The 137,884-nt window shown below is 35.5% G+C and overlaps 1 protein-coding gene and 1 long non-coding RNA gene across 16 annotated transcripts; both read left to right on the plus strand.

Annotated features, from left to right (window-relative positions):
- The first annotated feature begins 19,338 nt into the window (after positions 1 to 19,338).
- LOC141385590 (uncharacterized) lies at positions 19,339 to 27,202 on the plus strand. 5 transcript variants are annotated; one of them, XR_012406296.1, is made up of 14 exons: positions 19,339 to 19,416; positions 19,697 to 19,822; positions 21,027 to 21,060; positions 21,223 to 21,252; positions 21,344 to 21,413; positions 21,738 to 21,767; positions 21,864 to 21,933; positions 22,019 to 22,046; positions 22,257 to 22,286; positions 22,394 to 22,463; positions 22,819 to 22,863; positions 23,837 to 23,970; positions 24,049 to 24,180; positions 26,663 to 27,202. It is a non-coding gene; the product is annotated as an uncharacterized lncRNA (long non-coding RNA). The 5 variants fall into 5 exon arrangements; XR_012406298.1 differs by having other exon boundaries at positions 19,697 to 19,789; XR_012406300.1 differs by having other exon boundaries at positions 23,840 to 23,970; positions 26,663 to 26,938.
- Positions 27,203 to 37,652: 10,450 nt separating this feature from the next.
- rhobtb4 (Rho related BTB domain containing 4) lies at positions 37,653 to 118,844 on the plus strand. Of its 11 annotated transcripts, none has more exons than XR_012405891.1 (12): positions 37,682 to 38,462; positions 80,299 to 80,500; positions 81,371 to 81,474; positions 87,488 to 87,673; positions 88,597 to 89,398; positions 89,512 to 89,731; positions 92,180 to 92,298; positions 106,812 to 106,962; positions 108,800 to 108,888; positions 109,111 to 109,216; positions 112,115 to 113,596; positions 115,296 to 118,680. XR_012405891.1 is itself a non-coding variant. In NM_001099974.2 (11 exons), the coding sequence occupies exons 2-11, from the start codon at positions 80,309 to 80,311 to the stop codon at positions 112,294 to 112,296; spliced, it is 2,151 nt and encodes a 716-aa protein (NP_001093444.1). In that variant the 5' UTR covers positions 37,653 to 38,462; positions 80,299 to 80,308; the 3' UTR covers positions 112,297 to 118,844. The 11 variants fall into 11 exon arrangements, 4 of the variants coding, with proteins under 4 accessions (NP_001093444.1, XP_073806489.1, NP_001352487.1 ...); XR_012405890.1 differs by lacking the exon at positions 37,682 to 38,462 and adding an exon at positions 67,705 to 68,099; XR_012405894.1 differs by lacking the exon at positions 37,682 to 38,462 and adding an exon at positions 67,705 to 68,099 and having other exon boundaries at positions 92,127 to 92,298; positions 115,296 to 116,395.
- Positions 118,845 to 137,884: the final 19,040 nt, after the last annotated feature.

Below are 137,884 nucleotides of genomic sequence, written 5' to 3' on the forward strand. Positions count from 1 at the left end.
TTTTAAATAAATTTGTTGCAGTTTTTAATAGTTAAAGTTCATTTGATTGACTATATAAACCAGCTGATATTATTAACGCATTTGTTGGGTAAAATTGCTACTTTTTTTTGTCATTCAGTGTGTTTTGGTCATTATCAATGCACTGTGACTTTATTTAAGCGTGAGCCGAGCGGCAAAAATAGACCCAACACACGAAACTATCGCTGCACTGCTGCTTCAGCGACGCTCACGCCTTGCCCTGACGTGCTGCTGCTGCGTGCACTATAAAAGCTTTAATCTGTTAACATGGACGCCGAAAAAACACACGCTTCTAACGCTCTGCTCACTAGCCGCTTACTCTTGCGGTGTGAAAAACGCGTTACATTTTTGCTGAAGGAAACACCTGTGTTGATGAGGGAAGCGCAGAGGAAACAGTAGATGGGAAAACCCGATTGCTCCTCCATGACCCATTGGGGTACATGTGATGTAAGTGTTTCCATAGCAAAGAACTGCAAATATGCAGATATTATAACAATCTATCGATAAACACACACCTTTTTCTCTCGCTTTGCACTGCTGTGGTTTAATTAAATTAAAAATTTGTTGATAACGGAGCAGCGGGAGTCTAACAAAATTAGGCAAGCCAAAAAAAAAAAAAACTTGATACACTCTATATGCACACATGATACTTTCCATACCAGGGGTCACCAACCTTGGTCCTTGAGAGCTACCTTCCTGTAGATTTTAGTTGCAACTCTGACCAAACACACCTGTTTGTATTTATTAAGTACTGCTTTAGGTACTATTAATTGGTTCAGGTGTGTTTGATCAGGGTTGGGACTGAATTCTGCAGGAACGTAGCTCTCCAGGAACAGGGTTGGTGATCCCTGCTCCATACAGATGCACGCATGATGCACCCTATAAATGCACACATGACACATTCTATACATATACACACACATGAGACACTCCATACATATACACACGATACACATCTGTCAGGGTCTGGAATAGATCTCTGGCGTGAGAGGTTCAAGAGTTAGCTGACACTTACCTGATTATCCATCAAAATCTTGTTTGGCATGCTGTCCCGGGAGAGAGCCCTTAGCTGAAAGGATCCTCTGGGCCAGGGCTCCCTCCCATTTGTAGAGCGAGAGGAAAGCTTGAGCTCAGGTGGAACTCAAAAACTCCCTGGTTGCAGTAGCTAAGGGAACACTTGAGAAGAAGGGAGCTAGACAAGTGCCTGATTTGCTAAGTCTGTTATGCATTAGTATATCTTTGGATGGTGGGAGGAAACTAGAAAAGCTGGGGGAAACCCACGCGGACACAGGGAAAATATACAAACTCCTGACAGAAACACACACTGGCCTGGCGGGGACCAGGGCCGGCAGTGTTATTGCTATGGGGCTAACAGTGCTAATTACTGGGCCGCCGTGCCGCCCGATCAATGGTAAAGGAGAATGGGGAGGAAGGGGGGTTTCTTCCAGATGAAGAGAAATGTGGACTGAAGACTGTGGTTATTTATGCTAACTTAGGAATCATATGATTGGTATAATATGAGACCGTCTGTGATAAGCTGTGATCCTCTCGAAATTAGTTTATAAAAAAAACTTCACTTAGTCACTTAACCACTGAGCCACTGGAAGTTGATGAATCTGAAGGCACATATGATTCATTCTATACATCAACACCCACACTCTATACATATGCACACATGATACACTCCATACATATGCACACAAGATACACCCCATACATATACATTCTATACATATACACATTATACATTCACATACGATCCATACATTTGCAAACATGATAAACTCCATATATATATGCACACATGATGCACTTTATACCAATACTCACATGATACATTCTATACATATGCACACATAATATATTCTATACATATATCCACACACATGTCACACTCCTGTCAGGGTCTGCAATCGAACATGGGTCTCTGGAGTGAGAGGAGAGTCACTTAACCACTAAGCTACAAGAAGTTGATAAATTACACATGATGCACATACACATTCCATACATAGGCACACATGATACACCTTATACATATACACACATGATACACTATACAAATATACTGATATTACACTCTATACATATACACACACAAGATACACTCTATAAATATACACACATGATACACACTATACATACACACACACAAGATACACTCTATAAATATACACACATGTTACACGGTATACAAATACACACGTAATACACTTTAAACATATACACATGATACATTCATTTTCTTTTCGGCTTAGTCCCTTTATAAACTCATAAAACACTCTATACATATTCACACAATACAATCCATACAGGATACACTCTGTACATACACACACACGATACACTCTATACATATACACACATGATACACCTTATACATGTACACAAGATACACTCAATATACACACACACACACATGATACACTCTATACATATACATTCATGATGCACCCTATACATATACATAAATGATACACTCTACATATACACACACGATACATTCTATACATATATACAGATGATACACCCTATGCACATACATGATACTCTATACATATGCACACATGATACAGTCTATACACATACACATACTTATTATACACTCTATACATATTATACATATATACTCATAATACACTCTATACACACAGCAAATTCATTGGTGTTAAATTTCAAGTGTTGTGGTAATTCAGAGTAAAGTGTTAAAATTCTAGAGTTAGATAAAGGTAAAATAACCCTCTCTGCGTTAGAAGCTGATTTGCCTCCTTGTCATACAGAGTAACATGTATCTACCTTTGTAGAAAACCTTTGTATTTGAGAAACTAATTAGAGTGTTTGAAATCTCACCACACCCTCATTCACCTGGTCCTTAAATTGGTCAATTAGTTTAGTCCACTAGACAGAGGGAATGACCACAAATAAGTGAATTCAGACACCTGCTGTTGAACACCTGCTGTTAACAAGCACAATCACTGAAGGAATAAGAAATTGAAGGAAGAAATAAAACTACAGACACAGCCTCACACCAAACCAACTGAATTAAAACAGAGAATTAAACAACTCCATTAAATAATAGTATAAGCAGCTTCACTGATACAGTTTGACTTCATTTCTGTAAGAATATTTTTTTTATAAGAAATATTTCATTTGACCTCACCATCATAGAGATCAGAGGCTGCTTATTTGAGTTCTTGAAGCTTTGCTCTTATATCATAATGTTTCTCTGACAGTTATAGCCGTGTTTCTAAAACTCATTAGCTATAGCAAGAGAGATCAAGAGAAACTATACTGTTTAAGCTTAATAGTTATAGACTTAATTTCAGGTGTTTATTAAGTTGATTTTTAAAGATATGCAAATATAGTTGAATTAAAGCTGCGTGGGACAATACTACTGGTAGTCTGCTGCTTTTCATAGAAAATTCAACAAACAATTAGCATGCAATTACTAATCATAGTGTTATGCACTAAACATTCAAGCTCCAGCATGCTCATTATGACACACAGGCATCAAGAATCAGGACATGAACCTCAACCGTGGTTGCTAAAAAAAAAAAAAAGCTGCATAGTTCATGCTGCAATGCATGCTGGGTGCCAGCATAGTACAAAGCTCCCAGCATGAATAAATTATGCAGCTTTATGTTCTTACAATCTCTTTCTTTTCCTTTATTTTGTGTTGTTTTTGGGAGGTGATAGTTCAGTAGTGTTTTTTTTAATTGATTTTTATTAGTCACCATCATTGAGATTCAAAGACTAATTATTGATGTCTGTGTGTTTTTGAGTTCTGCCATAGATCAAACATTCTCATTGTAAATATTGTTTTTATTTTATTGGAGCTTCAGTGGTTTCATTTATGTTTATTATTTATTTCTCACACATAACTAATATGACATTGAATTAGAAAACAAGCAGGAAAGGATGGTTATGTTATCATTAATAATCTCTTCAGACTGACTTTTTAATTTTCTTTCAGCTTTCCATGCTATATGTACAAGTAATGTAATTAACACTATTTATAGCAGCCAAAATAAAAGACGTTAACAGCAAGAAGTTGAAGAACCTGACTAAAGCAGACTCTGTCCTCCATCATGGTGACTTCAAATGAACAACAGAAATTTCATTAAGAGCTTTTGTTCACATGACAGAAATAAAGTCAAAGGTCAGAAATAGGTGAAGCTCCATGATGAGTTGTTTAATTTGATGAGTTTTTTTTAAAGATGTTGAAAAATAAAATTTTTTATTGTGTAATTTGTTTTATTTTTATTGATTATTATTTTATTTAGAGTTTTTTTTTCTCAGTTGATTTCATCTTTGGTTTTGGCTTGTGTTGGCTTCAGTGATTCTGCTTGTTAACAGTTGTTCATCAATAATTCTCAATCCTCCTTTAATTAGACACTTAATTGTCTCATTAACTTCATCACTGTCTGAGTGTTCAGCCCTCTGTAGTGAGGACACTAGTGAGGATTTTGCTCTGGAATTTAAGGCTTACGTGTGTTCGAATGAAAAATACAGACAATGGGATTTGTTTTTAACAGAAATATTCTGGAAACTGAATTTACGAATCTAAAATGTTGAAAACAGCAGATTACTGGCAACCACTGCTGCCAGTATTTTGACATACATTTAACAAATATTTTACACAATAAGAGTTTGCTAATTAACACTCTGGGTGTTAAAAATTTTAACACTTTCAAAAATGTTATTTTAACACTTATAGTGGTTCCCATATAAACACTGAGGGAGTGTTAATTTTAACTCTAAGGTAGTTAAATCTACCAAATCTAAAATTTGCAGTGTGAGATCGATAAAAAATACAGACTGTTGAATGTGCTTTTAACAGAAATATTCTGTAAACTGAATTTATGAATGTTAAAAACAGCAGATTACTGGCAACCACAGCTGCTGGTATTTTTCCGTAAAATCTAAAAATGAAAAAAAAGAAAGAAAAACAGCAAAACGGTTTTTGTGTCACCATTGTGGAGGATTATAGCGTCTCTGTTCAAGTCCAAGATGAACTGAGAAAATTTGATGTTATGCTGCATTTTCTTTTGTTTAAAGGTAACTGTGTAGTTACTAATGCAGTCAAAATCTGTTTGCTACTAGCAATCACACATGAAAACATTATTGCATCTAAAGACTTTACATTTTTGTGCGCTAAGCTATGATTTTGTAAAATAAACAATGAGTTATTTCATGAAATATGGTTATTTTTTGTAAATTTATACAGTTATATAAAACTTCCATGCTTTTCATAGAAAGATTCTGGCAACCACAGCTGCTGGTATTTTTTCGGAAATTTAACAGATATTTTACACAATAAGAGTTTGGTAATTAACACTCTCTTGGTGTTGACAATGTTAACACTTTCAAAAGTGTTATTTTTAACACTTATAGGGGTTCCCATATAAACTCTGAGGGAGTGTTAATTTTAACTCCAAGGTAGTTAAATCTACTATCTAAAATTTGCAGTGCATAAACTCACATGATACACTCTATACATATACACACGATACACTCTATACATGTACACACATGATACACTCTCTATACATACACACATACTCATAATACACTCTATACATATACTCATACATGACACGCTCTATACATATATGCTCATGATACACTCTATACATATACTCACAGGATAAACTCTAAACTTATACATGTTACTCGCACACACTCCATACATATACACACATGATACACTCTATACACATACACACACGATATGCTCTATACATATATGGTCATGATACACTCTATAAAAGTACTCACATGACATACTCTACACATATACACATGATACCTTCACACACACACCATACATATACACACATGATACCTTCAATACATATAGACACTTAATATACATATGCACACAATACACTCCATAAATATACACACAAGATAGACTCTTTACAAATGCACACACAATACTCCCTATACATATACACACATGATACACTCTACATATATACACACATGATACACTTTACATATATACACACATGGTACACTTTACATATGCACACATGACACACCCTATACATATACACACATGATACACTCTATATACACACACTCTATATACACTTTACGTATGCACACATGACAAACTCTATACACATGCATACATGATACACTCTATACACATATACATAAACTCACATAATACCCTCTATACATTAACACCCACACTCTATACATATGCACACACCATACAGTCCATTGCATTCCATACATATGCAACCATGATACATTCAATACACTACAAATACTCACATGATACACACTATACATACGCACACATGATACCCTCTATACATTAACACCCACACTCTATACATATGCACACGATACACTCCGTACATATGCTGACCCCTACATATGCAGACATGATACCCTTCAAACATATACCAATGATACATTCACACATACTCCTGACATATACACACATGATACCTTCAATACATAAAGACACATGAAACATTTTATACATATGCACACGTGCAATACACTCCATACATATACACACATACTGAGATACTCATGATACACTCAATACATATGCACACAACACATTTTATACAAATAGACACAAACTGAGATACACTCTATACATATACTCACATGATACATTCTATACATATGCACACAAATTATACACTGGGATAGAACATGGGTCTCTGGTGTGAGAGGTGAAGCACTTAACCACTGAGCTACTGGAAGTTGATAAAACCTAAGGCACATGATACACTCTATACCAATTCACACACATGATACACTCCATAAATATACACACGGTACACTCTATACAAATTCACACACATGGTACACTCCATACATATACACACATGATACACTCAGTAGATGTACACACATGATACATGATACATATATATATATATACGCACATGATTCACTGTAGATATGCACACATGATACAATTTATACATATACACACATGATACACTACATATGCACATGATACACTCTATACATATACACATGTGATACACTCCATACATGATACATTGTATACATATGCACACATTCCATACTTGATACACTCTATACATTTTATAATTTTTCCTGAATGTTTTATTGAGACATCATTCAGTTGACTTGTTGTCTTCAAAAAACTGTCACGGAACTTTCTCACAGCTGCTGTGGTCATCGGGGGGCAGGGAATGGCGCAAATTAAACAAAAATGCACAGATTGCAACAAGTCTATAAGTCTCTGGCGAGTTTATACCATTTGGAATAAAGTTAAAAAGGACATGAATACACATGCATTAAGAAAGTTTAGTCAGCAAAACAAGTGAGTATACAGAGGGCGTACACAATTATTTATCCTCAGAAGTTATAACACCCAAACAGCTCATGGGAAAAAGTAGGCATACAGAATATATGTGTATATAGCCATGACTACACCACTGATGGCAACTAATTCTTATTAGATTATAAAACTGTTAGGTTGGGGTTAGGTTTGGGATTAGAGGTTAGGCTTAGTGGAAGTTGACATGTTCTTGCAGAGTTTTTTATAGTCAGTTAAATGTCTGTTGAAGGAGCAGTATCAACAGATACTAAGCAGACAGTCTACTAATACTCAAATGGACCATCAAAATAAAGTGTTACCAACATTAAATTTAGACATTTTTACATTTTTAAACTGGTTATATTCACACACTGTTGCCATACAACTGTTTTGTACATTGTAAATAAATAAATAAATTGAACATTATAGTCTACATTGTAAATAAATGATGTCAGCACTGATATACAGTCAGTTTTTAACTTGGATGCAGTGATTTCTATTACAGACACCACAGTCACAAGATCCTGAGGCCGTGACATCGGCATGCCCTGCAAATAGAGCACCTACACAGGGAATTCTCCTCCTGACCGGGTTTATATAGGAGACTGGCTTGATGGACTGTGTGGCCTCCAGATGGACACTCAGGCCTGGACATCATGAACAGAGACAGAGGCGAACAAATGTGGAAATCTAAATGGAGCAGAAAGACAAATACAGCAGTGTTCATTAGTCTTTCTAGACAGCTAATGAAGATGAACATTTAATGAAACTGGTCAAATAAAGTGCAAGGACCACAATTTAGACTGTGACAATAAGAAGAGTGGGAGGTGGGTATTAATGGTAGATTAATATTGTCATGTATTTCATATATTCTCATGGGGTGTTGTTGGCAGTACTAGCATAGATTCTTCCAGTGGATAACATATATATATACATCAGAAAGATGTTCTTTTTTTTTAAACACAAAGGCTCTTTGTGCTATTTATGTTTGTACTGTCTATATATACATACAGTTCATAACAAATTTATTTAAGCACTTTCGTATAAAGACCTAGTTAGCTCAAATTAACATTGCAAAGGCTAAAGTTTTTGATGGAAAACATTTTGTCTCTGTCAAGTTGAATAACCAGAATATCATTTGTAAGTATTAGGGCTGCCATTAATGATACTTATTTTGATTAATTAATTTATTAATAAAATCATAATTTTATTTCATATCATTCAATTTAACTTAATTAAATAAAATTACATAAAACAAAGATTAAGAACGTCTTAGTCTGAATGGCAATACTGTATATCTATACTCATATAGGACTTTGCCAGGTCAAACGGGACATCTGTTATAGGAAATTTACTAATGATTTTTATCATTGTACAGATTTTATTTTCTTTTTACAGTGATTATAATTACTAAATTATTTATTTGTTTGTTCCTTTTATACTAATAGTTCTAATAACTACTTTACTTTTATTTTAAAATAATTAATCTAATCAATGTTTGTTTTAATTATAAATTATACATTTTTTAATTTCCTAAATAATTTTTTTAAATACTTTTATTTTTATACCTTCACTCAAACATTTATGTGTTCTCCAGTGTGAAAAGCTGACTTAGTTTACACTACGCGACACTAGGGAGTCTCACAATATATGATCTGACAACCACTCTTCCACCCATTAGTTCTGTCAAGTCCTAAAACTACAAACAATGAAACAGGTCTCAGGTCTCAGAACGACACTATTGCCTGCTTGTGTACTGATGACCATCAATCAACTGATGTGTCAGCGGATCAACCGCTCATATATCTGCAAGGTTCAACTGATAAATGTGTCTTTAACGTGCTGTTGTGTTCGTGAAAACACAGGGTGATGACCAGTGCTTGATTTGTGAATTGCGAGGTCCCGGAACAGATCGGGGTAACGGATCTGGCATGTTATCCAAGGATGGAGATGTTGCGCACAAAAGTAGAGTGGTGGAGGGGTGTCGCAGACAAAGGACGAAAGTGAAGAGCAGGGGCTTGTTGTGAACGAAGGTGAAGAAGGTTGGAGAGTCACGGTAGAAAATGAAAGTGAACAGCGGACGGGGGAGGAGGGCGGTTGAGGAGGTGGATCGGTAAAATGAGGTGCCGGATCCGATGTGTTCAAGCACAAATTAAGCCCTGGTTATGACCATTCTGGCCAATAACACACATTTCTGTTGAGCTCCTGAACACAACGGCCATTCAGCCCATGACTGTCAGCAGCTCGTCACTATATCTGACATGGGGTTGAGTCGACAGATTGGTTTGCAATATTTAGCATGCTAGATATTATATTTTTGTCTGTGAAGTGTTGGTGATAAGTCAGTGAGCCTCTTTGATGCATCATTCGATAGTTCACACATAAACACTGCTTAGCACCAAGCATCCTCAGATTTTTTCCTTGATCTGTTGGCAATCTCATTTATTTGCAAAAAAAAAAAAAAAAAACTCTAGTTTGAACTAGGCATTACAGTTTTTATATTTAAAAGTGCAGTAAGTAAGATTGACACCCAGTGGTTGAACTAGGTATTGCAACACTTTTTCACCCACCCCTTCTCTGACGACTTGAAATGCAGGATGCCAGATTAAGGACACCAACAGGAGTGAGCGAGCCTCTCTATCGAACCTACATTATGTCTTAACTAAACCTGATAAAGCGTAGGTCTCAAACTGGATTCTTGGAGGGCCGCAGCTCTGCACAGTTTTGCTTCATCCCTAATCAAACCCAGCTGATCCAATTAATCAAGGTATTCAAGACTGTTTTGAACACCTCGATTAGTTGGATCAGCTGTGTTTGATTAGGGTTGAAGCAAAACTGTGCAGAGCTGCGTCCCTCCAGGAATTGAGTTTGAGACCTATGTGATAAAGGAATATCTTCTATATTAAAATGAGTTTTTGTCCTAGTTATCACATGAAATTTCAAATTTTGAAACGGTTTCTATTTCTTGTGGCTGAACAACAAAATAAACTTCTATCACCTCAGGTATCAATTTTTTACTTTATTCAGTGTTTAATGCACTTCTGAAAGACCTATTTCAGACTCTCTGTTGTGCTGCATCTGATGAGGACAGACAATCTGCTTTTTTTTTCTTTCTGCTAAATAAAAAACACCTCTCATGGATTTTATTAACTCTGAATTTGTGTCTCAGTTTGGAGGCTGCTGCAGTCTTCCGGAGGTACACCATACATTGAGGCAGCCTTCACAACTGAAATGAAATATGCTGTTTTCTACCAAGGCAGATACAATTAATTGATTAAGTATTAAAAGCCATCTTAATTAAGTGGATTTTAGTCTTGATTTGAATAATGTGAGGGAGTCAATGTTTCTGATGGTAGGCGGTAGTGAGTTCTACCAGAAAGACTTTAGGAGGCAGATAAACGTTTGAACATTTATTGTGAATTGTTTTCATAAATGTGAGTTTGTTACGGTCCTTTCATAAAGTTCTTTGGCGTAAGCCCCGTCTATAGTGCAGAACTCTGGATGAGCTGGCATATCCTGCCTGAAGATGAAACCAGGGCGAAGCAAACCCCCTGAGTGGAGACGAGGCCGACCTGGTGGGGGTGGTGATGGGGAGGATGGAGAGAAACTTCCGTAACGTCACCTGAATACAGCAAAACAGATTGTTTAGATGAGCTTACATACATGGCTTGCTTGGTAGTTATGGGCTGACTGTGCTGTGGAGTGGGCGGAAACTGTACCGGAACTGTTTATACAGGTTGTTCTGAGATAAGCGGGTTTGGAGTTGTGTTGCTACAGTTTTTTCGAGGATTTTCTAAATATATGGAAAATCAAAAATAGGTTGAAAATTATTAAAATGAGATGGGTCTGAACCTGGTTTTTTGAGTATTGGAGTAATTGCTGCAGTTTTGAAGGAAGCACGGACAGTTACAGTGGAAAGAGAAGAGTGAACATTGGCTGAAATGAGAGGAATGAGAGTAGGGAGACAGTCTTTAACCAAAAAAGAATCTAAATGAGAGGCGGATTTATACTTCTGCATCAAGCGCACACATATGCTACGGTGCGGCCTAGGCATGGACGCATAGCCCTCGCCGTGACCATCGGCGTCGCTGATGCGCACCACTCATAAATTTAGCTACACGTCGCAATGACGCGCTGCGCAAGCTCTGTAATTGGTTGGCTTGGTAGTGCTGATGAGTTTGGGCGGGACCGAGAGCTGCGTGAGCCCAAAGGAGTTTACAAGCGTGGAGTCCGGTGAAAGAAGCGTTCAGAAAAAACAAAACACCAGACAATAAATTCAATACAGAGGTAACATAAACACCTCACTGCCAATTAGCATTTTGGAAGTGTTTAATGCAGAGCAACAGAAACAGCGCACAGAAGTATGAAAGCTACCTGCATTGCATGCGTTGTGGGTCACGTCGATCACTTGAGGCAGAAGTATAAACCAGGTTTAAAATTTGGAAAATGAGATTTGAAATTTCTCAAGTTGTATGGAGTTGAAAAGAGGAGCATAAAATTTTGAATTGTGGAAGTTTAGATGTAAAGCTCAGAAAAGATTGTAAACCAAGATGCTGGTAAATATTAAAAATCTGCTTGCTTCTTAAATAGTTTTAGAACATAAAATAGTATTTTGGGCTGAAACAGTGGCTCAGTGGTTAGCACTGTCGCCTCACAGCAAGAAGGTTGCTGGTTCGAGTTCTGGCTGGGTCAGTTGGCATTTTTGCAAGTTTGCATGTCTTCCCATGTTTGCATGGGTTCATTGAAGATGCTCTGGTTTCCCCCACAGTCCAAGGATGTGGTAGAGGAGAACTATATGGGTATAGATGTTTCCTAGTACTGCAGACCTGTAGCTGTAAATGGTTCAAAAGACCCACCTCCCACTGACAAAGTCCAGAATTTGATCTCTGTATGAGCCCATTTATTCCCACTTTTGACTGCTGTGCCATCATAAATTGTGAACATCATAGAAAAAGGCTTTAAGACAAATAAAAATTTTAATGACTCAATTAGCCAAATTCTGACTGAGGAAAGTTGACTGAGCAGTTTTTATTTTTAAACAGCTTTTACCAGAATGCTTTTTTTTTAATGACAAATGATTATACATTTGTACTTAAAAATAAGTATAATTTTTTTTGCTTCTGCAGAAAGTGTATGTAAAGTTTCAGCCCAAAACACCCATCAGATTTTTCATTATACGTTTTACCAGAATCTGTTTTATACACGACAAAACATTTCCACCAGGGGGTTGTTTTGTCGTACTGCGCCTTTAAGTCGAGTCTTCCCCATCTACCTTTTTTATGTGTCTTTCTGCATGCCTTAATCTCCTCCCTCGGCTGCGTCAGACAACAGACAGATTTAAAGAAAGAAGGTCTCACATAACGTTTTTGAAAAATACTACAGTAAGAACTTTGTCAATGAGTATTTGTTGTGTAGTTGCATTGATTAGTCACACACAATATCGTTAGCGACTTTAGCTTCCCACTCTTTTCCCACAATTTTTACACGCATATGTAACAGGATGCAGCTAAATCTCCGCTGCTGTATGGATATCTGTTATGTTAATGTATAAAATAAATCTGAATTAACGTTTAGTTGTCATTACACACGTGCACTGTTTTAAAACATTTTAAACATGTGAAACTTACTCTTGATCACATTTGATGACGATTGATGATCCTAGCGAACTGAACAGAGCTTTTATTCCCAGTTGCTTTGAACACGTCTGGTCTTGTTGACATGATTGTACGTGTGACTACCGGGACATGTTAATGCAACAGCTGTCAATCAATTCGGTGGGCGGGGGGATCGCATTCCTACGTCAAGTTGCGGTCAGTCTAAAAACGACTCCAATTGGTCCACCGTTTTTGTCATTAAATTGAAAATAAAAAGGACTGGGTGTGTTTATTTCACCCCAATATGACGGTCTATACACTATATATACACAAATGTCTGTCCAAACAGCTTTGTAGTAGATTTTTCACCATAGGTGCCCTATAAAATGTCACTGAAATGCACAATTGAATAGAAAATAAGTTGAATAACTGCAAAAAAGATCGACTTTTTCAGAAAAAAGAACCACCTCTTTTAATAGGCTGGCTACAGCCTGTACTGTGCTGCAGCTAGAAAATGGAAAATGAATGACTATATGAAAATGATGGTATTTTTATGCTTTAGAAGGGTCAAAAACTTACACACAGTAACTTTAAAAGTCTCTCATCTAGGAAGATAAATTATGAAAGTGCAATAAAGAACAGCATGCATTTGTAAATTGTGAAAATTTGAAAAACACTTTCTCAGGGGACAGAATTTTATGAGCCATTGAGCTGGCACAAACTCTGATCCTCACACTGGAAATTAAGCCTTTCGCCAATCACAGAGGTCATGAAATACACGTGCAGTGTTGATAATCTTGAGTGGGCATGATATGAAGATGTACCCGTCCCTGTTTCCATAGCGACCCCAAAGTGGCGCTCGGAGGTGTGACGTTGCCAGCAGTGTGACATGTGCCAAAGTCGACCGCTTATCTGTCGTTCGCTAAGTTTCTATTCATAGCTCTCAACGGTGAGCCACGCTGAGGATGGGCATGTGGCGGGTACAGTTGGGTAACGTGGCCCAGCCCAGATCGCGTCTCATACTGGGTTTACAGAGGCTGGCAGAGCGCAGGTGTGTGGATGATCTGCCTGCAAAACCTCAATCCTCAGTTTTGCTCAGACTGAGTAACACCTGATATCCAACTGAGATGTGCGATGGGCTTTAGTGACACAGTTATCCCCAGATAACTGCAAACTCTTAGCTTCAGGAATAGGAATATGCTTTTTATCTTTTTTTGTTTCTTAATTTTTACTGTAATTTGTGTTTGTTGAAGAAAACTTTTCATTAAATAATACTTATTGATTTAGAAATAAATGTAAATGTTTTTATATATCTTAAACACATTATTTGAATTATTTGTTTATCTGCTCTACTGAAATGAACTAACTCACATGAATACACGTGTAATTATATAGCTTTCAGATTTTTAGCTTTCATATAATTGCTTATTTTTTTATATTTGTGTAGTATTTTTATTTATTATAAAATATGTCATTTGTTTCAGAGCGACACGGTGACGCAGTGGCTAGCACTGCTGCCTCGCAGCAAGAAGGTTGCTGGTTTGAGTACTTGAGTCACTATTATGAGTACTTCTTTAACATGCTAATTATTTATTAGCTCACAAATTCATTACTGCAAAAACATCCATGCATTCGCAGCTCGCAGTGTTGTGGACTGTGAGTCTACGATAGGACCAAGAAGTGATGCCCTGCAGCTAGGAGAGCTGATTAACCCACAACTGGACAGTTATTTTTTTTTTTTCAGAGGAGGGGTTGGGCCTAGGGACAGAATCTATGTAAATAACAGCTTTTGTGGGTGATTGTTCGAGCTCAATTGGCACCTCTGTAATGGGCTTTTGTAAAGTGGATCAGTGAGGAGAATGGCACGGCTCTATGCCACAGAAAACAAGCTATTGTGGGCTCTGTCTGTTCAGTGCCAGGGACACAGAGAGTTGCTGAGAGAAATTGATCTGGCCGGGCTTAACCCCTAGTCTTTCATGTGTCTGTGGCATTGGCCAGGATTGGCTTTGTTAGAATCAGCCTACGCAAGGTCTTTCCGACCCAATGATCAGCACTTTCCCCCCGGGAGATGGGAGAGAGGCAGTGGACTGCACTGGAGCCACCTTTATTCTCCATTGTGCCCATGGGCACATCAATAGTGTCGGGTAGAAGAAGAAAAAAACTGCTGGGAAAGACACTTTGGAATAAAAACCCTGGGGAATCAGCAACCACTTGTTGTTGTGGCTGACCATTAAAAGTTCAAATCATGCTTGTGTTTGGATTAATTGTTTAGTTTCACTATTGCCATCACCTACAAAAAAAAAAAAAAAAAAAACTTTGCATGCCTTTTATTAATGGGATAGTATATGCTAATATGACAATTAGCTGGTTCTCAAATTATATTAAGTGGCCTTAATCACATTTAAATTATTAATCTGCTACATTACACTTATTGTACTTTGATTAGATTGTAACTATATTTATATTTACACTGTTGACCATACCTTACACGCTTACATACCCTCATTAAAAAAAAAACTTTGAATCAACTTTTTAAAAAATGACAGAAAATTGTTACAGCTATTCTTTTTCTCAAAGTAAATTTTAACCTTGGTTCAAACTATAAGATACTTTAATCAAAACAAAAATACATGTTTTGCTCAAAAAAAAAAAAAAAATAAAACATTTACACAAAATAAAACAATTGTTTAATACAGAGACATTAAATATATATATATATATATATATATATATATATATATATATATATATATATATATATATATATATATATATATATATTTTTTTTTTTTTTTTTTTTAGAAAAACTACTTTACTTTACTTTAGAAAACTCTCTGTTTTAACCTTAGATCAAAGTATAATCTTTGGACCAACCTAAAAAATACTGTATTTAGATGTTTGTTACAGCTAAACATATAAACTGACATTACAGTTTTGACTTAGTTAAAATGAATTTTAATCTTAAACAAAATATTTATTCTTATAAATATTTATTTATTTTTAAAAACATTACTTAAGTTTACCTGGGGGGTTAGGTTTAAAAATAAATAAATAAATAAAGCAGGTTATAATCAGAAGCCAATGGTTACCAGCACTTTAATAATAATAATAATAATAATAATAATAATAATAATAATAATAATAATAATGATAATGATGATGGCGATGTTGTGGCGCAGTAGGTAGTGCTGCTGCCTCACAGCAAAAAGTCTCTGGTTTGAGCCTTGGCTGGGTCAATTGGCGTTTCTGTGTGGAGTTTGCATGTTCTCTCCTCTGTCGTGTGGGTTTCCTCCGGGTGCTCTGGTTTCCCCCACAGTCTAAAGCAGAGGTCGGTAACCCAAAATGTTGAAAGAGCCATATTGGACCAAAAAAACAAAAAACAAATATGTCTGGTGCCACAAAAAATTTAAAGCCTTATATAAGCCTTATAATGAAGGAAACACATGCTGTATGTATCTATATTAGCTATATTAGCCTACTATAAAAATGACTAAATTGGCTACAAATACATAATGAGCCTTCATGATTAAATAGCCACTGAAATAAGGTGGTTGATATTTATTTTGTTGTCATTAAAACACTTCAGCACAGCCTCTTGTCTTTTAGTGTTATTAATTTTATAATTTCTTCTTGCGGCCCATCAGAGTTCACATACCTGCAAAAAAACGCGTTGAATATCGGTCACATCACAGGCAATTGAATATGCTGGCACTGAATTAATGTCCTTGGTTTGCTGATCGGTGATGTTACCTACCATTTTAATAGCCCTTTCCTTCACTGTCTTAGTGGAGAAAGGTATATCTTTATTTTTTGTATTATCTTGGTTTTGTTTTTAAAGTTTGCAAATAGGTGTTCTAATATGTCATACCATATTTGAACGGTTTTCCATGCTTTATTATCTTCCGGTTTGTTTGCAACAGCACCTGCCTGGCATCCCGCCCTGCTGATAGAAACGTGTGTCGCAGGCTATGACGCAAATCTTCGTTGACAGAAATGTTGAAATTAAATATTAATTCTACACACTTTGACAGCATTTGAAAACATTAAAAACGTTTGTCCTCCTATAGAAATCAAATTAAAACAAAAAAATATATTAACCCTCCCCCCAGTGGCGCCCCCAGAAAATTTTCTTAGGGGTGGCCAGAAGAGGCCGCACCAAATCTTGGGGTGGCACACAAAAAAAATAATGAATTCAGTGTAATGATATATTTTTGTTTCTGGTAAATTAAATAATGTAGTTTTTATTAATTTAATTAATTCGACTTGAAATATTGCAATTTATTCTTTGAAATAATTCAGCAAGTACATGTGCAAACCAAATAAAAATCTATGTTTATTTTAAAAACACTTTTCATATACTGTATAAATAACTTCTTTTTTTACGTGCCTTTATTGTACATCATACGAGATATGCCATGTCTAAAATTAATGAAGATTGAGTTTATTATTCCCAGAGATGGGTTGCAGCTGGAAGGGCATCCACTGTGTCAAAATGTGCTAGATAAGTTGGCGGTTCATTCTGCTGTGGTGACCCTGGATTAATAAAGGGACTAAGCCGAAAAGAAAATGAATGAAAGAATAATGAGTTTATTAATAACCCAAACAAATGAACAAACTGAACAAAAGGGATTACTACACACTCACTATACCTAATAATATTATTTATCCAAATTGCTTTTTGAACCATTTTATTATGCAGCTTCTTCTATTGATATACTGTAGCTTAAGGTAAATATTAAATAGCCATTGCTGTCTATTGAAGGTGTGTGCGTGCTGTCAAGGACGATCGGGGAGGGTAGTAGTGGTGGTTCTAGTTTAAATGACACCCTGGGCGATGCTTAGTGAAAGTGAAAGTAACATCATCATCATCATCATCATCATATTATATAAACTTTAAACGACTTTCAAAACTCGCTGCGTGCCGACACCTCTGCACAAAAGGCTGTTACTCCGGTTTCACGGCGCATGAGCGGTGCCTATTATGTCGGCGTGCATGCAAACAACCAACCGGGATTCACACAGGAGTGCGTGAGGCGCGCGGGAATGGTTTTCCGCGCGCATGCGTCAGTTTGCTTTCACCAGCATTGAACCAGAGGGGGAGAGCTACGTCAGTAACACCAACAATAATTTAGTGACTGCATTTTATTTATTTATTTATTTATTTATTTATTTATTTATTTATTTATTTATTTATTTATTTATTTATTTATTTATTTATCTATCTATCTATCTATCTATCTATCTATCTAAATATTGGGAATTTATGAGTTCATTTAAATCAATAATGTCAACCGCAAAATTATATTGGGGTGGCCACAGGGGTGGCCAGAGTTTACCGTGGGGTGGCCGTGGCCACCCCTGGCCACCCCTTGGAGGCGCCCCTGCCTCCCCCATCTTTTTGCATTTTCAAACATTTTTGAAAAAGCTCCAGGGAGCCACAAGGGCAGCGCTAAAGAGCCGCATGCGGCTCTAGAGCCGCGGGTTGCTGACCCCTGGTCTAAAGACATGTGGTACAGGTGAATTGGGTAGGCTAAATTGTCCGTAGTGGAGGGGCATCTGCTGCGTAAAACATACGCTGGATAAGTTGGCGGTTATTCCGTTGTGCCGACCCCAGAATAATAAAAGGACTAAGCCGAAAAGAAAATGAATGAATAATGAATAATAAATGAATGAATAATAATAATACCTATGGATTATGATGAAACATAGAGAATACACAGCAAATTCATTGGTGTTAAATTTCAAGTGTTGTGGTAATTCAGAGTAAAGTGTTAAAATTCTAGAGTTAGATAAAGGTAAAATAACCCTCTCGGCGTTAGAAGCTGATTTGCCTCCTTGTCATACAGAGTAACATGTATCTACCTTTGTAGAAAACCTTTGTATTTGAGAAACTAATTAGAGTGTTTGAAATCTCACCACACCCTCATTCACCTGGCCCTTAAATTGGTCAATTAGTTTAGTCCACTAGACAGAGTGAATGACCACAAATAAGTGAATTCAGACACCTGCTGTTGAACACCTGCTGTTAACAAGCACAATCACTGAAGGAATAAGAAATTGAAGGAAGAAATAAAACTACAGACACAGCCTCACACCAAACCAGCTGAATTAAAACAGAGGATTAAACAACTCCATTAAATAATAGTATAAGCAGCTTCACTGATACAGTTTGACTTCATTTCTGTAAGAATATTTTTTTTATAAGAAATATTTCATTTGACCTCACCATCATAGAGATCAGAGGCTGCTTATTTGAGCTCTTGAAGCTTTGCGCTTATATCATAATGTTTCTGTTATACACTGTAAAAAAAATCTGTAAAATAACAGTTAAATGACTGTATATTTTAACAGATTTTTTCCGTATACACGTATTACGGGTGTTTTTCCGTTTATATACATTTTCGAATTGCATTGTGGGAAGGGGATCGCAGCTCAGACAGCGTTTGATGGACACCGGGACATATTTCTTCCTCTGTTTTTTCCCTGGTAAGTACGATTAATAAAACATATAACAATATTTTAGTTAAAAGACTGCTTTATTACCTTTTTATCGTTATTTAAAATGATTTTTGTCTTTTATGAAGCGCCCATGGAAAGTACAGCAGTGAATTACGTTTAATATTGTTAATAAGATCAGACTTTATTTCATTAAGATCAAACTGAGCTATGAGTGGTTAAATGTAATTTAAACAAGCATTTACCTAATGATTTTTTACCTTTTTATACGTTTTTCTCATCAGTAAATATGATATCTGTTCATTTACAGTTGTTTGTCCGTATTTTTCTAAACTGCCGTGCGCGGGAAGTGGCGTGACGTCCAATCACCCACTCACTCCCTCTGCACCTGACTGGATTAACGGTAAACGTCAGTTTGTCTGTAAGAGTGTAAAAGGTATGTTAATTATTTTATAGAAATATAAATGTTTTCTTTGTACAGTGCATTGAACAAGGGATAGCATTCAAAGTTTGTGTCACTGTGTAGTTTGGTTGATATACGTTACCTTTAATGAACACTAACGTTAACGTGTTTCAAACGCTCGTAACACCTGACCGTCTGTGTTTGTTTGCATATTAATGACTAATTTCATATTTTTACTGACGTTATCAAATGTTAGCTTTAGTTTGACCGACGTATTAAGGCTGTGTGACCGAGTTTCAGTGGAACAGCTTTGCTGGTTTTTAAGTAAGTTATAAGTTAGACTCGCGTGAATTGGAGGCATTTGTAACTCGGTATGAGGGGAAATACACACTCGTAAAGTTTTTATTAGTGGTGGGCCGTTATCAGCATTAACGTGCTGCGTTAACGCGAGACTTATCGCGCGGTAAAAAAAAATATATCGCCGTTAATCTATTCTCAACGTTGGGTTGGGAGCTGGGTGACTTTCATACTTTGATATTTTAGCGCGGATGTATACCTGACCGGTGAGCCGTCTGACAAACAAGTGCCCTTATGAATCAAATCAGCAGGATGCCTGACTTTAACTGCAGTTCGGCAGTTTCACTTTAACTCATGAACATTTCATTCATCCCGCGTGACAAACTGGGGTAATAGACGCAAATAAGAAGCAAGAACTGATGAGAGTGTTATGGAATTTAACAACGCTCGCCAAATGGAACGAAAAAAAAACTTCCGCATTTCGCGACGCGTGTTTGTGTGTACAGAGATAACAGAGTGATACAGTACGTGTGTGACATTTAAAAGTATTTATAGTGTTTACACTGTCATGCGTTTTCGGCCTCAAATACAACGTGTACCTTAAAGCACACAATTAAATGTTTGTTGTAGTCGAGTTGAACTGTCATTGATATTTATTTATTCACTTTTAAGAACCTCAAGGGCAGCTAATATGAAGATATAAAGATGAGTTGTTCTTCCACAGTCTTAAAATTCTTCAAACTAATTGTCAGTTCGATTCATTATAGCAAACAATACTTTCTTTACTATTAGGAGATCAGGAGTTTTATTTTAATGAAACCTTGATAATAGAGTGAACTACACATGGTGTTATCGCAAATGAAATCTTTTTATGTAGATTTTAAGTGAGTTTTATTTGCACAAATAAGGTTCACTGATATTTTGCTTTGTTGACTTTCAGGTTCTTTCATTTTGGTTATAAGTACATGTTACAGGTAAATTCTTAGATTCAATCCAAACTGAATTTGAATTAATACGGACAAATGAAATAAAATACACCTGGGATTTTAAATGTTTTCATTTTTTTATTATTCACAACGTTTGTGAAGTCTAAATGTAGACTGTCTCAAACTGAATAAGTGTTATTTTTGTTGTAGGTGTGTTGGTGTAAAAATTGATGCTGACTGGTTAGTACTGCATTTTTAACCATAACAATAATGATTTATATTTAGCATTGCATCTATTGTCATTTTACCAAGAATGTGTTTGCTCTTTCAGAACTCAGGCAGTTGTGCTGGACCCTCTGTACCTTATACAGGAGATGACTGTAAACTTTCAAGTTTAAGAGGTAAAATGTTCAGGGTTTTTCTGTTTGATTTTGAGTGTTTTGTAGATATAAGGTTCACTGATATATGATATAAGATTTGCTTTATGTTTATGTTGTCATTTTAGTTATAAGTACAAGGTACAGGTACATTTTCACAGCAATCTAAATTAAAATCTTAAATCTTACATTCAATCCAAACTGAATTTGAATTAATATGGACAAATGAAATAAAATACACCTGGGATTTTAAATGTTTTCATTTTTTTGTTATTTACAAAGTTTAAAGTTTAAAAGTAGACTACGTGCTGCATGTTTCAAACTGAATGAGTGTTATTTTTGTTGTAGGTGTGTTGGTGTAAAAAGTGATGCTGACTGGTTAGTACTGCATTTTTTAACCAAAAAAATAAACAATGATTTATATTTAGCATTGCATCTATTATAATTTTACCAAGAATGTGTTTGCTCTTTCAGAACTCAGGCAGTTGTGCTGGACCCTCTGTACCTTATACAGGAGATGACGGTAAACTTTGAAGTTTAAGAGGTAAAATGTTCAGGGTTTTTTCTGTTTGGTTTTAAGTGTTTTGTACATATAAGGTTCACTGATATTTTGCTTTGTTGATTTCCAGGTTCTGTAATTTTGGTTATAAGTACAAGGTACAGGTACATTTTCACAGCAATCTAAATAAAAATCTTAAATCTTACATTCAATCCAAACTGAATTTGAATTAATATGGACAAATGAAATAAAATACAGCTGGGGTTTTAAATGTTTTCATTTTTTTTATTATCCACAAAGTTTGTAAAGTATAAAAGTAGACTATGTGCTGCATGTTTCAAACTGAATGAGTGTTATTTTTGTTGTAGGTGTGTTGGTGTAAAAATTGATGCTGACTGGTCAGTACTGCATTTTTATAAATAATACAAAAAATTAAAATAAAAAATGATTTATATTTAGCATTGCATCTATTGTCATTTTACCAAGAATGTCTTTGCTCTTTCAGAACTCAGGCAGTTGTGCTGGACCATCTGTACCTAATACAGGGGATGACAGTAAACTTCCAAGTTTAAGAGGTAAAATGGTCAGGGTTTTTGTTTGATATTGATGCTTTTATTTTTATTATTTGGCAAACCAATTACTTGTACCTATATTTTTACTAAGTGTTTACATGAACACATTTTGCTTCAGTAAGTTTTGAATTTTGTTAACATGTATTCAAACTAAAAAGTACTGGGTTGATGTGGGTGTTTTATCTGGGTTTTTTAACCTGCTACTGTAATCTGTTAAATGAACCAAGCAGTTATTTATTATTATTATTTATTTTTGCATCATTTGAAATGTTACAAGTTCTTTATTTTGGTAATGTCTGTTTAAAGTGATAAGGAAATAACTGGTCCACTGCTAAATCTCTTTTCTTTTCTCTCTTAGCCACCTGATGATGAGAGAGACAATTTCAATGTGGGCATCTTGATGGTGAGCCAGGCCTTCATGCTGATTTTGTGACCGTTTAATCTATTTAGCGTCATTGTAATAACTTTATTTCAGGATGCAAAACTGGCTAAAAATCTACTTTAAATTTCAACATTAATTGTATGATAGTGTGGTTGATTTAACATTTTATTTAATGTTGGGTTCATTGTAAAAAAATAAGATTTAATTTTGGTTGAATAAATGCTGATTTTGGGACAGTTTTGTCTATTTATTATCATAGAATTACCATTATTTCAGGGTGGAAAACTGCCTAAAAATCAGTGGTGACTTTTTAACGTTGTTTCAATGATAGTTTGATTGATGTTTTAACATTTATTCAATGTTAATTTAACGTAGGTTTGCTCTCTGGGTAAGAACTAACTTAAAAAATGCGAAAAACTTATGTATGTGCCACTTGAATTTTGTATCACGTTATTGGCATGTTATGGAATTTAACTATGGCAAATAAGTGAGAGGAGATGGAAAGCTATGATGTCTACACGTTTTCCTGAAACATTTTCAAGGTCAATTCTTTCTTGTATAAAGATAGTGGAAAAGAAAGAAATGTAAAACAAAATGGTTTATAATTTTTTTACATTTTTTTTCTTTCCTTTATTGTTTTTTTTTGCCTTATTTTTGTTCTTGCACTATAATTATTTCTTGTAATATTTGATTAAGTAAATATATATTTTTTAATTTCTTTTAAATTATGTAGCAGACATGTATTTGAATAATTTTACATAATAATTATAATATTTATAATATTATTAATAATATTAATAATTTACCATATAGGTGTGCATATGTGTACCCATATATGTACATGTAATATAGGAAAACAGCCAATTTTATATTTGTCACATATTTCAAAAACCTAAATCAAAACCTATATTAAACCATATGTTTATATAGGTTCTTTCCATGTGGACGTGTACCAGACCCAACACACAACTCACTTTTCTTTTCTTTTTTTCAGAAGAAGAGTCCACAGTCACAATAACAAGATCATTGAGCTGTCCCCTAATTGTGGTGAGCTACATGTTTAGTCTCTTATGTGCTAAACATTATGTAGCCTAAGGAAGCAGCCCTGACTCTGGAGTTTATATGAAGGTCTGTTTTTACATTTTTAAGTTTATTTCATTTTTATAAGACAAGTAAGTTGATACATGTTTGTTGTATTTACAACAGGAGCATGCTGAGTAACTATCCAGAATGTAGGTCCATAGCAGAAAAAAGTGCACCAAGCAGAAACATACCATCTAAACTCCTTCGATTCCTGTCAGACCAGAAAGACTTTCAGAATCCTTGGAAGATTTAAAGGTAATTAAGCAAACCGGTAATACTTTATAATAACTAAACACTATTGATTAATTTATTAAGCATTAGCAAAAAGTTCTGTTAAGCTTTAACTCTACATTAACAGACCTTAGTATACAGTTTATAACTACAGCTGCAAATGCTGTAATCTTGACTTATAAGCACATCTATAATGTGCTTAATGATTTTGTTTTTATATTTTGTTAATGATTAATTTTTCATTACTAAATTTAGTATAGCATTATTTACAAACCAGTAATTTAAGAATAGTTGGTGTATTTTTTTTCTAATCATTCAGAATGTGTAAGTAAATGGTTAATAAACTATTTAAACTAACATTTATATATCTTATTATTCAGGCATATAGTAATAGTTGGGCAGCACAGTGGCTCAGTGGCTAGCACTGTTGCCTCACAGCAAGAAGACCTCCGGGTGCTCCGGTTTCCCCCACAGTCCAAAGACATAAGCTATAGGGAAATTGATTAACTTAATTGGCTGTTATGTATGAGTGTGTTTGTAAATGTGTGTATGGGTGTTTCCAAGGGCGTACTCATGCTATGCACAGTTGCCTTGAAACTGGAAGCGTGCTTGTCTCCCCCGACGACCCGCACTCACATTGCATTCGAGCCTGAGCATGCTTACATCATCAATAACGCACTGTTCAGTTTAACAAGTGCTCTCACTCAGCACAGTGGAGATTTCTTTATATTGTTATATCGTTTTAGTTGTTCAATATGCAGTGACACGCAGTCAAATATTTCACCGAACAGATCAGCCACTTTTGACGCTCATAAACAATCAAAGTCAACGTGCTGCAGGTACTAGGAGGTTTGCTAAAGGTGCAGCTGTTGTGCAGTGAGGGGTTTGTGTCTTTAATCTATGACAGTTTGCAAGGGACTTTGATTTGGATAAATTAACCACTATTACTGTTCAATGAACGCAAACCCCTTACTGCACCACAGCTGCGCCTTTAGCAAACCTCCTATTCCTGCAGCACAAGGAGTTTATGATTGTTTATTAACATCAAAAGTGGCTGATCTGTTCGGCGAAATTCTTGACAGCGTGTTACTGCATCCCAAACGACTAAAACAATATAACTAAAGAATTCTCCTCCGTGCTGAGAGCACCTCCTAAACTAAACAGCGCATCATCGATGATGTAAGAGTGCTCAGGCTCGAATGCAATGTGAGTGCGGGACGTCAGGGGAGACGGGAGGGAGGACAAGAGTGCTTCGGCCTGGTTCAAGGCAACTATACATAGTGTGAGCACACACTAAGCTGAAGGAAAATACATGAATGAATAGTAATTGTTATACTTGTATATAAAGTATAAAAAATAAGTATATAAAGTATATACAATACTTATTTTAATAAGTGCTTTTGTTAACTTCATCCAGTTTTGTAGCCTAAAGTGAGGATTGTTTATGCTTTGTAAATCGCCTTATAAATCACAATTAAAGATTCAGTTATATTCTAAAAATGAAATTCATTTTATTGTATTAAATGAAAAATAAATCTTATTTAAAATAAAATTACTGTACAGTTTAAACATAGCTAAATAACACTGAAATGTTGCATCGTAATATATCATTAAATTATTTTATTGTTGTTTTATCCAGTTTTATGTTATATTTTGGCACTCCTGCTATTCAGCAAGGTTTAACTGTCGTTTATAAGGATTTATAAATCATAAATAATCCTCACTTTAGATTAGGCCACAACTGGAAGAAATTTTGTAAATAATGCAATATTAAATATAATATTATATATATATATATATATATATATATATATATATATATATATATATATATATATATATATATATATATATATATATATATATATATATATATATATATATTATTATTATTATTATTATTATTTTTTTTTTTTTATCTATAAATAGTAATGTAAAATCAATCATTTAAGTTTGATAACACAATTATTAAACTGTAGCTGTAGCAAATTTTGCAGCTGTATTTATAACCAACTGCTAACATCTATTAATGTAGAGTTAATGCTTAACAGATAATGAATTCACTATTTGCTAATGCTTCATAAATGAATCATAGCCCGTAGTTATTATAGTGTTACCAGCATAGTTTGTTTATATTACTGTTTCTCTCTTGCATTATTGTTCCGAATATTGTCAAAAGTACCTACACTTTATTTTGAAAAATCTTAAAGTGATTTCTCACCCAAAACTGAATAATTGATCATTCATAATTTACCTACTCTCTTGACATTTTAAACCTGTATGACTTTGTTTCCTCTGCAAAACACAAAATATCATATTTTAAAGAATGTTGCTCCTATTTCTCCTATTTTGTTCTGTTGAAGTATGTCAGTCAGACAGGCTTGAAATGACAAGAGTGAGACATGAAGATGATGATAAAACTTTCATTTGTGTAAACTATTGACATGCAAGGAATTACCCCAGTTGTAAGTGAAATGTCATTAGTAATGTTTTTTTTTTTTTACAGCCATTGAAGTATCAGTATTGGAGCGGAAGAAGACCCAGTTGTATCGTCTGTTTCCTGCCATCTTGCAGTTAACCTGGTTTCTTAATGTAAAGTACTTGTAATTTGCCCACTTGTCCTCAATTATCTTAAAGCTAACATTTAAAACTAATTTGCTTTGAGATTATTTGCCAAGACTTCTCACTGTGTGATTCACATGTCAATATGTATTATTGTGTGTATAACTTGCTATTTGGAATTCAAATGATTTGTATTCATTAAAGAATCTGTTTTAATTGCAAAGTTGTTTTTGTACTAATCATTGTAAGTTCACAGTTAACAAACTATTTACTGCTTCTCTACACATACAGTATGGAATACATGTTTTGTTTTACTATGGTAAAGCATTAGTAGTGTATTTCCCATATGTATAGGTTTATCCTTACCAACTGCTATTTCTATGCTGCTTGAAGAGCATTAAATTAGTAAAATAATATTTTTTTTACAGTAGGTATCCCATTAAAACAAAGAATCTGTTCATTTTTTCACTGTATATATACTATTAAAAAACAAAAAAGTCCTCTTTTTACAGTAAGTATACAATTAAAACACAGAATCTGTCTGTTTTTTTACAGTAGGTATACTATTAAAACACAGAATCTGTCTGTTTTTTTACAGTAGGTATACTATTAAAACACAAAATAGTTCCGCTTTTTTACTGTTGGTATACCCTTAAAAACACAGAAAATAACCGTTTTTTTATATAGAAAACCCTTAAATTACTATAAAATGGTTCGTTATTTTACAGTAGTTTAACCGTCAAAAAACGGATATTTTTTAGTTTTTTTAATGTGGACACACTGTCAATTAACAGAAGTTTTCCGTTTTTAATTTACGGTAAAATATTTGTGTAATGAGCTGCCAGTACATTTTACCGTTTTTTTACGGAATTTTTTTTTAGAGTGTAGCTGTGTTTCTAAAACTCATTAGCTATAGCAAGAGAGATCAAGAGAAACTATACTGTTTATGCTTAATAGTTATAGACTTAATTTCAGGTGTTTATTAAGTTGATTCTTAAAGATATGCAAATATAGTTGAATTAAAGCTGCGTGGGACAATACTACTGGTAGTCTGCTGCTTGTCATAGAAAATTCAACAAACAATTAGGATGCAATTAATAATCATAGTGTTATGCACTAAACATTCAAGCTCCAACATGCTCATTATGACACACAGGCATCAAGAATCAGGACATGAACCTCAACCGTGGTTGCTAAAAAAAAAAAAAAAAAGCTGCATAGTTCATGCTGCAATGCATGCTGGGTGCCAGCATAGTACAAAGCTCCCAGCATGCATTGCAGCATGAATAAATTATGCAGCTTTATGTTCTTACAATCTCTTTCTTTTCCTTTATTTTGTGTTGTTTTTGGGAGGTGATAGTTGAGTAGATAGTTTTTTTTATTGATTTTTATTTTTTTGTTTGTCACCATCATTGAGATTCAAAGACTAATTATTGATGTCTGGGTGTTTTTGAGTTCTGCCATAGATCAAACATTCTCATTGTAAATATTGTTTTTATTTTATTGGAGCTTCAGTGGTTTCATTTATGTTTATTATTTATTTCTCACACATAACTAATATGACATTGAATTAGAAAACAAGCAGGAAAGGATGGTTATGTTATCATTAATAATCTCTTCAAACAGACACTTTAATATTTTTTCAGCTTTCCATGCTATATGTACAAGTAGTGTAATTAACACTATTTATAGCAGCCAAAATAAAAGACATTTACAGCAAGAAGTTGAAGAACCTGACTAAAGCAGACTCTGTCCTCCATCATGGTGACTTCAAATGAACAACAGAAATTTCATTAAGGGCTTTTGTTCACATGACAGAAATAAAGTCAACGGTCAGTAATAGGTGAAGCTCCATGATAAGTTGTTTAATTTGATGAGTTTTTTTTTAAAGATGTTGAAAAATAACATTTTTTATTGTGTAATTTGTTTTATTTTTATTGATTATTATTTTATTTAGAGTTTTTTTTTTTCTCAGTTGATTTCATCTTTGGTTTTGGCTTGTGTTGGCTTCAGTGATTCTGCTTGTTAACAGTTGTTCATCAATAATTCTCAATCCTCCTTTAATTAGACACTTAATTGTCTCATTAACTTCATCACTGTCTGAGTGTTCAGCCCTCTGTAGTGAGGACACTAGTGAGGATTTTGCTCTGGAATTTAAGGCTTACGTGTGTTCGAATGAAAAATACAGACAATGGGATTTGTTTTTAACAGAAATATTCTGGAAACTGAATTTACGAATCTAAAATGTTGAAAACAGCAGATTACTGGCAACCACTGCTGCCAGTATTTTGACATACATTTAACAGATATTTTACACAATAAGAGTTTGCTAATTAACACTCTGGGTGTTAAAAATTTTAACACTTTCAAAAATGTTATTTTAACACTTATAGTGGTTCCCATATAAACACTGAGGGAGTGTTAATTTTAACTCTAAGGTAGTTAAATCTACCAAATCTAAAATTTGCAGTGTGAGATCGATAAAACAAACAGACTGTTGAATGTGCTTTTAACAGAAATATTCTGTAAACTGAATTTATGAATGTGAAAAACAGCAGATTACTGGCAACCACAGCTGCTGGTATTTTTCCGTAAAATCTAAAAATGAAAAAAAAGAAAGAAAAACAGCAAAACGGTTTTTGTGTCACCATTGTGGAGGATAATAGCGTCTCTGTTCAAGTCCAAGATGAACTGAGAAAATTTGATGTTATGCTGCATCTTTTTTTGTTTAAAGGTAACTGTGTAGTTACTAATGCAGTCAAAATCTGTTTGCTACTAGCAATCACACATGAAAACATTATTGCATCTAAAGACTTTACATTTTTGTGCGCTAAGCTATGATTTTGTAAAATAAACAATGTGTTAGTTCATGAAATATGGTTATTTTTTGTAAATTTATACAGTTATATAAAACTTCCATGTTTTTCACAGAAAGATTCTGGCAACCACAGCTGCTGGTATTTTTTCGGAAATTTAACAGATATTTTACACAATTAGAGTTTGGTAATTAACACTCTCTTGGTGTTGACAATGTTAACACTTTCAAAAGTGTTATTTTTAACACTTATAGTGGTTCCCATATAAACTCTGAGGGAGTGTTAATTTTAACTCCAAGGTAGTTAAATCTACTATCTAAAATTTGCAGTGTACAAGTATTACTGTAAATTTATTTAAGTGAATTTAAAAAAATAGTTTACCCCAAAATTTTGTTCATTCACTCAATTTTTTTAAACTTTTATTTATTTATTTATTTATTTATTTATTTGTTTGTTTGTTTGATTGTTTAATATTTTTCTTGCTAATTTTTGTTGAACAGAAAATAAGATATTTTGAAGAAAGCTTAAAACCGGTAACCAGTGACTTTCATAGTATTTGTTTTAATATATTGAAAGAATGTAATAGTTACAGGTTTTCGGCTTTCTACAAAATATCTTCTTTTGTTTTAAATGGAAGAAAGAAATTAATAAGAGTCTGGAGCCACTTCAGGGTCGGTTGTGTGTAAATTTCTATTTTGGTGTCAACTATCCCTTTAACATAATCTTTATAGTTAACTATGCTACTTTTGTCTTTAATCAAACCTTTTCTGCCCCACTGCCAACTTGCTAGTTTATAATAAAGTGCCTTTTCATAGCAGTATGTAAAACTTGGAAGCTACTTAAAAAAAGCAAAAACAACTAGAATAGTAGTGTATTAAGAATACTTCATTATACTCTTTAGTACAGTATATCTCAGTCAAAAGTTTAAGTACATGTACAGTGCAGAGCAAGTAAAAACTTTTCTCTTTTTAGAAAAGTGAAGTATATTCATTAATTATATTTAATTAATTATATAGAGGAACATAAGAATTGCATTTAGAACAGTCTTATTTTCAGTTTGTAAGAAGTACTGTATACAAACAAAACACGTGAATAAACTTCTTTAGGGTATGACATGTAGATTTATGAAACACTGAAAGCGTCATCTGACTGTGAAGAACCCATGAGTTGGGGACAAAACGTAATTATTTCTAGATAATATGATTTTTCAAATGCTCCAGGGACTCTTCATGAGAGGGACGAGTCTGGACACATCCTACTGGCCTACTTCACATAGCACTTTGTGGAGCAGAGTGGTAAGCATGAGGGAGCTTTTTTCTTGGAACAGATCCCAGGATGTCTGAAAACCCTGGTGAAATTGCCAATTGCCACAAGGTTAAATAAACTGGGTCACTGAGTTTGGACAGCGGCTGGTATTTTAAATAGCCCCACCTGAAAATACTTCCTGGTCTATATACAGTAGGTTTGTCCTTACTCCAATCACTCCAAGCTCATACCAGTGGGTGGTAATAACATCAACTTTTGGAAAATATACTTTGGTCATTTTATTTACGACACTGATAAAAAAAAAAAAATATGAAGAGTTCAGATGCAAAACCTCTGTGATTTTGCTCTTAAATTAGCGTTTATGCCTCACAGTAAGAAAGTCACTAGTTTAAGTCTCGGTTGAGCAAATTGGCCTTTCTGTGTAGAGTTTGCATGTTCTTCCTGTATTGGTGAGGGTTTTCTCCAGGTGCTCCAGTTTCCCACACAGTCCAAAGACATGCGGTACAGGTGAATTGGGTAAACAAAATTGGCCATAATATATGAGTGTGTGTGTGTAAATGCAGGAGTGTATGGGTGTTTCCCAGTACTACATTATTGCTGGAAGGGCATTCACTGCATAAAAACATAGTGGGTGGTTTTTTTCTGCGGTGATGACCCCTGAAATAAAGACTAAGCCAAAAATAAAAAATAAAATGAATGAATGGATTAGAATTTATTTGCTCTGTGTGTAGGTTCTGTAATTTCAGCTTTTTAAAGTGAAATGACTGAACAGAAATATAGGATGCTCATTTTAGAGCAAAAATATTGCTGACCAAAACTATTAACATTCTGTCATTTCTGTCATTCACTCATCTTTCAATTGTTTCAAATTTGTTTATTGAATATGAATATACTGAATATTTTGAAGAATGATTTACATGGTTGCCATTTCCCAAGTGTTTTATTTCTACAGTGGATGGTTACTGGTTTCCAGCATTCTTCAAAATATCCTACAGTATGTTGTGTCCAGTAGGCAAAAAGAAACCACTTGAATGTGAATTTACATTTTTGTGGGGTGAACTATCTCTTTAAAACAGGTTCAAGACAAAACTTTCCTAAAAATTAACTCGTTAAAAGGGTAGAATTCTAGACGTGTTTTTATTTGTCCAGTGGATCATAAAAGAAAAAAAATCCTGTCAAAAAGCAAACAAATAGAAATAGAAGTCAATGATCATTTTATTTTGTATTTACCTATTAAACATATTAGTTTTTTGTTATTTCTCAGAAGATTGTTTTCAATAATTTAAAGAATTGACATTTATGGCTGACCTGTCTCTATAAGGGAAGTTCAGCTAGAATCCACTGCTACATTTGTGAATGGCAAATAACTGCCCTAACTAATAATACATGGGCCTTAGACTGGAATAGCCTGATATATTCCTGCCACACTGTTAACCCGTCATTCCAGCTCGGCAAAGCCTGTGTGCAAAATAATTATTTAAAAAAAACTCAAAGGATTCTTAAAGGTTACTTAAGAAGATGAAGGGATATTGGGTGACTTCTCAGAAAGGTCTAAGATCACTGAACAGTAAACAGCATCCATCCTCTAATGAAGCTCATTCATTATGGAACAGTCTACTGTTTTGTAAACAGAAGGGAAAATCCTGCTTTGTCAGTGGCTTGACATAGAATCTGTTAATGATTTTTATCATAATTTTTTTAAGTTTTGAAACATCTTGTAACTTTCTGAGGGCCTTTTTTTGCTTAATTATTTATTCTTAAGGGGGTCATTCATCCAAAGAATGATCATTTACCATTTAACATTTACTAACTTTCAGGCCATCCTAAAATTTGCAGTGGGGTTCTTTCATCAAGGATGATTTGAGCAGAAAATGTGGCTCTTGTTTATTTATAAAAAGTCAACAGCACTTTGAGAGTCAACAAAAGCAGTCAGTTTCTTGATCAGACTGATTGTTTAACTTCATCAAAAGCAACAGGCATTACATTTGTTTTGCTTGTATGTGTGTTTTTATTCTCAAGTGGTAATGGTTGACAGTTTCAGCTAAAACTATTGCATGAACAGGGTAAGTGAACACCAGGTTTAAATTTTTTGGTACATTATCCCTATAAAAAATTAAATAAAGTATCGTTTTGGTCTTTATCAAATCCAAATGTAAAGAAAGTAAATTAATGAAAAGAATGTAAAGAAAGTAATTAAATTAAAATTTTAGTTTCATATATATTCATACACAAACCACAGTTTCAGTTTTGCTTAAGAATGGATCAGTCTCAGTATCATGTGGGAGCCTGTTCTCTGAAATTTGCCGAATGTTCTGGAATAACAAACCCTGCTGAATGTGCCCCAGGTGTGTTTGAAATGAGATGAAGCTGCATGCGTATCTCTGATGTAGGCCATATGTGAAACACTCTGACAGGTCCAGTAGAGCTGTCCACACAGAAGTGAACCAACGGCACAGATGAACACGCTTAATAAAATTGAATAAATGTTGCCTGTAAGTGATTACAAGCTTCTGTTCCCTCTTTACTAGAATCTAGGCTCAGTTTTCATGTGAAAAGGTTTGCGTATTGCTATTTCTTCCAGTCTCATTAAATATTTTTTTAATGAGATTTAAAGGTGGAGACTGAACAGGCCACTCATAAACATTCCAGAATGATCCCTGAACCGAAGCATTACAGTCTTCACCATGATGGCCTGATACTTCAAAGAACCCATGATGTTAAAAGAATAGTTCACCCATTTGTTCACTATTTACTTCCACTCCCAAACCCATATGTCGAACACAAAAGAAGATATTTTAAAGAAAGATAAAAACATGTAGCTATTGACGTTCATAGTAGGAAAAACAAATAATATGGAAGTCAATTAACCGGAATTTTTGTTTACATTTTCTTTTGTTGTCAACAGAAGAAAGAAAGGGTGAGTAAAAGACTTAGTTGATCTATGCATATTATTTCCATTTTCTTGCAGCAGCAAAGCAAACTTACAGTTAAAGTCAAAATTATTAACCCCCCTGAATTATTAGCCCCCTGTTTATTTTTCCCCCAATTTCTGTTAAACAAATATTAAAGGGGGGCTAATAATTCTGACTTCAACTGCAAACAAGTTTTGAAGATGTATTCTGTTCCTTTCCTTTTCATTTATTTATTTTGTTACACCTCAAGGCATACCGCTGATCTACAGATCCAAATAGCTCCAGTCTGGTCTCATACAGTAAATCCATAAAATATTCTTCCAGAACATCCAAGGTATCTCAAAAAGAATGTTTCTTTGTGGTTGTAGGTGTCCCAACACGAAGGCCTTGCTGGTCTAGTGTTGTTCTGCACCTTTTCTCTTTTCATCAGTTTATCAAGTCTTTAATCTGAATGCAAACATTCATTCATTCATTCATTCATTCATTTTCTTTTCGACTTCGTCCCTTTATTAATCAGGGGTCACCACAGTGCAATGACCCACCAACTTATCCAGTATGTGTTTCATGAAGCGGATGCCCTTCCAGTTGCAACCCATTACTGGAAAACACCCATACACTCTCACATTTACACCCGTAAGAAATCCACACAAACACAAAGAGAACATGTAAGCTCCACACAGAAATGCCAACTGACCTAGCCAGGGCTCAAACCAGCTACCTTATTGCTGTGAGACGACATCGCTATCCACTCTGCCACCGCACCACTGCGCCACCTGAAGGCAAACTTGTGTCAATTACACATACAGCCATCAGCTGTGTCTGTAAGAATTCTTATTTTTTTCAAAAGGCTTCTTAAAGTATTACCGTAAGTGTTTTAACAAATGTTGTCCAATTTGAATCAGAATTTTGAACAATTGACTTCTATATTATGGAAAACAAACAAATACTTTGGAACAAAACTATGAAAGTCAATAGTTACAGTGCATTTTTACAAATTTCTTCAGAATTTCTTGTCTTAAACACAAAAGAAGAAATTCTAGAGAAATCTGGAAACCTGTACTGTAACTACTGACTAATTGAAAGTCAAAGTTGATGACAATTTTCAGTTTTGAAAAAGCTGTCCCTTTCAGCAAAAAGAACCATGTTGGGTAGGGGTTTACTGATTAACTTTATAGCTTTAATATATAGCTTTATTTTTTTATTTATTTTTCATTTCATATTTGTTAATGTTACAGATGCAATTAAATTTACTGGAGCTTTAGAAAAGACATTTGTAAATAATGTGATTCTCTGTTGTAGTCTCACCAATGAATTGCTCATTTATTTTGCAACGTTTTGTTCAGTCTATTTTTTTTATTTTGCAAATAACAATTATATTTATAATTTCAATATTTACATTCCCTCTGTTTATTTTGCTTTTGCACTCTTTCTATTTATATCCAGGCATTATTTTACAGGCAGTGATTATATAGAAATAAACTCAGTAATATTTACATGTATTATTAACAGTGTTTGGAGTAGGTTAACTCATTTTAAAAATAATGTATTATTGTAAAGAATTGCTTTTTCCCCCTGCCACTAGTCATAACAAACAAAGGCATAGTTTAATGACACTGACTTTGAATAAGTACAGAGTCATAGGAGTTGTATTCCACATCCGACAGGACTTATCATGTTCAGGACAGAAATCATGCCCATCTTATATAAGCTAATGCTTCTTATCTGGTAGGTCATTCTAATGTGTTAAAGGGGTTGCAGAGTGCTCTTTTGATGCATGACTGTTGTTCAGACTTTGTTTTTTTAACACGACTGTTGACACTTCAGATGCAGATCATGTGCATGAGAAAAACATTTTCCTAAAACCCCGTTTAGGATGCGGCAGCTGCATCTATAGACATGTCTATGGTCACAACTAGTATATTTTTAATGGGAAAAATGTGGAAACCATAAAAATGTGAGGGCTAAGTGAATGACACGGTTGCCTCACAATTGTAGTTTCAAGTTCAGGAGGCCTTCCTGTGTGGAGTTTGCATGTTTTCCCCATGTGCTCCAGTTCCCCCATTGTCCAAAGGCATGATGTATAGGTGAATTTGATCAACATTGGCTGGAGTGTGTGAATGGGAGGGTGTGTGGGTGTTTTCCTGCACTGGGGGTTGTGCTCTAACAGTGGGTTGAGGCAAGAAGGGTATTTGCTGGTAAAAGATATGCCAGATAATTGATGGTTCAATCTGCTGTGGTGACCCCTTACAGAAACAGGAAATAGGCCGAAGTGAGAGAAAAACACAAGTGGTATCAGTGGTTGGCAGAGGCAGTGGCAGCGGCAATATGAAGCCACAGCTCATGCTCGAGAACCTGCTCTCTTAAATAAGTGGGGTAAGAAACTAAAGATAAAAAGACAAAAACAAATTGAATGTGTGAAGTCAATGGGATCTGGATGCAGTCTTTATGATGCAAACTGAGATTGCATATCTCAAAGATACAATGTCAGACACTAGACAATAGAGTTAGTGACATCGCTGTGAGGGGTAGGGTTAAGCGCGGTGTTAGCTGGCCCATTAAAAAGCATTGCATACAGCTCAGATTGCAACAGCACCAGGTCTGAATCCAGACCCCTCTCTGTGAAATACTGTGTCTGACATGAGTATTGTTCTAGACACGTTTATATGAAATATTAAATATAAGTTACATTTTATTATGGGTACAAAATCTTTCAAAATCTCGAAAGTAAAATGAATGTTCCAGAGCAGTCAGCAACTCAGTCAGTCAGTGTGCTCAGAATGACAGCATTAAACGAGGCAGCACACACGATATACATGACCCTGCTCACAAAAGTCTTATGTTGCATATTTAGGAAAATATCATGAAATGCAATGTATTGAGTCAAAATTATGGATTTCTCTTTTATACAAAAAATCAGTAGAATGTTAATATCTTGCATGAAGTCACTTGGAAAATGTATTTCCATAAATATGAAAAACTGTTTTTTTTGTAATATGCATTGCTAAATAGGAACTTTACTTGCACATGATTTTCCCAGTATTTAGAATTTTAAATACATTAAAAAAAGTTTATTTATTTAGCTTTCAGATAACATATAAATCTCATTTTTTAAAAATTGTTGCTTATGATAGATAGATAGATAGATAGATAGATAGATAGATAGATAGATAGATAGATAGATAGATAGATAGATAGATAGATAGATAGATAGATAGATAGATAGATAGATAGATAGATAGATAGACTTCAATTTACATTTGTTTTTAATTTTTTGCTTCTCTTTATTTTTCTTCTTTTTAAAATTTGTATTAAATATTTTTCTATGACATATAAATTTGGGTGTACTAGTTTTTGAACCATTGTCATATGATAGTTCTAGATAAGCTAAGGATTTGGCTTCAGTACTGACTAAACTAATGTATATGCACAAATATAATACTGTATAGCTTCTTATTAACATATGATTTTAAAAGATTGATTTGTAAGGGGTGTACTCATATACGCTGAGCACTGTAATATAAAATATATAATCCCGTTCTAGAGTTTTTTCTTTGTATATATTTATTTTAAAATCATAAAAAAAGTAAAAAAGAAAAAGTTCTGCTTCTATTTTTATATTTGTCAAAGTAACTCAAAACACAGGATCATATACCGCATTGAAATAGCGTAAGGTAAGAGATTAGCAACTTCTAAATAACTGTAACCACCAAGTAATCTGTATAATGTATTCAAGTTATGTAACTTGCACAACACTAATATCATTTCAGTCTTGTGAACTAACCGTTCCTATCTATGTTTAGAACACACTAAGGGCAGTGTTGTTAGCAAACATAACCGTCTGCCCACACCACGTCCCATTACTTGGACAATTTCAACCTTCGAGCAGTGAGCAAACACGCGCGCCGTGAACTGTAGGCAGAATATGCCGCGCGCGCGCTCCACTTTATGAATGGATGGGAGTGGCGCCGTAGTGTCAGTGTCGTCACGTTGGTAATAGGCGCTGGCGTGCGGCAGTGGACTTGACAGGACAGCAAGTGGACAGCATATGGCAGCAGCCAGAGAGAGACACAGTCGGGCTTTAGCTGCAGAGGGAGGCAACGCGGTGAGCACGCGACCGTGACAGACAGGGCCAGTTTACATGTTACGAGATGGGAGGATGGGATTTTGGGAAGACAAAGGAATCGCAGGCATGTACTTTTTTCACCACCCGTAGACAACTTTGACTCGTTTTGAAGACTAAATAATATTAAAACTTGCATTCCTTGATGTCCTCACGGCGACTTTTTGATTCAAGCGATTTATTTCACCCCAAAACATAGCAGCTGGTCATATTTTTTTGTGTTTGTGCTGAACGTTGCTCTGTCTGGACACCCCGAAGTGCATTCCTACAGAGTTGCGGCAAAGTAGAGAGATAATTGTGCCAATTTGATTTCAAAGGCGTGACAGAATCAAAAGGGCGAGACAGAAACTCGCATCAGCACCACGCGAGCTCACACTTCGTCTGGTCAGTTTAGGAAGAGACTCACACACGAAGCACGTCCTTACAGGATCCCAGAACTGGCGATCTGCATCTGCTGTCCTTCCCAAGAGTTTTGGCCAGTCCCAGCTCAATGACTAACTCCTTTTTCTTTTATCTATATGGAAGAAGGACTCAAAACTGTATTGTTTTTGTAAGTAGAAGACAGCGAGCACTTTGCTGAAGCGCGCGCGGCGGAACTCGAAAGATTCACGGGGCGAAATAACACTAAAGGTAAGCAGGATTTGTATTTACAGAGGCAAAACTTTGTTTGAAGTTTAAAATACGATTTAGTATGTTGGTCGCGTTATTTTTCATTTGTAATTTGTGTGTGGTTTTGTGTTTTTAAATGGCATTGAAGAACAGAGATTCACATAATACAGTGCAGCATTCTTAAATGTTTTACTAAAGTTTCAGATTTCAGTGAAATCAACGTGTTTCAGAGTAAAAACAAAAAAAGAAATTAGGATAAATTATTATTAAAGTTAATGACATGCAAGGAAACATTACAATACCAATTGTGATTTTACAGTAACTTCTTGTCAAAAATAATTGCTGGCATGCATATCCCTGAATACTCTCTATATATGAGCAGCTCAGCAAGTTTTGAGATAAAGCCAGTGTTTGTTTTGTCAACCAGCACACAAGTCTGTGTGTCACTTGTGTAATCTATATGGGCTGAGGATTACACTACACCAACTAGGGGTGCCTTAAGGTACTTAACGGGGTCAGTGGGTCATGAGTTAATGTTTTTTTTATTTTAAGATATTTATTAATACTTCATTAATAATTATTAATAATTCATTATTAATACTTTATGTCCGGGGTATTTTAAGAGTCTAGCTTTAAGTGCCTGTAAATGTAAAGCTGAAAGTCCTGCGCTAGAAGAACACATACATATTTACAGTTGTAAAGAAATCTCAGTCCTTCCTCTCCGGATTGATGTGCGTGGCACTCCGTAATGAATTTATATTGCTTCCACATTTCTTCACATAAATTTTGAGGCATTCACCCAGCTGAGTAAACACTGACTGTCCGGTTACAATCCACACCGCACCCTAAAGGCTGTTTTAATAATGAATCAGAGTATTCAAAGAAAGGGATAGACACATAAAAAATACTAAAAACAATATATATTGTGGGGAAACACCCATTAACTGCATGCATTCCACAATTAATAAGACTAGTAATAGATTTGTCATTTCACTTTGATATGCAGATTAATAAATAACTTTTTATGCTGTGATGGATATCTGACTGAGTTAATGACAAACTCTGATTAATATCTCTTGAGGCTGTAACATTATTGTTTGGACAATACAATCCTGACAGACAATGGGAGCAGTAAATGCATGATTACCGGCAGTTAAAGACAGTTAAAAAACACAATTGTATGTTTTTCCAGCCATTTGTTATCTATCATGGAACTTAAACCACTGTTTTTTTTGGGTGAGGCAGGCTGTGGAACGTTACCGCCCTGTCTGTCTTTCTTTCTCTCACTCTCTCATTCTTTCTCTCTCTGGACTCCATCTCCAAGAGATTGTTGTTGGTGACTTGAGCTTTCCAGACTGCTTGCACTCCAAACATTCCAGGCCTCTTGAGCACCAAGGAGAAGGCCAGCTCCACGCAGCTGGGAGCTATATAAGACCCGTGTGTTGAGCAACATCTTTAACTTGGTCTTGCACTCCCTATGGCCTGACACAAACAGGGGGAGGGGGGGCGTTCTGCATTCCACTTTCTCTACCGGGGCAAAGCGCCATCCAGATCCCAGCAGGAATGAAGAGAGAGGTAGAAATTCCAGTGCATGGACAGAGGAACGCCACAGGTCATAACAGGATGAGTGAAGCATTCATGAGGTGTATTCTCTGAATGCACACGTGACGTTGGACACAAACAAGTGCTGTTCATTCTTGGCGACTGTCAGCATCTGACCTCTGCACACACACATATACAAACATGGAGGAAAAACAAACACGCATCTTCTTACCAAAGCACATGATGTGTGTCTGTGCTGGAGCAATGCAGTTTGGAGAGACGGTCATTGTACAGTGCTCTCTCTCCCTCTGTGTTTTTGGCTGCTTTCGCAGTTGTTTTTGAAAGTGGAGAGTTCGTGTGCAAAGAAAGTTGAGGCCAGGACAGCGGGCCGATATTGTGAGAGAAAAGAGTGGGAGACAGGGAACGGAAGGAAAAAGTGGAGAGTAGTTCCTCTGGAAGAGGAACGCGCAAAGGGCTATGGGGAGAAGGATCTTGGATGAATAAGATGCAGCTGCCTGCAAAAAGATAAAAAGAGGGTTTGAAATGGGAGACAGTTCCATCAAAACAGCACTTTCTATGTCGTATAACAGCAATTATGAGACTGTTTTGTAGACAGGGGGAGGAGTATTAGAAAAACAATGTGTAATGCAGTGCAGTGTAAGCATAGAAAAACTTGCTGGTAAAAGTCTGGTAATTATTGCAGTTTATTCTGGCCAACAAGTCCCCACTTAGACCAGAAGATACCATCTGACCAATATGTTCAGTGACCAGTCACAGGTTATTTTGCTTTTAATTATTTATGCATCCAACAGCCACTTTTATCCAAAGCAAATTACAACTTATACACCACATTATTTCATGCATTCCCTGGGAATCATGTGCTTTCACAAGTTCTACTATAAAAAAAGCAAACGATATGTGAAGACTTAGAGATCAAATGTGTTCAGTTTATTTCCACGTACAAAACTTAAAATTGATTATTTTATAAACAAATGTAACATTTTGTTTAGCTTGTATATAGAGCTAAAACCCTTAATCAGGATGGACAACAAAAATATCAACAGATTTAAATCCAGTTTCAAGAGTTCACACTTAGCTGATGATTGATTATAAATCTTGTTTGGCATGCTGTCCCGGGAGAGAGCCCTGAGCTCATAAGATCCTCGAGCCTAGGGCTCCCTCCCGTTTGCAGGGCGAGAAGGGAGTTTGAGCTCAGGTAGACCTCGAGAACTCCCCTGCTATTGTAGCTAATAAACAGAGAGGGATTGTTCTTAAGAGATAACTACTTAGGACCATGTCTATGGTGCTGATTTAAGTTGCAGTTTTTTGGATGGTGTGAGAAAACCAGGGAACCTGAGGGAAACCCAGGTGAGCACAGGAAGAATGTGTAATCGCCGCACAGAAATGACAGATGGCTTGGTAAGGATCAGAACCAGTGACGTTCTTGCTGTGAGGCAACAGTGCTAACCACTGGGTCACCGTGCCACCCATCTAGGAAAGAAGGAGGAGTAGGGGTGGAAGAGGGTGTTCTTCAAAACAAAGATGGCTGTTATATGAAACTTAGGGTATTTATAGTGGCTTAGGAATTGTCTGATTGGTGAATCATAAACTAAATAATGCAGGACCGGCTGCAAGCAACTATAAGCATGTGGTCCTCTCGAAATTAGTTTATAAATAAATTTCACTTAGTGTCAAAAAGTTTGATAAAAACATCAAAAAAAGTCGGTACCATGTACAATGGGACCTAGATTACATTTCGTTTTGGTGAAATCTTGAAGCATGTCAGTAGTGTTTGAAAGTAACACTATGGGACATTTGAAGATATTACAGCTTGTGAGCAAAACAATTTATATTTTATCCAAAAATATCACTTACTCGTATTCGAAATCCATATGACTCACAAAAGGAGATGTTAGAAAGAATGATAAATCAATCAATAAGTTAATTTTATTCATGGTAAAGTTATGATAAAATTATTTAAATGATAAATGATAAAATCTCTGCCTCGGTTTGTGCAACAGCAAATTTATAAAAAGTTGATTTGTTTAACTAATTAAACAAGTGATACCTTTTATTTGTTGTTACTTTCTTTATTGTCCACAAGTGGAAATTTAGCGTTCACATTACACACATCACAGAAAAATAGACATAATAGGCATAACATTTATTACATTAAAACTCTATTTAAAACCCTACCTATTGTACTTAGAACCCAGTATTTAAAATTCTAATGGCAGTCGGCACAAAGGACATTGGATACACATTTTTCTTTACTTGAGGTTGCCTAAAACATCTTTTTGATGGCGAGAGCTGAAATTTTATATTTAAGGGATGGGAACAATCTTCAATAATGACTTGTGCTTTCTGTTTGATTCTCATTGAATAAATTTCATATGGTTGTGCTTTACCTACAATTGCACTGGCGATTTTTACAACTATTTTTTTGCTTTTCTTTAATTAGCAACAGCACATACCATGCAATCATGTTAAAACTCACAACACTTTAAAATTAAAATTCTTGTATACCATCTCCAGAACATCTTGACTCACACCAAATTGATGTAACCTCTTAATGAGATATAATCTCTGCATTGCATTTTTAAAAATGCACTCTGCGTTTGCAGTAAATGTCAATCCACTATCAATAAATATTTCTAAATATTTAAAACATCCAACCGTTTCTATTTCATGTCCCTAAAGGACCAGAGGTTTTAACCCTTGACTAAGAACAAGTTTATTTCTGGGAAATATCATCTCCTTGGTTTTATTCAAATTTATCTCCAGTGAGCACCTTTTACATAAATTTTGAAGCAAATTTATATAACTATAGTACAAGGTATATTTTGCTTTTGTTCCTGTTTAAGTCAACCAGCCAACAAGTGCCATATCATCTGCATATTTCAATTTAAAAACCTAAATCCTAGATCTTAAGTTCATTTGCGCAAAGAGAAAAAAGTAACGGTGATAAAATGCTTCCTTGTGGAACTCCTGTATTTACAATCATTGTTTTAGACACCATATGGTTAACTCTTTGAGGACGATTTAAAATGAAATCTTTAATCCACCAAATAAGATCACCATTTACTTTTAGTAAGCTAGAATTTGTATAACACAATGTTTTAACTTACAGCAAAACCGGAAAAATATCTCAATTTAATCATCAGTTTAATCATCAAAATAATGGTTTTAATTATGGTAAGATTAAACAATTTTATAATAATCATTTGCTGTAGCCCAGTTCATTAACGTTTTACTAAGTGTCTAAGGTAAAGCATAAATGAAACAATATCACACCCTCCCTCATGATGATAGAGCCAACTAGGGTTACAGGTTATGTTAGGAAAAGCATGACATTTTTCGGAGAACAAACATCCCATTTCAGTCACGCTTTATTTTCATGGTCCGTATGTTGAATTTTACTTAAATTGCATCTAGATGCCAACTAATTCTTAATAGATTATAAGTAGACTGTTAGGTTGGGGTTAGGATTAGGGTTAGTGTAAATTGACATGTACTTGCAGTTTCCTATAGTCAGTTAAATGTCGGTTTAGCAGCAGTATCAAATGATATTAAGCAGAAAATATACCAATACTCAATTGGACCATCAAAATAAAGTGTTACGCTTATTTCTTTTTGTTTCACTCTTCATTACTATTGTCATCTTCTCCCTGTATGATGAAATGGATTGAAACAGAAGCCTTTCAGCACTAAGCAGTTCATTGTTTTATTATTATTTAGAAAAAAATAACCTATGAATTAAATAAGTCTAAATATAAATAGTTATATATTTATTTACCTCTAGTTTGGGACCATTTTAAAGATGTTTGGTTGACAAAAATCTCGGAGCTAGCTTGCTTTATGCTCACAGACACATGCGGTTGATAAGTGGCAGTGCTGGGAGACGTGACGACAGGCAGGTGTTATGCTGGAATTGTTCAGTGATAAGGTCCACTGCCCTTTCACCCTTGTCTCCTCCCCGTCCCAGTCCAGATTCCCGCTCTCTCTACTGCTCTCTGTCAGTTTGTTCATGCTTGTATCTTCTCTCATTAATGGAGAATGCAGATACTATTACACATTGAACAACTTTTGACACACTTTTGGGGAGCATGACATGGTCAACTAAGACTTCTAGTCGCTACAGGAGTCATTGCCTCTTGAAGTTAGATTCATCTGACACTGCTATTTGACATACTACAGAGTTTGTATTTTTCTGTCACAGGTATTGTAAGTTGTTGAATGAAGTTATTTTAGAATGAGGTTATTCTGTTTTTCAGTTTTTTTTTTAAACTGAATTCCAATGTCTATTGTTTGTGAGATATGCATTTTGTGTGTGTGTTTGTTTTCAAATGTCAAGAGGTGTATTCAAATCTTAAATATTTTCTCACATGCTGTGGTTACTTCAGGTTTTGCTGCTTTTGACAGCTGTTGATTAAATATGTCAGTTTTTTTTTCTCTCTGAAGCTCCAGGCATTACTGATAAATGGGTCAGGTTTTGATTTTATTTTTCACTGAAGCTTCAGACGTCACTATAAATATTTGAAGCAATACTAGTTTTATCATTTTAAAAATCTAATATCTAAGACATAAGCAACAACATACTTAGTATCCATGAAATTATATTGTGTTTAAAATATATATTGCCTTGAAGAAACGCATCTAGCATTGTTTTGTTCCTGAATCAATTGGTGTTTTAGAAAAATGCATTGAGTGAAACATGAATGACTCAAAAACAAAAAAGGCATATGTTTAGCTCTTAAATGAGGGCACAACCCAGCCATGAAGTTGTAGGCCACATAAAGTCTCTGCATTGCATGCAGTGTTGTAAAGTAGGCCTCCAGTGAACTGTAGAGTGGAGACATGTCTTCTGTAGTGATGAATCACATTTGTTAACAATTTATTTAAGGCCCCTTCTTGTTCCAAGATGACAGCACATCAGTACATAAAACGTCTATAAAGACATAAAATTATGAGTTTAGTGTGGAGAAAATGGACTGGTCTGCACAGAGTCCTGACCTCAACCATATGTCTTATCAGCTGTACACCTTTGAGATGAATTAGAGTGGAGACTACATGCTAGATCTTGTCATCAAACATCATTGCGCTTCAAGGTGAATGGTCGGAAATTCTCATCAACATGCCTAAACCTTCTGGAAAATCTTTCCAGAACATTTGAAGCTGTTATAGCTGCAAGGGGTGGGCCTTCATGGATGTCAATAAAGTTCATATGGATAGATGTCCCAAAACGTTTAGTAATGTATTTAAGAAATAAGAACTAGACCCAAAGTCAACATTAGAGTCAGTGCAGCATATTTATCAAGTCATACAGCAGTTGCTTTTGGATCGAGACACTGTGGCTTCAATAAATGTCCTTGTTTCCTTGACTGTTTGAGTTTACATAACTCACATAACTTCCCAAGCCCCAAAGTTACAGCAAGCAAAATGTTCTGACTCACTTTAAAAACATTTCATAAAGCTCTTTTGGATGGGTGTGGGATTCATTAAATGAGAATTAAAGGGCCGTTTAGCATGCCTGTGCTCTGTGTTGCATACTGTATGTACTGTATCGATGTGTGAGAGTTAATCTGAACACTGAAAACCAAGTTTCCAAAACAGCTCCATCTTGTTTTAAAGGGGAACAATAACCTTGTTTGTCATGAGGTCACTTTATAGTTTCAGATTTACTGAGGAAAAGAACGCACAGCCAGTTACAGGAAAACTTCAATCTTCATTTGTGTTTTGCTCTTTGTGCAGTAGATACAAAAAAGCAACCTGACATGTTGACCCGGCAGTGCCTGAAAACCACTTTCAAAAATAGCTCACCCTACATGATCTGTGATCCCTTAAAAAGCATACAGTAGTAGTCAGCCAACACACAAATGAGTCATGAGGAAAACCCTGTATAGCAGGGAGTGGTTGGTGTGGCATTTTGTGCTGAACACCCACAACTCAAAATGAACTGGCTGCCACTGTAGTTCCTCCCATAAAGAAACACAAAGACAAGAAGACTCTCTTGTATTATGGCAGACAATGCAGCTCTCTGTATATGACTGTCATCCAATACAAAGGATAAAAGATTGCTTTATTTATTTCGATGTATCAATGCCATTGGGTCATATATCAAACCTACTGTGATATACTGTATTGCATTTATCAGGGTGGACAGTATTTTGAGTGATTGTACTTTTATACTGCTATTGCAATTTGGGCGTGTTTAGAAATTCAGTTGACAGGGAAACAATCATTATTTTTGCAATTTACTTTTACTTTATATGACGTTACAAGCATCTGTAAGGATTTACTAAATATACCCCACGAAACATTAGATGTGAACATAGCATTTCTTGTGGATGACCTCATTGCATGTGCATTGGGAGGTGTTTGCCTTTTAGAGACAATATTTATGTGTGGTAATATTTGCAGTAGTCATCTTGGCAAATATTTAACACCCCTCCAAAAAGCAAGTCTTAACCCATTACTTGACTGGGTACTTAGTAGATTATATGCAACTTATAATCATCGGCTCTACTTGTTTGCTACATCATTTGAGATCATCAATGTGCTGCATTACTCATTGCTGCATCTGAACTGCAGCATGTTCTTGTTCTTTAATTTGCACATTGTCAGTAAATCACAAATTCCATCCAATTGACCTGAGATTGCACTCTTGCATGTTTAATAAATCTGGCTCTTGTTCTCAATTACATTCCCAATGGTATATAATATACATTTGACTTCTTGTGATGATATTTACACTTTATACATGTATTTGTAGTAGGGCTGCATGATATTGGAAAAAACGTACATTGTGATATTTACATTTTTTGATTAGTGATTAGTGATTTTTCACAAGATAACCTAATTAATTTTAGATGAATTGAAATGATTTTGTAAGGGACTGCATAAAATATATAATAAACAAATTACAAGCAGAGATAAATAAAGTAGAGAAAACATACACTACCTGACAAAAGTCTTGTCGTCGACCCCAGTTGTAAGAACAACAAATAATAACTTGACCTCTAGTTGATCAATCGGAAAAGGTAGATTTTTCTGATGAATCATCCGTTAAACTGCACTTCAATCATCACATATATACTATAATACTGCATAAGACCTATGGGAACCTGCATGGACCTAAGATTCTCACAGAACAAAGTCATATTTGTTAAAGGAAAATCATGATTTGTTGTTAAATTCAGTTAGGGGGGATGCAAGAGATCTGCATAGTGGATGGCAACATCCACAGCCTGAGATATCAAGACATTTGTGCTGCCCATTACATTACAAACCATAGAAGAGGACAAATTCTTCAGCTGGATAGTGCTCCTTCCATACTTCAGCCTCCATGTCAAAGTTCCTGAAAGCAAAGAATATCAAGGAGCTCAAGGATTGGCCAGCCCAATCACCAGACACTATTGAGCATGTTTGGGGTGAGGTGAAGTGGGAGGCATTGAAGATTAAATGTTTTGAAATGTTGTACCTAGTCAACTATAATCTTGACTCCACATTGCACGTCTTGCAATGTGACTATTGCGATACCAATACTAAAACCATATATTGTGCCCTAATTTTTGTAGGATATTTAGAAAGATATATGTTTTGCAGGATTTCATTTATATATATATATATATATATATATATATATATATATATATATATATATATATATATATATAATGAAATCCTATATATATATATATCTATATATAATAAATTTTTTAAAATTTTTTAAATTTTTTAAAATTTACTCAGATCAGAGAACATTTGGTCCCTCTCTAAATTGAGCAAAGCAAAAACAGAAGAGAAGCAGCAGCAGCTTCGCTCATTGGTTACCTGATTGACTTTATTTCTGTCAGATGTTCACAAAAGTCCATATGAGATTTATTGAGAATTAACCATTTTAGTTATTTACATTTTACAAAAAAAAAAAAAAAAAAAAACGTTTTTTTTTTTCGCCTGATGTCACCATCATGGAGAAAAGTGGTTGATTTACTTGGACTCGATTTCTAATGTTCATTTTCTTTACTTGCGATGACAAGTTTAAAGAGAGCATATGTGATCATATGAATTGATCCTGTGTGGATTCTTACTTTTGATAACAGTATCTGTACAAGAAATTATATTTAAATGATGATTTATCACATTAGAAACAAAGTTCAGTGTTTTACAAGAGAATTGCCCTCAGCTGTGGTGTTATATTAAAATACATTGAGCATCTGAAACACTTTAGAGAGACAAACATCAATAATCAGCGTATCTATCTCAACAGTGGTTAGAAATTTTTTTTTTTTATTGGCTGCTGTGCATGTTAAGACAATCATACGATATTCATCCATAGTTCCCAGCATGCACTGTAGGAAAATAAAACTCACCATAGTTGATTCTTCATGTCTGTGGGTTTTGAGTCAAACAGATGTTCAATGTGATCTGATAAAGGTATTGGTGAGCACCATCTTCTTTATACAGTGCTCCTTTCGTGATACAACATTATTTAAACTTAATAAGTCAAAACCAATTTTACTGATTTGACCAGTGACTAACCCATCACAAAGTCAATTACCCAGAGCACACCTGCTCTCTTTATACAGTATTTGCCACAATACACTATTTGGCAAACAAAGAAAAAACTAACTTCAGAAATCGAGTCAGAGTCCAAGTAAAGCAGCTACTGTTCTCCTCAATGGTCACAGCTTAAACACAAAAAGTTTTTTTTTTTTTTTCAATGTTGTTGTAAAAAAAAGTTAATTCTTAATATTATCACTATATGGAATTTTATAGAGTGTGGCAGAAATAAGGCCAAACAGGTTGTTAATAAGTAAAGCTGCTGTTTGTTGTTACTTAATGGTCCTTTGCTGAGATTTTGAGAGATTTGATGTGTTTTATTTCAGTTTGTTTAATCTACGGCTGTGACTGAAGGTAGATGTAGTTTTGTGTTTCTCTTCTGTTTCTGCTTATTAACAGCAGGTGTTCATCATCAGTGCTCAATCATTACTTAATTAACCCCATCATTGACTCATTAACTTTAACTCTGCTGCTGAGTAAATTTTGCTAAATTTAGAGAGGGACCAAATGTTCTCTGAACTGAGTAAATTTTACTCTGAAGATTTTACTGTGTGTATATATATATATATATATATATATATATATGTACACACACAGAAACATAAATATACTGCATATGATGATTCAGTTAAATGTAGATACCTTATTTTTATACTTAACAAAATTTATTAAGTTTAAAATGATCATTTGATGTTATTACTGCATTACTCTGATTCATTTAAATAAGTGTAAATTCAGAAACGTGGTGCACACCGAACAAGTGTACTGAAAATCATTTTCAAATGAGTGAAAAATAAACACAAGATAAACCAGAGATATTTAAATGAAACAAAAGAGTACAGGATGTCAATAGATGTAACCAAAAGACAGAATGCTAAGATACCCATCAAAGTCATGATGTTGTCTATTACATATATACGTATTACAGTACGCATATAATACAACCACACAATGAATATCGTAATTCACTATAATATTTACATAATGTTCAGCCTTAAAAATGTCAACTTAAATACTAAGCAAACAAAGACTAATTTACCAACATTAAAGCTATTTCTCTCAAAGCTTTGGCGTGCACACTTTTGATATCTCAATTATTCTTGACAAAAGATCAGGTTTTATTGTTGAGTCAGCTACAGTTCACATTACAGGGTGTGTGCTGGCATCTTGCAGTACCACTGTACCACAGTCCCTCCCAATCATTATCTGATCAGTACATTTGCACATGTCAATGACAGGTTTATTGCTTGTTCAAGAACAAACAACTGTTGTTTTGTTTCACACTAATACATCTTGCTAAAAATAGCAAAAATGTTTGGCATGAAAACTGAATGTGCTTTTGCTTAGCTGTGATGGTAATTATGTAATTGGTTACTGTTAGCCAATAAGAGCCTAAAGTGACAGGCACAGATATAGCAGCAATATAGATTTTTCCACTGCTTTTTGGAGATGCTGTTTTAAGTGTTCAGCAGGGCGCCAGACAGTCAATTTGCTGTGTGTGCTTGCGTTTCTGTCCATAATACAGTATACAAGCTTATGTTTTGATTGTGTTCTGTGTACACACTGTAGCGGTTCCTCTTTTTGCTAACAATGTTTCTATTTTTGGACCTAATTTTATTTATTTACTCTTCTTATCCATTTTTTTAAACAGTCTATGCTAACGCATTCCAGGGCGGTTAAATTTGTCAGTTATTTCAACAAAAATTCTTCCTGTCTCCAAAAACCCTTTTCCCAAAACAGAAAGAAAAACAGACAGCAGCAGAATTGGCCTTCAAGACATAGTGGTTTGAGTTCATCATGTTCAGCTCTGAGCAGAATAACAGTGTAGTTTCTCATTCCTTTGCCTATAGACAGCTGAGTTTCAGTTTGGCCTGCAATCCTTCAGAAATGTATGTTCTTGGCATGTTAACATATTTAATTAGCCTATTGATCAAATCTGCATGCACTTCTGCACCCTGCAACACATTTAATGTCCTGTTGTACTAGTTCTTTATTTGTTTGGAAAACAATTATCATGCTTTCCACTAGGTGTGCCCTACAATTAATTTTGTACATTTTTTAAATTTGATTTACTTTGACAGGCATATGTAAATGCCAAAGGCTGTTTTCTTTTCTTAACCGCACCCCATTGACAAAAAGTGCACAATTTTATGGACTGGTTATTGCTTTGGGTAACAGTTTATTTTGATGTTCCCCTTTAGACATTAAATTGACTACAAGGGCTCTATTTTAACGATCTAAGCACAAAGTCTAAAGCGCATGGCGCAAAAACATAAATGGCATGTCTGAATCTATTCTTGCTATTTTAAGGACAGAAAATACATTCTGCACCACAGCACATGGTCTATCAGGGTTGTGTTTATTCTCCTGATGAGTTATGGATGTGCTTTGAGCACCATGTACATTAAACCAATTAGAGTCTCATCTTTCATTCCCATTAGAGTCAGAAGTGTGCACCATGGCGCATTTGCTATTTACATGGCGGCCTTTGTAAGAAAAAAACTGAATGCTTCACTTGCGAGAAGACAGTTAAACAGGCCATCTGCAGCGTGATAATAAAGAACGAGCCTCCTCCATTCTGCCTCTTTACTTTCTTTATATACTCTTTACTTTTTACTTTACACTTTCACTTCTGGGTGACGCAGTAGGTAGTACTGCCGCCTCACAGCAAGAAGGTCGTTGGTTTGAGCCTCGGCTGGGTCAGTTGGTGTTTCTGTGTCCAGTTTGCATGTTCTCCCTGCATTTGAGTGGGTTTCCTCCGGGTGCTCCGGTTTCCTCCACAGTCCAAAGACATGCGGTACAGATGAATTGGGTAGGCTAAATTGTCCGTAGTGTATGAGTGTGAATGAGTGTGTATGGATGTTTCCCAGAGATGGGTTGCAGCTGGAAGGGCATCCGCTGCGTAAAACATATGCTGGATAAGTTGGCGGTTCATTCCGCTGTGGCAACCCCTGATTAATAAAGGGACTAAGCCAAAAAAAAATGAATGAATGACCTTCACTTTTGTGGATAAGAAAACGGTGTTGTTGTACGCACTCCGATGAAGATATCCATTAGCCTATATATATAATTTAGTATAAATATTGTTTTTAAGCGCAAACATTTGTTTCAAAACAATTTCTAAATTCAGTTTTAATTTCAAGCAAACCAATAAATGGACAATAATAACGAAGTGTGGTCAAAAAACTTAAGTTATAACTTGAGTTATATCCAAAAACACATCCTATTCTTATGCCCCATTTGGTGATGCATACGTCTCCAAAACCAGACAGATGGACAAATCTAAACTCGTTTTGGTTAAACAAATATATTTATGCAACTAATAAATAAAACTGCTAATATTAATAACATTATACAAATGTGAATTATCATTAATAAACTGGAAAAAGACCCTCGAGATGAAGTGGCTTTATATTTTTGTAGAAAATAATCAATTTATAAAATTTTAATCCTTAAATTTTTGGTCACACTTTACAATAAGGTTCATTAGTTAATGTTACTTAATGCATTTACTAACATGAACAAACAATGAATGATACATTTACTACTGTATTTGTTCATGTTATTTAACGTTAGTTCATGCATTAACTTATGTTAACAAGCATGAGTTTGGATGTTAATAATGCATTAGTAAATGTTCAATTATGATTAATAAATGCTGTACAAGTGTTGTTCATGATTAGTTCATGTTAGTAAATGCATTAACTAATGAACCTCATTGTAAAGTGTTACCATTTTTTTTAATTTGTGAAGATATTTGTGTATTGCTGTACATCCTCAGTGTATTAAGCAATGTGAAATTGTTTGGTCCTGCATAGGCTCACAACTAATGTGCTCTACGCTGGACTCAAAATAAAAACGGTTCAACAATGCGCCTTAACACACCTCTTTTATAGACCTGAACACTCATGAGTCCTCAAAGTGGCACAAACGTGAAAATTAGGGTTGCGCTGGTCTGAAAATAGCAACAAATCGCTCTAAAAATGTTTTGCGGCTTATTGCGCTGGGTCTTTGATAGGACCCCAAGTGTCTTTGCAGCTTCTTGCAGTCAAAACATTATTAGTAGACACTCTGCTTAAAGTCCCCAAAACTAACCATATGATTTTGTTAGCTCACATTGCCAGTTTTGTGGTGAACAATTCATCTGTTGTGTCATTAAGAAAAAAAAAGTTGTTTGGCCTTCTAATCTTAAATTGAATTCTGAAAATGCACTTCCTGATAGTTTTCAGTTAAATTATCAGGTTACGTGATTTTGAGGTAATGGACGTGGCTAACATACTCAATCACGCTGATTTAACTGTCAGTTTTGACAACAAATAGAAATGGTAAGCTGGAGTGGTAAGTCTGTTAGGTTTTTCTCTCTTCTAAAACCCTTTCCTGATATTTTGGAATGAAATACTTACTTTACTTTGTCCAGTCTGTGGTAGAAAAACAAGTAAAGCCACTGTTTGCTCATTTAAAATTCAGTCTCTCTAGAAACTGCGTCACATTATGAAAATAATAACATTTGCAGCTTCTGGTTCACGGGCACTTTAATATCTGTTAGCGCTTAATTTTGATGCTAAACAACACACATTCTACTAACTCTAAGTAACCTTGCAAGTACATGTCAATTGATTTGACTATTTCTAACCTAACTACATTGCAAAGGGCCACACACTACAATTTATATTATAAGACTATATTTAAGATAATTTAGCCGATTTAATGAGTTTAAATGCTGTTTTTGCTAAGTCTGGCTTGTACTTGTTCTGTAAAAAAATAAAACTGAATATGAAAGCAATAATAAAAAGTAGAGGAAAGAAATTTACTGAGAGGATCAGCCAGCTTTCATAAATACAGTGGGACGTTTTGCAAGATTGCGAACTGAGATTGCTGACATGATGACAGCTCTATTCATTGTTATGAGAGCATTTTTTGCTTTACAATTTAAATACTTTTGTTTTTCATGCTGCTATAGAGGACCATTTGCCATTTACACAATGCAAAGTGTTAGGAGAATCAACTGCATGAAATGATATCTGCACTACTTTTGCATGCAAATTAAAAAAATATATAACATTAATCTTTATGGGCTACAAAATTAATCCAAATAGGCTGGAAGCAGCCAATGGAATGCCTGTTGAGTTCCCCTTTATCTAATGCAAGATAGTAGATGTGTAATTGCGGTGTTATTTATAGTGAACAGAATGTCTTAATGGGACCATCAAGGTAAAATTACCCCTTAACTATCCTGATGATGATTAATCTAGTTGCCCAAGACAGGCTTGTTAATTTAGCTAGTTAATCTAGATTGAGCATGCTTCATTTTATACTGATTGGTAAGTTGTGGTTGGTCTGCTAACAAATTGTACCAAACCCATTAACATATCTGAATTTCAGCTCCAGATCTGAAATTTTCCTGATCCTATTTCATTATAAACACGTAATGATGATAACCAAGGAAATTATCTTTACCATACCAGTTTGGGCATAAATCCAATTCTAAAGCATCACAACATACTGTAGGCTCATTTTGAAAACGTAGCCCTATATACATTTCTGGAGATTACAAATTGCGTAGCAAGAAGTATGTATGGTTGCAATTCGTCTTTAAAACGAATGCTACAGGGCGGTATGATGCTGTTCCTTTTCAAGCCTACCAGCTGACCGCTTACCTTTATATGGACAACTTTCCCACTGTTACCACTGTTGCCAGCCCGTCATGTACGTCGGCAGACTTGAGATGCAGAGCACAGTTGACCGCGACAACAGGGTTTGAGTTTGGTGAAGAATGGGTCCAAAAAGCAGGTAAAACAAAAACAGAAGCCAAAAATAAAATAAACAAGTAAATAACAAGGTGAGAATGTGATCAAATCTGAAAACATAGTGAAAATCGGATGAGTGCTTTTCTTTTTCTGGATTGTTTTTTAAAACAATGCGGTTGGGTTTTGGGAAGGGAATGGGTGGTCGAGTCAATCTGTGCTTGTCAAAACTCTTTTTGTTGGTCAGTCAGTAAGTCAGTCAGTCGATAGTGGTGGATTTATGTAAGAACGGCAGGCAAAATGGCACTTGCCAGAGAAATTTGGGATCGGAAAACGTATACACAGTAGCCTCTGGTGGAATTGCGAAAACAATATTTTGCATTCAGAAATGTATATAGGGTTATGTAATCAAAATGAGCCTGGGTTGAAACATAATGTAAGAAGAACTAGTTAATCCACCCTCACCACTCTAACTTACAACTTGTTTTAAGAATAATAAGCATTCACAAATGTTTCTGTTGAGCTTATAAACACAATGACCAGGGCAGGTCAAAGCAGGCATTGTTCATGAGCAGCCAGTGAAAGTCATAGTGTGGTATTATGTAAAAAGGTTATGAATAGGTGTAGATTATATGAAAGTGAAGTTACTGATGCCCTGTTTTGGCACTTTAGAATGTTTTGGAAGTAAACAACAAATTAAAGAGCTTTAAAAAGCTCTTTATGACTGGATATTTTCGAAAGCAAAAGTACCCTACCTTTGTCTTCAAAAGAATGTTATTTTAGATATGCAGTAATTTGACTTCGGGATAATCACATAGTTCTTTGAGTTGAGTACTTGTGTGTATAATGATGTTTAATGCTCCTAATGATGTCATTGACATGTATGGTGCTTTAGAAAAAACGAAGAATCTACATCTCATGAAAACTGGACTATTTGTTTCCTTCATTATCTTTTGTACAAAAGAGCGAGTGACGTTTTTCAAAAGTATCCCTTCTGAATCATACTGTAATGGCCATTATAGTGCCAAATTTCAGGTATATGTGCACAATTAAATTACTCAATTAATCTGAGCTGCCGTTAGGTTATCCTGAAAGAGGTCTGTGGTGTTCTGCACTCAGCACTGATGTAGCCTTGTGATTAAACAGCTGAGTAAAGGCTTAATGAGATTAGCCTCTTCATTTGTGCAGGTTCTGCTTGAAGATGTTCACATTTAGCATCTGTCACTTCCTGCTAAGAGGGGCAGCAGTTCTGTCTCTTATTCTGCTAGAAGATTAGTCAGCTAATTGTAAAAATGTTAGCCATGTGATTTATGTAACTTGTGTGGGAAATGCAGATGAGGCAAATAGTTGATCAGAGCTCAATGGTGCATTTTCTGTAGTGCTTGGATCCATCAAATGAGCGCTGGCCTCCACTTGAGCCTCTGGGATGTTATTTGTTGTAAGGCTGGATATTGATACAGTTTGATCTGATGTGCAAACTGTTGTGCAATTGTTATGTTGGTGCATTGTATTTGAGAAGGTGGGTTTTGGTCAGCTTCCAAAAGTCTGCTCCAGTTTGATGGAAAATGAATGCAGCATGGATTTTTAAAACAAAGCAAAAACAAAGCATCAAAGGTTGCCACAGCGGAATGAACTACTAATTACTTAATTTGGCTTATGTTTTTTTTTTAAAGAGTACAACCTCCAGTGCTGGAAAACAACCACACACACTCTAACTTACACACTATGGTCAATTTAGTTTATTTAATTCGACTATATCACATATGGAGGACACTGGAGCACCCGGAGGAAACCCACGCAAACACGGTAGAGAACATGCACACTCCATACAGAAAGGACTCAAACCAGTGGGTTCTGTTGTGAGGCAACTGTGCTAACCACTTAACCACCGTGCTACTCAATCTATTTATAGTTTTCATGAAAAAAAAAAGTTTATGAAGAAGTTGTGAGACCCATTATGAAGATGAAGTTTTTTTGATAATGAATCAGCTTGTATTGGTTGTACTGTACTTTTTAAATTCACTAAAAAGGAACAATGTATGAGAATTGCTTGTAAATTGGTAAGGTCACACTGCTGGTCTTGTATGTTTTCAATGCACTAAAAAGAACCTAGGGGCGAAGCAGTGGGACAGTAGGTAATGCTGTTGCCTCACAGCAAGAAGGTCACTGGGTCGCTGGTTTGATCCTCGGCTCACTTGGCGTTTCTGTGTAGAGTTTGCATGTTCTCCCTGCTTTCGCATGGGTTTCCTCCGGGTGCTCCGATTTCCCCCACTGTCCAAAGACATGCGGTACAGGTGAATTGGGTAGGCTAAATTGTCTGTAGTGTATGAGTTTGTGTGAATGAGTGTTTCCCAGAGATGGGTTGCAGCTGGAAGGGCATCCGCTGCGTGAAAATGTGCTGGATAAGTTGGCGATTCATTTCGCTGTGGCTACCCCAGATTAATAAAGGGACTAAGCCGACAAGAAAATGAATGAATGAATGAATGAATGAAAAAGAACCTAATCACAAGACACATTTGTTATTAAATTTGTCAACAGTGAGCGCACAGTATGTTTTTATTGAACTAAAACAAACAGCTTTGAGCTTACAAGACTCAAACATTGAATGTTTTTGATTTGAAAAACATGGAGTGACTCATAAGTGTCATTTGTCATCCAATAAACTACATTTTTATTTGAAGACTGTAAGCTCATTGTGTTCTTATTTTGAACCCACTATAATTTTATTGCGTCACATTCAATTCAGGCATAAAAATCATATTCCCAACTGCCAGAATGCAGGAAAAAAACATTGAGATTCTAATCTTCTAATTTGCCAAAATATTATTTTTAGAATTAATATTATATTATAAAGAGCAGTTTTAATTTTTTTTCAAGGTCAAAATTATTTGCCCCTTTAAGCTTTTTTTTGTTTTCTCTATAGTCTACAGAACAAACCATTGTGATACAATATCTTGCCTAATTATTCTAACCTGCTTAGTTAACCCAATTAACCCAGTTAAGCCTTTAAATGTCACTTTAAGCTGTACAGAAGTGTCTTGAAAAATATCTAGTCAAATATTATTTACTGTCATCATGGCAAAGATGAAATAAAACAGTTATTAAAAATTAGTCATTATATTATTATTAGATTATGGGGGGGCTGATAATTCAGGGGGTTTAATAATTCTGATTTCAAATGCTTGTAGATTGTTTAATTGATTTTATGCAGATGCACTACAAAATCATCATAATCAGATATTTGAGTATGAGAGATATCAGAGATATTTAAGGTAAAATTCTATTTATATTGCAATTATATTGCAAATTAACAAAATATCGCAATGTTAGATTTTTCCAACATCATGCAGCCCTAGTTCTCTGCTCATTTTGAATGTTAACACACTCATTGTCTTGCCTTGTCCTTGGCTTCCCTCTATATTCTGCCCTCATTCCCACATCACCTAGACCTGCGCAAGTGTGAACTTCATATATCACTCCCTGCTTTCTTTGCCTGTCTGCCCGTCTGTCCCTCTCCAGCCTGTCAGTCCCTGTTAACCTGGAAAAGAGAACAGAGATTTCTTTACTTTAATTATTTAGTATTTTTTATTACAAAGATAAGTGTCAACTTAGTTTATGTGCATCTGCCACTGGCCTGTTTCATGCTTCATTCCTACAAAGTATACAGAATCGTCTCACTTAAGTTATGATGAAGCCTGATTTTGTTTAACCTTTTTGGTTGAATAAATCGTCATTGTTTTTTTTTAACCTGTTGTTTCTCCCGGTCTGTTCTCCTGATACTTGTTTGCGATAAAAACATTCTCAGTGGGAAGACTACATATGATGGAAATGTCAACGTTTTTAAGAAAATTTTGTGTATATTATGAGGACATATGTAACCGAATCACTCAAATGCCAGTATAACAGCACACAATAGTCTTCTAATAAAGCCTTATTACATTTACTTCATGTTCATATTTTAAATAGCAGATATTTCATCACCCATTGTTCATGTGAATGAAATGTTTACCACAGTTACAGAATGCACTTTTTACGTGCTTTGGAGGGAAGCTGACACCTAGTATGCTGTACATCCGAACAGTAAGTAGGTCACACTTTGCACATTGACAGCTGGCCTGAACTTACAGCGTCAAAATACTTGGGGAGTTTGAAATTGTGTGTTGATAAGGCAGTGTGGCCTGTCCCAGTGTTGTAGAGATAAAATCTGTCGCCCCTTTTTGAACCCCTCCATCAGCCCCCATGCACTGCTTGTCTTTTGTCTGGGCTACTTTAAAAGATGCAGGATTTCAAGACTCATGTTTGACATGAAATACAAGAGTGGGTAAGAAATAATAAACTGTCATTGTATATGTAGATAAATAAAATGATGTTATTTAAAGTTGTGACAAAAAAGGGGGAAAAGTAGTGTATTGTTGTTGATTTTGATGTGGCTGTGAGCTTGCACTGGGTTTTAATGGACTAATTGATAGAAGAAGTTTAGCCTATGTCACTAGAGAAGCTGTTGTCATTAAAAAGTCATTTTATGACATTTTTAACAATGAAATATTACCTTTAAAGCCACATTAGTGTTGCAAATCTCCGCATACATCAGCTTTTTCTTTCTGAATGAATCTGCGTTTTAAATCAATCCGATGAATTATGATTTAATAAGTCATTCAAATGACAACAACAAAAAAAATAAAACATTTTGAAGAATGTTGTTAATAGCCTGTAAAATGATCTAAAAAGCCATTTAGGTGCAATTTCCGAAAAAGGAAAAAACATAAGACATATAGGGCTCTGTTTTAACAATACACTTTCACTATTTTAAGGATGGAACAAAACAGTTTGCATCCCGGCACATGGTCTAACAGGGTTGTGCTCATTGTCTTAATCAGTTATGGGTGTGTTTAGACCATGACATGCATTAAACCAATCGGAGTATCATCTCTCATTTCTCAAGAGTCAGTTGGATGTGCAATGGCACATTTGTTATTTACATGGCGGACTTTGTAAGTGGAAAAACTGAATGCTTCACTAGAGATAAAACAGTTAAACAAACCATTTGCAGCGCGAGGATAAAGAATGAGCATCTTTCAATCAACCTTTTTACTTTGCCTTTTTTACTATTACTCTTTACTTTACTCGTTTACTTTCATAGATCAGGAAACCATGTTGTACGCATTCCACTGAAGACATCCATTAGCCAATTTAATTTAGTTTGTTAACCACAAATATTTGTTTCAAAACTATTTCTAAATTTGTTTCTTATTTTCAGATAACGAACAAATGAGCAATAATAACAAAGTGTGGTCACGTCTAATTTTTAGCAGACGTCTCCGAAAACCGACAAATGGAAAAATCTATCTATTAAAATAAATATAAATATGCATATAATAAATAATACTGCTAATAATAACATTATACAAATACAAATTGCCATAAATAAACTGAAAAAAAAGCACTTTGACATGAAGAGGCCATGAAGGTAATGTTTTTTTGTATCTATGCAGTAAATAACAATTTTTGTAACATTCTAATCCTAATTTTTTTTGTCATATGTAAATATATTTGTACAGTGCTGTACATCTTGTGTGCATTAAGCAATGTGTAAGCATTTGGATCCACATAGGCGCATAACTAACACACTCTGCGCTGGACTTTAGACCAACTTTTAGATGGTCAATGGCGCGGTCTATTTCAGTTCCTCAAATTAGCAACGCACCAACAATAACCAGCACAGACCATGAGTCTACAAAAGGGCGCAAATGTGTTTGTTATTTAAACAACATGACGCATAACCTGAAAATTTGGGTTGCGCTGGTCTGAAAATAGCAACACATTGCGCCATGCACGTCTTGCGCCTCATTTTGCCAAGTGTGTGATAAGGCCCTTACAATTCATGAATCAGCAATGAAAGTTTTAATCATGAAATCTCTCTGGATCTATGTCTGATTAATTTATGAAATCAAAGCTATGGTTATGTGTAGATTCTAACAAAATAACTGTAAGATAATATAATGTCATTTTGATATAAATATGATAAAATATAATATGATAAATATGATGATTTTGTGAATTCAATAAAGATTAGCATGTTTGTAATATATTTAAGCTTTCAGCATTTTATGTTTAATGGTCATTAAGATCAATAAAAGAGTACTTTTTTCATTTCATCACATGCCGCTTGTCCCTTTTTCTCCTTTTATCTGCGTTGTTTCTCCAAACCTTATCTTTGTTTGGATGTTCTGCAAACGAACTCACAAGCCTCTCACATGGGCAGCACCATGCCACTGTTTGTGGACTGATACCAGGAAACCTCCCCCCTGTTCTCAGAATGTCAATCTCATCTTTTTCTCCATTATTCACTAAAGGACTTGTTTGGAGACTTTGTGTCCATGGTGCTAAATCTTATCCCTTCTTTAGCACAAGCTATTAGTACCCATGACAGGAGCGTGCAGCACAAAGTTCTCTGTTCCCACTCATGATGACAGTTTGTCCGCTGGCATCGCTACTGTGATTTGGTGCCGTCCTATGACTTCCTGTTTATGCAATTTTTTATAGATCAACTTCATTGCATTCTTGCTCCTTTAAAAAAATGTCCTCATTGTATAACTGGTCTGACCTACTTTGCCTACTCTGAATATGTTTGCAGTAGACAGAGTTATGCATCCTGTTATGATAGATAGTTGATCATGCAGCAGGAGCAAGTAAAACATAGTTTATAATGTTTTTTTCGCCAACCACCATTGACCTTTCTGACTTTTTTTTCTGTCTTGGGATGAAGCAAGCACACCTCAAAAAAGAGTCCCCCTTTTTTTGTACTGTATCCTGTTATGGATATCTAAAAACAAATTGTCATACTTCCAGTACAGAGTTGTTCAGAACATGAGTTGTTCACAGCATGTTCAATTTAATTCCTAAAATGAAGTTTAAGTAAATATCCACCCATCAAGGGAGCTTTTTGTTTTCTCAACTACTATTTATATGAGAGAAACCATTAGATGGTTCAGTGTAGGGCTGGGCAAATTAACGATATTTTATGGAATCACGATAAAATTTATGTCAATAACAATGACAATCTCTGGACATTTTTATTTTATATTGATCTAATCTAGGTGACGCAGTGACGCAGTAGGTAGTGTTGTCGCCTCACAGCAAGACGGTCGCTGGTTAGAGCCTCGGCTGGGTCATTTTGGCTAACATGAATGTACTTTGTCCAAATTTAATTCATATTACACACTTCCATACTGTCATAGATATAGACTAAATTAATTACCCTCATATGAAATTATATTTATTTTTCAAATATTAAGTGACACGGTGGCTCAGTGGGTACCATTGTCACCTCACAAAAACAGAGTGGCTGCTCTGAGTCCCGGTTGGGCCAGTTGTCGTTTCTATGTTGAGTTTGCATGTTCTCCTCTATTGGCGTGGACTTCATCCTGAGGTGCTCCGGTTTCCACAGTCAAAAGACATGCCCTATAGGTGAATTGAATAAACTAAATGGCCGTAGTGTATGTGTTTGTGAACGAGTGTGAATGTAAAGGTGTATGGGTGTTTCCCAATACTGTGTTGCAGCTGGAAGGGCATCCACTGCGTAAAACTTATGCTGGACAAGTTGGCGGTTCATTCTGTTGTGGTGACCCCTGATGAATAAAGGGACTAAGCTGAAGGAAAATGAATGAATGAATGAATGAATGAATGAATGAATGAATGAATGAATATTTCTCAAGTGATTTTTAACAGAGGAAGGCAATTTTACAGTATTTCCTATTATATTTTTTCTTCGGGAGAAAGTCTTTTAGTTTGCCTGGAATGGTGCTTTTTTATTTTCAAAACATAAAAATTATTTGAAATATATACATTCATATTCGGCTTAGTCCCTTTATTAATCTGGGGTCGCCACAGCAGAATAACCCGCCAACTTATCCAGCATATATTTTACGCAGCAGATGCCCTTCCAGCTGCAATGCATCTCTGGAAAACATCCATACACACTCATTCACAACGGACAATTTAGTTTATTCAATTCACCTGTACCGCATGTCTTTGGACTGTGGGGGAAACCGGAGCACCCAGAGGAAACCCAGGAGAATGCAGGGAGAACATGCAAACTCCACACAGAAAGGGTAACTGGACCAGCTGAGGCTTGAACCAGTGACCTTCTTGCTGTGAGGCGATAGCACTACCTACTGTGCCACCGCGTTGCCCTTGTGAAATATAATATATATTTCAATTGGCTTTACAGAGCAAACTTCTGTTGTCTAATTAAACGAACTTGCCAGTTAACCTAATTATCCTAGTCACGCAAAGTAAAGTATTGTGTTTTGTCATCATGGCAAGGACAATAAAAATGTATATTAAAATATATAATAATTAATTAATTATTAAGAAAATTATAAAATAATAATATAAAATGTTTTAAAATGTGTTGAAATAAATATTTTATTAAACATCGCTGCAAAATCATCAACAAAATAAACTGTCACAGGAGGGCTAATAATGTTTGTCTTCAATTGTACATATACTACATTCAACTTCTCCTAACATTTCAACTTGACAGTAGTCATGGGCAGGTATAAGATTTTAATGGTTTGATAACCTTGAATAAAAACATCACTATATCATGGTATAATGATTATGGCTCTAAAATACGTCATTTTTTTAATGTCTTAGTAAAAAACAAAAACTTTTTTCTCCTTTGAACACAGTATATTTTATTTTAGGAAACATTTATAATATTTTGGAACAGTGAACATGTCAGGCTTAATAATTAAAATAAATCATTGACTTCTGGTGTCTTCATTAGTTTCAAAAACACTGATTTATTTACAACACAAAAAAAGCATTTAAAAAAAAAAAAACTTTTCGTAGAAACGGCATAGAACATTTTTGTGGTAATACCTTGACTTTTCCTCTTACAATCATAAGTCACGATTATAAACATAGCTCAGCTCTCCAGGAGACCCTTCACTGTGTTTCCCAGGCTCACCCTATATCCACCCAGTCTAATTTATGTTTCTCCGTTCCCTTTGCTGTGCGTTGTCATAATGTCAGCATGAGAAGCCTGACTGTAAATTACAGGCTTGAACACTTTCACTAACCTCAACTCATAATACATCATTCCACTTAAACCCTTTCATAGACAAATCTAACAATGGCCACATGTTCATAGTTCTGATTTGCACGTGTCTCTCAGGGTTCTCTGGTCTGCTTTCGGGTGCTCCAGAGGGGCCACAGGGGCATCACTTTCTCAGGGTCTGCTGGTGCACTGGCACTGGCATGGCTGCTAGAGTCCAGCTGGGTCTGAGATGGATGGCAGAAAGGGTTGCATTGACTGAAGTGTGGGAACAGGGGCTGTATGTGCTTCTCTAAAATCTGTGACTGACATCACAACCCGGCTTTGTGTGATGACATCATTCGCAGTCTGGACATATGAGAAAAGAGAGCTTTACTTTTTTAAGTGCTCATTGTTTTAATGAATGTAGTCCCCATTCTGAATGCTATCAAAAAGGGGAACACCATGGTGTTGTTGAGTGATCTTTTCTGTCGCTCTCTACACTTTCTAAAGCTCTTAATTGTGATTTAATCCAGCAGACACCACTAGAGGTCAGTATTCAATACTTGCTGTGTCTGTATTTGCAATCCACTGGAATAAATGTATCAATGAATTCCCATGACCACACATCATAAAAAGATATTATATATCCTAATACTTTAAAAAATGACATATATAATCTGAAGAATAATCAATCTACAATATGTGCTAATAATTTTAGACCTTTCACAAAGATTCTGTGCTCAATGCACTTGTTGATATTTTAAATCATTTTGATCCTTTTTTCTTTTTTTATTTTATAAAAGAAGAGCTAGAAATTCCCACAGTGAAATTAAAATAGTTGAAATTTGACTTTTTTTTTGTCTTCTGAACACTAATGAGCATAAAAACATTTTTACATTATTTGATCAATAAGTCATTCTTTTACTTACTTTTAAACATGTTTTTTATATAGGATTCAACTCAAAGGTTTGGTTCACCCAAAACTAAAAATTAACTCATCATTCACTCTACCATGTGGTTTTAATAAGTTGCTTGTGTCCTTATGAGTTTCTTCTATTGAAAACAAAAAAAGATATTTGGAAGAATGCTGCTTGCTGTGTAACCCATATGTGTAACTTCCATAGTAGGAACAAAATACAATGGAAGTGAATAGTTCCCAGAAACCAGCATATTTCAAAACATCCAAACATTTTTCTAAATCTTCTTTCATGTTCAACAGAATAAACTGAAATAGGTTTTTAACTAGAGAAGGGTAAATCTATCATGGTAGACTTTTCATGATGGGGTGAACTATCACTAATGTTTTAAATGAGTTTAATGACTTTAAGTTAATTTCATTTAATTTAAAGGTTTAAGGCACTAACACAATTTTATTAACTTGCATTTGTCTTTGTTGTTTTATATTTACTCATCTTGTGCTTTTGTGATATCATGGCTTGTTTTTGAGTTGTTTATTTCTCAAAAAAAATGTTTGACTTTTTGGGGTCATTCATTTCTTTTCTATTCAGTGATGAGATTTACAGACTGCTTTTTAATGATACTTTAAGCACTATTTTTAGCTGGATTAGCTTCTCTGATGGTCTTGATAACCACACTTTTTAATGTACTAAAAATATTTCCTAAACATTTAGTATAAAGAAATATTGGGAAAAACACATTTTTAAAAATACATTTACATCATATGATTATATGTGGGCGACGCTGTGACGCAGTAGGTAGTGCTGTCACCTCACAGCAAGCTGGTTCGAGCTTCGACTGGGTCAGTTGGCTTTTTGTGAGGAGTTTGCATGTTCTCCCTGTGTTCACGTGGGTTTCCTTCGGGTGCTCCGGTTTCCCAAACAAAAACCAAAAACATGTGGCACAGGTGAATTGGGGAAGCTAAATTGTTCGTACTGTATAAGTGTGAATGGGTGTGTATGGATGTTTCCCAGAGATGGGTTGCAGCTGGAAGGGCATCCACTGGGTAAAACAAATGCTGGATAAGTTGCCGGTTCATCCCGCTGTGGTGACTCCAGATTAATAAAGGGACTAAGCCAAAATGAACGAATGAACGAATGAATGAATGAATGAATGAATGAATTAATTAATTAATTAATTAATGAACGTTTTCTTGCACAGCTGGATGCTGGACTCATGAAAATTAATGGTTTGCGTTGTGCAAAACTATTGAGTCACACCAGAGAGACAGCCAACAAAGGATTCTGCTTGGTCTTAAAGCCTTTTTCAATGGGTTATTTTGACTATTTATGATGTCATAGCAGTTAAAATTAGACCAATGAGGTCATGTATAGGATAAATTTGGGCCTTTGTCAGTTAGCGATGGGTTTTTTTGAACCATGAACCCCCCTTGCTATGGGCCTGTATGTCTTTGCTCTATGTTGTGTACAGTCAAACCACATCAGTGATAGCTTAAAAGCAGAATGAATTCCATCATTTCAGAGGTCTTGGACATGTTTCAGATGATAGCATGAACTAAACTCATAGTATAATTTAAGATTTCCTCCAGTTTAAGCAATACAAGTTAGCTTAAAGGCTTTATGCTGCACTCATAGAGTCTAGCTTTTCAATTATATTTTAGGCTATGTTAATTTATCTTAAATAAAATATTTCATTGTGGGCAGCACGGTGGCGCAGTGGGTAGCACAATTGCATCAGCAAGAAGGTCACTGGTTTGAGCTCAAGTTGGGTCAGTTGGCATTTCTGTGTGGAGTTTACATGTTCTGGGTGCTCTAGTTTCCCCCACAAGTCCAAAAACATGTGGTACAGGTGAATTGGGTAAGCTAAAATTGTCCGTCGTGTATGTGTGTGAGTGAGTGTTTATAGGTGTTTCCAAGTGATGAGTTGCAGTTGTAAAGGCATCCGCTGCGTAAAACATATTCTGGATAAGTTGGCGGTTCACTCTGCTGTGGTGACCCCAGATTATTAAAGGAACTAAGCCGAAAAGAAAATTAATGAATATTTTATTGTTCCTGAACCATGTGACACAGGGACTCAGTGGTTAGAACTGTCCCCTCACAGCAAGAAGGTTGCTGCTTCGAGTCCCGGCTGGGTCAGTTGGCATTTCTGTGTGGAGTTTGCATGTTCTCAACGTATTTGTGTAGAAATGGCTAATAATTTTGAGCTTAAATTGTTTTATAAAAAATTTAATTGCTTTTATTCTGGCCGAAATAAAACAAATAAGACTTTCTCCAGACGAAAACATATTATCAGACATTCTGTTCAAATTTTGTTGCTCTGTTAAACATCATTTGTAAAATATTTAAAAAAGAAAAAAATTTAAAGGGGGGCTAATAATTCTGACTTAACTGTATTGCGGTCGTGATTTTTGAAAGTATTACAGTGCTTTGTAAACGTTTATTATTACCAATTTAAGAGTCTCCCTATACAGTTTGATAGAGCGCTTGGAACCAAAAGCCCCTTTGCGTGACATCACACTTAACAAGCGGATTGAATAAGCTAAATTGGTCATATAATGTATGAGTGTGAATGAGTGTGTATTGATGTTTTCGGGTATTTGGATGTAGCTGGAAGGACATCCGCTGTAAAACATATGCTGGATAAGTTGGCGGTTTATTCCACTGTGGCGACTCCTGATGAATGAGGAAAATGAATGAATGAATAAATGAAATTGGCTCTATAGTGTATGTAGGGTGTGAATGCAAGTGTATGGGTGTTTCCTAGTACTGGGTTGTGGCTGTGTAAAACATATGCTGGATAAGTTGGCGGTTCATTCCGCTGTGGTGACGCTTAATGAATAAAGAGACTAAGCCGAAGGAAAATGAATGAATGGTCAGGTTAGCTCAGTTTCCATTCTTGATCATTGTTGAAAGCCTGCTTGATTTCTGCGCATTATTTTTTAATGGGCTACATTTTATTGAGCAGTTCTTGCCCTTGTACATCTGAATAGATACTAGGCTACGTCTTGGTTTTATCACGCAAACATTTAATCAGTCATTCAAGAAAAAAGAACATGCATAATGAAATTAAGCCTGAAATGTTTACTGTGGACAACAGTGACGCCCGTATGAAGCCTTACCTCTGTATATAAAACCTAAACTTACGCGTGTTGTCGCAGTAAAATAACGTCAGTATCTATTGACTGTGTGCTTCCATTATAATCTGAGTCAATGTGTGTGTTACTAGTTTTTCAGTCACATCTACAATGTGTTCTGCCGTAGAAAACGTTTTGTAACCGCTCCGCCTGTCAGTGCGCGTTCAGTGTAATCAAATGACTGGTAGATTGTGGGTTAACGGGCCGAGTTCTCCAGACGGGGCGTGGCCTTCGACTGCGAGAGATTTGATTGGCTGCCAGTCACAGTTACATGGACTCGGGTTTAGTTCAGTTTACGTGACGCACGAGTAGAGGCGTGTCATTGGCGAAATCAGCTGTAGAAACAAAAACACACCAACGAACGCCCCAAAATGAGAGCTTACCTATAAATATCAGTAATTTCAGGAAAAAGAGGCACCGTTGAGAGTGTGAGGGACAGATGTAGCACACTTCACGGTTGAGCTTCTTCACTGCATCCTGCAAACTTGTTTCAGGGGATTTCTTTCAGCTCAGCAGAGAAAGCGAGTGTGAAGATGCTGCCTTTGTGTCCGCCGTGAGTGACACGCCAGCGAGTTGAACACAAAAGAGTCGAGAGTTTTATAGAGACGTCTCAGTCATTTGAAGGTTTAATCTGATCTCCTGCACCCGGTTTAACGGGAGCCGGGAGGGAACCACGCGCAGACTGGCATGTGGGTCAATTCTGGAAGCGTCGGAAGGTAAGGCGGAGAAATTTCAGTTTGTTTCACCTCTCGACAACAATGCAGCATTAATATGCAGACTCTTGTTTACTGTGGCGTTCTGACACTGAGCACAACATCAAAACTGACTAGTAAAAACACAGACAGTAACCACCGCCCATCCTCAACGCTTGATGTTGGAATCGTATGGCAAGCCGTTTTATCACGCGTGCATTCATTAATTCATTCAAGCAATTCATGCTAGTTCTCATTCATTCTTATCCTGATAGACCCGACAGAGTATGCATGTATATTTTATTTACTGACTAGTATGCATTCACGTAGTGCCGAGTACTCACCCATCCTAACTTAAACTTCTTCCAGTTTCTTTGTTAGCTAATAGTAACAAATTCCAGAGTCAAAAGTAAGAGTGCAAGTAACAAACTGTGGCTCACAAGTCAGCTATATTGAGGTAAAATTGCTTTTGTATTCGCACAATCGTTCATTTTAATGGTCCCTATATTGTTTACAGTGCTATATTAAATACTTGCTCTGAAATCACATTTATTTATGACTTCAAAACAACATTAGCACAGTTTAATTGACTGTGAACAATGATGTACTTTGATAGTCATGGGTTGTTAATATGATTTCCCTATTTAGAATTTACACTGAATACTTTTCTGATAATATAGGATAAGGGAGAATGTCTGAATGTTCAAATATAAAACCAATTTTACCTCAATGTCAGCTATTTGCGGTTACTGTTTAGTATTATTCATCCTGTATGTATATTTTAGCAGTTGTTCCTCAGTTTTTAGTAACAAAATTACTGCTTTATACTCTTATAGCAAAATATATCCGGCCCAGCTCTGACCCACTCAATCAGCTTTTGCTTGGCAAACATGCTGCAATGAATTACGGTACATGACTGGACCTAGTCTGGCTTCTAGACAATAACCAAACATGTACCATATTTGGGCCAAGTCTCAGCCAAGTTAATGATCCATAACTGAGCTTGAACTGGGCCAGATATTTTGGTGTGGCACAACTGTAATGAAATTGATAAACCCATGAATCATTGATTTATGGCCCACATATCACTTTTTAACATCTAGGCCAAATGCTACTGTATGTTTTACATTTGGCCCAAGTATTGTGTGCTGCCTTAAAAACGGTGCCACCTCTGCCAAACCAGGGGTATGTTTGGCCCACAGGCTGTATGCCAGTGCCGGATGAATGCCTGCTGTGCCAGATTTATACCAATTCTGGACCAGAATTATTTGATAAACAGGTATAGTTATATTAAACTTGAGTCTAAAATGTTACTAGCAATTAATAATTACACCATAGACCTACACAAATATTTTTTATACCTTGATGCTGCTGAAGCTGTCAAAACTGGATGTGACAAACAAACATCTTTCCAACACTTCAATAATTTGTTACATGCATCAATAGTATTTGGAACTCTAGTGCTAATGTGCAAATATTGATAATGCAGGCCCTTACATTAGATCATGTGATCAAACGACTACTCAACATGAGTATTTGTCTGCAATCTTTTAATGGTTGACTAATCATTTCAGCCCTACAAAGCATTTTGTTTGGATAATGTGTATTTTACAATAAGCAGTAATATAATTGAAAAAGAGGGGTCATTTGGCGTTTCTGTGTGCAGTTTGCATGTTCTTCCTGTGTTCGTGTGGGTTTCCTCCGGGTGCTCCAGTTTCCCCCACAGTCCAAAGGCATGTGGTATAGGTGAACTGGGTAAGCTAAATTGGCCAGTGAATGGGTGTGTATGGATGTTTCCCAGTGATAGGTTGCAGCTGGAAGGGCATCCGCTGTGTAAAATATATGCTAGATAAGTTGGCGGTTCATTCCCCTGTGACGACCCCAGTTTAATTAAATGAATACATGCATAAATGAAAAAAACTGTCACTAATCACCATGAAATAGTTAAAAAACGAGCTGTTTTAACAGGAGCTATTCTTAAGGAATAAATGATAACTGGGCTTGCCATAGGAAGCGTGTGTGTTTGTATCATGCCTCGGCTACTGAAACTCACAGCCTCTTTGATGTTTGTCAGTTCATTGCTATGCATCCTCTCAGTCTTCACAGTACAGGATTTTATTTGTGCATGTATACCTTTACCGCTGCACACTCTGATTTGTCGGCGATCACGGACTCGGCTCTTGTTTTCCTGGATCTTCCTTTGTTTCTTTGTGTTCAAACTCAAATTTCATTCACTGGCAGTCCGTTTTATTCTAAGGCGAGAAATCCTATTACTGCGGGAATTCACTACTGGTTTATGTTTCTCAATGAAGCACATTCTCAATGGGTGCTGAAATAAGGCTACTTAGAAGTATGAATGGGGGGTTTGTCAGTGGCCGCCCCTACACGTTTACACAATTTCGTTACACCTGACTAGCCACAGAAAATTTGTTGAGCATTCCAATACTCTGAAATTAAGCCATAATGCATTTTTAGCTTGTTTGTCACATTGCAGGCCAAAGCCAAGTTCTCCCACTAATGCTATTCTACAATCTCACTGACACTTTGTCCATTGTAATCTAGAAGCAAAGTGAAGCGTTTCATTCTCCTGCTGATTCAGCATGCATTGTTTTATGATGTGACTGATATATCACTTGGCGGCAATCAGCTGCTGCTACACCCTCTTTTGCAAACTATAGTGAACATCCTGCTTTGTCATGCCGTATAGAACTTAATGACAATAATTGTGGTATGCTTTTCTCAATTGCTGTGACTCACAGACTACTATACTACTTCTAACCTAATTACCTTACATTTGCACACACTCACGTTATCTAAAAATATTTGACCAAAGTGAGATGGTGATAATAATAAAACAAATATAGTAAAACAAACACTGCACGATCATTCACAATTAAAGTGCATTCAGATAAGCCGCAAAAAAATACACTTTGGTTTTTGCATTTGTGCATTTAGAACTGAAGTCTGGGGATTCTGCCTTTCCTTTTTTTTTCCATGGCTGGCTTTTATGAGTCTCTCATTGCTGAGTTGGTTCTCAAGGGTAAAGGTGCGGTTGTATTTATAGTGCACATGACAGCTTAGGTCCATAGGACTCATGACGCTGCTCTAGTCCATGTGGGTCACTGTGCTAAATAGTTAAAGTCTTGCTGAACACTTAATTTAGTGGTTACTCTTTTATGAATAAGCTTGACTTGTGTACATCTCTCTGTGCAATTGCTTCAAATTGTTGGTCATTCTTGCTGACATGAACCTTTCAAACAGTGCCAAAATATGGTAATTACGATTTCATAGCACAAAAATGACTGAGCTAATCCTAAAGGGGTGAATTAATTTTACATTTTGTGGAAAGAACAATCTGTAGTATATATTATACAGGGCTCAGCATAATTGAGTACAACTCATTTTGAAAATGAACATTTTTGTCAATTTTTCAGTGAATATAGTGAATGTATTTTGGTGCATTTAAACAAACAACAGATTTATTAAAAAGATATATTTAATAAAATAATATTTTAGTCACCAAACATATTTAGAAACTGAAAGATAATACAATAAAATTCAAGCAAAATATTGCAAAAATAAATTACAACCTACAAAATTTCAACTAAATGATTCCATTTCTTTTTTTCTTTTTTTTTTTGCTTCTCTTGATTTTTTTATTTTGTTTAAATGTGTATTTAATATTTTTTCTTAACATAAATTTGGGTGTACTAGTTTTTGGACCATTAGTGTAAGTTATTTGGTTAGATAAGCTCCAGATTTGGCTTCAGTACTGATTAATCTAATGTACATATATAATATTATATAGCTTCTTATTAAAATATGAATTTAAAAAGATTTTTGAGGCGTGTACTTGTATATGCTAAGCACTGTAACTTTAACTATATTTAATATATAGAGGTCAGTGATTAAAACCATTATGATAATGCAAGTTATTTTTTACATGCTATATTTTAGTAAGTTTAAGTGTTTGGTCAATATCAGAACAGGTAATCTTTCAGTTTTATCATTATACATGGTGTTGCAGTTTTGATCATATGTATAAATAAGTGATAGAAACAGATAATTTTTATTATTTTGAGTTCAAATGTAGACAGATCATTTTACCATGGTGACCTCTGGTAAAAAAGCAGAGACTAATCTGAAGGAAAGAGAGTGAGTTCAAATTTTGTTATTTGGATTATTTTGTTCATATTAAAATATGTTTCCCTACTTATTATAATTCTGTTATTATCTAATAACACTTGACAGAAAGTTCTTGACAGAAAACATAAAATATTAAAAATATTTTATGTTTATTTGAACAATTGCATTTTACATTTTAACAAGCTTTTCATTATCACTTGGTTGGATATATTGTAACATGCAAAAACATTGATGCAATAAATGTTACTTAAGCAGGCACTTTCTATAGCCAGCCACAGCAAATGTCCATATTATCTCACTGAAACAGCTAGTACACACTGACACAGTCAATCTCCCAGTGTTTTAGTGGTTAATTCCTTCACTGTTGCCCATTGACCGATGGCATTAAAGCAAAAGATGTTGCTCATTGTCTGATCTGAAGGACTCAGCACTCTGAACGACTTCACGGCTCGGCTATAAAATGTCATTGATCCACTAAGAAACATTGACTCCTTGCAGTTTAAAGGCATGTGGTGTAAAACGTCTCAGAGGGGCTGTGCTGCGGTAGTACATTAGTTACCTCTGTATTTACTAGACGACTACCTGACATGTTTTTCCGAAGCATCTGGATATTTGGAAACTCCATCAAATTTGGTGTGCTGCAAAATGATGCTCCACTTTAACCTGTTTACTAGCTGGCGGGAGACCACCATGTTACATAAGTAGTCTGCGCTCATAGCACAGCCTGTCTTTACACATCCTCTTCATAATCACTTAAAAATATGCCGTTTTAAACAGCCATCCAAACACGCACAAGGTGAAACGCTTGCCATGATGCATTGATAGATGCTAAAGAAATTAGGTAACTGTGAAAGGAAGGGGTTAACATCCAGTGTGCTTATTTGGTTGAATAAACTTGTTCTAGCATTTGTTTAAAGGGAAGATCTGTTTTCTTGAGAGTTTTATGAGCGAGCTTTGCAGGTTCTCTCTAAGAGCGCAGGTTAGTTGTGGATTCTGGTTATGTGACGGCAGACAGAGCAGCCTTTTGCCACTGGAGCTGTTACGTAACACTCAGACACACACATACACAGTGCAGGAGGGGTGAGCAAGTTCCTGACTATCTTTAAAGACAGATGCACAGCAAAGGAAAGCATGGTCAATTTACTGAGGAATAATCTTGATTAAGATCTAGCTCATGAAGAAATCATTAAAAAATTCAGTTTAATTCCTCATTCAGTTTTGCCACAGTAAAGTAGCTTGATAAAGCACTACCGAGTTTTTTACAGCCTATCAAAACAGTTTATTGTTCATTAACTGGCATATTTGCTTGTGGGTTGTAGTTGGTCCACATGCTGTGATATTCTTCTCTCTACCTACATATTCACACACACACACACACACACACATACACACACACACACACACACACACACACACACATACACATATACACACAGTGGTTGGCAGAACGGGATGCAAGTAGACGAAGTGTTGTGTGGGCTGAACAGTGTTTGTGAATGGAGTGGGCGTCTGCCACGCGTCTCATCTCTCTTTCTTTCCCTCTCTCTCTCTCTCGCTCATTCTCAGACCTCACCTCCCACTGTTTCTATCACTGCCTGTCACTAAAACAAGCGCTAGTGTGGCACACTGCTCGTCTCATTCGCCATGACAAAACACTGACTCACTCAACTGACTCTGCTAAAAGCTTCATGAGACGTCCATGTCTCTGGTATCATTGCTGTTATTCTACACATTTGTTTGTTGTGTTTATGTGTGTCATAAAAGGAAACGGTAGACATCCCGACCAAGTGTTGTTAAAGGGCAGTTCATCTAAAACTTTCAAGTGTTGATTTAAGTTTCTTTCTTTGGTACATCACAAAAGGACATTGTTTTTATATGATCTGTGCAACCCGTCTATATAATGGGAACGAATTAAGCGATCAAGCTCTTAAAGGACAAGAAAGTACAATAAAAGTATATTTAGTCGGTTTAGAATGTGCACAATATTCCAGATATTTCAAAGGTGCATAATGCATTGAGACAATATTACATTTTCTCTGATATCTAAATAGAGTTTGGAGTATATCTAAATAGAATTTAGGTGAGTGCAATTTTTTAAAAGTGGTTGTACGTAAATTTTTAACTAGACAAGCACCATATATTGGTGACCATATCTATATCGGCTGATACATGCTATTTTTAATGTTATTGTTATCAGTCTGATATCAAAATTAGGCGGATATCTTTAAGCGATTGATTGATTACTGCCCTGTTTACAATAATACATTTTAGTTTTAAAACACTAGTTTTGCTACGGTTACGCCTTCCGTCCACACAACCCCGGAGTTTTCAAGCCCTGAAAACGGGATAGTTTTGAAAATGCTAAAGAGGCCGTATTTTGTTTTGAAATGCTGCTGCTCTGTGTCAATGTGAATGGGGGAAAACGGAGACATCTAAAAGTGGAGGCGTGGCTGCAGACATTCGCTACCATATTTGGGCCTTTTCTCAATATTAAGTGCACAAAGTTCAGTCTTGCATCCTTTCCTCGTAAGTTCAAACTTCGCAAGTTTGGTATGGAAAACAAACCCCTGAGGACAGGTTGGGTAAAAACAGTGTACTTTTTATTGTCTTTTTACATCACCCTGGCTACGTTGCTTCACTATCTTAACAAAAAATTGTTATATATGATATAAGGAACTGCCTATTTTCATTTTGATATTAATTAACAGGCACTAAAAATGTTGAGGCATCGTGTAGCTACATATTTATGTGACCGTCATATTCACTGTGTGCGTATTTATAACAAAACAGAGCCTTTGACATTACTGCCTCCTTTTATAATTTTTTTACAAAAAATTAAACATACCCTGTCTCATTTGCTGAAAATCAGTTTTAATAATCAGTAATAGCCATTATAAAAGTATATCATGCAATAAGTTTATACAATATAGTAAATAAAGACAAGCAATCAGTCAAATGTGCAGAATTATTGTACATGGTTACATAAATTAATATATGAACTTATCTTTGCGCTCAGCCAAAACACGTTCACTGAGAACAAGTTAAAGATTTACAAGACCATTAGATTGAGACAAGATTTATTAAATATTACATTTAACAACTACAGTGAGATGAAATCCAGCGGATCGTTTTTATTCTGAAACGCCATTTTAAAACTAGAACGTATTAGTGTAAACGGGGCCTACGTAATTTTACAGAACTGCCTGCCTTGCGCTTGTGTGAGTCGAATTTGTTCGGACTTGTCCAGTGCATTATAACGGAGCTTTCCTCACATTGTTAATTCCTTCAAAGTCCATTCTATCTTTGTGTGTTATTGCTGTGCATTAATAACTCAGTAAGTCTACTGGGTTGAGATGGTTTCAGTTCTTAGTTCATTTCATTTAAAATACATTAATTTAACTTGTTTGACAATTGAATCCCATTTTGTTTTTGTTTTTTATGCAACAGTCAAGTTGCAAGTTAATTTGCTATGCGATGAAAAAAATATATTTTTGGCATACTGATTTATGTGAAATCGTGACTAGGTCTATATAATCACCTAGACATTTTTTAATTATTCCTTTTTTGCTTTGATTAAACTGTTCAGTTCATATAAGATCCGTTTAAATGACCTTTTTAAAAATATTTTTTTTTTTACTGTATAAAAGTAGAACATTTTGAAATATTAAATTTATCAGCCTATATATTGTTATGTGCCTCCAAATTGTAAAAGGTATCGGTAATCGATATCAGCCAAAAAATCCATATCGGTGCTTCACTATTTTCAACCCTAGGAATTGGCCCTAATTTTATATGATTAGTTATGACCATATTTAAAAAGGTCATGAATATTAAAGAGCTCTGCTGTGAAGCTTCAACATGTCATGACAATGCTTGACGCTCAAAAAACAGAAATGTGCGCACATCTAGAAAAATCTTGAAGGCAGGTGCACGATCAAAAAACAAACATAAGTAGCAAAAGATTCAAAGTAAATCGGCACACTGCCACTTTAGCTCTCAAAAAAAATTTATTTGTCAAAATTACAAAAGCACTACGTTTCGACCGACATGGTCTTCATCAGGTGATGATGCTTGACGCTCACACACACACACACACACACACACACACACACACACACACACACACACACACACACACACACACACACAGACACACACAGACAGCATGTTGTAGTCTGAAATACAAAATAATCATACTTTTGTTGTCTAAAAATATTTAAACAATTTGAGTTGATTCCTTGTTAAATAACAATCTGACAAAACTGAGATGGTGTAGAGGTTTATTTTTGCCAGAAGGAACAAGTGAGATGTTTTTATGCCAGAAGAATAACCTAGTTTGCTCCTGGGTTGTGATATGAATGAAATACAGAAAAAATTGAATTCTACTCTACAAGAGAGATCTATTTAGAGTTGGATTTGTTGGTTTTAAGTTATAGGAAAACAAATACAGGAGTTAATATCGACCTCCGCATGAACAGCTTTTTTTTTTCGCCATCCTTTCACTTAAAAAAATCACAGTAAGTGCTAACTGATATGACATGATTCATAAACATGCATTAAAAACCTGTAGAAGTGTACAAGAATCAGAACTGCTTACACTTCCTAAAAGTCTTCTATTTTTCTAAATAAATGTCCCACATAGTAAGTATCATACAAGCTCAGATAAACTTAAAAATAAGTGAAAATTATTATTGTTGTTAATGGAAATGTTGTGGCCAATAAAGGATTGCTTGAGACGTGCATAATAATCCCGTGTGGATCATGGTTTTACATGAGAGCAAGGAAACAATAGTGTTTGATGCTCACGGTATTACTATGTATGTATTAAAATTCGATCATTCAGCTATGCCATAGGTATATCCATTTTCATTCTGTGGCACCTTTAAAGTTGTTTAAGTGCTCTAGAAACCATAGAAAGTTAAGGTATTGTCAACTAATAATGTTCTTCTGGAGTGTTTATTTGAGAAAGAGATAATTTCCATCAAACAATGACCGTAACATTGAAGTAAATCATGATGGAATTGTTACTGTTATTAATAATTGATAAGTTTATAATTGTTACTGCTTTTAAAGTAAAAGGATACAAAACATTGTGGTTGCTTTTTCAAAGTGTACTCATAACCTCCATACCCACTTACCATTTTTTGCATGCAAAGAAAAAGAAATTGTGGTTTAAAAACTCTTACAAATAATAGTTATTTTTTGATTAAGCAATCATAGTAATCTTCATCTTTATAGCATTCACTATAAATGTTAGTGAATCCCATAAAGACTGCAGTTAGATAACACAAATATGTAGCAACATTTCCAGCTCGGCTTCATCAGCCCGTTGTGCCACCATTGTTATGTAACCTGTTAAAGAAGCTTCCTCCAGAGCAGCGATAGAACATTTCACTCACTTTCTGAAAGCTTTTTTTCTGATCCAAAATCTCAAAGCCTGCTGTAACGTTCCTCTGATAATGAATTAGTGCTGCACTGATGCTCCAGATAAATGGCTCTTGACCTATTAATTAACAATTTGGACATATTTCTAATCTTGGTCAGAACTGCCACCTCACAATGAGCTGAACGAACAAGAATCACTTTTAGACCCCAGTATGTCATTTGAGGCCCGAACTGTGACGTCTTTGTCAGTGGAACAATAAACAGTGACCGTATTAATCTTTCATGAGCTCTTTTTATGGAACGTTTGTAATGTAGATGGCTGGATCACTTTAGCTGGATCAAAAGAATGCACTACACTTAGAGTGTTGCCTGTGTTTTTTTTTTTTTCAATGAATTTTAATTTTAAAAAGCTAATTGATTTGTGCAGCTCAGGACCAAGTGGGTGCACATTTGCCCAAATCATTTGTAATTACGTTATTCGGCTGCTTTTTTTATAGTGGTGTATTAATATTTAACGAGCCAAATGTGCATGCTCAAATTTGTGCTACTTGCTGAAGCAAAGTAGTTCTGCCTATTGAACAAATGTCTGCAAAATAAAAATAGTTTAAAGGCAGAATGAAGCAATTAGTGTGAACCTAAAAGAAAACTTGCCAGTTGTCATGGATATTAAGTCACCGTCATATGTGTTGGCATGCAGGTCTCGGAATGGTTTATTTCATCTGCGTCCCTCAGAAGAAACGTCTTTTTCTTTCTTCTCTGTGTAGAGCTGTAGTCAAGTCATGTTTATGTGAGTGTTTGTGTTAACGCTGTTTGTTTCGGTATCCTGAGCAAAGTGTGGCATTAATGCTGTTTGGTGTGTGTGTTCTTTCATACAAAACAACAAATCTTCACATTCAAATTATAAGGTTCTATCTGACATTCATTTTTTTTTCTTTTCGGCTTAGTCCCTTTATTAATCAGGGGTTGTCACAGTGGAATGAACCGCCAACTTATCCAGCCAATGTTTTACTCAGCAGATGCAACCTGACTGTTTTACCAGCCGCAACCCAACACGTGATTCCCTTTTATCTGACATTTTTGTCAAAATTGAGTTATTGACATATTCTTATTAGATGACAACTTATTTACATAATGTGATGTTTTTTATAAGTTGTTTACATTTTTAAGATGTTTTATTTAAAAAAAAAGAAAAGAAAAAAAGGGTTTCATCTACAAACTCAAACTCTATGGCTCTTTAATGTTCTTTTTGTGAGCCAGACAGCATTTCGAAAGCACACATGAGGACCAATCAGAATCAGCTTTTCTTGTCATTTCGATTAAACGATGTCAAACCACTCAAAATTGAGCAGAAACCTGAAACTGGAAAGATGTGTGTAATTTGTGATTATTTAAAAGCATTTTTTGACTTAGATGAAATGTTAAATTTTACAAAAAGTAACAGTTACTAAAAATATAATATATTAAATGTGAAATATTTTTGATTGTGTGTGTATATATAGTCAGTGAAATATTTTTCAGTGTTTATTAAACTTTGTTAAACAACTGATTTGCTCATTGTCTGGTTTTAAATTTTGCTATATTTGTCTGTTAAAAAGTCGTTAAATTTGATATTAGCCTTGAAGTGCAAATACTTAATTTAATTCATGAGGCATACAATTCAATAAATAACATAAAATAATTTATATAAAGTATATAGTTCAATAAATATGACCATATTAATTACATAAAATTAACATCTGCACTGGACACACTGTTTAGCACAGCCTTGGATCCTCAATTTAAACAAGAAATAATATTCATCCTAAAACATCATTCATTCATTCATTCATTCATTTTCTTTTCAGCTTAGTCTATTTATTAATCAGGGGTCACCAAAACAAAATGTCTTGCCAGCTTATTCAGCATGTTTTATGCAGCTGATGTCCTTCCAGCTGCAACTCATCACTGGAAAATATCCATACACACTCATTCACAGATACACTACAGCCAATTTAGCGTACCCAATCAACATATTGTTACAACGCCATTTTATTTTATTTTTTTATTAAATCAATAAGCAGACTGAAAAGGTTCTGTCTGGATTCGCCCTGTTTTTGTACTCCAGTTTACAGATGTAAGAGAATGTTGATAATTTACATGTAGACTACATTTAGGGTCTCTGTCATGTTAATGTATGAAAGAGAACTGTTACACACATATCGTTTGTTATACGAAATGCAAAAACCTTGAAGCTCAATACTTTAAAATCATTCAGGAACCAGATCGAACCTCATAATTCCAAGGCAACGATTTGCCCGTAAGCTTTGACCTCAGATAATTTAATTTTTATTCGCCAAAATAGAAAGAGTTTAAAATGCACTTGTTAGTGACTTTGAAACTCACACACTTTAAAAATGCGTTATAGCCAAGTGCAGAATTGTGTTGTCTATCTTTGTAGTTCCTTCCTCAGACAGAAATAGCTCCTGACCTAGATTTTAGTTTAAACTTTGAACATTTGGCGAATGACTAGTCAGTATTGATGACACCATTCATTAATGTGGATGTTGTTTTGAGTCACCGATGTGAATGCATCAAATTATCTTTTTCCGACTGATATGTGTGTGTGTGTGTGTGTGTGTGTGTGTGTGTGTGTGTGTGTGTGTGTGTTTGTTTTTAGAAAAGTGTGTTAATTTTCTTTCTCCATCTCTTGTAGGGCCCTCTCCATGGATATAGACACAGATTATGAGCGACCTAATGTGGAGACCATAAAGTGTGTGGTGGTGGGTGATAACGCGGTGGGCAAGACCCGGCTGATTTGTGCCCGTGCCTGCAATGCCACCCTTACTCAGTACCAGCTGCTTGCCACCCACGTGCCAACTGTCTGGGCCATCGACCAATACCGAGTGTGCCAGGAGGTGGGTAGACCTTTGGCATATTGTGTACATGTTGAAGAGCAATAAGTGTTGATGTAAATTCTGTACATCTCAATTGTCAGAAGGCAAATCAGTGAAGTGACAAAGATAAAGTACATATAAACATGGCAATGGATTACAGCCTGTTTTACCAGTGTATTTATAAACTTGAGTAAAAATAGAACGGTTGTAAATAGGGCTTGGTAATTCATTCGAAATGATGTCGCAAATGTGATTAAGCAAAGCTGGTATTGTTATGCACATGTTATTTGGGAAGCACAACTCTATGATCAGTAGTAAATATCCCCTGAGAGTCAGAGGGCGCTCTCATGTGGTTTTAACTATTTATGAAAAAAATAAAACGGGAAAATCCAATAATATCCAGCTGCAGACCCACAGACTCACAAACGGCACACAAAAACCAGTACAAACAATCTAGGCAAACCATATATGATTTTATGTTAATGAAGCTAGCATTATTCTTTTTTAGTGAATGATTATAGTTAATGTTAATTTTATTATTTTACTTTCAGTTAACCATAATAACCCTAGACTGTCTTTGCAGATAAGAAATTTGCGTAAAAGTTTATTTTAGTAATACCTTCACCACTGATCTATTATTGATCGGTGACTTTACCTCACAATCTACTTGTGCATGTAGAATGTTGAATATGTCTAGTTTTACTAGACTTATTCTTCTAGCCCTAAGCTAAAAGTCTACTAATAGTCTAATGACACTTTTTAAATAAACTAAATGTCGAATGAGAAATGAAAACAACTGACTTTCAGCTTAATAAAATCTGATTACAATGTTTTTGCATTGATGTAGTGGTACAATGAAACCTCACTAAGTGGTTTAAGTGTTTTGTCTAGGTGCTGGAGAGGTCCCGAGATGTGGTGGATGAGGTCAGTGTCTCCCTCAGGCTGTGGGACACATTTGGAGATCATCACAAAGACAGACGCTTTGCATATGGCAGGTCAGTCACACAATATGAAGCTCGTCTTGATCTTAAAATGCTATGGGATGTGTGTTTACCACAGGGGCACAGAACTGAACCCTTGATACTCGCATGCCCTCAATTTAGGTCCCAATGGTGACAAATGTCCCCATGAGTCTGTGTGGATCCAATTGTAACTCCGCACTGGAATATAAAAACATATCCACATGCGCACACATACACACACACACACACACACACACACACACAATACTTGTTCCGCAATATCAATCTTCCATTTTTTTTTTCTTGATATCTCTCCACTCTTGGCTGAGGCATGTGTTGCCCTGCCAAGCATTGGTTATTGCCCTAATCCTCCCAGCTGGGAAGGTAATGTGCTGTAAGCCTAGCCAAAGAGCGCTGCATGAAGGCTCTTATTCTGAGCGCAGCACAGGGCAGCGGAGGATCAGTGGATCAGCAGTGGTGCTTTGGCTCAGGGCAGTGCAGTGCTGCAGATCACAGAAGCCACTGAGCCAAGCAGAGAACGAGGGAGATTGACACTGTTCCTAAATGCTTACAGTGCTTCCAAGAAGTGTTTAGACATCTAAGACTCACTTGGGAATATAGAATATAGAATATATAGAATATATATTTAGTGATATTAAATAGAAAATATACCCGAAACAGGCCATCTGTGCTAGGTCTTGGCTTATTATAAAAATGAATTTTAATTGTCCAAATGCGTGGAATGCTTTATGAACTTGAGCAATAATGTAAGCTTTAACTAAAAGACTTTTGGTGTAATGCCACTTAGTGTTAGTGAGGCCATATTTTCAATTCACTTTAGCAGCATCGATAGTGCTATACCTAGTTTTCAGTGTAATCAATAATCAATTCATGCAAGACACTCCAGGTCAACGGAGTGAAACAATTAGCTAATAGTTATCAATGCACTTCCCCAGCTGGTCGACGTCATTAAGAATTGCAAATAGTTTTATATTGTTTTTTAGTTACAAGTTATTGAGTTTATAGTTTCATTGAATATGCATCAATCATTGAACTTGCATATTTGCTATTTATTTATTTCCGTTTTGGAAGAAAAATTCGAACATCAATTTAAGTTTTTGTTACCATGTTAGAGCCATATAATGAGCCTGAAATAAAATTCTGTGAACAGCCCAAAAACAAACAATCTAAAAGCAAATTACAACTTTTACAATTTTTGGCTGAATAAAATGTTGTATCAGTTAAAATTGTGTGTAATTGTAAGTTCTGTTGAAGTGAAGATGTACAAGTGCAGTATGCTCAGGGACAGGGGCAGGAGAAAAAAATCCTTTTGAGAAAACGGCCTTTAAAAATATGTAATGAAATTTACAGACACAAATTGAAGTGTGATAAAAGAAAGAGTAGTGTATTGTCAATGTTTCCTTTGCGTTTGACTGCAAAATTATTTAGATTTTATGAAAAGCCAAAAGCCCCAAATCATAAATTTGTCAGATGCATCAGTGTTCCATCCTAATCTTTTATTGGGCACTTGAAATCCTCAATAAGAAAAAAATTGAGTGGTAAATAATGGTTATTGGTGGCTACTACAAGCCTTATTTTCTACTTTTAATATGAAAAACACTGAAAATAATTTATTTTGTCTCCAAAAGTGCAAGGTATTAATTTTCACTTTTTATAAGAAAAAAGTGACTGTTGGTTTTAGGTGGTTTTATGTGAATTTTAATTTCAGTTGTTCAATTTTAATGTTCATTATGAATCACAAAAAGGAGAGTGCGTGTTTTCTTCATTTTTTTTTTTTTTTTAAATCAAGTATCCCTTAATTCAAAAATCTTTCACCGGTAATTTGTGGGCACATTTACTCTACAAAACTTATCTGTGAATGATGAGGCCAATAAATAAATAAATAAATAAATAAATAAAATAATCGTTCATTAATTGTAATTGAGTTAATATGTTCAATTAATCGAGATTGAGATTTTAGGCCAAATCGCTCTAGTTAAAGTGCTAAATAGCCAGAGCAACTTAATTAAGTTGTTTAAATGGAAAATTACATGGAAAATGTCTACATCTTCGGATAGGGAGGAAAATGCAATCATAGTTTGCCTTGTTTATAAAGTGAAACTGAAACTAAGAAACTGAGAAACAAAAGCAACAAATTGTGATTATGAAACAGGATGTAGTTTAATGTTTGTGGTTGGACTGTTAATGTAATGGACATCAAAAGAATGTTAGTGCATCAAGTCATGTCAGGTGTGTGTGATCCCATTCAAAGTTTGGATAGATCAAGTAGTCTATATTCTTAATGTTGTATCTTGACAGTTCACCAGAAATCCCAGAGCTGGCTTATCAACTATCAGTAAATAACGGTGCATATATTAAACAATGCATATTTTTTAATGAATAAGCTTCTGCCGTATGTATTTTTTCATGCATTTGTTTTTTTTATTACTTGTGTCTAATCTTGAAACTTTTTATAGCAGGCATTCAGCAGTCTTCAATGTCACTTTCAATCATTCTAATTAGGTGCTCTCAGGGCCGGAGCAAGCTGAACTGCCGCTCTAGGCAAAGGACGGTTATGCCGCCCTCAACCCTAAAGTGAAAGCGAGGGGGGGTGTCGAGGGAGCTGTCACGGACGCCGCCGCCCTCTCTATTTTGCCGCTCTAGACACGGATATAACTGAGGGCGCGGGTGGTGAGGGTAGTGTCGCAGACGCCGCCCTAGACGCGGATATAACTGAGGGCGTGGGTGGTGAGGGGTGAGGGTTGTGTCGGGGATGCCGCCCTCTGTATTCTGCCGCCCTAGGCGGCCGCCTAGGTCGCCTCTATGGACGCGCCGGCTCCGGGTGCTCTAGAAACTCCTTTATTATCAATATTTTGTGAAATGTTGAGGCCTTTTGTACCTTTATTAATGCCTTGCTGGGACATTTGATTAGTGTACTTCATTTTTCATTCCTTTAGTTCTAACCTCAAACATTTGAACATAAGTGTATACATGATACTAATAGAACATGAAAAGTTAATATTTTATTTAAGTGTAAATCATCTAGCAAATTAATAATGCAATAGTGTTGTGAATGTGGCATGATTTTAGGAGAGAGAGCACAAAACAAGCAATATGTGTGAAAAACGCGTGTGTGTGTGTGTGTGTGTGTGTTGTATTGTCTGTGTGTCTGTGTGTGTTTGTGTTGTGTTTTGTGTTGTGTGTGTGTGCGCGTGCGTGCGTGCGTGCGTGCGTGCGTGCGTGTGTGCGTGTGTGTGTGTGTGTGGTACCAGGGCAGATGTAGTCAGCTGATAAAGCACTATTAATGGTGGCGCCCTGTTATGGAAACAGAATCTTTTGACCTTCACCCCCAGTGTCTTTTACTTAAGCTAAATACACACCCACACAGACACATTGAACATTTCTTGAAAATGATTATCAAAGTCTCACTTTCTGCATTAATTATTTGTAGACAGAAATCGGCAAAACACATTGTGAAAGAACTGTGAGGCACATTGTGAAAGAATATAACATATTTAGATGTTTAAAAGAAAACCTCTAGAAGAACCATGACTCAGCGGGGAAACCCTTGCTGAGTCATGTTTATACATAAATATATAGATCACATTTATAGATGTATAAACTAAAATATAGTATATATACTTCATCAGATTGGTACATTGAGGGAACTGTATGATAGAATATCATAGTATTGACAGTTGAGACCAGGATTTTTTAAATCTATGGGACTACCATATTACTGTACTTTTACAAATAATACAGTTTACATTATCACTGTTCTTACAATGTTAGATATGTGTGTCTGTGTGTTTACAGTGTAGTCAAGCAGACACGCAGTCAGGAGTTTGAACTTAGACATGCTCCACATAGCTCTACTGAACACCACACACACTGATTACATAACACAGTCCTTTATGACCCACAACACTATGCGCTCAGAGATGGTGAATGATTGTGGATGCGTGTTGCTCTGTTCATTTTGTTTTTTAATTGTCTTATCTTTGGCCCATTTCCACATAGACTTGCAAGCATTCTCAGGAGATTCAGGATGTTGACTTTGACCTTGAGGTTGTAAAATTCTTTGCACCTTTGTTCACTGGTTCTCAATCAAAGTTCTGAAGCCCACTATAGGGGAAAATGTCTAATGGAGCATCATTTAATATATTATATTATATTATATTATATTATATTATATTATATTATATTATATTATATTATATTATATTATATTATATTATATTATATTATATTATATTATATTATATTATATTATATTATATTTAAAGGGACACAGACAACAAGAATTATATTATATTATAGTATATTATATTATATTATATTACATTACATTATATATAATTCATCAATTTACTTTTAAGTCACACTGATATATTCTGATCAATATTAAATCCTAATGTAAATTACAATGTAAATGCACTCTAAAAATCAAGAGATTCTGAAATCTTTATAAAGAACATAATGATACCAGCCGTTTTTGTAGAAATGTTTATGCCATCATTCAGAAATTTTCCATTCCAGAAAGAATTTTTATAGCAATAAATAATATCTTTTATATTATTAAAATTATCTATACAGTAACAAAATTGGTTCTTTTAAAAACTGTTCACTGACAGACTCTTTGGTTCTTCTAATGTTTGGCATCAGTGCATAAACCCCATTTTTGGAACTTTTATTTTAAATGGTAAAATGTATATATGAAGGGCAAGCTTTAAATATTCAGTTAGAAAATAGTGGGCCTTTTAAAGTCCAAAAGGTTGAGAACCACTGGGTTTGTGTGGTATAAAATGCTGTTTGAGCTTTGCCAATCTAGCGTACGTTGTCCATAGGCAATCCCAGCCCAAAATGACCATTGCCAGCAAACATTTTTCTGTTTAATAGATGGCTAATAGACATGTAAATGTAGACAGCTTGGCTAAAACAATGCAAAACTTGGGCTGTCAGTGAAGATTTAATAGACATCTAAGAATATCTCAAAACTACACTGGTTGTCAAATAGACAGATTAGACAAACTTTGTGTTGGGATTCATTTCTCGTTATTTGTTTTGGCATATACTTAGATGCCTATTAGATTTTTATTGACAGCCCAAATGTAGCCTTGTTTTAGCCAAAATGACTATGTTTAGACGTCTGTTAGACATCTTTTAATAATATACAATGCTTGCTGTGATTCCGTGTGGGCCTACAAGATGTTCCCCAAAACAAAGTCATTTTTTTGAGGAAGCCATATTGTTTCAAAACTGTAATCATCTTTATTTTTACTTCATGTTGTATTTTCCAAAAGATTATATCAAAGAAAAATAAAATACCTCAGTAATGCCATGTAAGAAACACGGATTGTCATATCTATAAACATGTGCATGATCACTTTCCAGTACAACTGCGTACTTGTGATGAAATTCACTAGATTAAGTCTGTTTACATTACAACAACAATGTGGTGCTCCATTAGTCAGTCTTGTGTATGCTGGTCTCACATGATGAGCATGTTGTGAGCGCAGCTGTGAAATATGACATGGTCAGACCATCCGCTATTATTAGACCAGAGCTGGTTATTGAGTCAGACGAGATACTTAATGACTTGCACAACATCTTTCATGCTCGCATATTTACTGGAGAGGCACACATGCGTTAGTACACACAACCATTGTCATTTATAAAGGTCGTTTAGGCCTAAATAAAGTGGCTGTACTGTGATTTGTCATTTCGCAGAACAATCTTTCACAGTTAAAATGACTAAAATGCTAACGGTTAATCTTTATGATCAATAAATATTATAGTGCCATATGTAAAATCGCACATTAAATCATTTTCATTAATAATACAAGTCTTTGTATCTCACTCACAGTATAGTGTTGTTTGGTGCATTTCACAGTTTTGTTCCAAAACTGTGATTCACAGTCCATTTTAAAGCCTCTGTGTAGGACGATAAGTGTCCAGGGTTTGCCAGTTTCTCTGCCTGTTACATGCTTTCTTCGGATGTATTCTCTTAAAATAGACTGAATTCTTTCTCTCTGTATGTCTTCAGATCTGATGTGGTAGTCCTGTGCTTCTCTTTGGCCAATCCAAACTCCCTGCGCCATGTCCGCACCATGTGGTTCCCTGAGATTAAGCATTTCTGCCCCCGCACCCCGATCATCCTGGTGGGCTGCCAGCTGGACCTGCGCTACGCTGATCTGGATGCTGTTAACCGGGCAAGGCGGCCTCTGGCCAAGTACGGACCACATCCTGCACCTACTCAGAGCACACATTCTGTCATTTTTAACTTGCAGCTTGAAAAGTTTTCAAAAGCTTCTGTTTTGACAGGGGTCTGGCACATTTTTGGGGTTTTTATGCTCAGTTGGCATTTGATAGCTTGTCCTGACTTTAAACAAAATTAATTGAATAAAACTCTTAACTGATCTGACGTATTTATAAGTGAGAGATTTTGTGGGGAAATCCATAATTTAATAATATTTTTATATGAAGCAATTTTTATTTTAAAGCTAACCTTGGGCCCCCGATATTCATATTCATAAAGGCATTATTTATTACTTTCTGTATTATTTCTTTCCATTTTAAACTGCAATTATTTGTTCATTTTAAAATGACAGTATAGGGTTGTTTGAAATTAAGGCTATTTGCTATAATGACATATATGTTGCTTGTATGTTGTTTAGGTAAATATAGAGGTCCATGTTGTCTCTCATCATTGGCATACATATGTATTGTATTATAATTTATTCAAAATATTAAACTGTCAGAATGCTTACATTTACATTGAAATATAAATACCTATTTCACAAAAAGTAAACACTTTGTTTTTATTTCAGTATAGCCAAAATTGACAATACATTTGTTTGTAATGTTATAAATTGTCTCTAAAATAAATGAATTTTCTGTATATTAAGAAATCTCTGAAAAATATCTGTTTTCAACCAAGAAATGTTTCTTGCACAGCGGGATAGGATATTAGAATGATTCCTAAAGGCTACAAGAGAGTGTATAGACTGTTGAAAATTAATCTGTACCCTCAGAGAAATAAATCACATTTAAAACATAATAAAATATAAAAACTATTTTCATTGCAGCCTTGATGAATGTCAGGGATCTCAATTTCTTTTTAATTATGTTTTTACTCTAACTCTGCCCTCATAGACCCATCAAACCCACAGACATCTTGCCCCCAGAGCGAGGCCACGAGGTTGCTAAAGAACTTGGCGTTCCATACTATGAAACAAGCATTGTTGCTCAGTTTGGTGTGAAGGATGTGTTTGACAACGCTATCCGTGCTGCACTCATCTCTCGGCGCCACCTTCAATTCTGGAAGTCCCATTTAAAGAAAGTGCAACGCCCCCTCCTCCAAGCCCCCTTCCTTCCCCCCAGACCGCCACGGCCTGTGGTGGGCATCCCTGATCCACCTCCCGCAGATGGAGAAGCTCCTGATTCTCTTTTCTGCCAGCCGCTGTGTGCAGATGTCCTGTTTCTTCTCCAGGCCGGAACCACTCGCGTCTTCGCCCACAAGGTGTACCTTGCCACTTCCTGCTCAAAGTTCTACGATCTGTTCACTATGGACCTTGGAGCAGCGGGGATGGAGAATGAGCATGAGGAAAGCTCTGAGGGGAGCGAGGAAGAGGAGCAGAGCCGAAGAGGAGCCAAAGAACAGGCTGGACGAACCAAGAGTCTGGACATTGAAAAGGAGGGGGATGGGGGCACTAGAGGGGCGAATAGGTTGCTTATGTTACAGCAGGGCTCACTGAGGACTTCACAGAGTGATAACGCTCTGCCTGCCAAGGGTCAGTACTCTGCGGGAACCCTTGGAGCAGGCCGTGCCCTTTTAGGATGGGGCCGTGGTTTCTTGGGAGTGTACCTGGAGATGGTGGACGACCCTGTGACAGGTCGGCCGAGACTGATGACAGTAGTGTCTATGGATGATCTCATTCAGAAAGGGCCTTTTCAGGTAAGAACAAACTTCGATTGACCTGTGATGTCATTGCATGTTTTCTAAGAATCTCCTTAAATTGTCAACCGCAGCATCACATTACAGATTGTCTCCTCTTTTGGCTTTTTCAGGCAGTGCTGCAGTACCTTTACACTGGTCATCTGGATGAGAGACGTGGGGACCTAATGCAGGTGGCCACCATTGCTGAGCTTCTGGAGGTCTTCGACCTGCGTATGATGGTGGCTAATGTGCTGAACCGAGAGAGCTTCATGAACCAGGAGATCACCAAAGCCTTCCATGTGCGTCGTGCCAACCGCATCAAAGAGTGCCTGAGCAAGGGCACATTTGCTGGTAGGTAATCCCATATCAGTGACAACCTTGTATTAGATATCTATCTTATTGCCAACAGAGTCAGACAAACTATATTTTATTGAAAATGGTTTAACATCCAGGACAAAGTAGCCTCAGTTTTCTGACAAACTGTAACAAATTCTGATAAATGATCTGTTGTTGTACCGTTTTACACTGAGAAACTGAATCAAGTCTTTTGTTCAGTTTTTAACTTCTAACTCCAGTAACTGCTGTTGCTAATTGAATTAATAAACAATTCACATTGATTTTGTTTACTAATTAAAGGAACACTCATTTTGAACATATCTTTGAAAATGGAACAATATAATCTTTGAAAATGGAACAAAAGGACCTCTGCTGGTGTAACTTAGCTGCAGCAGGCACAATGATATTATGCAGGCAATTGGCAAACCTCTAGTAAGTAATGTATATTTATATATAGCATTTATCATGTATGGCGCCAAAGTGCTTCACAATCATGGGGGGGGGGGGGGGGGGGGGGGGGGGGTCTCTCCACACCACCGCCAGTGTGCAGCATCCACTTGGATGATGTTACAGTGGCCACAGAACAACTGCGCCAGTGCGCTTGCCACAAACCAGCTATAGGAGGAGTGGAGAGAAAGTAATAGAGCTAATTCAGTGGATGGGGATAATTGCCAGGCCATGATGGATAAGGGCCGATTGAGGGAATTTGGTCAGGAAACCAAGGTTACACCTCTATTCTCTACCAAATGCACCATGAGGTTTTTAATGACCACAGAGAGTCAGGACCTCAGTTTAATGTCTCATCCGAAAGACTGTGCCTGCTAACAGTATAGTGTCCTCTTCAATTTACTGGGGCATTAGGACTCAAACAGACCACAGGTTGAGTTGCCCTCCTGGCCTCACTAACACCACTTCCAACAGCAACCTAGTTTTCCCATGTGGCCTTCCATTCAGGCACTGACAAGGCTCAGCCCTGCTTAGCTTCAGTTAGAAACCGGTCTTCGCCTGCAGGGTGATATGGCTGTGGCCTCTGTTAATCTAACAAACGTAACCATTTGCTTGCACAGGGAGCATGTTTTGCAACTTAGGAGACATCTGTGAGGGACCATTCAGAACATATTTACTGCATATCCTGGTGTATATCCGGAACAGTATCTGTTTGAACTAAAATACACAGAAGCTAGCCAATTTTTATTTGATTCGTAATATGATTTTGTCTGCTGCAGCCATGGTACAGCAGCAAAGTTCATTGATTATTTGCCGGAATGAGAGTATAGTTCCTATGTAAATAGGCTTCGAAAAGAGCAACTTTTCGTTTTGTCGGTCTTTGTAAACAATGCATTTAGGTGTCAAACTTTACATAGAAATTTTATCGAAAATATTTGGTTATTTTTGAGCAAGATGCTAATGGTTTAGTCCAATTGATAGACTCCTGCTAGACACAAAGATCGGTTGAATGGATTAAAAAATGGTGTCCAACTAAGGGAATTTTAAAATGAGCTTATTTTCAAAAAAGTGGAGTGTTCCTTTAACTGTTTTAATGTGAATTGTGCTAATTCTTTACAAGGTTCTGGTGTTATTTTCTAGTTAGCAAGATCCATTACTTGTCAGCATATACCATTCCAAAAGTAATGAACTTGAGTTTCATAAGTTCTATTTCTCAATTCCTGAATCCAGTGGAATTGGAAAAGAACAGTTCATGCCCTGAACAGTCAATTACAGTATTTTAAACTGTCCCTTCATTGCTTTCAGTGAATATTTGCATACTGTGAATGTGTTTGCACTTTCTGTGTGGTGGGGTTCTCTCTTCATTGTTTCCACGTCTTGTGTGTTGTGTGCATGCATGTCATAATTAACTTTTTCCAACATTCCTGTTCTGTCAACTTACACCTATTTGTTTTACGGCATTTGTTGTCATCTCATTACCCAACCATGAAGACGCTTCTCATGTTTTGAAAACCAGAACAATTTTCATCTCCATTGTGGCCTGACAATTTCTTGCACATTCCCTTTGGGTATGTGGAAGTTTATAAATGGAATCATTGGAGCTTTATTTGCTTTCCTTGTCAGACTACAAATCTGAATTGATAGTAATTAGGTGCGTTTTCCCATCATGCCCTACTGATTACACTCAGCATACTCCTGAACAACCTGTCCCACATCATCTGCTGTTTAATGGTATTGGTGAGCGACAGTGATCACATTCAGTCATCCGTTTCAGTCTCGAAAGAATTCGCTTCTAAAAAAATATCGGCACCCTATATGGTGCCAGTCTGGCCCTCCCTTCGCATTTTCTGTCTTCTTCTCCTTACCCTTGTCAATCTGTCTATTTATTATTGGTCTGTGTGTCTATCTGTCTCTCCGTCTGTCTTTTTGTGTTTGTCTGTCCACCTGTCTTCCCCCTCTGTAGCCTCGACTCTGTGACACACGCCGAGATGTCTGCTCTTTTCCCCCCGGTTTTAGATGTGGTGTTTCAATTGGACGACGGATATCTGCCAGCCCACAAGCCTCTGCTCATCTCAAGTTGTGACTGGATGGCAGCCATGTTTCGTGGATCCTTCATGGAGAGTTACATTGAGGAGGTGAGCTTGCATTGATTCATATTGCATGGTGCTATTTTCGCCAGGGTCACAAACTCAATCTCAATCTTAACCGAAACTGGTGACAACAAGTTTTGCCTAAAATTATTTATGGTTTCTACTACGTAATGATCATACTCAGTCACCTTGATCCTTCCTACCCTGGAGCTCTGACAGATCCCAGTAAAAAAAGTGGCACAGGTAGTTAAAACTAGGCCACCTCTATGACAGCCTGACCCACATTGATGCAGCTGCGACAAGAGACCATCTCATCCATATGGATGAATTACCAGCCCTGCAGGTCTAAATGGACCTCTGAGGGGAGCGCTCCAGGCAGGCTGATGCTGAGATGGCAGAGGAGGTCCTGTGACAGCGGGAACCCATGCTGAGATATATCTGCTTTGTGTCTGTGCTTCAGTATCCCAGAGAGTAAAACTACTAGGGGTCTTGACAGATTTATTTGCAGTGAATAAGGTTGTAGACTAACTATAGACGTTGAGTTGGTCTACTTTTGAGGTTTCATTTTACCCAAACACACTGTAAAACCCAACAGTCAACTTTATAAAATGAAATGATGTAGTTACAGTTTTTCTTTTTTGTAAATAAGTGTGTATTAATTCTTTTACACAATGCTGTGAATAAATTAGTATTGTGAAGAGCAAATGCAGTAAAAATGTGAAACATACATATTCAGTGTCTTGTACTCAGTTACCTCACTAAATGCAATGATGTGTAACTTTACTGTAGTTTTCAAATGGCTGTGCAAATAGTATATATTGCTGTCTTGAGGATTTTTCAGGAAGTGTCACCAAAATCTGACTTTTGCATTGGAAGAAATGTACAGAGTAAATCGTCATAATGAAAGCAGGACAAAGCCATTTGACTATCTTGTTGATAAGCAATGGTGGCAGGACTTTTCATCTTGATGACACCTTTATTGATATCAATACTTGCTTTTGAGGAATGAGCTATCCATTTTGAGCAAGTGACACGTTTTTGCAGGTTATCAGCTAGGTTTTGCAGTTTGAACTAATTATTTGATTGCAATTCATTTGTTAGGCTTTTATGAAAATATATAGAGTATTTCAAAATATTGATCCAAGCTGCAAAAAAAAAGTTACTTTATCAGGTACTGTAACAAAAAATACTTAGTTTATTGCTTAATTATATATACATGTTCAGAGTAAACAAATGTTTCAACCAAATTAAAAGATTTTAAAGTACAATAAGTAATTCTTTATAATAAACTTTCCTTAGTAAACATTAGATAATAGATTAAAATTAAAGCAAGACTTATTGTAAAAAAAAAATTTAATTAAAAAAAAAATTATTTTGTTACAGTTATTAACTATAAAACAACTATGAACACCTAGGATCAATAAAAGCTTTTGTAGATTTCATTGTGACCCATTAAGTTAGCAATTAAATTTCCAAGCATTTGTCACTGTTATGAACACCATTGAAAAATACAATATTAATATTTTTAAAATGGCAAATTTTCCAAATTTAATAATAAATATTCACTGTAATTTGAATTGCCCACTATATAAATAATGTCCATGCTTATTATCATGATTTATTGATAAATTGCCATATGCCTGATAACAGTAAATATAATGAGTTTTATTTTAAATATCAACATTTAACATAAACAAAATGTAAATGAATTAATAAATAATACTGATATAAAAGGTAACACTTTATTTTGATGGCCCGTTTGAGTATTTGTAGACTGTCTGCTTAATATCTGTTGTTACTGCTCCTTCAACAGACAATTAACTGACTAAAAGAAACTTTGCAAATACACGCCAACTTACTCTAACCTCAACTTAACAGTCTACTTATAATCCACTGAGAATCAGTTGGCATGTAGATGCAATGGAACTTACAGTAATTCAACAAACGGACCATTAAAATAAGGTGTGACCACATAATATTTAAAGGATAGTGTAGTATTTGTACAAAACATGGTACAAGTAGTTGTACAAAACATGATTACATGACATGTACTAGGTTGAATGTGTAGTTTCTACCTGGATTGTATTTTGCTTTTTTATTGCCATGTGAAATGAGATGCACCGGTCGATATATGAGCCATCAGCTACTGTGTCTTTACATTATGCACACACTGTGTGTGAGTTTCAGGGCACTGGTTAGTTTGCATTGACAGGAAATAATAAATAAAAACATTATACTTCCTGGAATTCAGACCGAGTCACTTCCTCAGAAATGCCAAGCTAATGTGCAAAAAAAAGTTTTAGTCAGTGTTTTGACAGATAATTCCACAGATATTCCACAGATAATTATATTCTAAGGGGTATTTTTCAACAATATTTAAAGACATTTTATATTAAATTAGTACAGTTTTTGACAATGTTGCACTTGTTTTCTGTGACACTTAATTTCTAACATCACAGTTTCTGCTTGGCATACATTGACTGTTGCTCATACATTTTTCATTCAAAACTATTAAGTCAGGTGTCAAAGGTAGGGTTTCGCTGTATTCCTTACTGAGGCCTATCTCACCTGCACATAACTCTATCCAGGTCTATCCCGTGCACGCTCTCTGATTTCTGTGGGCTACCGGCTGACAGCTCAAGTTCTGGAAAGACAAGCTCCCTGAGGGCAGGAACTCGGGACCAATCTGAGCAACAGCAGTGGTAGAGAGACAACTGGCTGGGTTATAGGTGTTCAGGCCTGCCGGTGAACAGGATCGCCCTGTATAACATTGCATGCATTACGGGGAGCTAAGCTTACAGCACAAGTACAAACTGATGCTGGAAATAGGATGCTGGCTGCTTTTCTATTCTGACAGCATTGGTTGAGAGTATGTCAAATAGAGAGCAAAACAAGGTGGCCAGAGACAAGTAAACTTGGTGCTGCTTTGACAAGCTTGACATGCTCTGTGGTCAGGAATTGAATTTTAAGGAGTCTGATTTATTTAGGAGACACTCCATCCCAGAATAGAAATTATTTGTATTTACGAGTATGTCATCCCCGATTTTGATTTTCTGTCTTGCAATAAACAGATTTATTTTTTTAAATAATCCATCTCTGTTTATATAATGCAAATAGACTGCCGTCTTAATGATGACACTTCAAAAACAATGCCAAACAATGATGACCGTAATCCATAAAGCCCCATTAAATCAATGACATTAGAAATGAATGTTGTGAAAACAGAGGACTCACAAAGTGCTGAAGTTTACTTAAAATGAATGTACTTAGGATAGTAAGCAGTGGTTCATTGTTTAAAAAGATTTAATAATCATTAACAGTATTTTCACACAAATATGGATCATCTCGCTTCAGAAGAGTTTAGGACTTTATAGCTGGGGACAAGTGTTTTTCCATTTTGCATGGCGTTTGAAGTGTCATCTATGGAACAAAATCAATGCCAAAAGTATTGAATTAAAAAGCTTGTTAAATAGCACAAACTGAAAACAAATAGTACAGCAAATTAACAAGTTCATGCATTTTAATGACTTGAATTCCAGAGTTTGTATTTTTAGGTCCTGAAATTTAACATAGCTGCTGGTGAAAAAGCAGCTGGCGATCTTCAATCTGCAATCTTACCGGATGTAATGTTCAATATTATCAGTCAAATTTGAACCATTGAATTTATGGAAGCCAATATTTGAACTGAATTAAAATGAACTGAAAATTGCCTTTTGAATATTATACATAATATATTTAAAGGGTATTGCATATTTTGTAAGTGAGATCTGGAAATTAAATAGGAATTATTAATATTAATTTTCCTACCTAATTTACAAGTACACAGCAAATTTTAGATAGTAGATTTAACTACCTTAGAGTTAAAATTAACACTCCCTCAGAGTTTATATGGGAACCACTATAAGTGTTAAAAATGACACTTTTGAAAGTGTTAACATTGTCAACACCAAGAGAGTGTTAATTAGCAAACTCTTATTGTGTAAAATATCTGTTAAATTTCCGAAAAAATACCAGCAGCTGTGGTTGCCAGAAGCTTTCTGTGAAAAACATGGAAGTTTTATAGAACTGTATAAATTTACAAAAAATAACCATATTTCATGAACTAATACAATGTTCAGTTTACAAAATCATAGCTTAGTGCACAAAAATGTAAAGTCTTTAGATGCAATAATGTTTTCATGTGTGATTGCAATTAGCAAACATATTTTGACTGCATTAGTAACTACACAGTTACCTTTAAACAAAAGAAGATGCAGCATAACATCAAATACTCTCGGTTCATCTTGGACTTGAACAGAGACGCTATTATCCTCCACAATGGTGACACAAAAACCGTTTAGCTGTTTTTCTTTTTTTTTTTTTTTCATTTTTAGATTTTACGGAAAAACACCAGCAGTTGTGGTTGCCAGTAATCTGCTGTTTTTAACATTCATAAATTCAGTTTACAGAATATTTCTGTTAAAAACTCATTCAACAGTCTGTATTTTTTATCGATCTCACACTGCAAATTTTAGATTTAATAGATTTAACTACCTTATAGTTAAAATTAACACTCCCTCAGAGTTTATATGGGAACCACTATAAGTGTTAAAATAACACTTTTGAAAGTGTTCAAATTTTTAACACCCAGAGTGTTAATTAGCAAACTCTTATTGTGTAAAACATCTGTTAAATGTATGTCAAAATACTGGCAGCAGTGGTTGCCAGTAATCTGCTGTTTTCAACATTTTACATTCGTAAATTCAGTTTCCAGAATATTTCTGTTAAAAACAAATCCCATAGTCTGTATTTTTCATTCCAACACACTTAAGCCTTAAATTCCAGAGCAAAATCCTCACTAGTGTCCTCACTACAGAGGGCTGAACACTTAGACAGTGATGAAGTTAATGAGACAATTAAGTGTCTAATTAAAGGAGGATTGAGAATTGTTGATGAACAACTGTTAACAAGCAGAATCACTGAAGGACAGAAAAACACAAGCCAAAACCAAAGATGAAATCAACTGAGAAAAAAAAACTCTAAATAAAATAATAATCAATAAAAATAAAACAAATTACACAATAAAAAAAATTATTTTTCAACATCTTTAAAAAAAACTCATCACATTAAACAACTCATCATGGAGCTACACCTATTACTGACCAGTGACTTTATTTCTGTCATGTGAACAAAAGCTCTTAATGAAATTTCTGTTGTTCATTTGAAGTCACCATGATGGAGGACAGAGTCTGCTTTAGTCGGGCTCTTCAACTGCTTGCTATAAATGTCTTCTACTTTGGCTGCTATAGTTTGTGTTAATTGCACTATTTATACATATAGCAGGAAAAGCCGAAAGAAAATTGAAGTGTCAGTCTGAAGAGATTATTTATGATATCATAGCCATCCTTTCCTGCTTGTTTTCTAATTCAAAATCATATTAGTTATGTGTGAGAATTAAATAATATACATAAATGAAACCACTGAAGCTCCAATAAAATAAAAACAATAATTACAATGAGAATGTTTGATCTATGGCAAAACTTATAAACACCCAGACATCAACAATTAGTCTTTGAATCTCAATAATGGTGACAAACAAAAAAAATAAAAATCAAGTAAAAAAAAAAACACTACTGAAATATCACCTCCCAAAAACAACACAAAATAAAGGAAAAGAAAGAGATTGTAAGAACATAAAGCTGCATAATTTATTCATGCTGCAATGCATGCTGGGAGCTTTGTACTATGCTGGCACCCAGCATGCATTGCGGCATGAACTATGCAGCTTTTTTTTTTTTTTTTTTCAGCAACCACGGTTGAGGTTCATGTCCTGATTCTTGATGCCTGTGTGTCATAAAGAGCAAGCTGGAGCTTGAATGTTTAGTGCATGACACTCTAATTATTAATCGCATCCTAATTGTTTGTTGAATTTTCTTTGAAGAGCAGCAAACTGTCAGTAGTATTGTCCCATGCAGCTTTAATACAACTATATTGGCATTTTATTATGAATCAACTTAATAAACACCTGAAATTAAATCTATAACAATTAAACATAAACAGTGTAGTTTCTCTTGACCTTTCTTGCTATAGCTAATGAGTTTTAGAAACACGGCTATAGCAGTCAGAAAAACATTATGATATAAGCGTAAAGCTTCAAGAACTCAAATAAGCAGCCTCTGATCTCCATGATGGTGAGGTCAAATGAAATATTTTTAATAAAAAAAATATAAACCTCTGTTCATTGTCAAATATTCTTACAGAAATGAAGTCAAACTGTAATCAGTGAAGCTGCTTATGCTATTATTTAAAGGAGTTGTTTAATCCTCTGTTTTAATTCAGCTGGTTTGGTGTGAGGCTGTGTCTGTAGATTTATTTCTTCCTTCAATTTCTTATTCCTTCAGTGATTGTGCTTGTTAACAGCAGGTGTTCAACAGCAGGTGTCTGAATTCACTTATTTGTGGTCATTCACTCTGTCTAGTGGACTAAACTAATTGATCAATTTAAGGGCCAGGTGAATGAGGGTGTGGCGAGATTTCAGACACTCTGATTAGTTTCTCTAATACAAGGGTTTTCTTCTTATATGTTACTCTGTGTGACAAGGAGGCAAATCAACTTCCAACGCTGAGAGGGTTATTTTACCTTTATCTAACTCTAGAATGTTAACACTTTACTCTGAATTACCACAACACTTGAAATTTAACACCAATGAATTTGCTGTGTATGAAAACATGTTTGAAATATTTTTTTTGTTGAAATATTCACAGCTTTAATAAACATATATGTTAAATTTCAGGACCTAAAAATACAAATTCTGGAATTCAAGTCATTAAAATGCAAGAACTTGTTAATTCAGTGTATTATTGTTTTCAGTTTGTGCTATTCAACAAGCTTTTTAATTCAATATTTTTGGCATTGATTTTGTTCAGTCAACTTAGAGATCTGTCCACTTGCATTATATGAATTATCTTTTTTTTATAAATATATCCCTAAATTATATACAAATCATGAGGGTGAGAAAATAATGAGGGAATTTTCACTTTTCAGATAGCATCTCTTTGATGTCTGTTTTGGTTGCCAGTGAATCAACATCTACAGTATATATGCATTAGTTTGTATAGTAACTAACACTGAGGCTCTTATTTAGTCTTTTATTTGTGCTCCGTGCACATTAAATGCAAGATGTTTTGGTGTGTTTTCAGAAGAAGGCTCATTAGTAGCAGATTTTTACAAGGAATATGAGAGAGGTTGTTTGGTTATCGATTCAAAGCAACCAAGTTAATAAAAATAAAACTCTTTTCTGTGATGCCATGCCACTTGCAAGTGTTGCTTCAGCAGTTGCTTCATTGGGTTTGTAAATGCTCCATGCTGTTAAAAAGAAAGCCTGTACCAAACATTGAAAGAAAGACAAAGTGATCTGGTCCTTGTCTAGCTGGCACAGTAACAAAGTGTAGTGAACAGTTATTTTTAGAGTGAGGTTTTGTATAGCACAAGCCCTTGTCATTGTCTGTATAGCTAGCAATCAGTACATAAGGTGTTGTATAACCAGATATTAAGCCCTTGCAAGACCTCAGGGGGGCAAATATTTAGAAAGTGTCATTCATCTGAATAAAGCGGATCGCCCGTAAGTGGATTTTTCCTAGGCTGTGCTTAAATGTTTCTTGTGTATAGCAGTGCATTATTGTTTCACCTCAGTTCGTGACGCACAGAGTCAAGAGTTGTCCTTGATTGATCTGCCACATGTAAGCTTTACTATTCTAGTAATGTGCTGAAATATCTCTCAAGGCTTTTGAGGTTAGACTTATTACTGAAGGTAGCTTTAGAAATCCAAACAACGTCTACACTTTATTCGCACCAGAATTTTATATTAATAGGTCTTTTTGCGTCGTATGTTTACATCGGATGGAGCTGTTCAGAATGTCCCGCTGGTCATTCTCTGTTTTTTTGAACATTAAACAGGAAGTCTTTGAACATATGGAAGATGCTCGGGTGTTGGTTTCAGCAGCATCGTACTTCATTGTACTTCCGTGTGATTATCGGAAGACCGAACGGAAGCTTAAAAGTGTCTGCTGTCACATTTCCCCTGTGAGACAAATATGAAGTGAAAATGTAGACTGACAAAGCAGAGACTGTGGTTTTAGTGTACAGAGCTGTTGTTAGTTGATAGAGTCTGGGTCCTTTGACCACTTCCTCTGTAACACACATTGCCCTGAGTCTTGACCCCTTTTTCTTCTCAAGGTGTTTTCATTGTTTTCTTCCTCTACCATGTATGTACAATTTGTCCCTGGACCACAAAACAATGAGTCACAAAATTCATGAGTAGGCCCACATGGACTTTGGAATTTTTTAGTTCATCATTGAGTCTGTTTTTTTGCTTGTGTAAATGTGTGCAAATTTATATTTATTCAGCTTTTAAATAAATTTTACTAATAATAATTACTAATATGAAAATGTTCGTATGATTTATTTACAATACAGTTTTTAAAGTAATATTTTCTGTCTTTTAATAGAGATATATGAGAGACTTGCTTTGTTTACCAAATAAGTGGATTTAGATGGATTTGCATTGTAAACATTAATAAAAGTTAAACAGTTATTATTTGTTGATTTTTATATATTAAGTTGTTAGTTACAATACTCTCAATATAATTTGGCAAAAATCCGCAGATTTTTTTTTTTTTTTTTTTTTACAAAATTCTCCACAGAAATAGCAGAAAATGTCTGCAGATTCTGTCTGGCCCTTAAGTTTCCAACTTCTAAAATTGAGATTGATGCATCGTCTGAAAGCTTTTTATTGGTTTCATTCATGTTTTGTTGAGAGAATTTTAGACATCAGGTTGAAAAAAGTAAATTGCCATTTAAAGTTGTGAAAATTAAGTTCTTAGTATTAAATTAATAATCAAAAATTTTATTTTGATATGTTCAAGAAATGTATTCATGGAACATATTTATTTACTTAATATTCATTCATTCATTTTCCCTTGGCTTATTCCCTTATTTATCAGGGGTTGCCACAGCGGAATGAACCACCACCTATTCCAGCACATGTTTTATGCTGCGAATGCCCTTCCAACCGCAACCCAGTTCTGGGACTCGAAGCAGCGACCTTCTTGCTGTGAGGCGACAGTGCTAAGCCATTGTGCCGCCCTATTACTTAAAGGTGCTGTAGGTGATCTGCCAGAATGCTAGCATTAGCTTAATAGCTTAGAAATATTACAATCCTCCCCTGCCTTCCAAAGCCACGCCTCCTTAAGGCATAAACATGCAAACGCGCACTGATTAGATATAACACTAGCTCATGTCATTCACCAGTTAGAAAACTCTATGGAGACACGCACTTTAACAAGCATAGTACTTGACAGGCCAGCTGGTGGAGGAATTATATTTCCCCAAAACTGTACAGGCTCTCACTGTTTAAAAGTGAACAAATGTGTGAATATAAATCAAACTTCACCTCAGTAAAGCTGGTTAGGCAGAAGAGCACATTTACTGATGTTTTGTTATTAATCTAAATAAAAATTAGGTCAGAATAAAGCAGTGCTAAAGTCATCTGTTTACTTTACACTGACGTTTACATTACCAAGACAATAAGTGACTTCATTTTAAATTGTGCTCGCTGATACTTGTACATCGCTTATGTTTATCTCCTTTTTCACTTGAACAACTAAACAAATGCTCAGGTCTATTTAACCGACTATATTATCGATGCTGTGAAAGGTACTCCATGATCTTCTGCCGGACATTTTCAGTTGCTGAACAATACCTCTGTGCATATAAACCCATTCATAAACAAGAACACAATGTACATAAGCTTTGCGTGGCTAAAATAGTTTTAAAACATACCTATCTAAAAGAAATACTTCAGCCGTGGTGTCACCCCTCATATCGTTGTTTTGAACTGCATAACGTCTTTTTTCCTCTAGCGTGCAAAAGTAACTCCGATATTAATTCAGGGTTTAGAAAAGTATTGATTCTGTATTTTCAGAAAAAAATCTTTCTTTTCATGGACACAAGGCCACGTTGATCTTTCAGAATAAAGTTCAGGTTGATGCAGCTCTCTGTGAGCTGTAGATTGAGTGATGTATCTGTCTGCTTAAAGAGGCTGCGCAGAAATTCAAATTTTAATTTGTTGACAGACAGTTTGTGTTATCTGTCGTTAGTTATTTGTCGGTCCGACAATATTTATTGAATGAACATTGTTTTTAGTTTTATGCCTTACCCAGAATATAAAAATACATATAAACACATTTATATATTTTACTTTAATAATTACTATTGGAATGTGGAGAGACTTTTAACCAGCACAAGAAAAAATGTTTCTGAAGACAATCACCTACTGCACCTTTATTATCTTAATGATTTTTGGCATAGAAAAAAAAAACAAAAATGTATATTTAAAAAACATACTGTATACAAACAGTTGAAGTTAGAATTATTAGCCCCTGTGTGTGTGTGTGTGTGTGTGTGTGTGTGTGTGTGTGTGTGTGTGTGTGTGTGTGTGTGTGTGTGTGTGTGTGTGTGTGTGTGTGTGTGTGTGTGTGTGTGTGTGTGTGTGTGTGTGTGTGTGTGTGTGTGTGTGTGTAAATGTTTCCCGTTTCCCGAATGATGATTAACAGAGCAAGGAAATTTTCACAGTATTTCCTATATTTTTTCTTCCAGAGAAAGTCTGCTTTGTTTTATTTTGGCTTGAATTAAAGCAGTTTTTAATAAAAATAAATAAATAAATAAAAAACATTTTAAGGTTAAAATTATTAGCCCCTTTATGCTATATATTTTTTTGATAGTCTAATAACTTGTCTAATTACCCTAACCTGCCTAGTTAACCTAGTTAAGTCTTTAAATTGCATTTTAAGCATAATACTAGTGTCTTGTAAACTATCCAGAAAAATATTATGTCATCATGGCAAAGATAAAATAAAGCAAGTAAAAATCGATTCAAAAGATTAAATTAAGTTATTAGAAATGAGTTATTAAAGCTATTATGTTGAGAAATGTGTTGAAAAAAATCTTCACTTCGTTAAACCGAAATTTGGGGAAAAAATATACAGGGGACTAATAATTCTGACCTCAACTGAATATATAATATGAAGTATGTCGCCTCTGGACTCGGGATAGTATTGATTTAAGATTGGGGCACAAATATCTTGATCAGGACATCTCTAATTAGCACCACATAATTGAAAAAACTGTTATGAGTAAAGTTTTCATCCAATAATCCTTTTTCACGTCAGTGTAATATTGTACCCTCTGAATTTGTCTTTTAGACATTCTCATTCACTCTCAGCACCATTGCACTCCTTTGGGTTTGTTTTACAGGAAGTTGCGTAATGTGTGCCCTCTGTGTCTTTAATGTCTGCCCTTTCGCTATAATGAGCGGTCATATACACACTGACATTCTGTTAATTGGCTTTGAGACAGACAGGTGAAAGGCACCCCATAGGCTTCAGAAGTACTGCTGAGTGTCATCTTGCCACCCCTCCAGTGCACCTTATCTGACCTATAGAATCTGTGTCAGCCTGTGGCTGTCATTCTAACATACTCCTACTCGCATGGCAGCAGCAGTACACACGTTGTTGTTGCATTTGGTAGTTGTTATTGTTTTTTTGTTTTTTTTTGGAGTTTTTTTGGGGCATGTCTAATCATTCCTGTATGGAATGTGAATGATCAGTATTATTTGTTGAGCACCGTTTTTATTGCAAATGATTATCAGTGTAAATGACAAACCTCTACACAAGATAAAGATACCAGTGCTAGTGGTTTCCAGGTTGCTACAACCATCTGTGACCTAGAAGTGTTCACTCCTCAAACAAGGTAATGCCAGCGGCAATTAAATCCACTGCATCCTGTCCTGATTCACAGAGGAACGACTGTTCAGTCTGCGGATTGTGGCAGTTGAAGGAGAAGGTTGCCATGGATTGATTCTCAGGCCCGGCACTTTCCTCTTTGTGTCCTTGCTAAAAGCCTAATTCCTTGGCCGTTCCTTGGAGCTAGAAGAATAAGCATGCCTTTGTTTGCTCTCTATCCACCCTTCAGCCAAAGCAGAGTCAAAACAAAGCTCTCCTACCTTTTAGCATTGGATTAAGAGATTTAGGTTAGGAATGGTGTTGAACGTGGGCATATTATGTCATGTGGCCTTCAAGGATTTCAGCGTTGTCATGAATGCTCACAACAAATAAGATAAGTGGACCCACAACTTACTCTAATTTGGAGTTATAAATGTTCACTATGTTTGCATTCATTTGATTTAAAAAATATAGTAAAACATTATTATTAACAGGTGAATAATAAATACATGAACATAACTTTTGGATGTCATACAGCTGTTCCCCCACTTTTAAAATGTCCACTACACCCCTTTTTGATGTGATACCATTTCAGATTTTTCAAGGGCTACGAATAATTGACAAGTCTAACCTAGTCAAATCTAGACAAGTCTAGCCGGCGCAAGGCATGACGCAAATGTTGTTTGCTAGTTTCAGCTTGATGTAAGAGTTGTTTTGACGTGTTGCACCACGCTGTTTAAATAGCAAATGCATTTGCGCTCATATATGCGTGCATAGCTGTTCTGGTCGAAAAAAGGAGTTGGTTAAGGTGCATTGCAGGCGCGTTGCAATTTTGAGGATCTAAAATAGACTTCTCAATAGACCAGCTAAGAGGAGGTCTAGGTTCAGTGTATTCATGACAACTTGCTTTTGTATAATGTTATTATTATTAGTAGTAGTATTTATTATATGCATATTTATATTTGTCTTATTAAAAACAAGCTTAGATTTGCCCACCTGTGAAGTTTTAAACCATATGGGGCATAGTGTATTTGGATATAACTCAGTTTTTTGAGAACACTTCATTATTATGGTTCATTTATTTATTTGCTGGAGATTAGAGCTGAATTTAGAAATAGTTTTGAAACAAATCTTTGCGCTTAACAAATGAAATTAATTATGTAAGCTAAGGGGTGACGTAGTGGCACAGTAGGTAGTGCTGTCGCCTCACAGCAAGAAGGTCGCTGGGTTGCTGGTTCGAGCCTCAGCTCAGTTGGCGTTTCTGTGTGGAGTTTGCATGTTCTCCCTGCGTTTGCGTGGGTTTCCTGCGGGTGCTCCAGTTTCCCCCTCAGTCCAAAGACATACAGTACAGGTGAATTGAGTAGGTGTATGAGAGTGTGTGTGTAAATGAGATCCCAGAGATGGGTTGTGGCTGGAAGGGCATCCGCTGCGTAAAAATTTTGGTGGATAAGTTGGCGGTTAATTTCGTTGTGGTGACTGCGGATTAATAAAGGGACTAAGCCGACAAGAAATAGAATGAATGAATGTAGGCCAATGGATGTCTGTGCGTACAACACGTTTCCACGGAAGATAGTGAAAGTAAAGAATGAGGAGACTAATTCTTGCACTGCAGATGGTCTGTTTAACTGTTTTCTCGCTGGTGAAGCACTCAGTTTTTTAACTTACAAAGTCCGCCATGTAAATAGCAAATGTGCTATGGCACGATGCAACTGACTCTTAAAGGGAATGGGAGATGAGACTCTGATTGGTTTATTCTCAAAACACACCTATAACTGATTAAGAGAATAAGCTCAACCCTGTTAGACCATGCACCACAGCGCAAATTTTTCCATCCTTAAAATAGCAAAAGTGGATTCCGACATGCCCTTAATGCTTTTACGCCCTGCGCTTTGGACTTTGCGCCAAGATCGTTAAAATAGAGCCCTTAATCTCTGAATTTGCTTTAAAAAACCTGGATATTATTAATAAATAAAATACTTTTCCAACATTATAAACATCTTTACTGTTGCATTTGATAAATTAAATGATTCCTGACTGAACAAATCCTTTTTAAAAATAACTTTTGTGTATGCTGTCTAACATGACATCAATAATTAATGAATACAGCATTTATGATAGAAACTGGTGCACCATATGGTTGTTTCAAACAATTAAAATTGTCATATCATTATATGGGAACTGAGACTGAGAATGTTGTGTATTTGTCCTGTAAAGCATATTCTGTGTTCACAGTTATATGATGACAGTCTCTCCTGTAGGCTGGTTTGTTGGCTCTTGTTTATGCAGAGGCCAGGTTTACCGTAGCGACAAGCCCACAGAGTTATTTTTCCACAGCTTTAAGCTGAGACTGTCAACGGTTTCACACAGTGCTTTAATCTCCTGAAGGATGAAAGACCCCTTGTGGAGGCCACTGCCCTCTCCCTTCTATCGCTCGCCCAGACCTAAGTTCTCCACAAGCCTTCCTGGACACATACACACCTTTCTAACTGCGTCTTTGGCCGCTCCGGGTCCTGCCATGTCCACTCATACTGTAAGTCTCTAATGGTCAGCGGCCAGGACCATGCAGGTCTCAATGGGGGAGAGGTGCTGAGCAGATTGTTTCAACCCTGGATCAATCTGCCTCTCGAGTTTCCATGTCCTGGAGATGAGCTATGAATAAACATTCCTCAGCACGGGTTATGAAATCTCTTCGCACAAACTTCTCTCAACGTGGGCTTTTGTTAATAACTGTGAAATATTTAATAGTCTGCCCTTCACTGACCACACTGTCTTTTTCTCTTTCTGTTTCTGTCTTTTCAGGTGTCTATCCCCAACACCAGTTGTGCCTGCATGAGAGCTGTTCTGGAGTTTCTCTACTGTGGTGTATTGACACCGTCTTCTGAGCTGGAGCCAATGGACCTCATAATTCTAGCCAACCGCCTCTGTCTTCCCCGCTTAGTAGCTCTAACAGGTAGGTCTAGTAATGGCTGTAGGTTTACCCTAAGATAAACTGTGCACATATTAAATAACACAGCTTGGTTAATTCTTGGGTTTATGGGCCTACTGAGGAAATCATTTTAAACAAAGTGCAGAAAACCAACAGAAAAAAGTTGGTTAATATTTCATGTGATACCAATTTAGATTTTTCAAGGCCTACGAGTAATAGACAAATGGACAAGAAAGAAAGAAAGAAAGAAAGAAAGATAATTCACAAAGCTAGATTTTAAATCAGTAACCAGTACACTATGTCCAAACAACATGTTACACAATAAGATGCAACAAGCAATTTGTCTGTCCACATCAGATTCAACACGAAACATTTAAATAGCAGAATCACAGAATAGTGCACTGCACTCCCATCCAAATGGTGTATAAAGTGTATAATCTAATTAATAAATATTAAACATCTTTAAAATTATTGAATGTATTTGATAATTGACCGATATTTGTTGGTTTACACTGAGTGAGAGGGACAATGTTCATTTTCAATCTATAAACTACTGGTCAAAAGTTTTGTGGTCAGTAGGATTTTTAAATGTTTTAAAATAATCTTATCCTGCTCACCAAGGCTCAGTTTATTTAATCAAAAATACAGTAAAAAATTTAAATTGTGAAATGTTATTGCACTATAAAATAACTATTCAAAAATAGAAGAAGTTCAGAATTTAATAATTATTTCAGTAATTTTAAAAATGAATTTTCAGCATCAATACTCCAGTCTTCAGAGTCACACGATCTTTCAGAAATCACTCTAATATTAATTATTATTATTATTATTATTATTATTATTATTATTATTATTATTATTATTATTATTATTATTATTATTATTGTAAATGGTAATAGTAATAAAAGCAATAATGACTGGAGTAATTCATTTAAAACCACATAAAATAAGTAATAAATACATATTTAATAAATAAATATTTAACAATTTAACTTTTTTTTACATTTAATAAATGTTGCAACGATGAACAGAATATTTTTATTTAAAGAAAAAAGTACTGACCCTAACTAACCCTCGACCGGTAGTGTATGTTGTTTTTTTCTTTTTTTCTTTTTCAAGATTTCAGGTGAACAATCTCCTGCTGCTTTCAGTATGGCAATAAATAAAATTATCACATAAAATTGTATTCAAACTCACAATGGTGACATTAAACACTGAATAAAGTGCCTGAGTTGTTCATAGTTATAGTAGATTATGCTGTTTTCAGCTGTGACGTCGCAGAAACAGAAACTGTTTCTACAATATCAGTTCAGGCATGATTTACCTGTGCCATTTTAAAAGTATTCATTTGGCAACAGTAACCTAAAAAAAAACACACAATACTCAACTTACTTTACCCCAAAAATTAAAAGTCTTCATTTAATCAGCATAATCAATTTGTTCATGTTTTTATCGGCCCTCTATTAAAAATCCTCACCTAAAACGTTAAATAATTTAATAAAGGGATAAAGTGACAATGTCCATATGAATAATCTGTTTAATCCAAGTCTTCTGAAGAGATGTGATCTCTTTAGTTGCTGAACAAATTTAATTTTGCATTAAAACATGTGAGGGATTTATTATATATCTTAATTCATGTTTTGAAGATGAACAAATGTTTTACTGTTTTATAACAACTTAAATGTAAGAAAAAGGTGGAAGAAATTACATTCTGGGGTTGACTTAGCATTTAAAAACACAGTCGTGAAGGTGAGACATTTTTCACTGTTGACGATTTCGGAGTTGTTTGCACATTGTTAAACATTAAGCCTATGGCTGATATATTAACACTTGTTGTGTGGTGTTTTGTCATGGTCTACAGAGCAACACGCCGTTGAGGATCTGTTGCAGTTGTCCGTTAAAGGGTTGGACATTGATGGACATGTGCTGGCCTATCTGGAGATGGCTCAGGTAACGTTTATAAAGATGAAGCAAACAAAGCCTTTAATAGAATGCAAAGCACACTAGAAATGAGTAATCAAGTGGCAATACAAGCAGTGGAGCACATTAGAGAATTACCATTCATTTGTAGCCTACTTTATTCTAGTTCAAAGGATGAACACACTTTGCTTTTCAAATGAGCCTCATTGAGAGAAATCATGCTGTGCTGACTCCGCTTTCTGTCTGCTGTAGTTCCACAATGCCAAACAGCTCTCTGCCTGGTGCCTGCATCACATCTGCACCAACTACAACAGTGTCTGTCGCAAATTCCCTAAAGATATGAAGATTATGTCTCCTGGTAAGAGACAAGAAATGTTTTGATTGATTGATTGATTGATTGATTGATTGGTTGGTTGGTTGGTTGATTGATTGATTGATTGATTGATTGATTGATTGATTGATTGATTGATTTGTATCATGTCTAATGTAAAGTTCAGCTAAATAATATTGAATTAATCAGAAGTGACAGTAAAGATATTTATGTAAAATAATTTAAAACAGATTCTGTTCTTATGAAGCATCATGGAAAAATGCACAATGGTTATCACAAAGGCCCTGTTTACACTGTCAGGTCTTGATGACCAATTTCAATTTGTTGCTTGTATCAGATTTTTTTGCCTGTCCGGTTACACCTTCTTTTAATTGTGACCCATAACCGATTCATGTATTTAAACTTGCCATACATTTTAGACGTAGCACATACGTAAAGGCTGGTTCTAGCATCTGTGCCATGATGGAAGAAATTGTCAACCAAAGAAAAAGTTCGCCCAACCTTAAAATGATTTTGAGGTGGAGGAGGAGGGAAAGGGCCATCATCGCAGCTTGCGTCTATGGTTTATATATATGGTGTCCTCCACCATTCATAGGATTTTGTGGGTATGAGAGAGATCCCAGGTCTAGTGGGAGCAAATTGTGGCGACTGACCACTTTCCTCCTAAAAGTTTTCTCTGTTTTTGTTGTTTACCGCGTCGGCGTCTCCACACACGCTCTTCCTTCTACGTCATTTAACCGCAGAGAAGTACCACAATGTCGCAAGTTTAATGACATACAAAATGGAATGCTGAATGATGAATAAATTTGATCTGTCTGTTTACATGGTAGTCACATTGTCACATTCGATTTATATCTGATTTATTTGAAACGGATCTCTGAATATCCAAATGCATGCAATTTTTGTGTTTATACGGTTGTAGAACAGATCCGAACTGTGTCACATTTTAGCAAAAAATTGGAATTGGGTTACATTTAACTGGTAGTGCAAACGGGAGATGCTAACAATAAGAAATGTTTCTTAAGCATGAAATCGGCAAATTCAAATTCAGGATTTATGAAAGATTATTACACATAAAAGTGTATTGATGACGTGAGGAAATGATGCTGAAAACCTATTTTTTTATTTATCATATAACTAAATGACATCTTAATATATATTCGAATAAACTGTTAGTTTGAACTGCAATAATATTTAGCAAAATTAATGTTTTTACTGTATTTGATAAAGTCATGGTGAGCATAATATCTGAATGAATAAAACGCATTTTGCTAGTGGGATAAGAAAAGTAAACGCAATTCTAGAAAATTTTAAACCATTTCTGTACCAATAAACCTTTCTAAATTGTTAATTAATAAATGAAATAAATAATTTAGCATAACATCTTACTTCTCAAGTAAGCATATGTTAATGATTAATACCATTTCACTAGAATTGTTGGTCATACATTAGAATTATTAGATATTTATTCATATTTCATATTTGTAAAATGTAATAAAATCAAGACAATCATTTAAGTTGTTAATTTATTTTAAATTTATTTAATAAACAAAAGTACAATGAAAAGATTTCCAATATTTTCTTTGACCAAATAATTTATATTCTGGAAATAAAAACACATTCTTATTTTGTTGGCTGCAGCACATTCCACAATGTTGGAACAGAAGGATGTTTAACACAATGTCATAACTTGACACTTTCCTTTTAATTACAATGTTTACTTGTTTGGAAATTGGACATACTATTTGTTAATGACATAATGCCAGACTTCAGATCAGTGACAACATATCCTGCTTCTTTTCATCTCTCAATAAGAGACAGATCTGGACTGCAGGAGTCTACTGAAGCACATTTACTATGTCCACCAAACCATGCTGTTCGAGCAGATTGAGACTTGATATAATAATCATAAACTCACCATGAAAGACGTCATATGACATGATGGCAGTGTCAGTCTTTGTGCTATTCTGATATTTGCCTTAACGTCAATGGTACTGGTGCACTCTATGCCAGTCACTATGCCATTTGCTCTGCTGCACTTCATACTTTGACAGACATTTGGTTTGCAGTCCGAATTGTCCCTTTGGACATTGAGTTCACAATCTCAATTTTCTTTCCCCAAAACAACTTTAATTGTGAACAACATTTGCAGTGACTCGGTTAAATAAGATGATGAGCTCTGGCCCAGAGAACCAGCAGCATTCAATAATTGAACTGGATATAAAACTGATGTATACATTTCTCACTAAATAACAAAGATTCCTCTTGCATTTCTTGATGTTTCAGCAGACTGCTGCTCTGTCCTTACAAGACAGATTTCTCTGGATTCCCTAAAACTTTTGGTTTGAAAGTTGGTGAAAGACCAAAGAAAAAAATTTACGATTTTGCGTTGGGAAGTTTGATTTGTTTGACAATTCTCTCTTGACTTTGGCGCAAAATGAGAAACCAGGATTCGACTTTACTTGCAAAACATTGATGCTCATTTTATACCCAAACATGAAGCGCTCGTGCATTTCCAGCTCACCTGCTTACTGTGGACAGTTTCAAAACTGTTCAATTTGGATTTTCTATAACTGTTTTCTTTTTTTTTTGCTTCTGCTCCATGTTTTTTTTGGATTGTGTTACATCCATTAAAATAAAAATGGCTTTATATTTGCAAAATATATTTTAAATATGTCACCGAAGTCTCTGGAAATATATATATATATATATATATATATATATATATATATATATATATATATATATATATATATATATATATATATATATATATATTATTATTATTATTATTTTTGTTCTTTTGTCAACTAAGTAAAAGTTAAAAGAGTTATATTGTATATTCTTAATTTTGAGCATACTTTTTAAAATAAATACCAAGCTAAAAAAATATTTTCCCTTCACTTCTGTAATTTGTTATTTCAGAAAATCAGAAACACTTTGAGAAGTATCGTTGGCCTCCTGTCTGGTTCCTGAAGGAGGAAGACCGCTACCTCCGTTCCCAAAAAGAGCGAGAGCGTGAGGAAGAGATCTTGCGCAAGCAGCACACCAAACGGGGCTGGTGCTTCTGGAGACACCCATCCTCCTCAGCACCCCACATCTCCTGAGGACCTGCTTCCATCCATCCATACAAACCCCTCATACTCCTAACTCTCATCTCGGTCCAGAGGCATGTAGCCAAGCCTGGGGAGCCCTGTTTCAGTTTCAGAGCGTTCGTCCCAAATGCTGGGGCATCTTTACCTGTGTCAATTCATGAGAGAAGGCTCTGAGTCTTGAATCTTTCTCACTTTTAATGGTTGGTGTTCTGCAACAGGTCTCGCCACAGCACCACACAGGGAACGCCAGCATCGCAGTGACCTGCTTTCTCCTCTTAAGACTGTTATTATTATACAAGACCACACACTCACACCAGCACCATGTCTGAGCGCTGGCGCACGGGCACACAATGCTGCACGGTGCTGCTGTGTTTCGCTTTTTTGTCTCTCTAAGACCTCCTACTTCTGGGAAAACCGTCATGTTCTTTGTTTATGAGCTGAAACATAGCTTAGCTTTGAATACAGCTAGCAACTAAAATGGCGGCAGGGATATATAACGTTTTTGTCAAAATCAAGGGGTGATAATTGCCCCTGCCTACATTCTCACATATATAAATCTCCATTTTGGATCTTCCATTGCCCCGCATTGGCTCTGAAAACCAATTGTTTTGCCTACTGAAGAACTTTTTTTACTTCATTTGTCTTGTTACTAACTTTTCTTCCTGTGGTAGAACAGAAAGAGCATGTAGTCAGGTCTGTCACTCACTAAAAACTCTAGGACAGCACCAAAGACAGACAACTCATTCAAACACAAACGCCTTACCAAAATCTTTTGAAACAAAAACTTGACAGCAAGTAAACAATGAAATTAGGGCTATTTGTACCACTGCCAGGACAGTATAAACAGTCACAGCTGTTATATGACGTTCTGTTCAATTGAGTTTTTTGATATGACCACTAAAGCAAGCTCCTCGACTTGCTTGCCTTTCACCTCCACCTCTAGGGGGCGCCCATGCCTTCTGAGTATACCCTGCTTTAGAAATGATTAGCTTCCTATTTGTTTGTCAATCCAGATTCAGATCTTCACATCCTTGTGAAATGCACTTGTTTTTGTAGCACTACTGCAATCTTGGCTATCAGTGAACCAAAAAGTAGGTTGTGATGTTCCTTATTCTTTTGCCCCACTCCCCTCTGTTATTCCTGCTCTTCTACCTCTGTAGTTAGCTAAACTGAGGGAGAAGCTAGCGATCTACTTCCTGTAGTGTTTGATAAGCCTCACTTTACTCTTCCCACATGCGGATAAAATCAGTGCTCAGGATTAGAGTCCTTAATGTCATTGCGTCCAGCCACTCACGTATTATCTCCTTAAGGGGTGACCACACTAAACTTTGAGCGTGCAATATTTCTTTGGATGCTGCACTATTCATGTTATGCCATCATGCAATCAGTCTTCTTTTTTAAATGGAGACTTCCAATATTTAAAGTCTGCTTGAAATCAAAATTTGCCATGTTTATTTTGCTAGCGCACTTTGCCATTCTTCAGGTGAACAATTAATATATGCGAGTTAATCCACTGATTTATTTTCCTCCAACGAGTCAAAGCGAATAAAATCGTCCCTTCCTGATTAACTGGCGATAAATATCAACAGTAAAAGCAGAATTTGCTGCGGTAGAAGAAGCTGCGTGAGTCTTTTCTTTGTTTAATAAATGATTTGTGCCTCAGAAGGCAATCTGACATGCAGTAAATGCGTGGTAGCATTTGAAGGTGTGAGACGTGGAGCACAGACGCTCTTTATTCTGGAGGTCAATTAATAATATAATAATAACAGTAATACTGAAATGATCAAGGCATTTTAGAATGACCAAAACAGCATTTCAGATGTTTACAGTGTGCTCAGCCTGCTGGTTTATCTATTCGCATATATTTTTATCACCACAAGATCTCTTATAGCAAAATTACATGACCCTTTTAATGCGCACTCTGGAGTTTGTTCGGTAAAAGTGTTTCCATCGTAGTTTATGTGCATCTTTTCTTATCGAATAAAAAGTTTATCCTAATCAGTTATGCTTTTTATGCGCATTTTTTTAATTTATGCACATCTCCAAAGTATGCATTTAAATAGGTGGATGGAAACGTAGCTACTAAAGAAGGTCCAGAATTTGTCCCATACATGAGCTCATTTGTCCTATTTTGACTGCTATGCCATCATGGTGAACATAACATTTTGAAAAATGCTCTAAGACCAAGCAGAATCCTCTGTTAGCTAATCAGTTTTGACAATGCTAACAATTATTTTTCCAATTATTTTATAAGTCCAACATCCATCTGTGCAAGAAAACATACAATCACATATAAGAGATGTCTTCCTTTGCTACTGTATTGTTTTTAATCAGAGAAAACATTTTACAAGTAACTTTTATTCTGAATCTTGGACCTTATTCTTGAAGAAAAATGACCAATAAAAAGGTGTGAAGCCCCAAAATGGACCATATTAAAATTTATTTGAATACTATTTTGGCTAAAGTAGTCAAAAAGTGTGGTTACCATCGACAAGCTAATTCAGAATAGTGCTTGAAATGTCACAAAAATGCAGCATTTAAATTTCATAATTCAATAGAGGTGTCTAATTGCAAAAAGGTTCACTTTTCAGAAAAAAAGAACCATTTCACCAGGCTGGCTACAGGTCTGCTGTGGTTGTCAGTTTGACACTTTAACAACATTATTTATTACCACACACCTCATACCATTAGTTTGCTAAAAGTGAATGATGCACAAAAAGAAAGTCCCGCTTCCTACTCAATATTCAGTTTTAGTTGAAAGTACATCAACATAGTGAAACAAAGATCTTAGCAACTGCCAGTTCAAACAGACTTTAAGAAATAATAATTAGGCCAATATTGGATATATTAGATGTACTTCACTTTACTACAATGCTACAGATGTTCTTACAATATTGTTTAAAAACCTTCACGTGACCTAAACGCATGAGCTTATGCTTCTCCAGCATTTGCATGCTTATGAATGAAAGTGAATGGACAGAAAAGTGCAGTGTGGTCGCCCCTTTACACAGGTTTACCTGTTTTGACAATCCTAACAAAATATCCTGACTTAAGCTGTAAATCAATATTATCTTACTTTTGTGATTGTTTCAGTTTCAAGCTTTAAGCTTTGTAGAAACAGGTTTTGCGGTTAAACTGACAGTCATGTTCCTCTAGGTTTGTTTCCTTTTTTCAGACGTGCATGTGCTGTGAAGCGTTGATAGCACCCGTTTGCTAAAGTCAGTGTCGACTGCCTTCCATCTAAAAAAACAAACAAAAAAAACATGAGTGCCTATGACCATGTTACACTTTCCCTTCAACATTCAAATATTTCTCGGTGAAGCATGTTTGTTTTGCCTGTTTCGTGCCTTTTAACAAAAGTGTTATTAATAGCTGTTTTGAAGGTGAATGAGAAATCAGAGACATGTTAAGTTTTCCTTGCCACCCTTTTTCTATTTCTGGCTTTCTGGTTTTGCTTCCTCAAGGCTGCACCCTGCTTTTCGCACCAGACGAGCAGAAATCATCAACAGCTATAAAAATAGACATGCAGAACCCATGTGTTGAGACACACACACACAAAAATAAAGAAAATAGCAAGGAAGAGGGAAAACAGTGAAGACTTTTATAGGTTCATCTCATTAGAGCGCTTTTTAGTAACATCACTTGTGCAGTATTTCTAGGGGCAGACAATTACGGTGAATGTTTATAGATGCCACACTATGCCTAAAGGCTTAATAATTAGTAAAATAATGAATGTATGACCTTACTGTGCATACGCAGACTGGCTCTGCGACGAATTATGTACGTAATACCAGCTCTCCTGTCTGCCCCGTAAGGTAAAGATCACACTATAAGAGCAATTTGAGACACTACAAACATCAGCAAGCTTGCTGGGATGGAAAGCGTTGTTGCCGTGGTGATTTTTGGGCTTGTTGGCACTTTTCGTTCTTTGACTTTTTGCTTTTGCACTTTTGTTTTTAGAATTAGTCTGCCTTTTGGTGTGCATGGCATTGACTGTATTGAAATGATGGCTTTTCAAGATATTTTGTAGCATGGAATGGTTTCTTCCATTAATCTAGTGCTTCTTATGACCCTACATGTTTTCTGCATAAACACACACACAAAAGAAAAATCTCTCGTAATTACTATTAGATTTTTTTCATTGGCTCAAGTTCTTTAAACCTTGTGCTTTAATCAAAATGCCTTCAACTTTGACTTTGATGGTTTTCTGTTGTAGTAATGAGGGGGTTTTGTTGATCTTCTATAAACAGTATTAGAAAGATCCATTTGGCCTAAAAGTAATCACCCTAATTCAGATTCTGACATTTAATAAATGATGGCAGAAGGATAAACTTTGGGTGAACTGTCTCTTTAAAAAGAGAGACTGGCTTAGGCAATCTGATGTGGCTAACCACACAAAAGATCCCTGCTAACAGTAAACCCATAGATGTATATGCATAGATGCCTCATTAGCAGCTGTCTATATTGTTGTGAACACTCGAGAGCAAGGTGACTGTTGTGAATTTTTCTGTCTGCAATAGCAGATGATTTTGCTAAACTAATTGAATACAAGACAAAAGCGTTATCTAATGCTGAGTTCAGACTGCATGACTATTTGGGGTAGCGTCCTGTCTGTGCTGTATTAACACTGTAGGATGGATCGGCGACAGGGGGTTTTACACTGCATGACTTTTTAAAATAGAAATAATCTGTGCCAACTTTGTCCAACCTACATCTTACAACCAAACACACTGGTGAAGTGATATAGAAACAATGTGAGGTCACGTAATATATATTTCGTTATTAATTACACAATGGAAAAAGAAGACTTTAGTGAGCAGGAAATGTACTTATTTTGCTCACCTGGCACAACAGAATGCTAGTTTGAAAACTTGAACTGTTGGCATAATGACTTGTGGCATCTATGCATATACAGCTGTAGTGTAAATGCTTTCTAAATATGCACTTTAGCTTAAAATTTGATATAAACAATGTTCATTTTTTTCTTTCAATTTAACAATACAGTCTTGAGCAACGAAAGTATTTATCAGTGCACGTTTACAGCTAAGATGGGTGCATGGGAATGCTCTGAGCACTAACTTCTTTGTATTTATTAAAAAGACAGTAGCTTTCATTACTTAAGAGTTACCATGCACTTTTGTCTTGTAAATGAAAAAAAAAAGAAAAAAAACAATCCAAGCCCTCATTACAAAATCAACAGTCATTTAGTTTAGACTAAATGTTTATCATGTATTTCATAAGCATAGCAAACCACTTGTATGTACAAGAAACGTGAGAGCACTTGATAAGTGGGGTTTAGTTTGTGTTACTGTGCCTTTAATTGGAAAAAAAAAAGAGTCATTTTTCATCTGAGAGGTCACTGCCTTTAGTTTTTAGTTGAGGTAATTGTAGTACTCTCTCTCTCACATTAGCTGACATCCAGCAGACCACTGTATTGCTCCTTCTGCATGTCTGTGGCCAGCATGTAGCAATAGCATCTGTACTTTGAGTGGTGTGTTTCATCCCTCTCTGATTGTGAGCCATGATTGTACTGGTTTGAATGAGAGTGAATGTACACACGAGCAGATTAACTAAGTCTCTTGCGCCCTCTAGAGTCAGCTGAACTTCACGGTTTAATTTATTTAACATTATTATTATTATTACTACTACTTCTTTCATTGTTAATATTATTTGAAAGGCTATGAGTTGGTGTTGGGTGGAAAGGATTATGTTACACAACGTGCTTTTTGAAAATTTGACTTTGGTGAATTTTTGTAAAATACTAATACACAGAGCAGTTATTGTGGTGATTGCCTTTTTGTTCTCAACTAAATACTCTCTCAATGTTTGTATTAAACTGGAAAGGTTAACCACCTCTTACTGCTTTGTAAAATGTACAATCTGACCTCAGGTCATAGGCAGAGACCACTTCAAGCCCTTGTTAGTTTCTCTGTCTAACAGAGGCTCTCCAACCAGCTTCCTTTCTGTGCTTTGAAGTCCACCTTCATCTCCATGAAAGATAAGGGCCGTGTTACTGCATCCGGCAGTAGTGGAGCACTCGAGTTTTCCTCTGTCCACTCGTGGTGAGGTGAACTGTCCAAGTGGTCCTTGTCACGGTTTTGTCTTCTAGAGGTAAGGAAAGCGTCTCTGACTCTTTCCTTCACCTCTCTTCCTTTTTCAAATCTGTGACTATATTTAAAGCTGATTTGCACTTTGTGGTTTTCTTTTTAACTTGGTTTGATTAATGCTTGTTCTCGTCTTTAACTGAAATGTTTCTGATTCTTGTTCTGTAATTCTTGTTCTTGTTATAAACCTTAAAGCACACACACAGAGACACACACACACCACTATTAAGGGCTTTAAAAAAACAAAATCAGAATGTTTTTGCTGCTGTTGCAAAAAAAAAAAAAATACAAATATTAAACAGGAAAAAAGAAAAAAAAAACATTTTATTGAATTGTTTGTAATATTTTTGAATAACTGTGATTTGTACAAAATGGAGCAAAAAAGGGTTGAAAAAAGTTGTTTCAGTATTTTAATGTTTGCTTGGCTTTTAATAAAACTAAACCAAACTCTTTGAATGGTGTGTCTTTGATTGATTTCATATTTTTATGAACCAGTACATACACTACTAATCGAACTAATTACATATTTAATGTAATACTTACATGTTTGTCGCATTGGTAAGTTACTTCAAAAAAGTAAATAATTAACTATTGCATCATTAAAATTTTATTAAATGACTACAGTATTTATTGCAAGTACATTATAAGTGACTAATTAAATTACTTTAAAATAAAAAGTAATCCCTTACCTTACATTTTCCTATGATTTGTAATTAGGCCTACCCGACAAAGAAACTTTGGAAAGTCACTACTGTTAAATGTCCTGCAGAGGGAGGCATACACAGTTTTATACATCTGTTTTGATTTTAACCCTCGTTTTATATCAACTATATTTGGCTTAATGCAGAGCAAAACAATTTATTGTAAAATGTAACTATTGAAATCGTGTAAATAATTATTTAGGCATAGGGTTATAAATTATTTTAAAAAGTGCATATAGAAATACATATTTAAACAGTATGAAGAGATTTCTCAAAGTGGAACACGGGACGATCTATCGGGAACGATGAACAGCTATAGAATTACATAAAGACACCACTTGAGACGTTGAAGTATCACTGGATAAACTGGAGTACTAGGTATGTTATTGAGTAAAAATGTATTATTTACTTAATTCTATTAGTCTGATAACATTTATTCAAAATTTCAAATAAATCTATTTTCATTTAATGTCATTATATCAGACAATGACAATTCAAAAATAAAATAATTTTATTTGTCGTTATTAAAAATGATGGTTTTTCTACGCAATAGTGCTCTCAACGTTTTAAGGTATAAATGTAATTTCTAAAAATGAATAGGCCCTATAAACTTGGAAACATTGTGTTATTTTCACCAATTCTCTTTTTTTTTTTCTTAAAGTTTGATTTCATTTTCAGTTGGGAAAAATATCATCAATATTTGACACAAGCATGTTTTTAAAAGTTTGTTTTGCTCAAACAAACGACGATACATTTAGGCCTAACTCAAGACTAAACCTAGCAGCTGAGTCATCACAAAGATACTGTTTTCTTTTCCCAACTTGTCCCTCAAACGCAATGAAAGAATTGGATCAAAATGTCGGTCGCCAGAATTGATTTACAAGATTTCTAGTAGTCAAGCAAACGCAGACTCGTTAATGATTTCCATGGGACACTGGCATTGTTTGGTAAAAAACAGAAAACACATCACAGGAAATAAGTCATCTCCATACACACGTGCAACAATTCCAGTAACACTTTGAAGGGGCAAAGCCAAAACACATGCTGTAATTGATGTTGCAGACCAGAAAGTCTCCTCGGTGTGCGATTTTCGGAGAGTGATTACAGTTCCAGTGCTCGTGCCATCAGATCTGTGACTGATGTGTTGTTCAGTGGTTTGATTCATGAAGGCCAGAAACACCATATGAGAGAGTTATGTGGTAACATTCTTATGGCTGAAATTGCGCAACTCCAAAAATGCACCTTGAAAAGCTTCTATTATATAACAGAATGTGCAACACTATATTATGTTTTAACTAAAAGAAAGAAAGAAAGAAAGAAAGAAAAGAAACATTTACTCACCTTCCAACTTAATCCAAGTTTCTTTCTTATGTTGAATACAAAATGTATTTTGAACTATGTATTTAATCATGTATTTAACAGTATTTTTCTAAACTGGGATCTAACGGTTGGCTACCAGTTTCCAGCATTGTTGAACAGAAGAACAAATCAAGTTGTACAAACATAATTCGAAGCTCATGTGTGAGCTTAAAAAATTCAGGTTATGTATGTAATATATGCACAAAACTGACATCATGTGCACAACACATACACAAAGTATACAAAATGGTAATGTGCCAGCACTTTCTTGTCAACATGCAATCAAAAATCTACACTCAAAAAACAACTCATTGAACTCAATTTAATTGAGGGCAGGATTTTCATCAAGAACATTTTTTTAGCACCAACTAAATAAACACTATTAACGCAAAAAAAATGCAATTGTGTTGGTCCAACATGGTTTTATCAAATAAAAGTTTAAATACATTTGTATTGTTATTTAACTTAAACTTAAATGTCTAACAATGTCATGTATGTCTATTATGTCTCGTACATTTTAAAGTCTTTTAGTTTCCTATTAAACTAAATGAACTAAAAGAGCCATTTAAGCATATTCACGAGTTACACACAGTTGACTGAGACAGTTAAAGCAACAAACTGCAATTTTACTAATTAAGCTGCTTATCTCCAAAGCATTGGTGCTTCTGTAATCTCAAAACTCAAAGCATTACATGAAACTCTTCTAAATCTTCAATCTAAAGCGAAGATTAAACTCTAACAAGTTTTTTTATTGACTCTAAACACCTAAGATTACTTTTATTGTCAACATTTCCCTCTCTTAATTTAATTCCACGCTAAGCATGCTGGGGACTACAAACTCCCTAACCATGTAGTTGTAGTTGGACCAACACAATTCTTTCATGTTGTCCCAGCACAAAACGTTTAAGTTAACTTAATGGTTTATAAATTTAAGTGGACCGAATGTAAAACAAATAAATTGGCCAAAGAAATTATAAAAACTGTGCTGTTTCAGCTCATTTTACCCAGGTAGTTTGAAAAAGCAGCAATCATTTTTTGGGGTGTACAATTTCCCACAAAGTACCAGAAAATGGCTAAAAATGCTTGTGTTGGACTATCTTGAGTTGAATTGTAGTTGAATGTCTACTTCAAACCTCATTACAGTCAATCACGCTACAACAAAATGATAAAATTCCACATTTTGCAATCTGCCAAATATGGTAAAATTATATATGACAGAAGCATACATGCTGTCATACCAGTAGGCAGTGTCAATTGTTATTTATGCAGCAAAAAAAGACAAAAGTTACACAACCCACCTGCTCTCATTTATGAAATGACAGTAAGTGATGCATTTAGCAGTCTCCCTCGAGTTTAAAAGTACAGTAGGATGTCTGACGTCTTATTTAGTACCATCGTCAAATAGGAGTCCAGTTGTAAATGCAGCATTAAAACATGTCTTGATCTTTTGCAGCTACAACAAGCTCAAAAACAGTAATTATAACTCAGACAGTTTTCTACATTTATTCATTTTGTTTTTGGCTTAGCTGTTTTATTGATCTGGGGTCGCCACAGCAGAATGAACCGCCAACTTATCCAGCATATGTTTTACAATTTAGCCTACCCAATTTACCTATACCACACATCTTTAGACTTGTGGGGAGAATACGTAAACTTCGCACAGAAATGCCAACTGACCCAGCCAAGGCTCGAACCAGCAACCTTCTTGCTGTAAGGCGATCGTGCTACCCACTGCGCCACCCTTTTTTTTTTACATTTTTGTCTTCAAAATCTAAATCTGTTTAATGTAACGTTTCAGACCTAATGAGACTCGATTGAAAGGGTTAACTGAGAAGAACAACTCACAGTTATTAAGATTTTTTTTGTCCAGAAAAGAATTCCTCAAATTATTCTTCAATAAATGTGTTGCCCCAAGTCCAAAACCATTGCTGAAATCAGCAAAGCAAAGTCACAGACATTCCCGACGGGAAACACATGCCTAGACTCACTCACCCCCTCATCTTATAACAAATTCCTTTGCATTAGTGATGACCTTATGTCTAAATACAGGCTGAGGGGCAATTGTTCTGAAAGCAAAAGACTCAAATTGCTTGTATAATAGTTGGGCATGTTTAGTTTTTATTATTTAGCTCTTCGGCTCTGTTACTGATAAACGAGCTGTCACTGGAATACACGGCATAAATCAAACCAGTGAGGCTGTCAGAAGCAATAAAGTTCAAGCACAGAGCAAATACATGCACTCGATAGAAAGAGGGATCCACAGAATCAGTGGATTTGCTGTTAAACCTGACTTATATAGAGCTACTTACAGTATATTGAGCCCTCGGCCAGTAATATAATCAAAATATGAACTAAACCCAGAGCTTCTGTAATACGAGGGACCGTGCAAATCTATTTATGAGTTTGCCTTCTTCTGTGTTGTTAATGTCTTATGTAATCTGGCTTATGTTGGACCGTAGTTGTTATTAGGTAATGTTACAAGAGATCATCTTGTCTTCGTGGAGGCACCAGCCACTGATGAAAAACATATTTTCTCCGCCTTGCGTATATCTTTGCACACTGACTGGCTGAGCCTTGCTCTCCCTTCAGGTATTTTTGTTCTTTCCTATTTTACTTGTGTTAGTTAAATAAAATCACAACCCTTCAGCTATTTTCCCTATTCCCTCTCTTAAAGTCTGCGTAAACCGGAAGTTGCTGCAGAAGACTTTTATTTCAGTATGATGAAGTATTTCCTGCTAAAACAGAATATTGAGTAGGGGGTGGGTTTTTTTGTGCTCCTTTCATCATTCATTCGCAGCAAACTAATGGATGGAAGGGCGTGAATATATAGCTATATGCAGTGGTGGAAAAGGTACTGATCTTAAGTAAAAGTATCATTACTTGCATAAAAATGTAGTGCAAGTAGAGCAAAAGTATCTGTTGTAAATATTACTCAAGGTACCTTTCAAAACTCAAGAGAAGTGATATTACGCTGTAAACATTTACATGTAACTTGTGGATGTGTGTAAACATAACATTCTATAGTATATTTAGTGATTGCCCAGCAGGCACACAACGTCACCTGCTGGGTACCTATTAATTTTAAACCGCCCATGTCTTGAGGTAGGTCATTATAGCGTGATTTACTTCTATACAGCATGTGCGATTTGATTGGAAAAGAATCAAAGGGCTGATTTTTCTAAAACCCATAGACAAGAAAAAACAAAAGTAGAGACTGCAGGTTGAGGGAAAGTAGTGGAGTAAATGTACCAATACTTCACTAAAAATGTACTCTAGGTTAAGTAAAAGTAAAGTACAATTTTTGAGAAAAACTACTCAATTACAGTAATTTGAGTATTTGTAATTTGTTTACACCACTGGCTATATGTATTTTGCAGACAAACTGATGTTATCAGAGACAGACAGCCATTGCAGAGTGGAAATAAATATTTTATTTAGATAAAAGTTAGATTATTTAAAAATGTGATTAATTAGATTGGATTTTAATTAAAGATTATCCAAAATAAACTGTTTTGTTGTTGATGTTGTTGTTTTGTTATTATGCTGCAGTGGATTAACTTTTGTGTTGGCTAAAGTTACTTTTAAAAGTAATATATTACAATCTTTTAAAAAGTAATTTCCATTTTTTATTAATTGTGTTACTTATTTACTAATAATGAAAAGTAATTTTAATATACAGTACATATTGTTTTTTTCTTTTTTAAGACTTTTTTTTTAAAAAAATATAAATATTTAAAACGGTTAATTCTCAATAAATCTCATATGGACTTTTGCGAACATCTAAAAGAAAAAAGGAAGTACAGGTTAACAATGAGCCAAGCTGCTGCTGCTTCTCTTCTGTTTGTGTATATTAACAGCAGGTGTTCATCATCAGTGCTCAATCAACACTTAATCAACCCCATCATTGTCTCATTAACTTTAACTCTACTGTTGAGAAATTTTACTCAATTTAGAGAGGGACCAAATGTTCTCTGAACTGAGTAAAGTTTACTCTGAGGATTTTGCTGTGTTAGGTCGTAATATAATTATTTTAAAATTAAAGCTGCGGTCACACTGGGCTTTTCCTCTCATAGACTTCCATTCATTCGCACGTGAATGCGTCAGACCGGAAACGCAGGGTCATGCGTCAAGTTTCGCAGGTTGCTGCGGTGCAAAGTTCAAGCTTGGTGAACTCTGACCTGCAAAATCGCATCACTTGACTGTGTGAGACCAACCGAGGATCAAAACAAGACCCCTCTGGACTGAAATTTAAACCATGGAGCAATCGCTCGTTTTTTTATGTCTAATAATCTTGTTTAATCATTAGTCATTAATCAAGACATAAAATAATTGCAGTGAAAATACAAATAGTGAGTGACTGAGTTTGGGTGGTATAATACTGCACTTACTGTAAACCATCCCAACTCGCTCACTATTTGTAACAATACAGGGGGAACAAGGTTGACTAAAACACTTAAAATTCAAAGAAAGAGGGGATCATCACTTTTATTTTTTTTTATTGTTCAAATGCATAGTGTGGAGGATATCATAAGGCCTCGGGGCAATCAGATGTAAAACACAGTATTTAACAGGGTTTTAAATTGCAATTTGGTCAGATTTGACCTGAACACGATAGGAAGGTTAAGGCTAACAATGTGAAAATTATGATTTGATGTGGACTTTAAATCACTTCAGCCTGACTCAGAAACTGTGGCCAAAGCTATAGCTGCATAGTTTTGTGTCACTTCAAAACAAATGAATGGAATGTAGCATTGCGGTTACTTAATCGTTGGAGGTCAAAATCAGTCGTGAAAGTAAAAGTATATCAATTGCATCACCCTATAGCCATTAAATAATCCAACATAGGCTCATTTTGAAAACATATCCCTACATACATATCTGCAGATCACAAATTATGTAGCCAGAAGTATACATATACGTACTGCATTTCATCTTTAAAACGAACGTTATGAGGCGGTATGATGCCGTTCATTTTCACACTTACCAGCTGACAGCTTACCTCCATATGAATGACTTTCCCGCTGTTACTAGATTGTCCGGTAGCTCAACATGTATGTCGGTGTACTTGAAATGCAGACAAGAGTTGACTACAATGACATTGTTCAAGTTTGACGAAGAGCAGTTCCAAAAAGCAGGTAAGACAAAAACAATTGCCAAAAAATAAAATAAACAAGTAAATAACAGGGTTAAAATGTGGTAAAATCTTAAAGCGAGGACTTATCTTTTTCAGACGAGGGCTTTTCTTTTTCTGGATTGCTTTTTCTTCTTCTTCTTCTTCTTTGGGTTTTACTGGCGATTGGCAACCAGACTTATAGGTGCATTACCACCACCAACTGGAATGGAGTATGGAACTAGTTGAAGGATAACTGAAGTGTAAAAATTACAGGGAGGGAGAGACAGGGGGAGGAAATAGTGAGGAGAGAGGGGAGAGAAATTTAAAAAAAATAAATAAATAAAACATTATTTTTATAAAAATTGGGGACAGGGTGGGCTTGGATTGCTTTTTAAAAATGTCGATTGGGTTTAGAGAAGTGGGTGGGCGGGTCGATTGCTGCTTTTGAAAACACTATAGAGTGGAGGAACTATGATGTCAATTTGTATGCAAAAACCCGGAAGCGAGGTAGCATTTTAGCAGTTCCGGTTCCCTCGTCCCAAAGTCAATTGTTTTTTTAAATGGGGTTCCACTAAAATTGCTTTAATAAGGTCTGTGGCGAAGACAAACTCAAGATACTTTCATGTTTTGTTCTACAACATAAAACACATCAGTTACAGCACACTCTTCATTTTTAAATCGGTTATGCTTCTTTAAAAAGACGGTTGCTATCAAGTTGCTAAATGGGACTACAGGCGGTGTCGGGGAAATTATACGTCATCGACCTGAACTGGTCTGGAGCGCAGCCCGCTTGTGTTGGGCATTTGGATTTGTCTGTTATTTAGGTATTTTCATGAATAGTATTTTATAGTTTGTATTATTCTAATTGGGAATTCAGATTGTGTGTAGATAATGTCCTCACTTGTAAAGGCTGTCGAGACAGATTCATTCAGATTCATTTGTTGATCATTTATTTTAGTAAACAATATTATGAAGATACTGCTTTCTAGTGCAGTCTGTCTCTTTCCTGCTCTCAGTAATGCAAACGTATGAATAATTATAATTGTGTAAAATATATACATGTTAACTGTCATTTTAACGTGATTAAGTGATTTTTCGTCTTTTTTTCTTTATCTAAACACATTTAGCTCTGTCATAACTGCAATATTTACACTCCTCCATAAAATGTTAAGCAGACGTGACTGTATGGGCTGCTTTTCACTGTAATTCTTGACAAAAAAGGAATATTGAATGTTGCTCTGTGTCCATGATGAAACTTGCAGGCATTTGATTGACTTGTCACTCACGCCTCATTTCTGTCTTCTATTAAGGTAAGCAGGCTGTGTGCACGCAAACGATACACTTATTTAAATATGTCTTATGATAATACTATGTAGGCAGATTTACACACAGTTTTAAAACTTATAGAACAACCGTAAAGCAAAACAGACGTATTTCCCATGTAAAAACGATCCAAAAGGCACATAGGTCAATGTGTTTTTGCGAGTTTATTTGTTCATAATATATGCCATGGATTATAATATAATAAACAGAGAGATTAACTCTTTGTCATGGACAATATTTCTAAAAATAAGCTTGAAAAGTTGTCTGTAGCAGGGTTGGCCTGACGTCATCGAGCGCCCCGAGGGCACTGTTGTGCGTTTATAGCCTAATGTTAGCTTTTCAATTCTTGAGTTAGTATTTAAGATCTAAAAATGCTCAAAGTTGTATTTTCGTGTGACGATTATCCGACTGGGCAAAATGTGTAAGTGTAATGAACAGTGTTTGAACACAGAGCTTATTATTTGCAATCTTCGAAAAGCCTATGGGAAAATCCTAAAGGGATTTTCACGAGGGAACCAGTTTTATGCTAGCAGCCGATTCGCCTACAAAGTGACGTCATAGTTCCTCCACTCTATTGGTTGGGTTTAGGGAAGGAGGAGGGTGGGTCAGTCCATCGTTCAGTCATACAGTGAGTCGACAGTGGCCTCTGGTAAATTTACGAGAGAACAGCAGGGATGAATTGCACTCGTGAGAGAAATTTGAGATCACAAAAAGCATACACAGCGGCTTCTGGTAAATTTGCGAAGACAAAAACTCACAAAAAATGTAGCTCCTGGGATGTATTTGGGGCTCTCCAGAAATGTATATAGCGCTACGTTTTCAGAATGAGCCTGGGATGAAATCATCTCTAAGAGCAAGGGGCATTGTTGTCATAATCATGTGACCTGCAAGCATCAGTCATTTACAGCTTCTCTCCTGTGGTCTTGTGGGATAGTAAAGTATCCAGTGGATCTGACACTGTTGACCAAATGTTTTTCATTTAATTTATGATAGGGAAGTTTAGATCCAGCAATTATCATCTTTTTACCGTCAGACTTGTCTTTCTTGGCAACTGCATGACAGAGCAGTCACTTTGCTAAGCAGGTTCTTTGTTGTTTGAGCACTGAATTTGAACATGTTTATTCGTATTTGAAAAGTTTCAGTCAAAGTTATAATGATGCTGATTACAAAATTTACAGCAATGCATGACATGCATTTTGTTTTGTTTTTTACTCAATGTGATATTGAATTGGAAAAGTTTTACCTCATGCATGGCAGGTTGCTCATGTGCTGTCAAACGGATATAGATTTTTTCTCAGTTTGCTGGTGTTTTTTGTAATTGCATGTGTTATCTTATATTGCAGCACGTTAAGCTCTCTTGGCCAACGTACAATCCACTGAAATTTTTAAAAACATTCAAAGTTAACTTAAAAACATGGGACAACATGAAAGAATTGTATGGAATTTTTACAGTTTATAATCAAACATAGATAATAAAGTCTTTACATTTGAAGTACTTTACATTGCAGTCATTGATGTATATTTGATTAAATAGTCTACAGTTTGGCTATTGATAGACATTATTAAATTTAGCCTAAGATGTCTTTGTCTGGATGTCTATTAGACGGTGTAATTGGTGTGATGTACATTCATGGAAAAATGTAATTACCTCACATAAGCAAGCAAGCACCATGTGGGAGTTCAGACTGTGACAACTAAAGCATGAGATCTTTATTCTCTGCTGTAATGAGCGCAGCACTAAATAATGGCTGTGTAAACAGACTGGATCCCAGTGGAGGAGGTTTCCTGAAGCCTCCTCTCAAGAATGTGATAATATTGGAAAAAAGTAGCAAGCATTGTTTGACCTCTTAACATCCTTATGTCACGAGAAAGCAAACACTTATTGCTTATATATCACTGAAATCCCAACCTCTCCATGTTTTCCTCCCCGAATTTCCAGTCTGTCACAATAGATTTTACTTTCAAGTGACTTAAGTCAAAGAATGTTTTTTTTTATTACTCTGTTGAAATCTTAAAATGTATGACATGGGAAATTTGCTGTTTTTCCTATAGGTATTTCAAAATATTAAGAAATTCCCTGGATGTCCGACTTGATAAAACTAGCACTTATTTTATGATAAAGCAGTCCCAAACAGCAACAACAACACAAACACAGTATCAAAAGTCCAAGAAAGGCTGATGAAATGCTGGATTCTTGAAAGAAACTGAGAGAAGCACGACTAACAGAAAACATATGATGAAAAAGAGTAATGTCTATGACAGGTCAGAGGTCACGCTATAATCCTGGACTCAAGGCATATATCTTTGGTGTGTTGAACTTTGAACTTTTTCAGGTCTAAACACATTGAGGCATGACTGTGTGCATGTGTTCACCATGCAGAGATGGAGAAATATGACACAGTTTTACTGCAGTGTTTTGATGTTATCTCAAATATGATCTGTTTGTCAGTGACAAAACGTATATATCGTTTCATATTTTTAAATAAACCATTTTAACCTATATGGTGACAGCAATTAAGTTCCAGATAATAAGACAATACTTTATACAAATTTAAAAAGTGCAACATTTATTTATTATTAAAATTATTATTAATATGTGAAGCCCCAGAACTCTATAGCTGGTTTTCCCCATTCTCTCAAGGCTCTTCAGCATTTGAAGCATTGCCACAAGGGGTGCTATGGCAAGACATGGAAACTGTACTCCCTGAATACTTCTTTTTTGGATGAGTACTCTGTTCCAGGCTATTGAAATGAATGTTCTCTATTGTATCAATACGGGTAGTAACAATGTGATCATAAAGTAATCTGTTATGCTGTCATTACAATGTCAGCATAATTTCTCTGGTCCAATCTACACAGCAAATTCATTGGTGTTAAATTTCAAGTGTTGTGGTAATTCAGAGTAAAGTGTTAAAATTCTAGAGTTAGATAAAGGTAAAATAACCCTCTCGGCGTTAGAAGCTGATTTGCCTCCTTGTCATACAGAGTAACATGTATCTACCTTTGTAGAAAACCCTTGTATTACAGAAACTAATCAGAGTGTCTGAAATCTCACCACACCCTCATTCACCTGGCCCTTAAATTGGTCAATTAGTTTAGTCCACTAGACAGAGGGAATGACCACAAATAAGTGAATTCAGACACCTGCTGTTGAACACCTGCTGTTAACAAGCACAATCACTGAAGGAATAAGAAATTGAAGGAAGAAATAAAACTACAGACACAGCCTCACACCAAACCAACTGAATTAAAACAGAGGATTAAACAACTCCATTAAATAACAGCATTAGCAGCTTCACTGATTACAGTTTGACTTCATTTCTGTAAGAATATTTGACAATGAACAGAGGTTTATATTTTTTTATTAAAAATATTTCATTTGACCTCACCATCATAGAGATCAGAGGCTGCTTATTTGAGCTCTTGAAGTTTTACTCTTATAGCCTAATGATTCTCTGACTGTTATAGCTGAGTTTCTAAAACTCATTAGCTATAGCAAGAAAGGTCAAGAGAAACTATACTGTTTATGCTTTATTGTATAGATATGATTTCAGGTGTTCAATAAATTGATTCGTAAAGATGTGCAGATATAGTTGTAATAAAACTGTATGGGACAATACCACTGGCAGTCTGCTGCTCTTCATAGAGTATTCAACAAATAATTAGGATGCAACTAATCATGCACTGAACATTCAAGCTCCAGATTGCTGTTTATAACACACAGGCATCAAGAATCAGGACATGAACCTCAACCGTGGTTGCTAAAAAAAAAAAAAAAAGCTGCATAGTTCATGCCCCAGTGCATGCTGGGTGCCAGCATAGTACAAAGCTCCCAGCATGCATTGCAGCATGAATAAATTATGCAGCTTAATGTTCTTACAATCTTTCTTTTCCTTTATTTTGTGTTGTTTTTGGGAGGTGATATTTCAGTAGATAGTTTTTTTTACTTGATTTTTATTTTTTTGTTTGTCACCATCATTGAGATTCAAAGACTAATTATTGATGTCTGTGTGTTTTTGAATTCTGTCATAGATCAAACATTCTCATTGTAAATATTGTTTTTATGTTATTGGAGCTTCAGTGGTTTCATTAATGTATACTATTTATTTCTCACACATAACTAATATGATATTGAATTAGAAAACAAGCAGGAAAGAAAGACTATATTATCATAAATAATTTCTTCAGACTGACACAATAATTGTCTTTTGACTTTCCATGCTATATGCATAAATAGTGTAATTAACACTAACTATAGCAGCCAAAATGAAAGACATTTACAGCAGGAAGTTGAAGAGCCTGACTAAAGCAGACTCTGTCCTCCATCATGGTGACTTCAAATGAACAACAGAAATTTCATTAAGAGCTTTTGTTCACATGACAGAAATAAAGTCAAAGGTCAGTAATAGGTGAAGCTCCATGATGAGTTGTTTAATGTGATGAGTTTTTTTTAAAGATGTTGAAAAATAACATTTTTTATTGTGTAATTTGTTTTATTTTTATTGATGATTATTTTATTTAGAGTTTTTTTTCTGAGTTGATTTCATCTTTGGTTTTGGCTTGTGTTTTTCTGTCCTTCAGTGATTCTGCTTGTTAACAGTTGTTCATCAACAATTCTCAATCCTCTTTTAGTTAGACACTTAATTGTCTAATTAACTTCATCACTGTCTGAGTGTTCAGCCCTCTGTAGTGAGGACATTAGTTAGGATTTTGCTCTGGAATTTAAGGCTTACGTGTGTTCGAATGAAAAATACAGACTATGGGATGTATTTTTAACAGAAATATTCTGGAAACTGAATTTACGAATGTAAAATGTTGAAAACAGCAGATTACTGGCAACCACTGCTGCCAGTATTTTGACATACATTTAACAGATGTTTTACACAATAAGAGTTTGCTAATTAACACTCTGGGTGTTAAAATTTTTTTAACACTTTCAAAAGTGTTATTTTAATTCTTATAGTGGTTCCCATATAAACTCTGAGGGAGTGTTAATTTTAACTCTAAGGTAGTTAAATCTACCAAATCTAAAATTTGCAGTGTGAGTTCGATAAAAAATACAGACTGTTGAATGTGCTTATAACAGAAATATTCTGTAAACTGAATTTATGAATGTGAAAAACAGCAGATTACTGGCAACCACAGCTGCTGGTATTTTTACGTAAAATCTAAAAATGAAAAAAAAAATGAAAAACAGCAAAGCGGTTTTTGTGTCACCATTGTGGAGGATAATAGCGTCTCTGTTCAAGTCCAAGATGAACTGAGAGTATTTGATGTTATGCTGCATCTTCTTTTGTTTAAAGGTAACTGTGTAGTTACTAATGCAATTAAAATCTGTTTGCTAATTGCAATCACACATGAAAACATTATTGCATCTAAAGACTTTACATTTTTTTTCTACTAAGTTATAATTTTGTAAACTGAACACAGTGTTAGTTCATGAAATATGGTCATTTTTTGTAAATTTATACAGTTATATAAAACTTCCATGTTTTTCACAGAAAGCTTCTGGCAACCACAGCTGCTGGTATTTTTTCGGAAATTTAACAGATATTTTACACAATAAGAGTTTGCTAATTAACACTCTCTTGGTGTTGACAATGTTAACACTTTCAAAAGTGTTATTTTTAACACTTATAGTGGTTCCCATATAAACTCTGAGGGAGTGTTAATTTTAACTCTAAGGTAGTTAAATCTACTATGTAAAATTTGCTGTGTAGTGGTGGACAGTAATGAAAGTACTGTACTTAAGGACATATTTTACATATCTGTATCTTAATATTTTTATATTTAAATGTTTACTTCTATTTTACATTTCAAACAAAATCGTTTACGTGTTATTTCACTTTTATTTTGAAGGAGAGAAAATGTCTCCTCCTCAGAGAAAAGGATATTTGTGTTTAATTTATTCATGTGTTGAACACAACATATCCTGAATGTTGGAAAAATTGACATCCATATTTATGAAAATACTTATATCTTCTCCAACATCTTTTCATTATGTTTTTTATTGTGATGAAAAGAAGCAACTCAAACTAATTTAGAAAAAGTGGAGAATGAATAAATTTTTTTTTTAAATATAATTTTCAACTATCAACTATCCCTTTAACTGCAAGTTATTTGATTGTGAATATTTTCACTTCAAAATATAGCTAGTATCACATTATTGTCTATAACAATATTTTTGACAATATTCCATATTTTTGTGATTTACAGCTTACTTTACACATTTTAATGTGAGTGATTAGCACTGTCGTCTTACTGCTAGAAGGTCCCGACAGGGCCAGTTGGCATTTTTATATGAAATTTGCATGTTCTCCCCGGGTTTCTGTTTTCTCCAGGTGCTCTGGTTTTCCCCACAGTCCAAAAACATGCATTCATTCATTCATTCATTCATTCATTCATTCATTCATTCATTTATTTTCTTTTCGGCTTAGTCCCTTTATTAATCTGGGGTCACCACAGCAGGATGACAATTTGTCCAGCACATGTTTTACGCAGCGGATACCTTTCCGGCTGCAACCCATCTCTGGGAAACATCCATACACACTCATTCACACTCATACACTATGGAAAATTTAGCCTGCCCAATTCACCTGTACCGCATGTCTTTGGACTGTGGGGGAAACCGGAGCACCCGGAGGCATGTTCTCCCGGAATGTGGGGAGAACATGCAAATCCCACACAGAAACGCCAACTGACCCTGCCAAGGCTCGAACCTTCTTGCTGTGAGGTGACAGCACTACCTACTGCGACACCGTGTCACTCCAAAAACATACAATATAAGTGAATTGTATCAACTAAATTGGCCATAGTGTATGAGTGTGTGTGTGAATGCGAGAGTGCTCGGGTGTCTCACAACACTGAGCTGCGGCTGGAAAGGCATCATCTGCGTAAAACATATGCCAGAATGGTTTAATCTGCTGTGGCAACCCCTAATAGGTAAGTGTCTAAGCCAAAAGAAAATGAATGAATAAAGGACCTTTTAATGTTGAAATGTTAACTCTCAAAAGTACTTTAGACATTTTTAGTAGTTTAAAAAATTATGTTGTGGAATATATGCAGTCAAGACTGAAATTATTTATATCCCTGACAAATTCTGACTTCAAATTAAATATTTTTTGGTAACACTTTATTTTGATGGCCCATTTTGCTGTTGATACTGCTCCTTCAACAGACAGTTAACTGACTATAAGAAATTTTGCAAGTGCATGTCAACTTACACTAACCCTAACCCCAACCTAATAGTCTACTTATAATCTAATGAGAATTATTTGGCATTTAGATGCAATGTAACTTAAATTCAACAAATGGACCATAAAAATAAAGTTTGACCATATTTTTTTCCCACACAATTATGCTTCTTGTACGTCGTCTTAATATCTTTTGGGAGATCTTTTGTCATTTCTGGTCAAAAATTCTTCAATAAAAGTTTGAATTAAAATAAATTTAAGTCAGATTATCTATTTAACACAAAAGTACTGACAGAAATAAATTTTGCGCTCAGAATTACAGTAATTTACAGTATTGTTACATGACCAACTCACTATATATCATCAAACTACTGTACTAAAATTACCAATAAAAATAATTCTGTTAAACTTTCCAACATCAACAGGTAGACCAAAGATCAAAGTCCCATAATGCAATTTGGAAATTAATTTAATTTTGCAGTGCATTTGAAAGTGACTGAAAGAACAGTGCTAGAATATATTTCTCTCAAACAACCAGCACATCATTATCTTGAACCATCTCTCATATCCTTCAAAGGAAATACCAAACCCGCTGTCACTTTAAACACAACAGCAACAGTTCAAAGCTGTCAACAAGGAAGGCAACATGAGGCAGGAAGCTGCTGAGCTCACGAAGGAATTCGGACATTTTGGCAACCGTTTCGTTAAGACCATGTGCTGTAAACCCTCACACGGGCTTCCAAAGAGGATGTTTTAGGAGGCTCCAGTGGTTTAAGCTGATCTGTGCTCTAGTCTAGAGCAAACCCCCCATAAAAAACATAGAAAACTAGACAGCTGGTTGGTGCCCTTGGCTAACAGAATTCTACAACATGAACTAATTAAAGCATAAAGATAGATGACGTAATGTTTAAAGAGTCAGACAGAGGAAGACGTGAGTTCAGATTATGTTCACGGCTCTCTCTCTTTCTTTCTCTGTGTGTGTGTGTGTGTGTGTGTGTGTGTGTGTGTGTGTGTGTGTGTGTGTGTGTGTGTGTGTGTGTGTGTGTGTGTGTGTGTGTGTGTGTGTGTGTGTGTGTGTGTGTGTGTGTGTGTGTGTGTGTGTGTGTGTGTGTGTGTGTGTGTGTGTGTGTGTAATCCTGATTCCTAAGAGTGCATATTTGAAATGATGTCAGTAAGGAGGAACTCGGTGTGAAGTCTAAACTACTTCTCATGTGGTCAGTGATGCTGTTTTAACCTACTTTTAAGCCTTTCTTATCATTTTGAGAAATCTTCTGATTCTGTGTAGTCTTAAAGTGGTTACCAAGAAAGAGATATGAAACGCTAACAACAGAAAAGGCCAGCTATACTACCAGATAACATAAATAGCATAAAACATTAATTTTTGTCTGTGTTTTAAAAGTGTCTGTGTGCAGCAGAGTTGTTATACACTCTCATAGTCAAAAGAGAGATTTTATTTGCAGTGATGCTATAGAAGAACGATTTTGTGTTCCATTAGTTTATTTTAATTGGTTTGGCCCAATTTTCACAAGTAATCCCTATATTTTCAAAACTCTTAGCTCTTATATCAACACAAATCATCAAAAGTGCACTTTTTTCAAACATTTCAGCATATTTTTTAGTTGTTAGAACAATACACATAACACACAAATTATCATTTTACTACACAAAATAAGTTTAATCTAAATAAATGCTTCATTCACAGTAACTGCCCTTTATAAAACTATCACAATCAAACTTGTCATTCACTTTAATAAATTTGTCTGTCATTTAATTCAACTGATTATCATTTTTTTAATCAAATAATCATTTATTGTGTCCATAGATGTTTATGTTGTTACAAGTGTGATGAGATAAAAAATTTTGTACTAAATTTGAAAATGTACACTTTACTAGTACCAAACCAATTAAAAAAAATTCTAAAAGCCTTTTAGTGAAATATTCTTGAAAGATCTTGATTTGATGAAGATATTAATAATTCCATAAAGTTTCAAGGTTTTTCCTGGAACCAACAGTGCTAATAAAGAAACTTTATTTTTAAGAGTGTTGGTAATTAAAATTGAAAACTATTGAATATAAAAAACATGTTTTACCAAAAAGCTTATTTTATTTCAGCTAGTTGCCATATAGCTTTTCTTGTTAATATTTAGTTTAATTCGACTGAAAAAAAAAAACATTCATTCATTTTTTTTTATTTTCTTTTATATATCTTTATTTATTTATTTTATTAATCTGGGGTCGCCACAGCGGAATGAACAGTCAACTTATCCAGCATATGTTTTTACGCAGCAGATGCCCTTCCAGCTGCAACCCATCACTGGAAACATCCATACACACTCATTTACACACATACACTATGGACAATTTAGCCAACCCAGCTTACCTGTACTGCATAGCTTGTGGGGGAAACCGGAGCACCCAGGAAACCCACACCAACATGGGAAAAACATGCAAACTCCACACAGAAATGCCAACTGACCCACCCATGGCTCAAAGCAGTGACCTTCTTGCTGTGAGGTAAACATGCTACCCACTGTGCCACCATGCAGCTCTGATAAAAACCACTAAAATTATACATTAATAAAAAAAAATAAAATAAAAAAAATCTACAACAGTAAGCTAGTGACACTAAAACAACAATGTAGTACAACTAGATGCAGAATGTTGTTTAGCATTAAAATGAGCAATGCATTTTCAGCAGCAACAAAGCAAGTTTAAATAGACACTATATCAAGTTCAGTTCCCATGAAATCGGCCCTGCTGAGCTAAGAGTCCCTTCAGAGATCAATGCACTGTAAACGGCTTCTCAGCTGGCTGCCAAACGCTCCAAAGACTGCTCACAGGAAGCCTTCACAATGAAAGACTGGCAGCTCAATAGCGTCTCAATGCAGGACCTGTGGACTTCAAACTAAACTCTAGTCATTCATGGCTATGTGTAAACATTAGGCACCAACTAGCTGGGAATATCTACAAATTTTGAATTACACTGTTTGTGCACATGAGGAAAAAAATGAGAACTGAAGCATTTGTATACATGGGCTTTCAGGAATATTTATTCCAACACTTGGTTGCATAGGTTGCATATATATATATATATATATATATATATATATATATATATATACAACAGTTCTGTCTGGTTCTCGAATCTGATTGGCTGATAGCCGTGTGATATTCTGGAATATCAGAACTCGTACAGCTTCTTCTGTATTACTCCGCCCACATAGAGTGTCAGCAGATCGATAAACTTACTACAGTTCGACAAATAGTGCAGGTGTTGGACAACATAATGCACTTTTTGAGGCTTTTTTAGGTCAGAGATTGCAACTATGCAGTTTATTCATAAAGATAGTGCTTATCTTAAATATTTGGGATTTCTGAGATATAAGTGTGCAGAGACAGAGACTGCATAATAAGCCCTTAGAGGAGGAAACTACAGTAATTACTTCTAGTAATTTTAAACTACAGGTGATCAAATCATTATAAAACATGTAAGTAGCATTCTAACTCAATCTCTCTCTTTTGTATGTTGTAGTGCTGTATTCACACCATAGTCTGGTAGTGTTTCCAATAGTGTTTGCTTTGCTTTGGCTTTTCAGGGTTAATTATTGTGACAAATGCCTGGAAATGTCTCTAGACTGATGGCATTTCATGCTGTTGAGCCCTATAGCCTTAAAATGTGTGCAAAATCACATGTTTTGTCATCATTTTAGACATTATGCTAGAGAATCATTCAAACACTAACTCTAAAGTGATGTGTGTGAAGTAGCAATGGTTTCTGCTGTTCTGACGTCAGCTGCAAGGAATGAC

Source organism: Danio rerio, chromosome 5 (genome assembly GCF_049306965.1).
Source record: "Danio rerio strain Tuebingen ecotype United States chromosome 5, GRCz12tu, whole genome shotgun sequence".
NCBI classification, from domain to species: domain Eukaryota; kingdom Metazoa; phylum Chordata; class Actinopteri; order Cypriniformes; family Danionidae; genus Danio; species Danio rerio.

Bases quoted from the DNA above. Each gene is read 5' to 3' on its own strand.
- rhobtb4 (NM_001365558.1), top strand. From the start codon at position 68,071: ATGTGGGTCAATTCTGGAAGCGTCGGAAG. The intron at 68,100-80,298 runs GTAAGGCGGAGA...CATCTCTTGTAG, and splicing joins AATTCTGGAAGCGTCGGAAG to GGCCCTCTCCATGGATATAG. The intron at 109,217-112,114 runs GTAAGAGACAAG...TTGTTATTTCAG, and splicing joins TATGAAGATTATGTCTCCTG to AAAATCAGAAACACTTTGAG.